This window comes from Ailuropoda melanoleuca, chromosome 13 (genome assembly GCF_002007445.2).
Source record: "Ailuropoda melanoleuca isolate Jingjing chromosome 13, ASM200744v2, whole genome shotgun sequence".
Lineage (NCBI taxonomy): Eukaryota > Metazoa > Chordata > Mammalia > Carnivora > Ursidae > Ailuropoda > Ailuropoda melanoleuca.
The window spans coordinates 69,370,568-69,476,942 of record NC_048230.1 but is presented as its reverse complement, the minus strand read 5'-3'; the positions used below and the strand labels follow the sequence as shown (position 1 = coordinate 69,476,942).

General features: G+C 44.8%; 2 protein-coding genes across 6 annotated transcripts in view; one reads left to right on the top strand and one right to left on the bottom strand.

The window, feature by feature from the left end:
* Positions 1 to 13,258: 13,258 nt before the first annotated feature.
* Positions 13,259 to 92,405, top strand: RALY (RALY heterogeneous nuclear ribonucleoprotein). 4 transcript variants are annotated; one of them, XM_034640166.1, is made up of 10 exons: positions 13,263 to 13,666; positions 47,700 to 47,782; positions 84,545 to 84,809; positions 85,966 to 86,038; positions 86,232 to 86,279; positions 88,272 to 88,438; positions 89,146 to 89,259; positions 89,439 to 89,617; positions 90,849 to 90,897; positions 92,054 to 92,405. In XM_034640166.1, exons 3-9 carry the CDS (start codon positions 84,554 to 84,556, stop codon positions 90,891 to 90,893), a joined length of 882 nt encoding a protein of 293 aa, XP_034496057.1. In that variant the 5' UTR covers positions 13,263 to 13,666; positions 47,700 to 47,782; positions 84,545 to 84,553; the 3' UTR covers positions 90,894 to 90,897; positions 92,054 to 92,405. The 4 variants fall into 4 exon arrangements, with proteins under 4 accessions (XP_034496058.1, XP_034496057.1, XP_034496059.1 ...); XM_019796573.2 differs by lacking the exon at positions 13,263 to 13,666 and adding an exon at positions 14,501 to 14,521; XM_034640167.1 differs by lacking the exon at positions 47,700 to 47,782 and having other exon boundaries at positions 13,259 to 13,666.
* Positions 92,406 to 102,776: 10,371 nt separating this feature from the next.
* EIF2S2 (eukaryotic translation initiation factor 2 subunit beta) overlaps positions 102,777 to 106,375 on the bottom strand; it is an 18,332-nt gene continuing 14,733 nt past the window's right edge. For both annotated transcript variants that reach the window (XM_002916392.4, XM_019796571.2), the window contains 3 exons: positions 105,898 to 105,954; positions 103,835 to 103,920; positions 102,777 to 103,256 (listed from right to left, as the gene is read on the bottom strand). In XM_002916392.4, the coding sequence (XP_002916438.1) occupies positions 103,081 to 103,256; positions 103,835 to 103,920; positions 105,898 to 105,954 (319 nt within the window). In that variant the 3' untranslated portion in view covers positions 102,777 to 103,080. The remainder of the gene's footprint in view (positions 103,257 to 103,834; positions 103,921 to 105,897; positions 105,955 to 106,375) is intronic.

The window sequence follows — 106,375 nt, the reverse complement described above, 5'->3', positions numbered from 1 at the left end:
CTCTCCCACTCCCCCTGCTTGTGTTCCCTTTCTTGCTGGCTGTCTCTATCTCTGTCGAATAAATAAATAAATAAATAAATAAATAAATAAATAAATAAATCTTTAAAAAAAATAAAAATAAAAAATAAAAAAAAACTTCAAAACTGAAATTGTTATATAAGAAGATTGCCAGCCTTTTTACATTGTTTTAGAACATGACTGTTTTTTTGGGNTTTACATTGTTTTAGAACATGACTGTTTTTTTGGGTTTTTAAAATTTAAATTCAATTAATTAACATATAATGTATTATTTGTTTCAGGGGTACAGGTCTGTGATTCATCAGTCTTATATAATACCCAGTGCTTATTACAACACATACCCTCCCCAATGTCCATCACCCACTTACCCCATCCCTTTACCCCCCTCTGCTCCAGCAACCCTCGGTTTGTTTCCTAAGATTAAGAGTCTCTTATGGTTTGTCTCCCTCTCTGGTTTCTTCTTACTTCATTTTTTCCTCTCTTCCCCTATGATCCCCTGCCTTGTTTCTTAAATTCCACATATGAGTGAGATCATATGATCATTGTCTTTCTCTGATTGACTAATTTTGCTTAGCATAATACCCTCCAGTTCCATCCGTGTCATTGCAAATGTCAATATTTCATTTTTTTTGGCTGTGTAATATTCCATTTTGTGTGTGTGTGTGTGTGTGTGTGTGTGTGTGTGCATGCCACATCTTCTTTATCCATTCATCTGTCGATGGACATCTAGGCTCTTTCCATAGTTTGGCTACTGTGGACACTGCTGCTATAAACATTGGGGTGCAGGTGACCCTTCAGATCACTACATTTGTATCTTTGGGGTAAATACCCAATAGTGCAATTGTTGGGTTGTAGGGTAGCTCTATGTTCTTTCTTTCTTTCTTTCTTTCTTTCTTTCTTTCTTTCTTTCTTTCTTTCTTTCCTTTTCTTTTCTTTTCTTTTCTTTCTTCTGTATTCCCCTTCCTTCCTTCCTTCCTTCCTTCCTTCCTTCCTTCCTTCCTTCCTTCCTTCCTTCCCTCCTTCCTTCCTTCCCTTTGGTGGGCAGCAAAGCAAGGTTTATTGAGCAATAGTAAAGTGATACTACAAAGCTGCCGATGATGTGGGAGAGCGAGGTTCTTGTCTCACGGAGTCGAAGAATGAATCTTGTGGACAAAGGAGAGTGAGCAAAGCGATAGAAGTTTAATAAGCAAGGATACAGAAAAAGCTCTCAGGAGTGAGAGGGGCACCGGCAGTGTTACCTGGGTAGCTCTGTTTTCAACTTTTTGAGGAACCTCCATACTGTTTTCCAGAGTGGCTGCATCAGCTTGCATTCCCACCAACGGTATAGGAGGGTTCCCCTTTCTCCACATCCTCGCCAACATCTGTTGTTTCCTGACTTGTTGATTTTGGCCATTCTGACTAGTGCGAGGTGGTATCTCATTGTGGTTTTGATTTGTATTTCCCTGATGACGAGTGATGTGGAACATTTTTTCATGTGTCTGTTGGCCATTTGGATGTCTTCTTTGGAGAAATGTCTGTTCATGTCTTTTGCCCATTTCTTGACTGGATTATTTATTCTTTGGGTATTGAGTTTGATAAATTCTTTATAGATTTTGGATACTAGCCCTTTATCTGATATGTCACTTACAAATATTTTCTCCCATTCTGTCAGCTGTCTCTTGGTTTTGTTGACTGTTTCCTTTGCTGTGCAAAAGCTTTTTATCTTGATGAAGTCCCAATAGTTCATTTTTGCCTTTGTTTCCCTTGCTTTTGGAGACGTGTCTAGCCAGAAGTTGCTGCAGCCAAGGTCACAGAGGTTGCTGCCTGTGTTCTCTTCTAGGATTTTGACGGATTCCTGTCTCACATTTAGGTCTTTCATCCATTTTGAGTCTATTTTTGTGTATGGCGTAAGAAAATGGCCCAGTTTCATTCTTCTGCATGTGGCTGTCCAATTTTCCCAACACCATTTGTTGAAGAGACTGTCTTTTTTCCATTGGATATTCTTTCCTGCTTTGTTGAAGATTAGTTGACCGTAGAGTTGAAAGCCCATTTCTGGGTTCTCTATTCTGTTCCATTGACCTATATGTCTGTTTTTCTGCCAGTACCATGATGTCTTGATGATTACAGCTTTGTAATAGAGTTTGAAGTCCGGAATTGTGATGCCACCAGTTTTGGTTTTCTTTTGCAACATTCCTGTGGCTATTCAGGGTCTTTTCTGGTTCCATACAAATTTTAGGATTATTTGTTCCAGTTCTGTGAAAAAAGTTGATGGTATTTTGATGGGGATTGCATTAAAGGTGTAGATTGCTCTAGGTAACGTAGACATTTTAACAATATCTGTTCTTCCAGTTCATGAGCATGGAACTTTTTTTTTCCATTTCTTTGTGTCTTCTTCAATTGCTTTCATGAGTATTCTATAGTTTTCTGAGTACAGATCCTTTGCCTCTTTGGTTAGATTTATTCCGAGGTATCTTATGGTTTTGGGTGCAATTGTAAATAAGATCAACTCCTTAATTTCTTTTTCTTCTGTCTCATTGGTGTATAGAAATGCAACTGATTTCTGTGCATTGATTTTATATCCTGCCACTTTACTGAATTCCTGTATGAGTTCTGACAATTTTGGGGTGGGGTCTTTTGGGTTTTCCACATACAGTATCATGTCATCTGCAAAGAGTGAGAGTTTGACTTCTTCTTTGCCCATTCGGATGGGTTTTATTTCTTTTCATTGTCTGATTGTTGAGGCTAGGACTTCTAGTACTATGTTGAACGGCAGTGGTAATAGTGGACATCCCTGCCATGTTCCTGACCTTAGGGGAAAAGCTCTCAGTTTTTCCCCACTGAGAATGATATTTGGTGTGTTTTTCACAGATGGCTTTTATGATATTGAGGTATGTAGGGTATGTACTCTTTATCCCTACACTGTGAAGAGTTTTAATCAAGAAAGGATGCCATACTTTGTCAAATGCTTTTTCTGCATCTATTGAGAGGATCATATGGTTCTTGTCCTTTCTTTTATTTATGTAGTGTATCACACACTGATTGATTTGTGGATGTTGAATCAACCTTGCAGCCCAGGAATAAATCCCACTTCGTTGTGGTGAATAATCCTTTTAATGTACTGTTGGATCCTATTGGCTAGTATTTTGGTGAGAATTTTTGCATCCATATTCATCAGGGATATTGGTCTGTAATTCTCCTTTTTGGTGAGGTCTTTGTCTAGTTTTGGGGTCAAGGTAATGCTGGCCTCATAAAAAGAATTTGGAAGTTTTCCTTCCATTTCAATTTTTTGAAACAGCTTTAGAAGAAGAGATATTAATTCTTCTTTAAATGTTTGGTAGAATTCCCCTGGGAAGCCATCTGGCCCTGGGCCCTTGTTTGTTGGGAGATTTTTGATTACTGCTTCAATTTCCTTGCTGGTTATGGGTCTGTTCAGGTTTTCTATTTCTTCCTGGTTCAGTTTTGGTAGTTTATACATCTCTTGGAATACACCCATTTCTTCCAGATTGTCTAATTTGTCAGTATATAGTTGCTCATAAGATGTTCTTATGATTGTTTGTATTTCTACAGCGTTGGTTGTTATCTCTCCTCTTTCATTCATGATTTTATTATTTGGGTACCTTTTCTTTTCTTTTTGAGAAGTCTGGCCAGGGGTTAATCAATCTTATTAATTCTTTCAAAGAGCCAGCTCCTAGTTTCGTTGATCTGTTCTACTGTTCTTTTTGGCTTCTATTTCATTGATTTCTGCTCTAATCTTAATTATTTCTCTTCTCCTGCTGGGTTTAGGCTTTATTTGCTGTTCTTTCTCCAGCTCCTTTAGGTGTAGGGTTAGGTTATGTATTTGAGAACTTTCTTATTTCTTGAGAAAGGCTTGTAGTGCTATATACTTCCCTCTTAGGACTGAAATTGGCCTAGAATCTGATGTTACGTTTGCTTTGCAGCTTTGGCCTGTCAAGACTAGGCTTTCAGAAACCAGATTAAGTTTTGGGGGCGCCTGGGTGGTACAGTCATTAAGCGTCTGCCTTTGGCTCAGGGCGCGATCCCGGCGTTCTGGGATCGAGTCTCATATCGGGCTCCTCCGCTGGGAGCTTGCTTCTTTCTCTCCCACTCCCCTTGCTTGTGTTCCCTCTCTCGCTGGCTGTCTCTCTCTCTGTCAAATAAATAAATAAATAAAATCTTTAAAAAAAAAAAGAAACCAGATTAAATTTCAACCCATGGTACCAATCCAAATAATCGATATGGCTGCCCATGTGTGGAGAAGGATTCCGTAGTAGGCAGGGGGACAGAGTGTCCTGATTGTTCAGGCTTGAGTCAGGTGCCATCACCAGAGCCAGGGGAATGGGGTTAGCCCACTCTGAACTAATAATAGTAATATTAATAAGAGGTGACATTTAGTGAGTGTTTACTGTGCATCAAGTACTCTTCTAAATATTTTAAGTGAATTGACTCATATAATCCTCCCAAGAGCTCTGTGAAGTAGATATTATTTTCTTTTCTTCTTCTTCTTTTTTTTAAGATTTTATTTATTTATTTGACAGAGAGACAGACAGCGAGAGACGGAACACAAGCAGGGGGAGTGGGAGAGGAAGAAGCAGGCTTCCAGCGGAGGAGCCTGATGTGGGGCTCGATCCCAGAATGCCAGGATCACGCCCTGAGCCAAAGGCAGACGCTTAACCGCTGTGCCATCCAGGCGCCCCAGTCTGATCAAGAACTCTTAAAAGAATATGAAGAAGTGGATTTGGAGAAGTAGTGGAGAACATGAAGGGGAATGTGGTGGACAACTCTTACAGAAATGCACCTGGGAGGCAAGGACTGAAACAAGGTTGATGGGAAAGTCTCAGGAAGTGTGAGCGACTCTTTTGAATATTCGCGGCGGGGAGGGGGTGGCGGCCTCATGTATCTGTCATTTTCTGAGCACTCAATCTCTTTTGAATAAGATACTATAGCAATGGCTTTTCTCATTAGAACAAATGCCACAGACACACAAGCTTCCTCATTTATATTTCTTCTAATGTGCTTCTGCTTGAGCAAGTGAGCCCTTAATGTCAATTTCAATTAATATTGCTGCATCTGATCTTGGTGTTGCGGCTCATGTATGCAGTGGTGGGGGTGTGGGGGGGGAGAAGGTCACTGGGAAGTGGGAGGAGGTGTCCCCTCTTTTTAGGAGGCTGAAAGTCCCTGGTGAAGGAGGCATTGGGAGGGAAGGTATGGAATGATTTGCTCCCTACTTAATGAAGATCATACTTTAAAGATGCCAGCCTGTCTACTGTTTGACAAATTTGGAGACCTAGTAGTAAGGCAGAGAGGAGAGATAGGGCTCTAGGGCTGAGCCAGTAAGGAATGAAAGACAAACAACCTTCCATTAACCTATATGAAAGCTTCCCCCATAAACTTGAGCCAGCAGTAGCAGGGGTGGGGACCATATGCTCCAGTCCTGCTATCTACTGTCATGGGGGGCCTTCTGATTCTGCCACATGCACTTCCTCTCTCCCAGCTGGGATGGCTTAAAGCTGGTGGTCTCACAACAGCATGGATGTGACCTGAGCTCAGCACTGCAGTGGAATGGAGCAGAGTTTGGGGTAGAGAAGACAGAATAAAATTCAGGGGAAGGTACAGACTGTCACAGCTTGCCCACTTTCCCTCCTTCTCTTCCTTTCTAACAAAGGGAATTCCTTTGTTCAGGAAAGATATGGATTTATGTTCTCCAAGAGAAGAGCCTCAGGAACAATTCTCTTTCCTTCGAGAAGTCAGAGCTCTTGTTTTTTCATCCCCTTTATCATCAACAACAATCATTAGAAGACCTTACTATTTCTTGAGGAACTTCTATGTGTCAGGGACACTATACACATTATTGCTAATCTTCCCAACTTTCAAGGCAAATGTAATTTATGCACATTTTACAGAGAAGAAAATTGGGGGCTTAGAGAGCCTGAGAAACTTGTCCAGTAAGAGGCAGTGTTGGGGTTGGAACTGAGGCCTATTCCTTTTGTTATCTGGCTCTGATGTTATCAATTACCGAACACTAGGGAGGTTTGGGCTCCTGGCTAAGATTTGCCAATGGGTGCATCCAAAATGAGACATGTCCCTCTTGGGAAGGATTAAATACAGAGTTTAATCTGCCCTGGACTAAAAGTCAAGATGAGAGGTCTCCAGCCCTGTTTCTACAACTCTTCTAATGGACAGCTTTCAGCGTTCATGATATGTGAGTTACCCTCTCTAGGTCTCATTTCTCTGTCTGTAAAATGGGTGAGTTGGACTAAACACTACCAAGGATCGGTTCAGTCCAATCCAACCTGACAACTCTTAGGGGGGCTTCTTGTTTGACTGTGCTGGAAGGATACAAAGATTGACAAGACATGCCTCCATTCTCTAGGTAAGCTGGATGTGTGTTCTCTAATAGTTATAAGGGGCAACAAAACTTGGAGAGTGGAACCTTTCATTTAAACTTAGCTAGTGGCAAGTGTGCATGGCAGGGGAGATGAGGTAAGCTTCACTGAGGAGAGATGCTCCTCCCCTTCTCTGACCATGTGTTCCAATGGGGGCTGCCATCTTTTTATCCATCCCACATCCCTATAGACAATGAATGATTGGTTATAGAGTGGGCACCTGGTTCAAGCTGGGCCAGTCACAGTTACCAGTTACCAGCAGTGGATAATTGGTCTCAGGATGAGCCCCTACGCATGTTGGGCTAATCAACGTCCTTGCTTAAAATTCCGTTATTAAGACTGGAAGCACAAAGCTTCAGGCTGTCTCGTGGGCAGCTGAGAGTTGTGAGTGCTGAGAGCTGTGGCAGCTGTGTCCAGCCTTTAGCAGAAAAGCTTACATGCAGAGAGAAGGAAAGACAAGGACTGGGGAGGAGCTAGCAACATCTGTGTCCCTGGTCCCAGCACCTCAGCTCTCTGAGCTCCTAGTACCCTCCAGATAAATTTCTTTTCTACTTCTATAAACCTGAGTTCATTCCCCACCTCACTAGTTGGCCACCATGAACTCTGGCTATATCCTGGGGCTTTAGGTCAATGCTGGGGGGGCTACTCCTTACCCCAATCAGGGAAGCACCAAAAGAATGTTTATTTTCAACCTGGTGGACAGGAAGGAGGGAGCGCCATTCCCACTGGAAAGTGCATTAGCATGGAAGGCAGGAAGCTCTTCCTGTCACTGAACCTTAGGCAAATTTCTATGCTTTTTTTTTTTTTTTTTAAGATTTTAAATTTATTTGAGACAGAGCACAAGCAGGCAGAGGAGCAGGCAGAGGGAGAGGGAGAAGCAGACTCCCCACAGAGCAGGAAGCCCGAAGTGGGGCTTGAACCCAGGACTCTGGGATCATGTCCTGAGCTGAAGGCAGACGTTTAACCAACTGAGCCACTCAGGTGCCCCTCTATGCCTTTCTGAACCTCAGTTTCCATATTTGTAAAATGGGACCTGGAATATAATGATGATTCTCAAACTGTGTTCCGCAACACCCTGGAATTTTGTGGAGGGACTACAGCTTAATGAGGGGGTTGATGACTGGGGGGGTGGGAAGGCCTAGTAGGCCAGACTCTGGGTTCCCTTCCCCTACTCAAAACCACCTCCCTCCCCCTTCTGTTTTATTCAGTGCCTTTCTATGTAAGGTCTGGCTTAAAAGAGGGTTCTATAGCTTAACTGGTTTGAAACCCCCTGGATGAGAAGTCTTTGAAGACCTTTCTAGTTTTTCTAGTTCATGATTTCATGGGTTACAGGAAGAAGAATAACCTTCACATTGATGATAAAACTATTTTGAGTGTTTGCTTGCTCTAGGTCAGGCACTGTGCTAAGTGGTTTACATATATTTATTTTTAAAAATCCTAACAGCAACGCTCTAATGTGGGGAATTAATTATCTCCATTTTGCAGATAAGAACCTGGGACTTCAAGGGCACCAGGGTGGTTCAATCGGTTAAGCGTCTGCCTTCGGCTTAGGTCATGATTCCGGGGTCCTGGGATTGAGCCCCACGTTGGGCTCTCTCCTCTGCCTACCCCCCGCTTATCCACGCATGCTCGCTGTCTCAAATAAATAAAAATCTCTCTAAAAAAAAAAAGAACCTGGGACTGCAGAGGTGAAGTAATTTGCTCAAGAGCACACAGCTGGTAAGTAGTGAAAGGATGTTTGGATCAAAATTGATTAGCAGGCACGAACTAGCGGTTCACAGGCCAAACTCAGTCCTAAGATGTTAGTCTTTTGGCCAGAACAGTGCTCTTTTACTTTGAATTAGTTCCCAGCCCTTAAAAAGCAGATGATTTCATATAAAAATCTGGACTTAGAAGGTTTTTTTTTTTTCTTTTAAGACCTGGCAACTGGCAATAATACTGGGCATCTCTATCCCACATGTGTAGTAGCTGCCTCCTTTAGAAGGAGCATGAACTCCCAGCTTACTACAGACCTTATTACTCTTTATTATCTAACACCTAACCCACTTTGCTCATTTATGGTACCTGCCTTGCCCTGAGACGTCTGATTTTTCAACCTCTGTTCTAATGACAAGCCTGTGTATTCCTCAGTGACTTCTTACATCCCTCCATTTCCATTTGCTCCTTCTCCATGTCCTGCTGATTCTCCCTTACCACCTCTCCCTCATCTGTCCCTCCCTCCTAATTCACCTGCCTTCCTCATCTGCCTTCATTCCTTGCCTCCAATGAAGACACCTGTTGGGTCCTTCTGCTCTGCCCTCTTTCACATCCATCTTCCTTATCCTAGCTCGGGTAGCTCAAACCTCAAACACACCTCAAACACACACAAACTTCACGGTCAAATCTTTGAAGAGAGATTCAGCCATTCAGGGTGAGCTCACAGGGCAGAATTAGTGGGCAGGGAGAGGAAGAGGATGAATGTATGCCTTGGGACTCAGCTGGCCCTGAGTTCAAATTCTGATTCCTTTGCCTACCATCTGTGAGATACTGGCGGTGTCACGCTTTTCATCTGTGAAATGAAGACAAAACAATACAAAGTTGAACCAGATTACTTCTAAAGTTAGTTCCGACCTTGACACTTTATCATTTTATTTTATTTTATTTTTTTTTTTTAAAGATTTTATTTATTTATTTGACAGAGATAGAGACAGCCAGAGAGAGAGGGAACACAAGCAGGGGGAGTGGGAGAGGAAGAAGCAGGCTCACAGCAGAGGAGCCTGATGTGGGGCTTGATCCCATAACGCCAGGATCACGCCCTGAGCCGAAGGCAGACGCTTAACCTCTGTGCCACCCAGGCGCCCCNTGAAGACAAAACAATACAAAGTTGAACCAGATTACTTCTAAAGTTAGTTCCGACCTTGACACTTTATCATTTTAAAGCAACCTCTGCTCAAAGCTTTTCAGTGATTCCCACTACCTACCAAGTTGAGTGTAGAAACCAGTTCCTCTAGATACCAGTCTAGCCTATCTTTTATATCTCATCTTTCTCAACTAAGCTCATACCTTGTGCTAGCTCTTACATTCCTGCCTTTATACTTGCTATTACCCCTATCTGGAATACCCTCCAGCATTCTGTAAACAAACTCCCCATAAAAATGTGAGGTATTATACCTCCACCTGTTGAACCCTACTCATCTGTTAGGAAATTTGTTTTCATTGCAAGTTACAAAAACCCCAGCTAAAGCTACTCAAATCATAAAGACATATTGGTTCCAGAGGTGGGTCAAGCTTCAGGTATGGTTTTATCAGGTCTTTGGCTCATTTTTTCTACGATATTTTCTTAGTCTTGCCCTCCTCCATGCGATGGCTTTATTTCTCTGGCTGGCTTTCCCTTGTGGTGGCTGTGATGGTCAATTTTACGTGTCAACTTGTCTGGGCTAAGGCATGCCCAGATATATGGTAGAACATTTCTGGGTGTGTCTGTGAGGGTGTTTGTGGAAGAGATTAGCATTTGAACTGGTACACTAAGATCACCCTCACCAATGCAGGTGGGTGTCATCCAATCTGTTGAAGGCAGAATAGAATAAAAAGGCAAATTTACTCTTTGCTTGAACTGACATCCATCTTCTCTTGCCCAGGACATTGGACATGACTGCTCCTGGTTCTTGGGCTTTTGGACTTGGACTGAATTATATACCACTGGCCTTGCTGGTTCTCTAGCTTGTAGATGGCAGATCATGGGACTTCTTGGCCTCTATAACCATGTGAGCTAATTCCTATCATCAATCTATTTTTTTTTTTTTACTTTTTAAAAAGATTTATTTGAGAGAGAGAGAGAGAGAGAGGGAATATGAATGTGCACACAAGCGGGAGGGGCAGGGAGAGGGAAAGAGAATCCCAAGCAGACTCCACCCTGCACCCTGAGCATGGAGCCCGCTGTGTGACTTGATCCCAAGACTCCAGATCATCTCCCTTCATGCTCTAATCTTCAGGGATTTTTCTGGACAACACAGAGTATTCCTAACACTTCTGTTTAATTCATAGTCATTCATTCAACAAATGCTCATTCTAGGGACTGAGGAATGAGCAAAACAGACAAAATCCTGTCTTTGTGAAGATCACAAAAAATGAAGAAGGTGGGGACAGGAGAGAGACAACAAACAAACGAACATATAATATTTCAGGTGGTAATATCCAGCAGGTGGAAAAATCCAGCAGGAAAGGGTACAGAGAAGTAGGGTATTGCTATTTTATTTTTTAAAGATTTATTTATTTTTGGGAGAGTGAGTGAGTGAGCAGGAGGAGGGGCAGAGGGAGAGAGAGACTCTCAAGCAGACTCTACCCTGAGTGGAGAGCATGATATGGGGCTCAAGCTCATGATCCTGAGATCATGACCTGAGCCGAAACCAAGAGTCAGACGCTCAACCAGCTGAGCCACCCAAGCACTCCAGGGTGTTACTATCTTATTTATTTTTTTAATTTTTAAAAAAGATTTTATTTATTTATTTGACACAGAGAGAGAGAGCACAAGCAAGGGGAGCAGCAGGCTGAGGGAGAGAGAGAAGCAGGCTCCCCACTGAGCAAGGAGCCCCACACGGGGCTCAATCCCTGGATCATGACCTGAGCTGAACACAGATGCTTAACTGACTGAGCCACCCAGGCGCCCTGTGGTGTTGCTATTTCAAATGTGGGCCAGGGGAGGCCTCTCTGAGGAAGTGACATTTGAGTGGAAACCTGAAGGAGTGAGCCATGCACACATCTGGGAGGGGAGCATTTGAGGCACACACAACAGCAAGTGCAGAGGCCCTGAAGTTAGCAGTATGCTTGGCATGTCAGAAGAACAGCAAGACCAGCGTGGCTGGAGCAGAGTAAGAGGAGGTGAAAGCAATAAAATAGTGGATAAGGTCAGAAGAGTAGCAGAGGGCAGATCAGGACCTTTGAAGCTATGAATATAATCCTTAGTGCTAGCAGGAAGAGGATTATCACCTGCAGAGGCAAGTTTTATAATCCAGGCTATGAACAGGGAGGGGTGAACACCTGGTGGTGGGGCTGATGGGAGGTCAGAGAAAGCCTCTCAGAGGACGTGGTTCTTGAGCTGAGTTTTAAGGATGAACAGGAGGCATCTAGGCAGAAGGGGAGGAGCAGTCCAAGTGGAGGACGCTTATAAGAGGGTGCTGAGAGACTGTGGTGTATTCAAGCACACACTGTAAGGTGGTACAAAGGGAGGGAGGCAAGTAGCCAGGAGCGGCCAGAAACAGAGCAGAGGAGATTGGCAGGGACCAATTCCTTAATTGGTTGATTGACCGATTCATTCACTCAAGTGTTTATTGAACATTACGTCTATCCCAGCCATTGCACCAGGTCTGGTAACAGTGATGTACTCAACCAAAGATTCTTGGTCTCATGGAACTTATCTTCTAGTGGGGAGACAGACAGAAACACACAAACAGACCAAGAAATGACAAGACTGAGAAATGCAATGAAGGAAATGAACAAGAGGCCAAACTAGAGAACATCTTCAGGTGGGGTGTTCAGGAAAGTCCTCTCTGAGGAGGTGATATTTAAACAGAGACTTGAGGCGTAAGAAAGAACCAGTTAGAAGAGGTAGGGGAAGAATGTTCCTGGCCTTGGTCTCAGTGTCACTATCTCTCTAATTTGATTTCTCTTCCTCTAAAGGGAGACACGATGGTCATCAAACAACACAAGCGGAGTTGTAATTGTTGGTCTGGCGGGACCAGGATTCATTGAAATTCTGTCGTTTTTAGGACTTCCGTCTCTTTAGGCAGGTTCTGGGGGGTAGCAATGTGAAAAATTCAATCATGAAATCACAGGTCGGCCGCATGGAGAATTTGGACAGTTCCTGGCCCTCAAGGTAGTCTATAGCTGAGGACTGAAGGGCACGGTCTTCGTGAGCTCTTGGAAGACCACTCCGGCTATTCCTCGGAGGCTGGAACACTGATTTGGGTGAGAGTTTCCGACAGGAGAAATATTCAGTAGAGAGGACCACCACCCAGATCGGGTTATAAAACATTGCCCGCACCCTAGAAGGGCAAAGGTATTTGAAATTTAACCTCCTTTTGAAGGTGGGAGTGGCACGTCCTCCCCAAACCCAACCCAACCGCGGCCTCTCGGCTCTGTCCTAGCCTAGGCTGCGAGGACCTATCCTCGCGCAGTCCACGCACCTGGTTCCCTGAGAGTGAAAGGACCTGGAGCTTCTTCCTACTGCGTCCCTTACGCACTCCTCGGGCACCGCCCCCCCGCCAACGTGTTTGGGTCCCATCTCCAGGCCCCGCCCATCCCAGCACCAGCCTCGCGACCCGCCTTTGGGTCACGCCTCCTTCCGGCTTATCCCCAGAATGGCCACCTTTGGGCCCCCTCCTCCCTGTTCTGCTTCCGGGCCCGCCTCCTTCTGTCCCGCTAAAATTTTTCCTCCCTTCTGGATCTCTCTTCGGCCCCGTCTCCCGCCCCCTCCTCTAAGGGCTCCGCTTTCTCCAGCCTCGCCTCGGTCTCCCTCCACCCTTGACTCCTCCTACGGGAACGGCCTCCGTTTAGCTCCACCCACAGCCCCTCCTTTCAAGAGCGGCCCTGGCTCCTGGCTCCGCGCGGCCTCCACGGTCTTCCATACCTGCCTTGCACTTCTCTCGTCTCTGGCATCACCACCCTCTCAGCCCTGCCCCGCCTTCGGCTCGCTTATTGGTGTAGGAGAGTCTTTCTCTCTCCCCGCCCTTAGCCCCGCCTCCCCAGGCTCCCTCCTCAGTCCCTCCTCCCTGTGAGGCCCCGCCTTGGCCCCGCCTTCCTCTTCTCCCCGCGGGAGCTCTGGACCTTTCCAAAACGAGGCTGAGGGGGTAGGGAGAGTCCTTGCGCTCGGGAAGCGGGGCAGTGTCAGGGTGGGGCTGCGGACTCCTAGCGCTTGTGTCACCGTGTCCTTCCCTGGAGACAGAGTCGGAGGAAGGGCCCGGGGCCAGGGCTGGAGCGGCGGGCGGGGCCAAGCTGAGGAAAGCCGTTCAGGGCGCCCCCACCCCCGTGCTCTTCGGTGGTGCCGGCCGAGGGAAGGACTCGCGGCTGCGGGGCTCGCGCCGCTGTCAGTGCGGCGGGGCGCGCGAGTGGCGCGGGTGCAGGGCGGGCGCAGTCGAGAGAAGCTGAGGGGGCGGCAGCGGCGGCGGGGGCGATTCCCGCGCGTGTGCTCAGCTCCTCACGCCGCGGCCGGGGCTGCCTTCCTCCTCCTCCTCTCCCTCCCTTCCGCCCCCGAGTGCGGCGGCACCGCCTCCTTCCGCGCCGCGCGGCTTCCTCCAGACCTCTCGGCTCGGGTGAGTGGGGGCCACGGGCGTCTCCTTATGGGTGCGGGGGAGTGTTCCTTGTTCCTTTTCGGCCGCTCACCTCTTTGCGAGGGTTGCTGCCTATTTTTAGAAACTCTTTTTTCAGCCATTCTGGGCGTCCCGGGAGCGGGAGTAACTCCCGTCCCCCTCCCCCCGCACCTCCCCCCAAACCCCGTGTCGCTGGCCCGGCCCACCCGCGCCTGCCCCCGGCCGCCTGGCGTTCCCTGGCCGCTTCCTCCTCGCGGGCCGGGCCTGGGCCAGGAGTTGGCAGGGTGGGCCCGCGCCTGCTTGGAAGTTGGAGTCTTTGTACTCGCGCCCCGCCCCGCCCGGCGAGGGGGGGAGGGAGGGGAGCGGAGCGGAGGCCGCGCCGGGGAGGCCTGGGCGGGCCCGGCCCGGGCTCTAGCCCCAGCCCGGGCTTCTTCCGGCTCTCCCTCCCGGGCTGAGGCTACCGGCTCCCCGAGGCGCGCAGAACTGGCCCTGCCTCGCTTCCCACGGGCCTGAGCGCCGCCTCGGCCCCCACCGCTGCCGTTGCTGGGCTCGCTGCACACCTTGGGGCTCCGAGAGCAGCAACAACGTGCCCTCGAGCTGGGGCGGTGTTCCGCACTTCACGCAGTCCCCTGTGCGGCCGAGCTTCAGTTTGCCCCTCCGTAAGATGGGGGAAAGAAAGTCGCTTCGCAGGATGTTTGTGGATTTAGGGAACTAGTTTGTGAAAGAAGTGTTTAATACCAACAGGTAACATTTAATGGACTTGACTAGGAACTTCGTAAGCCTTATTTCATTGAATGCTCAGGACGGCCTTCTGGGGTTGTCCCCCCTTTACAAAAGCAGAAGTCAAGGCACGGAGAGGTAAAATAATTTGCTCCAAATCACAGTTTAGTAGCCACAGAAGTGTAAAGCCGCGGTATTAGTACCTGTTGTTTATTTCTTAGTGTGAGCTTGTGTACTCTCAGTGCACAGAGGATTCTGACTTACCCTCGGGTCACTCCGTTTTCCCTGACTCCTAGTATAGTGTCAACTATACTATGGATGAAATCCCATTCTGGGGATACGGGAGGTCCGAGGGGGAGGAAATTACAGTGAATGTCTTGCTAGTATTGCCCGTTAGAATTTGATGAATGTTGCGGACTCCAGATCTCAAGCACAATTGAAGTTCTCTGGGGTTTTGGCTCAAGGAAGGCTTAAGTCATTTTAACAGTGAGGTCTGTCCTTTATCTTATTTATGGCATGTTCCTCCCCCACTCCCCCCAAACCTTGCGTGTTTTCTATAGTGTTGAGATTTATAGCTTCTGCTTGGGGGGAGGAGAAGCAGGAAGTGGCTCAAGTCAAGTGCTTCAAATAGGGCTTTATTTTTCCTATTTTCCAGTAAGACCCAAGAGGGGTAAAAGTGAACTAAGATTAACTAAGATTAACACTAGTTTTCCAGTGTGTTTGATCCCTATTGTGGGAAGTGTCTAAAAATCAGAGTTCCTAGGCCACATCTTGAAGGAGTCTCCTAATGTTTGCATTAGTTCTTTGGAATCTGGAGGTCTCTTGTGCTCTCCTCTTTCCAAAATTCTGGATTTAGGAGTTGTGATATGTAGGTCCTGGAACGGGTCTTACCCTCTGGTTTAACTTTTTTATCTGTCCTACCCTTCACCCTGCCCTGTTAAGTGAACACTGGAAAGGGGAAGTAAGTTGTCTAAATTCACAGACTGCCTTAGTGACAGAATCAGAATTAGAATTCCCAGTCTTCTGCTTTGCAGTCCAGTAATCATTTTATTTCCGCCATCCCTTGCCACATTTTGAAGGGGCACTAAATTACTTATTAAGGCCTTAACAGACCAGGAATCCTGAGTAAATTGAAATCGTGAGAAAGTTGTTCAGTTTCAGCCACTCTCCATGCGTCAGGTTTAGCATTAAAAGGAGGTCAGGTTTTGTGCACAGGTGTACCAGTTCTCATTAGTCATTACTTTATCGTATGGTACTTTATGGTTTATAGTACACTTCTGGAATCATACGATTTCTAACCCGGTTCTGTGAGGGACTTCTTAGAGTTTGCTTGACATCTCCTTTTTACAGCTGTAATTGAGAATGGAGACACAGCAAGGTTGGGGCACTTGCCTTACTTAGGTCACCAAATTAACAAGTAGTGAGGACAGGACACCTTTCATGGGCAGAGGATTTGATGTAGCATCATTAACGGAGCCACTCATTGTGGCTGTGTGCACCTGTTTGTGTGGGGACTGTGAGAAATGGTTGTGAAAGTGTATTGTAGTAGTGGAAATAATAGCTAACATTTATTAAGTACTTACCGGGTTTCAGTTCCTGGACTAAGGACTTTCTGTGTGATATCTCATTTATTCCTCAGAGCCGAATGTATGAATTAGGTGTTATTATCCCTGTTTTACAGAGGCGGAAACAGTCGTAGAGAGGTTATTGTGACTTGCTCAGGATCATGTAATTGATAACCACAGACAATATAACTTTAAAGCCGGTGTGGGTTTTTTTCTTTACTTCTTTTTTTTTTTGGTAAAAATATACATGGGGTAAAATTTGCCATTTTAACCACTTTCAAATGGACAGTTCTCTGGCAATAAGTACTTTCACACTGTTGTGCAGCCGTCACCACTAACTATCGTTGTCTAAAACTTTTTCATCTTCCCCAGCTGAAACTCTGTACCCATTAAACACTAACTCCCTATTCCCCTCTCCCCCCAGCCCCTGACAGCCACCATTTTATTTTATGTCTCTGAATTTGACTACTTCAGGCACCTCATATAAGTGAAATCCTACTTTTTTTTGTCCTTTAGTGACTGGCAAAGCTGGTAGTTTTAGTGCCTTCCTCAGGGTGCTTTGTAAATGCAAAATGATTAGTCCTTATCTGCAGTAGGGTGTGGCATGCAGCCCCAGACCAGGAACAGAGGCCTGTTTGTACCTCTGGCTAAGCTCTTTTTCCTCTGCTCTGTGGATTGAAAAGTTCCTTATCACGGAAGACTTTTCTGGAAATCTGTGCTGGCCCTTTTTGTATCTTCCAAAGAGAACTCCTACCCTTGAAATAGAACCCAGAGGACTCTCCACCCTTGCCTTGTTGGCACCTGCTTTTCCGACTATCCAGGATTTGGGCATATGGGGCTGCAGTGATCAAGAATAGCAGTGCTATGACAGCAGCTTGGATCAAAACTACTCAGAGGATGATTAAATGGATTATCGTTATGAAATGCACTCTCTCTGCCCTTCTCTTTCCATAAAGTCACACAAGAAGGATTAGCTATGGGTTCCTAGAGGGTGTTTATGAATACTCACTGCTTGTAGGTGGTTAAGATGGAGTTAAATGCATTTAGCCTCTCAAAACTCCCTTAGGTTTGACTGTTTCTGTTTCTGTATGTTTTGGAGGTGGTGGAATATGGTGTTTTTGAAGGGTAGTTCAAATTTTGTCCTGATAACCAACAGGGGGTGGGGGTGGGGGTGGGAGGTGTTGGAGAGATGGATAACAGGGCAGCAAACAGATCAGAACATGTTGCACTTTCCTTAAAGATCTGATGGCCTAACATTGCCTATGTATTAAGTCCAAACCCCTGAGTGGATAATGAGGTCTGAATATGTTGAATTGTTTATTGGATGGGATCTTGTAGTTGAAGGGCTTTTAAAGTCCTGTCGACCAGTCAGCCATCTGGCCAACATTTGAATTGGCTACTTGCTGAGATTCAGTTTCATTGGACACTTCATTATTAGAAAGTTTTCTGTTTACAGAAAAATTATTAAGCATCTGCCATGCACAGTCATAAGCTTGGGGATTTGAGTCTATACAGCCTTGTGGGGAAGGCAGGCAAGGAAACAGGGAATGTGAGAAGTGTTGTGAATAGAGATAAACACTATTAGAGCATAGAGGAATGGTAACTAACCCAGTCTTGGAGGCTTTTTCAGAGAAGTTCGCTAAGCCCAGATTTCAAGAAAAATGGAGACATAAGGCAGGAGGAAAAGAAGAGATTGGAGAGTTGAGAAGGAGACAAAGATAAGACTAGGCAGAAGGAATAGCAAGTCTAGAGATGGTGGTGGTAATAGTTGAGACTTTTGGCCGTTTCCTTTATCAGGTTCTACTCTATAATCATTTACTGTGTGTTAATTTTTTCCTGTAACCACCCCAAGAAGTACATACTGTTATTCCCATTCTGTAGGTGAGGAACAGACCCAGAGGGATTAAATACATCTCTCATATTTCTCAAGATTCCTGGGTGGAGCATAAAGCAAAGGATGGGTGGATGTGGCAAGAGATTAGGTGAGACGAGTAAGGTAGGTAGAGCAGAAGCCAAGTCATGAAGGGGCCTTGTTGCCCTGGTTGAGGAATTTGGACTTCATTTCGAGGTGAGGGGGCCATGCTCCTGTGGGCATTTTAGAAGGATATCTCTGGCTACCTGTTTGGGGAGTGGTTTGGAGGGCTAGAGCACCATGGGCAAAAAGACCAGTTGGGAGGAGGCTGTTGTGGTAATACAGGAGAGGACCGTGTTTCAAATGAACGATGTGTATGTGTAGAAGGAATTGAACAGTGAGACACAAAGATTATTGGTGTGGAGAGTCATCAAGGTTGACTTGTAGATTTCTACCTGGTGCAGTTGTATAGATGGGGATGCTGATTACTGAGGTGAAGACATAGGAGAGGAGGTGGATTTCTCATGCAGGGTTGTCTTATATCTGCTTTCATTTACCTTCTAGTTATTGATTCTAGTTCTCCATGGAGGGTTGGGGTGGGGGCGTGGGTGAGGGACGGTATTGCACAACATATCTGGTAACTATTCCTGGCTAAATTGGATGATGTAAACACTAGTTAAGAAAAGGAGGAAATATTAGATCGCAGACATTTAGGCCCTGCATAGCTCTGAAAAGTGCTTATGTTAGGCTTACATTTTTTCTAGACAATGTCCTTTGGTACTGAGACTCTCTCTATCTGCTAATGTGGCCCTCTCTGTCACCTGTGTTTACTGCCTGCTAGGCACTGGGAAAACAAAGTAACGTGTATCTTCAGGAGCTTGCAGCCCGAGAGCCTCGGATCTCAGTAGCTTAGATAACAGTGATGGAGTTAGAGGGTGGGGTGGGGCAGGTCAGGATGGAAGGGACCATGAGGGATTTTTTTTGGGACAGGAGTCAGGATACCCTGCTCTGTACTCCAGTCTTTAAGTCAGGTGGCAAAGGTCCAGGTTTATTCATCTGAATAATGATAGAAAATAATGACTAGATTGACTGTAAGGGTCCCGTCTAGCAATAACATTTTATGATTCTAGATGATGATTTAGATAGTATATCTCTTGGAGAGGCATTTTCTTTCCTCCTTTCTCTCTTCCCTTTTTTCCCTTAGGCAGTGGCAGGGGAAAGGGTAGCGATAGGATTTTCACATGAATGTCTATAAAAACCTTGTTTTTTAAAATTTTAGCTTCATGTATAAAATGTATAACTGGAAGGGGGAGAAGATGACTAGTAATGTTAGCCTGCTGACCTGCAACAGTCCACTAGGTTCTGTAAGGAAAGTTTCAGACCCAAAGTGGCACAAAGCACTTAGACTCTCAGGATTGGGGGTGGGGGGCAGTGGGATAAGCTGGAAACCTAGTCATGAGCCTGAGGATCATTTCAGTCTGGTTCCTGCTAACTCGGTTTGTGGACTTGGCCAACTCCTTTCCTTTTCTGGCCAGCCCTGTTTCGTCATAAAATAGTCTCAGACCTCCCTTAAATTTTGTAAAAGACCAAAAGGGTGGGAGTCGGAGAGAAAAAAAAGGTTTAGAGGTCCTTCTCTATTCATTTTCGTCTCCCTGCTTAAGTGAATGACTAGAGATGGGCATCTGCCCAAGTATCTTTATTATCTTTTGTTTCTACAACCTCTTCTTTTTCCTTGGTTTTAGTGTTTTTCTGTTACTTCATAATGGACTTCATGTGAATAAATGGGCTATACCTCATCAGAGGAGGGGGGAAGGGTGGAATATTATCCCTAGGTTCTAGTTTATATCCCCAAAAGGTCATTCAGGCTGTCCACTGCCCTTTGCTCTCCATGCAGGGATAAGGGTAGGGAGATTATGGTTGAATACGTAGATTTTTAGGAGGCTCAGACACATGTATTTGGAGTGCTCCACTCACTCACTAAAGTGTAAGTCTTGCCATTCTCCCAGCATGCCCAGTGTGGTTCCACGGGGGGAATAGCAGGCAAAGACATGTAAATTGTAATTACCTGATACTCTCTGGGATCTCAGTCTTCCTGTCTAAAACAACAGGGTTGAACTAGATAATCTTGAATGATATTTTTACCTCTTAATAGTATGAATTTCTGGTTTTACGTAAGTGGTTTGAGAATTCATCTCTGGAAGGAGAAAGGGCTTTGTTAGAGCATTGAGAGTATGTCAGAGGGCTAAAAATTCTGGGTTCGCAGATACTTTTTAGTATATAAACAGATGGATATTGCTTTTTAGAGTCGACAGAGTCCTGAAAAATTGCTTGTGAGATGAATTTATCAAATTGTCTGCCGAGTTCCATTATAAACTTGGAGCTGTTGTCCCATGGACAAACGTGGAGTCTAAGACTATAAAAAATTATATTTAAAATATGTAGCAAACTGTTTAAAATCATAGAATAAAGAGAAAATTAAAAAAAAAAAAAGCACTATAAGATGCCCAAACAGTACTAGGGCTGGAAAAACACTAGACCAGAAATTTGCATCTCCTTAGAGCTTTAGCTTTATGAGGTAGATACCTCTGCTGAGGTTACCTGGCCCTTGAAATGCCATCTGTAGAGAGTGAATAGTTCTGTTTATTTGTCGAGGTAAGAATCATTGCTTTCTTCCAAGTAATTATTCTCTTTTAGAAGGCCAGGCTTATAAGCTTAATATTATGGGCCAGGTTTTCTTCATTCCAGAGGCATTTATCTGGTATTTAGCAGTCTCCTGTTTGTTTTATTAAGGATTTTATTAAGCCTAGTTAAAGGTATTGTTTGCATGGTGTCTGTTGATCTGTTTGTCTAGTTTTCTTTGTAGTTCTTTATGCCAGTGAAAGCAAGCGCAGCAGTAGATTTACAAGAATCATTTCCATAACTCATTATTTCTCTAGGTCTGGGTTTCCTTTCTGGAAGTATGATCATGCTACAGTGAGAAGTCAGATGTTCCCTGCTTACCCAGACCATTTTAAGGCTTTGGGACTTTGTTTTTCCAGATAGCTGTAAGCTGGCACTGAGTGATGGTGTTGTCAATATAATAATGATAGCTATGCCTGAATCAGTTGAACACAAGAATATCTTTTCTTCAGACCTTAGAGACTCACCCTAAATTGATTTTCACACCAATTAAAATAAACTCTTACTAAAATTAGGGTCTTGGTAGACTTACCACGTTAAGTGGGTTACCTAGATGCTGTAGCATGATGATGCTTGTGTAGCTGCTTTCCATCCCAAAGTTCAATCATTCATTTCCAGGAATTTGGAGTACCTGCTGTGTTCTCTCTATGGAGAACATAAAAACCAAGCAGGACACGATTCTTGCCCTCAAATTACTTTCAGTTTTGAGAGGGAGACAGAGAAGTACAATAGATCCTAGCTGGTTCTTATTCTTGCCGCCTTGGCCCAGATATTTGGGTTGAGGGTTAAGACTAGAAATAGAATTGATGGATGTATCACTAGGCAAAGAGACCTGTTTGAATGTGACTTCCAACGTTTAGATTCATTTATTTTAGAGAGAGAGAGAGAATGTGCACGCCTTCGAGCAGTGGGGGGGTCAGAGGGAGAGAAAGAATCTTGACGCAGTCTCCCCACTGAGCACGGAGCCCAACGAGGGGCTCAGTGCCAGGATCCTGAGATCATGACCTGAGCTAAAATCAAGAGCTGGCCACTTAACCAACTGGAGCCACCCAGGTGTGCCCTCCCTACCTTTATTTTGCCTCCCTTTATCCTTTATTGCTGAGATGTCCCACATGCAGTGTGTAAAGTGAAGAATGTTAGGGTAGGGGACAACATTGTCCTGCAGGTTTGGGTATCCAGACATCTGCCTAGTGCTTTCCCTCTTCTCCTCACATCATTCTCTGGCTGGCTTCCAGAAAGATTTGGTATTGTCTAGGTTCTTATTTAGGAAGGAAGAAAATTAAGTTTCATATTGAATTATTTTAAGTTTTATAATACTCAGTTTTGAAATAAAATAGTTCTCTATTTTGCCTCCAAGTGAATTATTTGAGGTGTGGTTTCTGGCATTTGCTCAATTTGTGACTTACTAGTTGTGATTAAATTGTGGTTCTTTTTTCTTTTTTTTTTTTTAAAGATTTTATTTATTTATCTGACAGAGATAGAGACAGCCAGTGAGAGAGGGAACACAAGCAGGGGGAGTGGGAGAGGAAGAAGCAGGCTCACAGCAGAGGAGCCTGATGTGGGGCTCGATCCCATAACGCCGGGATCACGCCCTGAGCTGAAGGCAGACGCTTAACCGCTGTGCCACCCAGGCGCCCCTAAATTGTGGTTCTTGAAGCCCACTGCCACTGTTTATGCCAGCCTTCCTTGCCACTTTGCAGCACAGAGCCCTTAGGAAATGGAGGGACTGTTGAACTTACCCTGATCTTGAAGGGGTCTTCCTCTTTCCTGGTGCCTAGGATGCTGTGTTGTGTTCATAATTTCTTCCAACAATTTAGCATTGTCTGTGAGGTCTAGAAGAAGAGGAAACATGCCTCTGCCTGTTCTTAAAGATTGTGGACAGTACTGAAATCAGTCATCCAAACTGTATGGAGCCCACCTAGTGCCGCCTTGGTGCTGTGAGGGATGTAAACATGTACAGCATATTCTTGCCTTCAGGAAATCTGTGGTCTCTCTTTGGGGAGATAAGATTATCATGAATATGTATCTGACAGTAAGGCAGTTCGGTGTAAATACCTTAGTTTGGAAGAATAAGGCCTACTCTTGTTCCCTGGCACTAATTTTCCCAGGTAAATTGAAATAGAGGAACCTCCATTTTGTCATCTGTAAAATGGGTTTAATGTTCCATGTCTTAACTTCCTCACAGTGTTATTGTGAGGAGCAAGTTAGATAATGTTACTAAAAGTAAAAAAGTACATTATAAAATCAGATGATGCAATTTATATGTGAAGAATACATGAGCCATTTGTCAGAGTTAATAGGTAAATGGCAGAGTTTTCCATAGAAGGGGAGATCTCTTTGGGCTGGAGTGATCAGGAAGAGGGTTCTGAATCAGCTTCTAGGATTGGAGAAAAGAATGATGGAAGCATTTAGACAGGGGCAGTGATGAAGCAAAAGGCTAGGAAAAATTTCAGGGGGAGCAGTTAGTGTTCTCCAACCTCAAGCCACAGGGTAGGCATATGTTCAGCTTTATTAGTTACTGCCAGACAGTTTTCAGAGCCATACCAGATCACACTCTGATCAGTGGTATTTGAGAGAATTCCTGTTGCTCCATGTCCATGTCAACACTTAACATTGTCTATATTTTTCATTTTAAGTCATGCTGGTTGGTGCGTAGTTACAGAAGTGAGTTTTAAGGACCATAATATGAATTCTCAGGTAGCAGTACTGTAAAGAGATAAAGAGATTGGGATTTCAGAGGAGGGAGAGATTGTTTCGTTTGTGGGGGTGTGGTACCCAGGGAACATTTACGTAGGTGTGAGCATTTCACTGGGTTTTGTAGGGTAATAGTGACCATATATTATCTGGGATCACTTTAGTTTCTAATATTCTGTCTGGTTGTGCTTACAAACTGTGAACCAATATTTCTGTGTCTGGACTGTTATCTCCCAGACTACCCAGAAGCAACACCAGATATCCCAGTTGCTGTGCCCCTCTCCTTTCTCCTCCCCTTTTTTCCCAGAAGGTATGGTCACAGGAGATTTTAGGCTATAGAGATGGAGAGAGGACATTCTGTATGACAGGAACATCTTGAACAGAAACACATGAGTGACTAAATTGAGTGGCATCCCTATTCCTGCTAATGAGCTGAGTGGGGGGAGGAAGTGTCTCATACTTCAAGGGTGGGTGATGCTTTCTCATAGCCTTCTGGAGCAGGTGGAAAAGGTCTACTATTCCCAAGCTGATTTGTATTTAAACTGGATAGAAGGATGAGAATGACTCTTTGCCCGTAATTACATCATTTCAGGGAATAAATTAATCCAGTGAACAGTCATACTTGAAGTATGTTAAGAGTTTGTCTTCTCTTAAAAGAAGGGGGAGGGGGAGAGAGGGGAATGCCAAAACCTAAAGAGCTTAGTCTCTCAGAGCTCATCTGTTAACTTGTATTATTTGCTCAGGGAAAAATTGCCATTTCTTTGTCAGCTTTTATCCTGCTGGGTGGACCCTAGCTGGGTGTGTATTTTCCATAGTTTTACCAAATCACTTTGAAGGTTGGCATGAACATTGATCATTTCTTAGAGCCTTTCCTCTTTGTTCTGTCAGCAAATATTAGAAAATGTACCTTAAATTACCTGGTTGGGGGAAATAAGGTGGCCCTGCCTGCTCCAAGAGTGTAGCACTTCCATGTTAAACATTGGTCAGGTGCTGATCCTGTGTCAGGTCCTGGGATATTTGTTAGGAGAGACTGGGGATGTTAGAGCTGCCATTGGGGACATTTACCAGAGGGTATTTCGGCTTTCTGTCGAGGAGACTAGTTGAGTACTTGATTAAAAATCTGACTTAGGTTCTAAAAAGTCTGTGTTTCATTTTAATAATTGCTGCCATGTATTGGGTTCCCACTGTGTTGTGATACCGTGCTTGGTACCTTGTGTTCATACTAACAGGGCTGATGTTTATTGAAAGTTAGGATGTGCTAAGCTGTATGTTTGTATGTATAGAAATCTTTATAAATGTTGTATTATACGACTTATGTGTGTAAATTCATATCACTTACATGTTTTATAAATTTTTTGTCATATTTAAATCTGTCTATAAATCATATTTATTCTTACTTCAACCCTGAGAAGTTGGTTTTCCTCATCATATAGATGGGAAATTGAGACAATAGGACGTTAAGAAATATGCCTGTAGTCACACTACTAGTAAATGGAGTTGCCAGGATTTAAGCCTAACCAATTATTTTTAGTATGGAAAATTTTAAACGTACACAAAGTAGACAGAATAGGTTAATGAAGCATGATATACCCATCACTCGGCTTCAATTCAGTCAGTCATATTTCGTTTATTCCCCTACCTACTTCTCATCCTGCGCTTTGGAGAAAATCTCAACTATTCTATTTTGCCTTTAAATATTTCACAATATATTTCTAGAGGATGACTTTAAAACAACCACGGGGCACCTGGCTGGCTCAGTCAGGAGAGCATGTGACTCTTGACCTCAGGGTCGTGAGTTTCAACCCCACGTTGTGGGTAAAGTTTATTTAAAAAACAAAAAACATGAAACACAACCACAGTGCCATTTTCAATACCTTATAAAATTTAATAATTCCTTAATACCATCAAAATCCAGATTGTGTTCAAATTTCCAATTATGTCATAAATGTCACAATCTTATTTTTACAGTTTGTTTGACTTAGGATTCATATAAGATCCACACTTTTTTTTTTTTTTTTAAAGATTTTATTTATTTATTTGACAGAGATAGAGACAGCCAGTGAGAGAGGGAACACAAGCAGGGGGAGTGGGAGAGGAAGAAGCAGGCTCACAGCAGAGGAGCCTGATGTGGGGCTCGATCCCACAACGCCGGGATCACGCCCTGAGCCGAAGGCAGACGCTTAACCGCTGTGCCACCCAGGCGCCCCAAGATCCACACGTTTTAATTGGTTGTTACATATCTTAAGTTTCTTAATTTGTAATTTCACTTCCATTTTTGTTGTTGTTACCTTTATTTGTTGAAGTAACAGGGTTTTTCCTGTAGAGTTTTCCGTGTTCTGAATTTCCTGTGAATTTGTGGTTGTATCTAGGGAGCAGTATGTCTTATTCCTCATGGCAGCTCTACAAAGAATAGGAATTCTTACTTTGCAGATAAGAAAACAGACTGAGAAAGGTTGAGTTGGGTTACTTGCCCAAGGGCTCATAGCAGCCTTGGATGTGAACACAGACCTTCTTGTCTCCAAAGCCTTTTTGTTCTTTGCTTTTTACCACTCACCCATTTTGTGAGCTTGAGCGAATCACTTTAAGTTCTCTGGGCCTTGGTTTCATTGATATGTACACTGAGAACTCCCACAGGAGTGGTGGTTTATGGGTCTATGACCATTTGAGTGCCTACCATGTGATGGCATGGTACTAGATGCTGTGGGTGACACTCAGATGAATAAGACTGTCTTCAGTGGGCAGGTAGTCAGTTAGGGACTGTAGGATCATACCCTGTTTCAGACATGGAGCCTGTTTTGGCTATTGCGAAGCTATAGGAGCTTCCAAACTAGCCTCCCTGCATCCTTTCTTGCCCCTTTCCATGCCATCCTCTTCCCTGCTGCCAGATGCCTTTTCCTAAAAACCATTTTTTTTTTGTGTTCTCCCCTGCTTATAAATCTAGTTTGAGGGACTTGGTAAAAAACAAAATTTTTTCAGCAATAAACCTTCCTTCCTTGGATTGAGTTACTATTTCAAGGACAGCTAGTCTTTTTTTCTTTTCTGTTTGGCAAAGGTGTTGCTGCTTCTTTGGAAAAGCTGAGGGAATCTGGAGATGATAGAATAATGATGGAGTAAAGCATGGGAATGCCATCTTGATTCAGGGGAGAGCATACATTTAGAATTGTACTGTTCACTTCCAAGGACATCTGACTGTAATGGGGCAGTTGTGCTCTTTTGCAGAGAAAAGGAACTTTTAGTTGTGGAGTTCAGGGGCAAGAGTTTTAAAGATATCCCCTTGAGGGGAACCAGGCTGCTGAGCTTTCATTTTACTGGCTAGTCAAGCCATTAAAATGAGTCTGGTATATAGGATTGAATGTGGTGTATAGAGCAGTGGTTTGGATCTGTAGTAATTTGGGTGGCAGTCAGCACTGGGTCCATACAAGTATAAGTAGTCAAGTCAAAAGTCCAGGAAGTAAGGTTCAGGGTGTTTGTATCCCTAGAGTGCCTTGCATGTAATAGGTACCTAATATCTTTAAATCTTTCTTTAAAAAAAAAAAAAAAAGAAAACTTTTGACAGTGGGTTAAGCCAAAGGCGGCTGTGGAATCATGAGTTCTAAAGCTGAGGAGTCAAGTGGGCTAGGACCCTGGATAGCTCCTTGGAAAAGCAGTTCCTCTGACAAAAGTTAGGTGTCTTTAGGGGACTCCTAAATCCTTCCTGTTCAGAACTTGTCAGAGGATCTTATCCTCTAGATCAGGGATTGGAAACTGGCAGCCCCTTGGGGTGTTTCTGGCCTGCATACGTATTTTGTTTGACTTGACCTGCAGTGTTTTTCTGTTTTGTTTTGAGTTGGACCCCAGCCTAGGGATATTGGGGCTGCCTTTCAGTGGAGATACCCTGTATGAAATCAGAGGTCCTGACATGTGGGCTCTGAGGGTGACTGATTTCTCCTGAAGAGGGAGGAGGATTTTTTGAGGAAGTATTAGGGGCTGGAACAATTTTCCTATTCACAGAAGTGGGAATAGCCCCAGATATTTAGTGGAAGGCTTCATTCCCTGAGCCCTCTACGAGGGACTCCCTGTATTGTGACTCTTTGTGCACTGGCCTGTCCATGTTTCAGAAGCTTGTAGCTTGGCTTTTCTTGGTCTTTGGCACAGGGATATGATTCTGATCTTTGGGCAGATCTGCATTACCAGCTCAGTTTGGCAGAATGCTTTTGTTTAAAGAATCACGTTCTTCATTTCCGTTCATTTCACATATTGTTTCCTTATTGGCTGGCTTCTTTAGATAGGGCATATTTGTTTTCAAGTTTGTCAAAGCCCTCACCATTTCCTGTGGTCTCTGTGATACCCAAGTCCAGTGCCAGTTGGCATTTATCACCAGACTAGCAGGGTTTTCTTTGAAACAATTGGTCAGCTGTACTTATTTTTGCTACCTGCTTGGTCCTTTTGGGCCAACCCTGCTCTAGATGGAACTCTGTAATATTGAGACTTTGCCCAGGTATAGTGCTCTTAGTCCCCTGGGACTAGATGAATTATCTTTGTTTTATTAGAAACTTTGGTGTCCCTATTGGCTAGTAAGTCTGTCTCTTGGTTTGTGTTAGGATTTCACAAGGGCAACAAACTAATCAAGGCCCAGTGAACCTTGTCCTTGTAAAATTAGCATTTTTTGCAGTTTCTGACACAAGTTTGGTGGGGGGGGCGGGTTAATGGAAGGTGGGTCCCAATGCCTCATGAAAGAAACCATGACATCTAACACAAAACTGTTCTACTTAGGAATTAGTCCCTGGTCTTTCTTCCACCTAGCTGCAATGAGCAGCAGCTCCTATGTGTTGAAAGTAGGTGACTTTCTGAGTGACTCTTCTTGTTGCCTGTTCCCTTTGGCTTCTTGTAATTACCGTAACATCATCTTCTTGTATGTGGAGCATCATGGTAATTTCCATGACAACTGATCATGATTTCCCAGATGAAGGGAGGAAGCTAATAAGTGTTAGGAACTCGAAAAGGATATTGGGCTAGGTTCTTGTGATGCTAGTAGAATTTTGAGCTGGAAAGGACTTTTCAGCAGCAAAAGCCTAATTAAACCTTTTCCTTTACAGACAAGTCCCTATTTGAGATCCTTAGCTTAGTGTTTCTTTGCGCTCCCTGCTCTGTATGGCTTTTTTCCGTTATATCCTACTGGACTATGAGCTCCACAAAGGCAGGAACCATGCCTGTCTTGTTAATGACTGTTTTCCCAGTGCTTACCAAAGGACCTAAGTGTGTTTTGAGTGAGTAGATAAACTATATTGGAGTTTCTCAAACTGGGACACATGGCTGCATATTGGATGATATATGAAATCACAGGATAAAATACATCTTCCTGGGGCGCCTGGGTGGCGTAATCGTTAAGCGTCTGCCTTTGGCTCAGGGCATGATCCCAGCGTTCTGGGATCGAGCCCCACATCAGGCTTCTCTGCTAAGAGCCTGCTTCTTCCTCTCCCACTCCCCCTGCTTGTGTTCCCTCTCTTGCTGGCTGTCTCTGTCAAATAAATAAATAAAATCTTAAAAAAAAAACATCTTCTNCCCTGCTTGTGTTCCCTCTCTCGCTGGCTGTCTCTGTCAAATAAATAAATAAAATCTTAAAAAAAAAAATCTTCCTGAAGTGTCAGTGTACTCAGATATTTTGGAGTTCAATTAGTTTAAATATTATAACTAGTAATTGAAAAATTTACTCAAATTATGTTAGTATGGTGGGGTGTTTTTTTTTGTTGTTTGTTTGTTTGTTTTTTTTGGTTTGTTTTTTTAGATAAAATGAGAAGGCATCAGATAAATTACAGGATTATAGTAGACCCTTTGACCTCTACCCCACGGTGTCTAGGGCTGCCAGAACTCTTGATCTTTTTTTTAAAGATTTATTTATTTATTTTAGAGAGAGGACACACACATGGGGAGGGAGTAAAGGGAGAGAAATCTCCAGCAGACTCCCCTCTGAGCGAAGAGCCTGATGCTGGGAGCCCAAGATCACGACTTGAGCTGAGACCAAGAGTCAGATGCTCAACCAACTAAGCTACCCATGCGCCTGAGCACTCATATTTTTGAGAAGCTAGAAAACTTAACTTTTTAAAAACATGAGATCTGATTTGAAATGTTAGTGGTTAATTCAGAAGTTTTTAAACAAATTTATGTGGGTCAAACAAAACACATCCTTGGGCTGGAGCATCTGTTTGTGACCTAGGAGATAAACAGGTCTGGGTAAGGGACTAGACTTTGGGCAGGGCCAAATGGATGATAGTGTCAGGGACAGCTGCCATTCTGGGTGACTTCTCCTTGGCTTCAAACTGGCCATAGCTCAGAGTGGAAGGAGTGAAGTTACAACTTGATAGGTTAGGAAAATTCCCACATTACATATCACACTCTGGGAAGCAACTTCTATAAACTCGTAGGCTATCTCAGCCCCTGAGAGAGCTTCACTTTTGCTCCCCTTTTTTGCAGATGAAATTGAGGTCCAGGGAAGGAAGCAGAGCTTTTCTGAGGTCCTGGGCAGGCCTCACTTGAAACTCCAGACCTTTGCTTGGTTCTCCTGTCTCACACACTCTTAGGGCATGGGGCAAGGTGTTTTGGTTACTTCGGGGTGGTTGGTAGAGGTGGGGCAAACTCCATCATCTTGTGCAAAGGGAGCGTTGAGGTGGCGGTTAGTCATGTGCTCAGTTTCAGCACAAAGGGTCTATTTCTGTCACTAGCATCAGATTGACCTTATTTTTTCTACCTAGGAAGATGTAGAGGACAGCTCAGCAACAAGGAACCTGAGTGCTAAGATCTGTCTCTCCTTTGTGCTTCCCTGCTTCTTCTCTTTCCTCCCCTCCAGCTCCTTTCTCCTTGAGCCCTGCTGCCCTCCCTTGTGCATCACTTCCCCTCCTACCCCCAATCCCCGCACTTTTATTCCTTGTTTTTCTGACTGTTGCCTGCCTTTCTCCTCTGTGGGAAATTCTTATAATACCTCTGTAGTAGGCAGAACCTGGGATTGGACCTTCCAGGTTTTATGAGGGGACTTCCTCTAAGTAGGGCAACTAAATAAAGGAGATTAGACATTTTATAAGTGCCCCCCCCCCGCTTCTCCACCTCAGCCCAAATTGGAAAGGTTAAAATTTCAACTCTGGGCTTGGCTACAAGGCTCATACAGTCTGGTGCCACCACCTCACTGTGCTGCCTCTTGTCAGGAGCATGGTAATACCCACTGTTTCCCTGTGCTCCTCCTCAGTTCAGAATGACTTTGTTTGATTCCTCTGAGTAGAAAGCTCTCAGCTTCCTGTCCCCTTTACCAGACAAGCTCCTGTTCATTTTTTCGAAGCATTTTAAATGCCATCTTCTCAATGAAGCATTCTGTGATCACTCCATAAGTAGAAATCTTTTTTACACTCTGCTTCTACTTCTGTAGTTGTACTCTGCTTTTGTATCACCCAAATCTGCTCTCATTCATGGAATTGAGATCTTAGTGGGCCAGGGAACAATGTACTACTTATGTTTCCTTTGTGTCTCTGTAATAGTCCTGGCACAAGTAGTACTTGTAGAATGAATAACAGAAATGTATATGTACTGATATCCGTAGTATAAAGTTGAATGTTAAATGCTACTGGTCAAGTATGACAAAGTGCTGAGGAAGCTTATGGGAGTTCTTGAGAGCTAACTTCCAACTGGGAGAACTCTTGGGAACTTCTAAAAGCTGGTAGCCTTTGAAAATGTCCTTGAAGATTTAGAAGTTCAACCTGGCAAGGATGGTGGGAAGAACATTCCAGATGGAGGGAATGGTTGGACTAAAAGCAAGGAGGAAGCGAGGAAGGTAGAGATTGGGCTCCACCACCTATTCCACCCATCCCCTTAGCCAGAATTCCTGCTAGAGTATCTGCTAAGTTTCTAGGCCGGCCTAAAGGACATTCTCTTTCCTGTTTTTTCTACCTTTTTTCTTCTTCTTTCCTTCCCTTCTCCCTATCTCTTGTAACCTACTTACCTTTTATTTATTTTTTTCCCAACTTTTTCCCTTTCATCTTCCCATTTCTCCAGTCCTCCCCCCCCTTTTTTATAACTTTGTTGTTTACCTTTCTCTACCTACTTTCTTCTTTCTTGCCCTCTTTCCCAAGTTGACCCAGGAAATCCAGTTCTTTGAGTTGAGATGTGAATCAGCTATACAATATTTAACTCCAAATAAACACCTCCCCTTGTGAAGCTGAGAAATAATTGTGGCATAATTGCTTCTTATGTGTCTGTCGTTTTTATTGGCATTGACTTTTTTTAACCTCCCACGATGCTGGGGGTGTTGTTATCATTTTTCTTTTCTTTTTTTTTTTAGTAGTTGTCATAATGTCATTTTTAATGAGAAATTTCTGCAGACAGACCTGCCGTTGAGAGTGGTACCAGCCTTCAGGCAAAGCTAGGGCTGGATGAGTCAGATATGTTCATGGATCTGTTTTCTCATGCACGCAAGAGTCTAGGCCACGCACACTCCCTCCTGTCCGTACAAGTTCATATGCTTTGCTATACACAGACACAAAATTGAAACACAAAGGTGCACACATTGCTTCTCTTCCATACAAATCCGTATTATCACCCTTACATCTTCAAGTTATCTATTCCAGCCTCCTGCCATGTACCTACACATTATCTTCCAATACCCCCGTCCCACTGTTTTCTAACCCGGTACTCAGAATTGTATGTGTTATGGAGGTATCTGCAAGCCTCACAGACACCACACTATTTCCTTACGTATGCACACAAGTCCCCCCCTATACGCATACACATATCCCCATGCTCCATGTCTCACACTCAATACCACACCATCTCCCACTATTCCCTACATATCCCCTCCTTGAGTATTTCTAATTTTCATAAGAGACATTTTAGTTTCAAACTAGTTTTGAAAAGAAACGTCTGCTGACAGCCACACTAGTGGATCTTTAGAAGTCGGAGCCATTTATGACAGATACTTACTTCTGAGGCTCCTAGAATAACCTTGTTATGGTTGGGGTGGGAGAAGTCTGGGTCACACAATAGAGGGTTGCTTCTAAATGGCACTGTTCTGACCCAGGGTGGATTTGAACCTAGGTGCAAACTGGTCCTGTGATTTCAGGGTTCACTTTTACTGGAAGGTGATCATATACTTAGCAAAAGAGAGCCACTGCGTATATTCTATATCAGGTTTTCTGGGGTGGGGCCTGGAAAAGTATATTTTTAACAGTTTTCCAGAGTTCTTCTGTTGTGTAGCCAGGTTGGGAAGCAATTATCAAGAGGAAAGAAATAGAAGTAAGATCTGCATTATCTTTTTTGTACCACCTTGGACAAATTATCTTTTCTGGACCTCAGCTTTCTCACCTGTAATACAACAAAGCTCATGCTCATAAAGGACACTTTCAGCTCTAAAATTTTATGCTGCTTTATAATGAGTTCAGTCTGGTATCCTTTTCTACCACAAAAGTGGTGGTTCTCTGGGTCTACCTTGGGCAGAGCATTTCAGGCTTTGGCCAGAGGACAGCAGAGGCAGCCTAGGCCCTAACCTTCTGTCAGAAGCACTGACGCAGGTCCCAATTAGAAATGGGGAGCCTGGGAGGAGGCTAGAGGAGTGCTCCTAGCTAGGGAGAATCTGATTACCATGAAGTGGCTTTGATTATACTTGTCAACACAACAGTTCTGCTGGTGTAGCCCTCTTTTGGGACCAGCAGGCAGGGCTGCCCTGAGCAAGCAGAGAAACGGTTAAATTGTATCCCTCTTTGATATGTTTTCCTCACCTCTGTAAAATTAAACATAATATGATGCTAGGTACATAGTACAGGTGCCCTCTTCAGATGGAAAAAATCATTTATTGACTACCTTCTAAGTGTTAAATACTGGTTTAAAGCCTCTTTGTATGTTTATTTCTCCTCCTTGTAACAACCTACTGGAATAGGTTTGAAAAGGAAGCTGAAGCTCAGAGAAGTGAAATGACTTGGTTGTCCTATGTCACATAGCATGTTCTTTATTGTACTACATTACAACATTTCTGAGCATTTGCAGCACTGATTCCAGGCTGATGAAGTGTTTTCTACCAGGGCCATCCCTTATCTTTCTGCAGATTGAATTGGAGCCCAGGCCCTCTCCCTGGAGCCCTTCAAAGAGTGGAGGAAATTCTCTAAAATCATTGATGAAGAGGATGGGGGGGTAGGAGGGGAGATGCTCTGCTTGCTTTTGCTTTCTCATCTCCTTTCCAAGGTCCCTAAGGAATGAGCAGGCTCTAATGGGAGAGATCAATCATCATTGGGATCAATGGGAGGACTTCCTCCTCCATGGATTGCAGAGTCAGGTTTCCGATCTGGCCTTGTGCAAGGAGAGGGAAGGGACTCATGACTGGATATTTGTAGGCATCCTAGTACCTGAGGGCTTAACATGCTCAGCAGCTACCACTTGTGGTCAGACCACATTCCCCAACAAGTATTTATTATTTCCAGTGTGTCAGGGCTTGTGCTAGTGCTAAGGATTCCCATATGAAAACCCAGTCTCTGCCATGAAAGACCTCACAATCTAGCATCAGAGTCAAACAAGGAAACAAACCACAGTATTCTGTGTATGCCTTAATGGAGGCATGTGCAAGGGATTCTAGGATTACAGGCATGATGGTGGGCTTTCCTGGGGATGACGACTTTGATTTGTGCTTTGAAGGAAGAGGATGAGTTGAAGCAGGCAAGGCAGGGAGGGTCACTCTAGACTAGGGAATTAGCACAAAGAAAAGCATAAAAGTGTGACCGGGAACTCCTAACAAAGGGGTGGACATTAATGGACTCCATAACGTGTAGCAAATCAGATTGGCAGCCCTAAGCTCTTGCCGCTTGCCAGACTGAAACTTAGTTTCAGGAGGGAACTAAGGAAGAAAGCTCAGAGCAGCAGCCCTCTGTCCTCTGGGCCAAGCCTGCAGAGGTGTGTGCTGGGGGTTCTAGGCAGTGGTTTGAAAGCTCATCTGGCCCAGGCACAGGGCTTTGCTTCTCCCATGGCAAAATCTTTGCTCCACTCAGCCTGCCCCTCCTTTCTGTGTACTTTCAAAAAAAGAAATTAATGGAATCTGTTCAGAATACCCCTGAAATGAAATTACATTTTTAAGTCTAATTACCCTAATTAAAATTTGACAGCCGTAATCCTGGAATGGCAGATATGCTAAGTACCCCATGCCTGTGACAAGCTCACTTACCCAGATGGAATGTTGTTCTGTTCTGGGCTTAGGAGAAAAATTCTTTTGTGTGTTTGTTTTGTTTTTTCCCATCAGCAGTTTAGTCTTTGGCCTCATAGCTTCCCCAAGCTAGGATAGCCATAATTGTGGGCTGTAGGCTTGCCCAAGACCTTTAATCTCAGCAGAGATCACTTTGCAGAGGTGATGCTCCTGATGGTTCTTACGACAGACTTTTGAGTTTCCTCTTCATTTGAGGTCAGACTGCAGGCCCTGAGCCTTTCCCTGGGTGAAATCCCCTGCCTTCAGGGACCAGGGATCTGTGCTTGTTAGAAGGCTGTCTGCTGATACAGGGCTAAATATGGGTCTGGGATCAATTTATGGCTGATACTAAGGATACAGTTTGAGGTCAGGGACAGAGGTTTGAAAATAAGATCCCTCTTTTCACGTATCTCAGCACAGGCTAGAACCACCTAGTAAAACCAGCTACCTGGCTAGTCTTGAGGTAACACAAAAGGGAGAGAGAGCGGGGCAGCTCTTGAAGTAGACTGAAGGCTCTGTTGATGCTGTGAGTCATTTCATGGTTCTGTTAGAAGCAAAGGTCCCCATGTTCTAGTGACCTCCTTTTAGCCTAGAAGCCAAGCCTGTTCAGTCAGCGGACAGTGGGTACTTGTGTTAGGTGCTGTAAGGGATACAGAGTTGACTATGACACAGTGCTTGCCCCTGTGAAGCTGACAGTTGTGGGGGAGTGGGGAGGCAGTGGTGGGTGAGAGACAGCCATATATAGATGACTATGTAAGACAAGCAAGGACTTTTCACAGGTGTTGCCGTTTGAACTTGTCCCTGAATAGGTATTATTGGCAGAGGAATGGGGAGGGCATTGCCAGTGTCAGGAAATAGCATGGGGGGAAAGGTAGGAAGTTGCCAGGTGATAGCCTGCTGTGATTGGAGTACAGTGTGCAGGGGAAGGATGTGGTAGAGGGTAGGGGGGTAGAGTTTAAACTTTTATCCTGTAGGCAAAGGAGATCCAAGAGGGTACAGGGCTTGTCATAGGAGTGTGTATGATGGATTGGGAGACAGGGTGATTAGAGACAGTAGCAAATTATTTAGAACAGGTGTCAGCAAACTATGGCCTGTGGGCTGAATCCAGTCTTCTGCCTCTTTTCATAAAATTGTACTGGGGTACAGCCACACTTGTTTGTTCCTCTACGAGTGTTTTCATACTACAGTGGCAGAGTTGAATACTACAAAGACTGCGATAGCCCACAAAACCTAAAATATTTGTTATCTGGCTCTATGCAGAAAAAGTTCGCTGGCGTCTGAGTTAGAAGGTAATTATGAAAGTTCTGTAAGAGATTAGACCTGAAATGAATTGGAGGTATCAGACGAGACCCTTCAGAAGAGACGACATGATGTAGCAGAGGACACTAGCCCTGCCTGCCTCTCAAAACTGTGTGTAAAGTTCAGATTTGCTGAAAGTTATCATGGTCACAAAAGAAGGATGCCAACAAGTCCTGATATGCCCTTATTAGCTGTGTGACCTCGGACAAATCACTAACTCCTCAGAAGTTCAGGTGAATATGGTGAATTAGACCAAAAAAAAAAAACAAACCGATTCTTCCTCTTGGTGCTGAGCTCTTACTCTGCACTCTGCCGCTTCTCTGTGCTTCACTTCCAGTTTGTAAGTCTGAGCGCCCTCTAATGGAAAAGACACATCCTCAAATCTGGAACATAGTTTGAGTTGAGAAGTTGGGGGCTGGGTGGGCAAGCGGGTTTTGATCACCCAGAACAGCTGGTCTTGTGAGAGAGGGGCTCATGATTTCTTTGAGGACACTGTGTACCCTTTTTCTTAATTGCTCACTCTTGTTCTAGCCACATTGAACTTCTGCCCTTCAGCTTCTGGAGCATATTAGGCCTCTGTAAAACCAAAGGTTGGATTTCTCAGTCACCTCTCCCAGCCAGAAACTGCATAAGTACCATTTGACATCCCTTAGGAGTTGCTCCCTGTCACTATACTGAACCCCCTATTCCTCCCTCTTTCCTAGTACTTTTGTGCATCTGCCCTACAGGATAGGAAAAAACACTAGATGGGGAGACTGCAGTGGTGGGTTCCAAACTTACTTCCCTTTAGCTAACTGTGTGACCTCAGCCCCTTTTTTTCATGGCTCTGGTCCTTTTGTGGGCTCCAGTACAAATGACTTTAGCCACTTCTTGAAGTTTGAGATTTCTTCTCTAAAACCCTAATTTCAGAGCACAGCCTTCCCCCCCCCGCCCAGGTTCCCTCCCTCCTATCAATCTAAAATATTAGTATATTCCCACACTTAATCTACTTGAAATTCACTGCCTTTGACTGTGAGGAGAGTAGTCCTATCTCTAGCTGTTTTTACTGGCAGGTTCCAGAAACTAGCACTCAGTCTAATTACTGGAGTGGAACAGGCTCTGGAGGTCAGGTCCGTGTGATCCTAGAGGTTCAGCAAGGCAGGTGTCTCTAGGATGGGCAGTCTGGTTCAGGACAGGCAAACATTTGGCCTTGGGCATCCATAATACAGTAGAGGAAGGTGTTGATTTGGGCAATTTACGGACTTTTTCCTATTTATCTCACAACTCTAAGATAGGCGATATTATCCCTATCTTACAGACAGTGGGAACTTAGTTTTAGAGGATCTTTCAGTAGACAGTGACTGACATCGAGGATATGGGGAAACAAATATTCCTTGTTCCCAAGTAGGGAAGAGTGATAGAGGACAGAGACAGGTAAACAGTGATGAGAGCTCTAGGAGGATACACAAGAGCAGTTAAGGAATGGTGCCTAGGGATATGCAAGTGTAGGTGTCAGAGCCAGGGCTCAAACCCAGGTCTGTCTGCATGCTGTTTCTACCGTACCATGCTGCCTTCTCTGATGAAGGGTGATGAGGGCAGCAGACTCAAGTGCAAGTCCAGGTTCCTAGGCAGTCTCTGGAGGATGGCCACTGATGGGGAAATCTGGCCTTCAGTTCAGAGCTAGGCTTTAGTCCTTGGAGGGCCTGTGTTGTTAGGCATGTGACTAAGGCAGGGGTTATCACATGGACTTAGGCCCATTTATAGAATAGAGCACATGATTTTGTGACCTGTAGAAGGTGAAGTCTGGTGGTCAGCACTGGCAGTATTCTGGAATACCACAGGGAGCCCACTGTCAACTCTGTGGTAGCAAATGGGGAGGAAGCGTTGATATAGAGACCTTGTGGGTAGGGGATGGAGGTTGCAGTTAAGACTGATTTAAATATTTCCTGCCTGGAGTCAGAATTAGTTCAAGGACTGGATTGGAGTTGCTGGTTGCTACTTGAAATGGTAGAGCTCGGATAGACAGAGGGAAAAGAGAGAGGTTTTAGAGAATCACAGGGGTTGGTCTTCAGGCTAAAAAAATAAGCCTTGTTAGATTCTACAAATTATTCCAGCTTGAAAACTTGAGCCATTTTCTTCTCAGTGCAGCCGTTTCAAACACTGACTGGCTTCTTTGCCCAGAGACCCTGTCTTCCTTTTCTTCTGACTGTGTCTATCCCGGCAGGCCCCGGCTCGCTCTAGGCTGTAATATCCTTCACTCTTGCTGCTTTACCGTGGGTCCTCTCCTCTGAAGCTCCCAATAGTGCTAGATTCAATTTCTTCATCTGTGACATATGAGGATTGGACTAGCAGACTGAAGTCCAAATGTACTGTCTTCAGGACCTCCTTTAGCCACCAGACCTGAAGTTCTTTTTTTTTTTAAGATTTTATTTATTTATTTAACACAGAGAGACAGCCAGCGAGAGAGGGAACACAAGCAGGGGGAGTGGGAGAGGAAGAAGCAGGCTCCTAGCGGAGGAGCCTGATGTGGGGCTCGATCCCAGAGCACCAGGATCACGCCCTGAGCCGAAGGCAGACGCTTGATGACTGTGCCACCCAGGTGCCCCCTGAAGTTCATTTTTAAGGCTAACTCTGGATCCCACCCTTGGTATCTATAGTCTTCACAGAACTGAATTGAATCCCAGCTAAAATGTACAGATTTTTTTTTTTTGCCTGGCCATCTACCTGCGATTTTAATTTTGGGATAAAATTGGCATTATATCTCTCAATCCTGCCTTTCCATCCCAGAACTGAGATTCTTGGGGCTGAGTCCATATCTACAGAACATTGTTGTTGCTTTTTAAGTACCTATTCAAAACCATTATATATAGGGGAGCCTGGGTGGCTCAGTTGGTTTAAGCATCTGACTCTTGATTTCTGCTCAGGTCATGATGTTGGGGTCGTGAGGTTGAGCCCCCCTGTGTCTGGCTCTGCGCTGGGCCTGGCTCCACACTGGCCGTGGAGCCTGCTTAAGATTCTCTCTCTGCCTCTGCTTGTGCTCCTCTCCATGGCCCCCATTCCCACTCACATGCTTGTGTGCACTCTTTCTGTAAAAACCGAACAAAAAAACCCCAAAACCAGTATGTGAACTTGAAACTTTGCAGTTCCTGGCTCCACATTGAGGACACCTCCAAAGTCATTCTCTACTGTAGGAAGTCTAGATGTTGTGGGAAGTGTCCTGATTGGGAGTAGGAATCTGGCCCTTTCACTGACTTCTGTCTGTGACTTTGGACGGATCCTCTTCCCACTCTGGTCTGCCCTTTCTAAAATGGTGGAGCCTCTTGCAGCTCTGGTCTCATCAGGGACAGAAAGCCATTGTCTACACAGTTCAGTTGCAAGTCGCTGTCTGGCCCAAGCTTTGGTGTGTGGGTTACAGATCATAAAGCCTTAGATTCTCCCATCCAGCAAGGGAGGGGGGAAGGGGAACCGTCCAACTGTCTCATTAGCATGGAAAAAAGAAAACAGTAATTACTGGTGCCTCCGTTGATGATTCCTGCAGGGTTGGTTCTTCTAGGGAAGGAGGAGGGGGGAACTGGAGACAGCTTCAGCTGAGGAAGGAGAAGTGCTATTAGCTGTTCAGAAAATTCAGAGGCAAGAATGATTGTCTTGCACATCTGTTGTATTCTCTGGACATTCCTCCAGGCAGTGTAGAGACTGCCTGGATTGAGTTTCATCTATTTATGGCATAAGTAATATTCTCATACATGGACATGGACTAGGCTCAAGAGCCCTAATGTCACCTGTCAGTAAGAAACCAGCTGCCCTCGAGGGCCTCCTTTTGTGATATGCTGGGCATCCTGACACCTGTCTTTGTTGGGGAGTAGAGGAGGGTTTAACTGAGCTATTTTGTGACCTGGCTGCATTTTTATGATGTTGTGAGTCATCTTTTTGGCCTCCGTGGCAAACCACAGCCAGTTGGTTTGTTATGCCTGGGCACAGGCAGCCACACAATAGAGTCAGTCACAAGAGTCAAGGTCAGGTATCCTTGTGAATGGGAGGAGTCTGGTAGAACTGCAAGACCATGGGGTTCGGTCAAGGCTGGGGAAAGCAGGCCTCACAAGGATTGAGGCAGTTCATTTTGAGGCCAAGAGGTTAGGGTGCAGCTGGAAAAGAACTAAAATAGATTGGCAAGTGTGCCTCCTAGGGCAAGGCTATTTGCTCAGTGGCCAATCTAATATTCCCTGCTGGATGTGGGCAGTTGTGCACCCTCAAGTGCTGACCGGGGTAGAAGTGGGTCTGAGGCCACCTGCAGGTGAGCCCTGTCTGATTATGTTTGGAGCTGTTATGCTACGCTTATTTCCTGGGGCTGCTCGTTCTTGCCTTGGTTGGCACCCTAGAGGCCTAGAGAACCCGGCTTCTATTTTTCTTCCTCTCTCCAGAGGAAAATACCACTTCAGCAATACCTCTTTCAGTCAGTCTTCCTGTAGGCCCTGGAGATTCTTCTTCTATGAACAGCAAGGGTTTGATAGGGACATGCTATTTAAAAAAAAAAATTGACTAATGTAGGAGATGATTTCTTCTATCAAAATCTTTCCTTATCATAACCCTGAAGCACTCCCTTCTTGTCCCAGGCCTTTTGCTTGGTTCCCCACCCTCCCAAAAGCCTTTGGTGTCCAGACTCAGTTCTTCCCCAAATCTCTTAATTCTCTTCCTAGCTCCTTTCCCATAGCTGCCAGCTGTAGTTTCTGGTTTCTGTGTTCTTCTGTAGAATTTGTTCTCTCTCTCTCTTTTTTTTTTTGGTGGAATGCTCCAAAATAATGGCCTGACCCAGGGGAAGGAGTGCTTCTTTTCAGACTAACTTGTAGTTATCTGGGCCATAATAAAGTGCTTTCCAGAAATAGAGACAATATGCTCACCCAGGACACAGTACATACCGAGTCTTGAAAAGATGTTCATAGCATTGTATTACCTCCCAGTATTAGGTGTTTTGATGACGTATTTGAGTTCATCCAAGGCTGAACCTCTCACGGCTTCTTGAATGTTTGATATAGTCTTAGAACATCTTATCCATTTGGGTGTGGTATCCAGTTTGGGAATAGTCCTGCTCTCCTCTCTTACTGCAACAGCCGGCTGAGAGCCCCTTGGGAAAGCCTGGTAAGCCAAGTCCTGGAAGTCTGGATCTTGATGGTATACTTGCATTCCATCCCTGCCCATCTTTTCTCCAGGCATGCAAAACCAGTAGTTGCTTCATCAAGTGTAAATTGGGAGAATTTGGTCCATTTCCTAAAACTTTATTATTGGTGCCTATATGTAGTCGCAGGGGCTTCTTATTTTTGAGCATGAGAAAATGCAAGATACATAGTAGAAAGAACACAGTCTTTGGAGTCAGACCTTGGTTCCAGTAAGTTCTATTTCCTAGTTGTTTGGTATTAGACAAGTTATTTCTCTGAGGCTCAGTTTCCTCCTATAAGATAGGGATAATTTTACTGACCTCAAAAGGTTATTAGGAATAAATGAAAATAATTAAGGCTTTGGGCATAGGACATCATACGTAGTAGGTAATGGCAAATGTGCATTTCTTTTTTTCCTCCTAGGCCTTTTTATTGCTTCTGAATCATCCTTTTGTGGTACTTAAATGGAATAACAATACCTATTATTGAGTCACTTTTACCAGGCACTGAGGTATGGGCTTTCCCATGCTGTCTTATTTATTTTTCCCAATAAAACATTTATGAAGCAGAAACCATTTTTAAATATTTTATTTTATTTTATATTTTATATTTTGTTTTATTTATTTTATTTTATTATTTTAGTTTAGTTTAGTTTCGTTTATGTTACAGAGAAAGAGAGCACAATCAGGGGGAGCAGCAGGCAAAGGGAAAGGGAGAAGCAGGCTCCCCGCTGAGCAGGGAGCCTGATGTGGGACTTGATCCCAGACGCTTAACCAACTGAGCCACCCAGGTGCCCCAGAGCAGGAACCATTTTTAATAAATGTAGGAAACTAAGGCATAGAAGGTCAGTACCCCTTGCCTAAGGTCACAAAGCTAGTTAAAGAGACAGAGCTAGGATTCAAATCCAGGTGTCTGATTGTAGAGTTTGAGCTCTTCACCACTGAATTGATTATTACTATTTTTACTTTTCCTGAGCAGTATGTGACTTGTAGTGGTTCTTGTTTTCTCTCCACTTGGACCTGTTGGGATCTTGCATGCGTGTGGTTCATGAGTTGTTTTAAGTCTTGGTTGCTGCCTGTCTTTTAATGGAGGTACAGACGGTGACACTGTCTGCCACAGTTCTTCCTAATCCTTTCACTCAGAGCAGACCCTTCAACTGAAAGGTGGTATAGCCCTTTTTCTTTCTTTCTTTCTTTTTTTTTTTTTAATATTTTATTTATTTATTTGACAGAGATAGAGACAGCCAGCGAGAGAGGGAACACAAGCAGGGGGAGTGGGAGAGGAAAAAGCAGGCTCATAGCAGAGGAGCCTGATGTGTGGGGGCTCGATCCCACAATGCTGGGATCACGCCCTGAGCCGAAGGCAGACGCTTAACCGCTGTGCCACCCAGGCGCCCCTGCCCTTTTTCTTTCTTAAGAGACCATTCCTTCATTCTTCTTTACCATTCATATAAAACCAAGTAAATTTATTGTTCTTGCCAGTCTTTTTGATCCCTCAGAAGATCTTTCAGAAGAGCAGATTCTGGCTCCCTCATTTTACAGATAAAGAAATGAAGGTCCAGGAAGGTGAAAGGACTTGTCCAAGGTCACATAGTGAATTAGAGGTAGAGCTGGAACTAACCATTAGGTTTTCTGACTCTCAGCCCAGTGCTTTCTCTACTAATTGAGGAAGAAGGGGAGGTATATGTGTATAATTTGCAGATCAAACCTAAAGAAGGTTAAGCTGTATTAGGATCCAGGATCTAGAGTTCTGAAGGGACCTTGCCTCTGTCATCCACATCTTTACCCCAGTTCTTTCACACACATTTGAGGAACTCAGCAGAAAGGGAGTAATGCTTTCCCCTTAGGGTTCAACAAAGCTTTCATGACAGGGAGCTGTGGTGAAGCATCCAGAGGATGTTAGTGTCTCCTCATCCATAAGGAAGGTTGGATTCCCAAGGCTTACTAGCCTGGAATAATCCTTGTGGAAAGAGCAGAGGAGTATCAGAAGAACCTGTATGTCTTCTGACCCCTGCGCCCTTTAGCCTAAACCAGGTGAGTGTTGGGCTGGGGCAGGATAGTGGTCAGAACTGAGGATGGCAGCCCTGAGGAATTTCATTGCACCTGCTGGTAGATTGAGTCCGGGGTTTTGGACAAACAAGCTCCCTTCATTTGAAATTTATAAAGAGGAATTCCTATGGCTGCTCTTTAAAAAAACAAACAAACAAATAAATAAATCCTTGGTTCTGGTACCAGAAAAGAAACCTTTCCCAAAGTCTGGTCCTCAGACAATTCCTTCCTTTTTGTCTCCTTCCTTACCTTCTCTCCTTTCACGCATTTCCTCTCCCTGTCTTTTCTCTTATCCACCCAGCTTCCCTTCTTATCCTTTTCTCTCCTCAACTCTCCCTTAACTCCTGAAAACAAGAACGGGGAAAGGGAATCGTCAGACAACAGGTTAGTCAGTAGCTGGTATTAAAGATACTGGGGTGAGAGTCATAACATGGAGCTTGAGATTTTGGACCTTACTTCTAGACCTCAGAGCAAAGGTTCATGGGGAAGGTATTTTATTCATTCATTTATTCACTCACAGTGTCTCCTAAATATAAACTGCCAGGCTCTGTGTCAGATACTTAGGCTATTCCTGTTAATAAGACTCTAAGCCTGCCAATAAAATTACAGTCGTATGGGGAAGACATTAGCAGCAGTAAACCTCCTCCCCTACTCCCCCGTTCAAATCATTGGATTCTTTTTTTTTTAAGTTGTATTTATTTAAGTAATCTCTATATGCAGCATGAGGCTTGAGCTCATGACTCTGAGATCAAGAGTCTCATGCTCTTCTGACTGAGCCAGCTGGGTACCCCAGATCATCATATTTTAAGGTAGAAAGAATGTAGAGTTTATCTGGTTCTCTAGATCATGAAGTAAGTAAGTAAACATATATAGGCTTTGGAGCAAAGTAAAGCCAGCTTGGGTTCAAATCCTAGCTCTGCTACTTACTAGCTGGTTTTGTTTGTTTGTTTGTTTTAGATTTTTTTATTTATTTGACAGAGAGGCAGCGGGAGAGGGAACACAAGCAGGGGGAGTGGGAGAGGGAGAAGCAGGCTTCCCGCTGAGCAGGGAGCCCGATGTGGGGCTTAATCCCACAACGCTGGGATCATGACCTGAGTCGAAGGCAGACGCCAACGACTGAGCCACCCAGGCGCCCCTACTTACTAGCTGTTTGACCTTAAATGGTGCACTTAACCTTGCCCATATTCAGTTACATTGGATATAAAATGGACATGCCATCACCTCTTCACAGGGTAGTATGAGGGTTAACCTCGTAACACCTAGCCCAGTGCTTGGTGCATAGTAGCATGTGTCTTTTCTGTCTTTCTGCATCAAGGCCTGGCTTAAGTCCTTGCTCCTGGGAAACTTCTGAGGCCACCTCCAGTCAGCCTGATTTCTTCGTTTTTACAATACATGGAACACTCTTTGAACTGTTGGATCCTGCCTAGTATTAGTAGTAGTCCTTTTGCAGGAAGTTCACATAGAACCACCCTGGAATGAATACAAGGAGCCTAAGGATAAGAAGTGTTCTCATTCATTCCTGTGTCATCTATCACTCCTAACTTAGAGCTGTGACCATGACCAACCAGGCCCAGGAAGTATTTTTCGATTGATTGGCTGGAAGTCTTCTAAAAATATGCTCAATGTTGTGCAGTGAAAGAAAGAGCTGTTAAAGACCTGGCCTGGAATCTCCCATCATAACTCTTCCCCCACCTCCTCTTGTGTTACTGCAATGATTCTCACAAAATGTCTATCCTGTAATTAGGATGGGGTTTGTATCTCCATTTTGTAGAAATCTGAGGCTTTGGTTAGAACCCAGGTCCCTGGTTTGGTGGTAGATCAAACGTAGCAGGAACGAGAACAGAAATCTTAACTGATTAGGTCTTCGTTCTCTGGAACCAGCAGGAATATTGACAAGGAAGAAGGAACAGAGGAACTGGCATTGAGGCTTTAGCTGATGATGAGCCCAGAGCCAGGTGTAGTCACAGTTAGAGATGATTCAAGAATATGACAGAGAGTGATGAGAAAAAGGGTTCAGGATAACTTCATAGATTTGCTAGGCCTTGAAGATTAAGAAGAATTTGAATATGTACAAGTGTAGATAGGCATTCCAAGTGAGACAACAGCATGGACAAAAGGATGGGAGCTGGAAAGCCCATGATAGACGGAAGGCAGATGATGACCAGAGGAAGGTATACTTAGCAAAGCTAAAGTGATTGAGAGCCACGACCTTTTTCCTTTTTCTTTTCTGAGCAGGGGAGTGGCATTGGGAACATGAGTCTGGTGGTGTGGACCCAGTGGTTTAGAGCAGGAGGGGATAGGGAGAGGCTACTGAAAGAAGAGACCAGAGAAGAGACTACTATATAACAGTCTGTCTTTAAAATGTCAGTAAATTTTAAGAAATATTCTAGCCTTGCAGGCAAGGGATACTGAGATCCTGAACCAAGAGGAAGTTGTCACAGTAGGGAATAAAGAACAGTTTAGATGTAGAGCTCTTAGAACAACAACAAACCATGAGGACTTGGCAGTTGTGGGAATGGGGCAGGAGGAAAGGAGAGGTTGGAGAGCGTGAACATTTGGAGTCTCCGTACTTGGAAGAATGGTTATACCATTTGCTGAACTGTAGAGGAGGAGATGAGTTCAGTTTGTTGACATGTTGAATTGGAGGTGCTAATAGTCCATTCCCCTTACTGCCTACCTCCTAGTATATCTGCCTTTGTTCTTTGACCTGGGCCTACAGAGATCTTTCAGTTCCATGTATTTGCTGCTTTGCCTCCAGGCCTGGAGCCCCCCGGAGATCCCTTTACCCATGTCTTGGAACAACTGTCACTCTCTGTCTGAAATAAGATAGTGCGTGTAAGATTCTTAGCCTGGAACCTAGTCTATTTCAAAGGGTACATTCAGTGTTAGTGGCTGTTGTCATGGTTTTCACTTTCTGCTCACAGTAGCTAGAGATAGAGAAGCATCTGGAACCGACTGACTGAAGGACTCAAGAGTCATTCATCTGGTATTAAGAAGCCTGGACTGCAACTAAATGGAGAGGATTTCAGGCTGGGGGTAAATGAGGCTCTGAGCCATATTGGCTAGGACTAGAGAATGTTTCCTGTCTTTTTTCTTTTGTTTTTCAAAAGTTGTTATAGTATGGTCAAGAGGGCAGGGCAAGCCCCAGAGGTTGGACTTTCTGGGTTCAAGTCTCAGCTTTACCTTCTTTTAACTGTGTGACTTGGGCAAATTTACTTCAATTTCCCCAGTAGTAAAATGGAGAAATAACACAGCAACCTTACAAGATTGTTGTGCAGATTAAATGAGTTAATACAGGGGCGCCTGGGTGGCACAGCGGTTAAGCGTCTGCCTTCGGCTTAGGGCGGGCGTGATCCCGGCATTACGGGATCGAGCCCCACATCAGGCTCCTCTGCTATGAGCCTGCTTCTTCCTCTCCCACTCCCCCTGCTTCTGTTCCCTCTCTCGCTGGCTGTCTCTATCTCTGTCAAATAAATAAATAAAATCTTTAAAAAAAAATAAATGAGTTAATACAAATAAAGGGTTTACTACAGTGCTTGCCATGTGCTTCTGTTCTCCTTAACCCCGGGGTCTCCCCTATTCCACATTCCAGGTAAATATAGCCATTTCTGTTTTTCAGTCATCCTCACCAGCAGAGGAGGGGATGAGTGAAGAAACCTGAAACCAGTTTTAGAGTGCTTGAAAGTTTGTCCCATCTGGGGTCCAGGTTATCTAAGCTGGAGGAACGTGGCCCAAGATTGAGACAGAGTTGTCTAGGTGACCTGAATTCCATTCCCAGTTCTTTTTTGTTAAGATTTTATTTTTAAGTAATCTCTACACCCAATGTGGGGCTTGAACTCAAAACCCCAAGATCAAGAGTTGCATGCTCTACTAAGCCAGCCAGGTGCCCCTCCACTCCCAGTTCTGCCACTGATTTACTTTGACCTAGGGCAAGTCACCTAACCTCTGAGCCTCAGTTTTCTCACATGTAAAATAGGGAGCATAATTAATTCCTCCATATATATTTAGTATTTCATTCTCTCCATCACTGCGTTCTTTTTTTTTTTTTTTTAAGATTTTATTTATTTATTCGACAGAGATAGAGACAGCCAGCCAGAGAGGGAACACAAGCAGGGGGAGTGGGAGAGGAAGAAGCAGGCTCACAGCGGAGGAGCCTGATGTGGGGCTCAATCCCATAACGCCGGGATCACGCCCTGAGCGGAAGGCAGATGCTTAACCGCTGTGCCACCCAAGTGCCCCTACATCACTGCGTTCTAGTTATATTGACTTTCTTGTTCATTTAAGCATAACAAGCTTATTCTTGCCTATTATCGCTGCAGGGTCTTGTACTTGGTATTTTCCCGCTCTGAAAACAGCCTTCCTTCAGATCTTTGCAGATCTTACTCCCTCGCTTTATTTAGTCTCTTTCTGGTGGCCACCCCTTAGAGAAGGTTTCACTGATCTTTTTTTGTTTTAAAGATTTTATTTATTTGAGAGAGAGCATGAGCAGGGAGGAGGGGCAGAAGGAGAGGGAGAAGCAGACTCCCCTCTGAGCAGGGAACCCCACTTGGGGCTCGATCCCAGAACCCTGAGATCATGACCTGAGCCGAAGGTAGACACTTAATCAACTGAGCCTCCCAGGTGCGCCAGGTTTCCCTGATCATTTTATCTAAAATAGGCCTCATTCTCACTCCTTGCCATTTTTTCCTCCCTTACTCTGGTTTATTTTTCTTCATAGCACTTAGCATAACCTGAAATAATGTATTTAATTATCAACCTGTCTTTTGCAAAGATGCAAGACATGTGAGAGCAGGAACTTGGAATGCCTGTGTTGACCGGAGTTCATGCCTTTTCTGATCGGGACCCTGACTGACTGCTTTCTGTTTTAGGTGAGCCCTGTTCCCAGAGGCAGCTGGTACTGATCCTGTGACCCAGCAGAGAATATTGTGGGCTGAGCTCAGCCTTGGTATTGGTGAGTGAGGGTCTTGGGCAAACTGTGGGCAAGCTTGGGCCAAGATACAGGTAATTAGTTTGGGGATTATTTTTATCTTTAATACAGCTAACTTCTAGGCAGTTATTCTCCTACTCCATGTTCGAGAGATTGGCATAGGCAGGCTCCTGTACTGGGAGGAGAATTGAACTTGGCTTTCTTGGAACTGCCAGAAGATGGCTTGGGATTGTGTGTGGTGAATAAGGCAAAACAGGCTCAATTCCTTCTGGCTTCTGCCAGCTGCTTTGTCTTGGAAGTTATCCTGGACCTGGCAGCTAATCCCTTTCTCCTTTAAGCTCTGTTAACATGACCTCATAGCCCTTGCAAACTTTCCCGTTTGCAGTCTTGACTGTGACCTACCAAGCCCATAGGTCAGTTTCAGAAACTGGTTTTATCAGTCCTGGAAAATGTGATTATGAATGGTGGTAAGGTTGGAGTGAAAGAGTTGGGGCCATGTGAAGGGGAAGTCAGAGGAAACTTAGAGAGAAACCATGGATGGTGAGATGGGAAGGGAAATCAACACACTAAGAACCAGTTGTGTTATGGTCTCGTTTAATCTAGACAAAACCCTGTTTTGTGGATGAGGGAATTGAGGCTCTGGAAGCCCAAATAATTTGCCTGGGGTTCACATCTAAGAATCTATAAAGCTGATGTTAGAACTTGGTCAGTCTAATTGTAAATACCATTGCTTTCCCTGAGTTGGCAGGCTTTCCCTGGACTGCTAATCCCCTGGAATCCTGATTTTTCTTATAAAGTTCTAGAAGACAGACCTCCTTAGGGATTCAGGAAGGAGGTCTAGTTTTTTGAGGGGCCCAGCAGGGCAGGTAGGAGTTGGGGGTCCCTTCTGAGGCAGTGGCATTTCTAGTGAGGGAGCCAGGGGCTAAAAGATAGAATCTTCTAGCAGTTAGAGGCCCAGGCGCAATATAACTAGAAGGAGAAGAAAACACATGAGATACTGTAAACACTTGGGCCAGCAGAGATAGGGACCTGGACAGTTGGATTGAGGCTGGCTGGGAAACCTGGAGCATTTTTTTTGTTTTGTTTTGTTTTTTAAAGATTTTATTTATTTATTAGACAGAGACACACAGCGAGAGAGGGAACACTAGCAGTGGGAGTGGGAGAGGGAGAAGCAGGCTTCCCACTGAGCAGGGAGCCCGATGCGGGGCTCTATCCCAGTACCCTGGGATCATGGCCTGCTTAACGACTGAACTACCCAGGTGCCCCGGAAACCTGGGTTTTTATCTTCTCTCTCAACATTTGTCCTTGGACAGACTCCCCTCCCCTATTTGTAAAATGGCTTCTCTGCACCCCCACATGTCTATTGTGTGTATACCAGCCTGCAGGATGTTGTAGAGCATCAAATGAGAAATGCAAGTTGGAAAACTCTATGAATTGTAAACCAGCCATGACCAAAATGAGAGAAAGTGAGAAGAAAGCATTATAAGTATCTCTGGCACCTTAGTCCCTGACCTGCTTGCTCCTCCACTCCCCAAAGGGAAAAGGGAAGGTTTTCCTTTGGATAGTTGTGCTGTAAATCTTCTCCCATGCCCTTTTTTTTCTCTGCTTCTTGTGCAGATTCTGCCTAAAGCTCAATCTTTCCACAAGAGAAGGGATTCCAAGACAGATAAAGCCAGGCAACATTGGCAGCATGATTTGCAGCAGGTGGGCTGCAGAGTGCAGGTTTAAATGCACTCACACAGCCTGGCTCCAAGGCCGCTGCTAGCACAGATATTAAAGCACTTCTCAAGGGCCCATCCCCAGCATGTGTCTGCACTCACTGATTAATTCCATGTAGATCTTGCCTTATTTCCTACTATCCTCTCCGAAAAGGAAGGCTATCCCTATTCTGGCCTTAAGTACCCTGCCCATCCTTACCCCCACCCTCCAACTACTAGTGGGAAAGGCACTTATGCGATAGCCTCATAATCTTGTCAGAGGCCATGGTTGGTCATCCAGTTTTTCTATCATCTCTCTCTCTCGCCCTCGGCCAGTGATACAGGCCACTGTCTTTACATCCTGTAACAGTTGTACATTCTGGACATTCTGTTCTTCCTTCTGTCTGCCTGAAGGTGTACAGAGGGGTCTGTCCCCAACCTGGTGCTCTTGGAATCCACATTAGCCAACCTTCCTTCCTACTCTGAATCTCCAGGCTCTTGCTGCCACCCCTTTTTGTCTGGTTAACCTAAGTTCTATAGCTTCTGGCTTTCCCATGGCCTGGGTGCCGAGCTTGGACCTTACTGTTTTTATACCAGCTGCCCCCTGAAGAAGTTCCATTATTGATTGTTTCAAAGTACAAATGATTCCATGTAAAAAAGTATCTCACTAACTTATCTAACACACTCAAGTTTCTACTAAAAACAAATTTCAACTGAAAAGAAGGAAGCGAAGCATTGTCATCCTTAAGCCCTTACAGAGCACTAATTTATTCCTATTTTTATATGTTGTTGTAACAGGTTTAGCAATCTGGTTTCTAAACCCCCCCCCCCATAAGATTCAAAGCAGCGTATCAAAAAGGGAGGAGGAGCTGCTATATTAACAGCAGTGAAAGGTGAGAGCTGAGAGCTAACAGTAAGGGAAGGATGAAAGAAGAATGATAAGAAAGAGAAGTTAAAATGAGTATGGAGGCCATTCAATTTAGAGGCAGCAGTTCTACAGACATCTGTATGCTTCAGTGAAGTGGAGTTGGTAATTTTTAAGGTAGTTCTAGATTCCTCTTGAGGCCAGAGGTATCAGAAAACGCTAAATTACTTATAATATCTACTATGTTATCAGATGCTATACTGAATGCTCTACATAAGTTGATTTCATTTTCATAGCAGCTTGGGAGGTAGGTGGTGATATTCTTATTTTAGAAATTACTGAGGCTTCGAGAGAGACAAACAGGCAGTGATTGGAAGAGCTAAGCTTAGAACCCAGAAGAATCCAGCTCTAGACAACCAAGTTTTTTTCTGTTATCCTATGTTGGCTCTTTTCCTGCGATCTGAAACCCTGGTCTTTCTCAGCCCCTTGAGCCACTGGTTTCCCCCGCCTTCTTTTTATTCGTTCTTCTATATAAAGCTTTATTTTTTAAGACATTCGTTCAGTGAGTATTTATTGAGTGTCAGCTGTGTGCCAGGCACAGCTTTGAAATATAGCAGTGAACTAAATAGTTTTCTCTTTTGTAGTTTACATTCTAGTGAAGGAAAACAGATAAACAAATGAATATGTGAAGAAAAATAAAGCAGGGTAAGGGAACAGAGAGGGACTTCGTGATGAAAAAAAGGCCTTTGTGAGAAAATAAATCTGTCCAGAAATATGCAGGAACTGAGGTAGTGAGCTCTGTGTATATCTTGGGGAATAACATTCCAGGCATAGAGTTCGGCAAGTTCAGAGACCGTGAAACCGTCGCCTGCTTATTGTGTTTGAGGAGCAAAAGGAAGCCAGGTGGCTGGAAGTGGAGTGAGCTAGAGGGAGAATGGAATATGGAGAAGTCATAAGGGCAGACAGGGACCCAGATCATGAAGGTCTTTTTTCTGAGTGAAACAGGAAGCTGTTGGATTGTTTTGAGTAGAGGAATGATATAATCTGACATCCAGTTAAAAAAAAAAAAAATCCCCGTGCCTGATTGCACCAGTTCAGACCTCAGCACAATGTCGAATAGAACTGGTGAGAGCAGACACTCTTACCTTGTTCCCAATTTTAGGAAGAAAGTGTTCTGTCTTTTCCTGTGTTATTAGCTGTTGAGTTTCTTGTAGATGACTTTTATCAGGCTAAGTAAGTTCCTTTCTATTCCTAATTTACTGGGAGTTTTTACTATGGATGGATGTTGGATTTTGTAGATTGTATGTGTTTTGCTCTTTATTCTACTAACATGGCACTACATTAATTGATTTTTGGATATCAAACCAACCTTGTATTCAAGAGTAAATCCCATTTGGTCAGAATGTATGATCCTTTTTAGATGGTGTTGGATTTGCATTGCTATTTTGCTGAAGATTTTTGCGTCTACATTCATGAGGGATATTGGTTGTTTTGTTGTTGTTGTGTTTTTTGTTTGTTTTTTTGCGATATCTTTGGTTTTGGTATCATAGTAATACTGGCCTCATAGATTGAATTGGAGAGTATTTCCCCCTTCTCTGTTTTCTGAGGGTAGGTATTAATTTCTTTTTTGATTGTGTGGTGCAGTATATCAGGGAGGCCAGTGTGGGCCTGGGCTTTCTCTTTTGGAAGGTTTTTAATTACTGATTTGTTTTTTTGTTTTTTTGCTTGTTGTAGGTCTACTCAGATATTCTGTTAATTTTTGAGTCATGTTTGATAATTTGTGCCTTTCTTGAAATGTTTTCATTTCATCTAAATTGACTAGTTTCTTGGTTTAATGTTGTTCACGGGGGAGGGGGGGAGTGGGCTGGGTGGCTCAGATGGTTAAGTATCTGCCTTCAGCTCAGATCATGATCTCCAGGTCCTGGGATCAAGCCCCGCATCCAGCTCCTGGCTCAGTAGGGAGTCTGCTTCTCCCTCTCCCTCTTCCTAACCCCCTGTGTTCTGTCTCTCTCTCTCCAATGAATGAATAAAATCTTTTATAAAGAAAGGAAGTTGTTCATGGTATTACCCCCCCCCCCAAAAAAAAAAGTTGTTCATCGTATTCCCTCATAATCCCTTTAACTTCTGTAAGATCAGTAGTGATATCCCCTTTTAAATTCCTGGTTTTGGTAATTTATATCTTTTCTCTTTTTTTCTTGGTCAGTCTTGCTAAACGTTTGCCAATTTTGTTGTCTTTTCAAAGAACCAACCTTTGTTTGCGTTGTTTTTCTCTTCCACTGATTTCTTTCTGTAATTTATTATTTCCTAACTTCAACTTTCTTAGGGGCTGGTTTGCTCTTTTTTTTTAAATTTTTAAAAATTTTTTTAAAGGTGCTTTGAAACCGAAACAAGTGGTCTTCAGTATGTGGAACTTCCAAGAGGGCCTAACTCAGAAACAGTGGGGTGGACAAGTTGTCTGTATAGTATGTGTTAGCCACTGGGAAGGAGGGGGCTAGGACTAGACCCATAGTGCTGGGCAGCCTCAATCCTGTCTGTGCCAAGTCAGGATTCGGGTCAGGCCTGAACTTCATGTAAGGAGATAGGGGTGGTGCAGCAGGAGGGCAGGTGGTACATGGAAAGCCAGAGCTCCCCAGGCTTCTGAGGAGATTTCGCCTGATACATAGAGCTAGTGGAGGTAGCTGCGCACCTCATAGACTTCAAAGGCTTCAAGATGGCTTTCGAGACCTTGCAGAATACCTCTGTTGCCAGTTAATGACTGAGATTCTAAGCAGAAATTTAATTCTGTTAAGAAATAAGGCTTAAATGCAGATCCCTCAGGTAACATTGATGTAGAAGAGCTCTGAGCAATGCCTGGGCTTATTACTTATTTGGTCTTTAGTTCCCTCATCTATAAACAAAGAATAACAACTTCTACAATTGAACTGTGTCAGGCACATGTCAACTAAGTGCTGTATGAAACTGTTAGATACCATACAAATGTAAGGGACTATTCGTGTTAGTAATTCTGGTGACAGGGACCAGGGACAGGATCTGAAAAGGTCCAAGGGCAGTAGCAGTGCATTATTATCCTTCAGGGTGTGGGATGAATGTCTGACCAAGATGGACTTTGTAGCTTAGTAAGGCAGGAGATTCCTTGTCTGCCAATGTAATAATCGGATGGCTCCTAGAGAATTCTGTGGAGAAAATCTTAGGGGGGCCGCCAGAGTAACTCCTATAAGAAGCAGCTGTCCCTGTTCTTTCCCCGCCCAGGAGTTTTGCCCACTTTGGTTCCAGAAACAGCTGGCTTTCTTGAGGGTTGCTGTCACAGGAAAGCAATAAGGTCCAGTTCACTTGGGAAGAAATAGTATGCAAAGGGCCCTGGGCTATATTGGGCTCTGTGTCTCCCTCCTTCCTTCCCCAGTTTTCATTAAAACTAAAGAAAGATCTTTCTGTCCCACTGGAGCAGCAGCCAGACAGAAGAGGGACTGACAGGTCTCTAGGTCAGATCAGCTAGAGGGCAGTTCTAAGGATGTGGCAGAGAGGCAGGGTCCTGAGCCGAAGAATAAGGTCAAGAGATCAAAAATCCTAGCTGTGAAACTGAGAAACAATAGATCAGGAAACCAAGGTCTGTTACCAACTCTGGTGTTAGAACCCTGAGATGAGTAGAGCATGAATTGAGGGGATTTACGATTTAATGGGGGCAGATACAGAAAAATAACAGAACTATCCTACAAGAGACCCATGTTAACACCAAAGCAGAAATTGCTTCTTTTGAATTATTTGTCATTTTGTATTGTCTGAATCTCCACTGTCCCCTGCCCTCAGTGCCTTCCCCTTCCCTCATTGCCTCCACCTGCCCCACCTTCCCAATTAGGATATGTCAAAAGAGTTACTGCACTAGGTGCATAGGGCAGGAGACAAAAGTTACCTACAGTAGACACCTTTCCTCTGTACCTCTGAGCTGTAGTTTCCTCATCTGCAAAATGGGGAACAAAAATGCCTTTGTAGTTATTGGGATGCTAGTAAGAGACGATGAAAAACATGCCTGGCCTAGGCATGTTCAGTCACTAGTGATTGAAATAAATTCTGATACCATGTGTTCAGTATCAAATTGTAATAGAAGGTGAATATCATGACCCAGGCTCTTAACCCTGTTTTGCTAACTCTGCCTTGGGAAAGCATTTAGTCTCTCTGGGCGTCAGTTTTTTCTGCTCTAAAAAGAAGGAATGAGGTAGAAAGTTGACCTATAATTGCTGATGTCCCTTCTAGTTCTGTGCCTCTAAAGGCACATGGGTCTGTGGTTCAAAGGTATCAAAGAGTCAAGATGAAACAAAAAGTCAAGAGGGTGTCAGAGAAGCCTCAGTTTCAGTCCTGCTCAAGGCTACAGCAAGGACAGTTACAGAGAAAGAGCCATTGTCTAGCAATGAACAAGTGTTGGAAGTGTCTGGGAGTCTGCTTCAGGGGCAGTGACCTGCTTGTCACCCAGCATTTGGAAAAGAAATATCAGAGTGGATCAGAATGGTCCAGAAGGTTGGAGACTGAGTAGATACCTAGTATGAGAGAGACCATGAGGCATAGGATCCAGTTTGTGCTCCATTACTGGACTCTTTCTTTCTTTCTTTCTTTCTTTCTTTCTTTCTTTCTTTCTTTCTTTCTTTCTTTCTTTTTCTCTCTTTCTCTCTCTTTCTCTCTCTCTTCTCTTTCTTTCTTTTTTTTTTTAAAGATTTTATTTATTTATTCGACAGAGATAGAGAGCCAGCGAGAGAGGGAACACAAGCAGGGGTAGTGGGAGAGGAAGAAGGAAGCTCATAGCAGAGGAGCCTGATGCGGGGCTCGATCCCATAACGCCGGGATCACGCCCTGAGCCAAAGGCAGACGCTTAACCGCTGTGCCACCCAGGCGCGCCTGGACTCTTTCTTGGTATTCCCAGTCAAGCTGTTTCTCTTTCTGCAGCCTGTATCCCCATCTGTAAAACAGATAGGTGATGTATTCTCCAAGGGCTTCTTTAGGGCTCTCTAAAATTTCATTGTTCACTTTATTCTGGTTCTCCTTGGCGTTGAGGATTTCATTTATATGTGAAGACTTAACAAGCCAAGCTTTGTCTAGCCCTAGAGTATTTAGAATGCTCTTGAAACCACAATTTCAGGCCACTAAGAATCATACATTTTCAAGTTGAGGAATGCCTTGGTCCACCTGGTCCAACCCCTCATTTAACATTGGCAGGTAATGCAGCAGAGTAAAAAGACTACACGCTTTGACAGCTGACTTTGAATTCAAATTCCTACCAATACTAGCTTAATCTTACAGAGCTGAAAATGACAGAGTGACAATAGAGTAGGAGGCACAAGAGAATTACCATTATTTGGGGAAGGAAAGAAAAAACTGAGGACAGAGAGATAAAGTCACCTGCTCAGGGTTGAGCTCAGACCAGAACCTAGGTCTCTTGTGTCTCCATCCAGAGTTTTCTTCTCTAGAGCCAACCAAGGTCAGTTGTACTCATGTGTATGTTGTAGCAGATATTAGAACTGAAAGCATGTCAGCTTTCTTAACATTTTCGCCAGCAGCCTTCTCAATTCCCCTGTGGCGTGTGTCAATAACACAGCCCACACTTGTTTTAGAAACAGGCGCTCCATAAGCACTTCTCTTTGATTTGCTTTGGCTGGTACAGGATCCAGATGCTCTTAGAATAGCACATCAGACTCTCCAAATCAGCCCATTCCCATTCTGAGCAATTCGCAGCTCTGATCTGCTGCTGACTGGGGTTTGTTTGTCCCCAAGTCCTCCCTACCTGTCATGGGAATCACATTCATTTGTCTTTTGCTGTTTGCTTTTTCCCTCTTGATGGGAGTAATATTTATTGAGGTGTCTGCTATGTGCCAGATATTGTGATAGGTACTTTAAACTGATTATCTCCCATAATCTTTGTAATTCATTAAGTTATTAATAGCTCCAGAGGGAAAAGTTGTGGCTCAAGGAAGTACATGAATTTGCTTGAGGTCACACACCAGTCTGTGAAAGAGCTGAGTTTGAACTCAGCCCCCCTAACCTCATAGATCCCATAGTAAGCTCTTCCCTGGGTACCATACTGCCTCTCTGGCCTCAGCCCTCCCTGATTCAGGAGTGCCCAGGAATGGGCATTTAGTGGCTTTAGCATAATGGGAATATCTTCCATGCCTTCATTGCCATTTTCCCATGAGTTTCTTTTCTGCCTGTCTCACACCAGCTTCTCCAGGACCCAGGTGTGTGGCCCAGAGATCCAAGCACTAAGCAGGAGGCCAGGTTTCCATCTTCAACATGGAACACTAAATTCCTCTTAATGAGTGTACTTGTCATTTTTGGAATTGAACCAGGGGAATATTTCAAGCATTTGTGACAGCAACTCTGAAATGCAGGGAAGGGAGAGAGAATATCTATACATCTCAAGGTTGATAGGCCTCCTTCAGGGGACCTGGCAGGAGAAGAGACATACACATGAGAGATTTAGGGATAAGATTGTTCTAATAGGTCCTCCAATCTGTACTCGCTTTTCAGTTACAAAGCACTTGACTTGCAGAGATCTTACTATGAGGAAATTGAAGCCACCTGCCTTTATGTGGCAGAGCCAGTAGCTAGAATCCAAATCCTTAGTCTTGGTTAGGCCAGTGAGTCTGAGCCTTTCCTGAAAGGGTTCTGTCCCTGGCTTTGGGTCCCATCCAGTCTTCAGTTGCAAAAGGGGCAGACCCTTAGTCTCTGTCCTTTTCTTAGCCCTTTGCTATTTGTCCCCTACCTCACCCGTTGCTACTCAGCTGCTAGCCTTCTTAATGAGACCCCCTTCTAATGATACATTTTTTAGGAGTGGGGTAAGAGGATATATTTTTGGCTCTGCATTTTCCCCAGGATCATTTGCCATAAAATGATGGAACTTTAAGATGTCAGAAAAGAGACCTTAACTAACAGACGTCGAGTTTATAGAGGAACCCTTTATAATTGTGAAATTGAGGTCCAGCAAGGGGCAATAAGTAATATGCCCATGGTCGTATAGTAAATTAGCAGGTCTCCTGACTCTCAGCTTGCTGCCCTTTCTACTATACTGAGCTTCATGTCATTTTGTAAGTGACCACTGTTCCACTTGACTAACATCCTGTGCCTGGATGTCAGGCTTCCTGTGCCTCCTTGCATCTGGTTCTTCTGAGATAGGCAGGCCTATGGGTGTTTGTACTTTGTCAGGGCATAATTCTTAACACATATGGTGAGCACGTGTCAAGTTCTGTTTAACTCATGAGAGTGGAAACCAGGAGAATAGCTGAGAAACTGGATTTCATGTTGTTAGTGGAAAAAAGGGTTGCTGAAATTAGATTGCTAAATTAGATTCAAAATTGATTAATGTCCTAATGAAAATGTAAACTTTGGCATTATCTTCTCTGCTTAGACGTGCACCATCTCCGTTTTCTACACATAAACCTCTAACTTTGCAGTTTCAAAACATTTTGGCTCTAACCATTTGTGAATGGTAGGTCAAACAAAATTCCATTCTCTGAAAGTATCAGATGAGCGTCAGATGACTCTGAGATGTACATTAAAAAATGTTCTAACATGACTTTAAAAGGTCACACAGTCATCTTTTTGCCTTATTTCTAAGTTTTGGATAATTTTCCTTAACCTATCACCACTGAAAATTATCAGAGCCTCTTGTATGCATTAAAGCTAGCTAGAGCTGTCCCAACCCAGGAAGGCACCTTTCTCCTCAGGGCACAGACCCAACTTGTTTGCTGAAGCTTCTGGTAGCAGCCATCAGCAAGATCTTGAGGTCTCCTACAGTTCTCTCACTGGCTCGGAGGTTGGCCTTTGCTGTTCCTAGATTTGCATCTTCCTCTGTTCAAGGAGGCTTTTTCCTTGCTTCTGGTTTCCCCCAGGGCCATCTTGGATGCAAAGAGGTTACATAGTTCCATCTGGAGGAAGTTAGTTTTGAGCACAGAGTTATATTCGGATGTGATTTTGTCTCTAAACATGTTGCCGGTCTTCTCCTCATTGCTATCACCCAAGGCCAAATCTTAATCCTCTCTCACTGGGACTATTTTAGTTGTCAATTAACTCCTCTTCCCACCTCCAGCCTTTGCCCCTGAAGTGTAACCTCCTTTCTCTCTCCATGGGTTATAAAATACATTTCTTATTCCTATCACTTCTCGCTCCTAAAACCGCTAGTAGAATAAATCCAATCTCTTTAGGATATCATTCAAGGCTTTGCAATGACTCTCTTTCTTTCCAGCTGCTTCTCTGTCCTCCTCTTCCTCAGGCTCTTTGTTCCATAGAAGTTCATACTAGTGGGTAGAAATATTAGGGAAACCAACTTTTGGATAGTATGAAGGAAGAACTGCCTGATTGAGTCTATCTACCAAAGAAAGTTAGGAAGTGTTCTTAGTTGTGGTGCCATGTTAACACCCAGTATGATAAATATTTGTGGCAGGCACAGGGATATATAGGTCCTTAGGGATATGGAGAAGGCAAACTTATGGTCAAGGCCCTTGGAGCCTGTAGTTGATTAAAGAGGACAGGCAGGTAAAGTAAGTAGACTGCAGTGACGATCACTATAATGGAAGCATATACTTGTAGAGATCTTACTGTGGAGTGCTTTGGGAAGATGGAGGAGGGGAACACTAATTGCCTCAGAGATCAAGGAAGGTTTCGCAAAAGGTGATATTTGAGTTGGACTTCAAAGATGAGGTATTTGACAGTCGTGAAAGAAGTATTTGGTAATTGTGGAGGGGAGTCTGCAGCTTCTAAGCAATGAGACCAGTGAGGACAAAGACACAGAAGCTTACATGTATGTCTCAGAGAAGGGTAAACGGTCCAGTGTAGCCAGAGTAGAGGATTTCAGAGATGGAATGTGGTTAGGGTTAAAATTAACAGTAAGTTAGCTGAACTGTGTAAGGTCTGATATTTCAGGTTAAGGAAGTACTATGTGTGTGTTGTGTTTCATACATAGCAAGTGATAATTACCTTTGAATTAAGTGATGTATTTCTCTATTTGTGCATGTGTGTAGCTGTGTGTTAGGGTGTGTGTATTACATTTGGACATAATTTGTGAAGATCCACTGAGGCAAAGCAAATGTTAAAAAATGGACCCAGAAGGACAGGTTAGATCCCAGCTTACTTGGGCTTCAACTTCTGAGATATTCTCCAGTTCCACAGGCCCATATGTTAATCATTGCATGCCGGAATTGGAATGGACTTTCGGTACCAGTAGTTGATCCATCCATCCATTCAGTTCTCTATTCAGCAAATGCCTGATACTACTCTTGGAGCTGGGATATGGTAGTGAACAAAACAGACTGCCTTCATGGAACTTGTTGTAGTGGGGGAGACAGAAAATGAGTAAATCATTAGTTATTTTATCATTTTATATGTGTTATGAAGAAGGATAAGCAGAAGTAAAGGGTTAAAAAATGGCCGGGAACCGCTTTCTGAGGAAGATCATTTTCAGCTGATAGAAGAGCAAGTGAAAAGTCCCCAAGGTATGAACATGTTTGTAGAAAAACTAGAAGGCACAGACAGCATGGCTGGAGCAGCACCCTAAAGGGGAAAGAAGCAGGAGATCAGATTGGAGAGGGAACAACTGAGGCCAAAACATACATGGCCCTGAGGTGCATTTGGCCATTGAGAAAATGAGGCTGACTGACCAATAGCCAGGGCCATACAGCAAGTTATCAGCAAGGCCAGGATTGCTACCATCCTGGTTCAGCTTCCCTGCCTTTGCCTCCCTATCTTCTGGCTTTGACCCAAGATTAACTTGAATCTCATTTAATCCCTTCCTTCTCCCTTCCCTCACTCAGCTCTCTTTCTCTCCTCTTGTGCTGGTGCCAGGGCTCCTGTCACACCATTGTGGTGTTGGATTTCAGGCTACTTCTCTTTATCACATAATTAGCATTTCCCAGACCCACCTTTGCACACATGACCTGGTAACAGTGTGATTCCTGGAAGGTCAAAGCTAGAGAGGTCCTCAGATACCCTTTTATTTCAACACCCTGATACTAGAAACCCAGGGAAGGCAGGTGATTTACCTAAGACCTCCTATCTAGTTAGTGGCAGAGCTTGATTTCCTTTGCCACCCAGTCTCTGGCTCTTTATTTTCTGCATGCTGTCTCCCTTTCTTAGTGTCCAACCAAAGGGGATCAAGTTGTGACCCATGTAGTTGGCAGGAGCAGCTAGCATTTAATGGCTCTGTGTTGTGTGCCCTTACCTTAGCTTTTTTATTTCGTCTTTGTCATGTGAATTTACTGTTCTGGCCAGTGTCTTTGAACTACCACGCTTTGCAAAGACAGCATGTTGCTAAATTCTGCACCCATGTTCATGATATCCCCACACCTGAATAAGCAGCCTGCTCTTATCCTTCAGTCTGTATCCAGGCTTGTCTTTGAAGTCCAGCCCCCATCTCCAGAGAAGCAATGTGGAAAGAGCATAGGGTTTGGAGTTGGATATATCTGGATTTGAGTCCCCACTTTGGCACATACTGGGACAAAATAATCTTGGCTAAGTTACTTGACCCTTGAGAGCAATTTTCTTATCTATAAAATGTGGATGTTAATATACCTGCTTAATGGAGTCATTGGAAAGATTATTTACGGCATTTTATGTATACACCTCAAGGATTCTATAAAGAGAAACTTACTCTTCCTCTAAGGTCCATTCTGGATGCTCTCCCTTTTTTCTAATTATCTAATAGCTAACACTTAGGGGTTTTCTGTGTGCCAGGCACTGCGCTAAGTGCTTTTAAAAAATAATTATAGTGCGTGAATCCTCAATTCTCTCAAAGTTAAAAAATTGTAGAAAGCGTTAATCTCATTTTTTCTACTTGTATTCTTTTTGTGTGTATAGATAGATGTCAGATTAGGATTCAGTGTATACCTGTGTTCTAGTGTTGCTGTTTTCTAGCTGTGTAAACTTAGGTAAGACTCTTAACCTCACTCTTTTCTTATAGTTTTTTTTAATTTAAAAATTAAAAAAAAATTTTATTTAAAGATTAATTTTTTTATTTAAAGAGTGTGTGTGAGAGAAATCATGAGATGGGGGCAGAGGCAGACTTGCCATTGAGCAGGGAGCCTGGGCTGGCCCTATATGACTTCGAGAGGAAAAGATGGGGAGGCAGAGACCTAGGTGCCTGGGAGCCATTAGATAAGGGATTGGCAACTCCTCTCATATCAAATAAATGAAAAGATTTCTAGGGTAGGAGCCTTGGCGTAGTGTTGATGGTGACTCTGCTTGGATTATGTTCTGAGGGTAAGGGGATTGCCAGCTCCATTGAATCAGAGGACCAGCAGTGCCTAGCCACCCTTGCTGGTGCCTGGGCAAAAGACAGTGTGGTGGTGGCAGTCCCATGACATCAGCCCCCTGACCTTGTTTCAGCCCCCTGGAAAAGGCTGCTGTGGTTTGATAGAAGAGCCTAGTCCTCTGGAATCACACAGATGTGACTTCAAATCCCTGTCTGCCAATTACTAATTGTGTTTTTTCGTCTAATTCTTACTTTACCTCTCAGAGCATCAGTTTCCCTGTCTGTAAAATAGTGCTATTGATATAGTTTGGGGTTTGTTGTGAGGATTCAGAATACCTAGGTAAAAAGGTGTCACACAATACCTGATACTTACTGAGCAAGTTGATCTGTTTCGAATAGCTCTGTGAAGACCAGTATCTTTAGGAGGTGGCATTAAAGTCAGGGCTGCTCTGATTCTCTGACCACTTCCCCACGCCCACGTGCCCTCCAGAAATGTCCTGGATCCGTCTTTTCCTTCCTCAAGTTCCAGCCCCAGAAATGTTGGGCAAGAGTGAGCCTCTCAGGCTAGTCTCTGTCTCCCCAGGTGGTATATCTGAGTAAGCAAGATTGTTACGTAGCAGACATAGAGGACCAGGGCAGGTAGCTCAGGTGGCAGCTGATGAACAAAAAGGCTTCTCTCTGTTCCCAATAAATTGGTCCTTGGGGATCCTAGCTTTGAAATTCTAATTGACACAGGAAGGAAAAGATTCATTAGGCTCTGGACTCATTAAAATGCTCTGCTGCTCACCTATGATTTATTCTTGGCGCTTCATCAGGAGGAATTAAGTAAACCAACGGGCTGGGAGGCTGCTGACAGCAGAGTCTGCTTGTGGAGGGGGGATGTTGGGTTTCCCATATTATGGAGCACACAGTTGGCCTCTGAAGTTTCTCACTCCTAGGACTTAGCGTGAGTCTAAGACTGGTATGCTGTCGGTGCCAAAAGGACCTTTTGAGATGATTGATAAATAATAATAGCTCATTTATGGATCATCCAAAGAAGGACTGGGGCTTGCCCAAGATCACTGAGCACAGTAATGGTAGAGCTAGAATTAAGAGTCAGTTAGGCTTCCTGACTTCCAGGGCAGGAACCTTTCCCTGCAACACCTTTGTATTTCTAGAACCAGTATTTCATTCATTGAAGTATTTACTTTTGGGAGATAATTTTGACACATCTGTGTGCCAGGATTCTGTGATAAACAAAACAGTCATGGGAGGAGAGCGGATACCTGACCCGGTATTAGATTAGAAGGACCTCCAGATCTGAGGGGTGAATAGGAATTAGTTCAGCAAAGAAGCAGATGATGAGTGTTAAAGGCTGGGAGACCAGCACATACGAAGGCCCAAAGACTCCAGGAATGGAAAGTTGAGTCTTGCTAGAGTGGGGGAATTGAGGAAGAGAGGAAAAGTTGAGACGAATCAAATCTATGAAGTTTAGGCCACTTTTTCTTTGGTTATAGGAACCCTAGAGTAGGTATCCTGGGTTCTTGACGTGTTTGTGCTACCAGTGTTCGTCATCATTCAGGTAACATTTATTTAATAACGTCTTTTAGGTGTGCCATGCTGAACGTGGTGGTACGAAAATGCATAAGATGTGTGTAGTCCCCTGCCTCAGAGATATGTCAGTTTAATGAGGCAAGCAAACTAATAAATAACTCCTATAATAAGGGAATTTATCATAATATATGATAATAATGTATGATAATAATAAATCAAAGAAATTTGTTCCTCTGCTGGAGGAAGTTGGAGTAGTAGAGCTAAATGTTACTGTTGGTATTTTCTCTGGGCTTTATTTCACCTGTCAAGTGGTGGTAACCACCATTCTGTGTGGCTCATGAGTTGATGGGAAAAAGCTTTGTAATAACTGGCATTTGTGTAGCATTGTTGTGGGTTACAAAACAGTTTTCCACCGTTAATTAATCTTAACTATAATCATCACTTAGGAAACTTACCCCTGATTTACAGATGAGGAAACTAAAACAGATACTGAGGCCTGTTCATGGTTTCACAGCTTTTGTTTAACAAAAGCTGGGATTATAAATTGAAGTACAGTAGATCCGAATAAACTTTTGAAAGTAGAAAGATGACAACCTGTCTATCCCCTACTTGTGTGGCACATTTCCCTCTTCCATCACTAGAAATGCAAAGAACATCTCCAGTGTGAAAAAGGCAGACCTAAGCTGGTTGGGGAGTAAGAAAGGGAGCTTATGTCAGGTCTTTCACAGATTGGGCTCTGAATTTTTAAGACCGTATGTCCCAGTGCTCCTTCAGTTCCTGCTATTCCATGTCATGCCATTTACAGAGTTTGTCTCAGCCATCATCTAATTAGCTACATACCCCACCTTATGGGGTAGACAGAGCCTGCTATACGGATGGGTCCACTGAAGTTAAGAGTTCACTGAATTATTCCTGCCAGAGCGAGGACTGGAATCCAGGACTCCTGACACCAAACAGGTACTCTTAAATCATAGAAAGTAGGCTCCTTTGATTCAGTTCATACAATTCTTGAATATACCCCATGAGCCAGAGACTTTGCTATACAAGAGAGCCTCGGGTTAGGCTCAGAACATCTTGGCCCAGTGCTTTCCTTAAGAACAGGGACTTCTGTTATTTACTCCTCTGTCCCCAACCAGGGCCTGGTTCCAAGAATGCTTTGCTGTTGGTTTTGACCTTAGCCTGCCAAAAGCGGGAGGGAGCAGATGGGCATAGCAATGTGGATCATGAGGGTGTGAGCCCAGGCAGGGCTAGAAGATGAGTTGAGAGCCCTGCACCCATATACTGCTGTTTCTGTGCCTAGGCCCCTGCCAAGGTATTTTTCTATTCCAGAACAAGGTGAAGCCAGCCAACCCAAAGTGAAGCTCCCATCTCCCTTCACCCCATCCCCCCGCCCTCAATACTTACTGGTCTCCTGGATATATTTCCTAAAACGCTGCTAGGACCTGCTGTCCCAAATGACCTTTTGGACCTATTTTTCCCAGGAAAGTTCCAAAATGAGTTTAAGGAGTCTCTTCCCACAGCCATTGTGGCATCTCCTCTATCTATAGGCCTCCTACCAGGCTCTTACCTATGCTGCTGTTTTTACTCCTGACTCCTTTAGCAGATTGGCTGCTTAATGTAACTTTGACAGAGTAAATAGAGAAACAGAGAAATTAACATGTTTCCTGTTTATCCAGAGTCTTTTTATTTTTTATTTTAAAATTTTATTATTACTATTATTATTTCTTCGTCCAAAATCTTAACTGGAAAATTTTAAGGAACGTTGTGGGGTGGTGAGCGACTGGGGTTAGGACAGTTGACTTTCCATGGTGGAAAGCCTATAATTACTCAGTTACCTTATAAATTGTGGAAGGAAATATCAATTTATTCACAGTGTTTCAAATGCCCCTCATTCATATCTTTATACATTACAGAGCTCTTTCATGCATGTTACTGCCCTTGAGTCTTAGAGAAACTTTGTGAGGGAAGCAGTACAAGGATTACCATTCCTAACGTGATAGTTGAGACCAGGGAAGGTTAGTGACTGTCTGATAGTCATGGTGGCAGAGTCTTAAACAGAACCAAGACTTGAGAGACCAGTAGTCCTGGGTTTGAAATCTTGTGCTCACCACTTGCTAGCTGCATCACCAGGCAAGTTACTTAGCCTCTCCAAGCCTCAGTCTCCTTCTCTGTAATAGGAAGATAACAGTATTTATGTCTTATGGTTATCTGTGGGTTAAATGGTATAATGAATGAAAAATGCCAACAGGGTATAGAACAAGTATTAGAAGCTCAGTAACTGCACGTTTTCCGTCTCAGTGTTTTAAGTTCTTGTATTCTTAGTCTTTGAAAATTAGTACTCTCATTACAGTAAAATGAGCTATATCTAATACATTTCTATTAACCAACATATCATTTAAGTGTCTCACTGGGTTAAGAGAACTGAATTATTTGGAAGTAGGGGTGCTGGGGCACACTGGCTAAGTACTTCGGATACAAACCACAGTGGTTTAGAGTGGATAGGGACCCCAGAGGTGTGTCTGAGTGTGTCTTTCTCAGAGGAGATGTTTAATAAGCTGCGAGAAGTCAGACCAAATAATGCAAAGCACAGTCCTTTTGCTGCTGACTTCTCAGAGCCCTAGTGTGCATGTGACTCTGGGTGGAGCAGTGTGTTGGGGGGAGATGGGAGTATGCCAACCTTCCTATTTGTATTTGACCTCGGAACCGCTTTTGTGAGGAACTCATTAACATCTTGAGGAGCACTGATCTTCCATGGAAGAGTTCATGCATCACTGAGCTGATCCAGTTCCTCTGTTTTCTGGATGAGGTAATTGAGGTCTGTAACCAAGTTTCCAGAGCCACTCCACAGTGGAATCAAGTCTGAAGTTCAGGGTGCCTGGCTCCCTCCTGGGCCACACTACTCTTTGTACTCCACCATTCTTCCTCTTCTGGCCAACAAATCATAAAATTACAGAGGATTCTGCAAACCACTAATCAGTAATTGTTAGAGCATAAAGCTTTTGGTTTTGATGTGCTTATCCCAGTAAACAGAAAGATTAGGGAACAACAGGGTTAATAGCCAACAAATGTTTCCAAACAGTTGAAGGACCAGGGGTTGGGTCATTAGCTCAATGTCTGGAAGGGTTCCTCAAATCCAAAAGGTTTTAAGTCTGTTCTAGCTTTAAGAAGTTTCCAGGGGCTCATTTGAGAGGCTCACAGTGGAGTTCTCTGTGATGAACACTCTGACACCAGTAACTATGGGGAAGATTCCGAGAGGGGTTTGAAGAGAATGTGTCAAATTTCTGTTCCTCCATCGCAATCTCCACCACAGAATTCAGCAGATAGAAATACGCTGCTGGATTTCTGTCTAGACCCTGGCAGAGGGAGTTGTCCTTTACATTTAGTGGGCACTATCCTTGCATTTTGCTAAGTCTTCTAGTTCAGCTGTAGTTAAAAACATCACCTTTGCATTTGCAAAGTTGTACAGTAGATTTTTCACACCACATCTGATACTCAAAACAGTCCTATGACAGAGGTTATCTTCTACCTGTATATGAGGACACTAAGACTCAGAGAGGGGATAGTGTGACTTGTCCAAGGTTTGACAGTGAATTAGTGGTATATTCATGGTTGTATCATAGGTTCCTAGTGCAAGGCTGACATAGTAGATCCTCAAGAAATATTTATTAGATGTAAAGTTACTATATCTTTATAGTAAACTATAAAGTTTACTATATATTCGGAATGAACTTCACATCTACACACTCTTTAATCAGTGTTCCTTCCAACAAGCCAGCATGGTGGGACCCAGTTGTTGGGCTTACTGAGGGTCTCCAGATAATTCAAAGAGCTGGGGCTTGATCTCCCTCACTGTGTTGATTGCTGACAGGAATGGAGGTTTCTAGCTTTTGCTGCTCTTTGCTTGATGAGGACCTCGTACATCTTTCCCCACAGAAAGCCCAGATTCAGTGGTCTCTGGGCTGCAGCTTCAACTTCTCTCTCTCTCTTTCTTTTTTTAAATTAATCTCTACACCTTATGTGGGGCTCAGACTCACAACCCTGAGATAAAGAGTTGGATACTCTGCTGACAGCCAGCCAGGAGCCCCTCAACCTCTCTTTAGAGCCTCTGCTCCCTGTAGCCTACTGAACAGAGACACAGTGGTCCCTAGCTTCTTGCTCTGTCTGTCCTTTGTTTTCTCTCCCATCACTGTCTTACCTGTTTTCTGCTGTACTGATGGCTGAGGAACTTGGGCTCATCTCTTGAACACCAGCTATATAGTTTACTTTTAAGGAGTTGCCCCATGTCAGGAGCACTGGGAAACCATTTACTGAAACAGCACTCACCTAGGATTCTTTCACCTGGTCATTAGCAGAAATTCACTGAGCATCTACTGGCTGCAAGGGCAGTGCCAGAGGCTCGGATTGCAAAGATTAATGAAAGAGTCTTCTGGAGAGAGACAGGTGTGTGAGTACAAAAGTGCAGCAAATGTTGCTGTGGCAGAGATCTGTAGAGGATATCGGGTTCCAGAGGAAGGAGTGACTGGATCTGCTTGGGGGGATGGGAAACAAAGGCTTTTTTGAAGAGTTTTCGTCAGGCGCATCACATCAGTGGGTTTGTGCTCAGAGAACTCCTCCGTGCCCTAGCCTCTGTCACCAAATCAGAAATTGGCTTTACTGATGAAGCACTGTCTCTCTTAAACTTACTCAACGATAAGAGTGTGATATTTGGAACAATGGGGCCAATAGTACTTTAATTTAGGAAATTCCTGAGTGCTGAACTTGATGGTACATTATCTCATTGAATTCCCACAACAACCTTGTGGGGAAGATACTGTAATATTATTTCCATTTACAAATGAGAAAATTTAAGACCCAAGGAGCTTAAGTCATTTATCCAGGATCGTAGAGCTGGTCAAGATTGGGATGTGAACCCAGGTTGTCTGACTCCGGAGTCATTCTTCTGAAAGGGCCTCAGAAGGGGCCCTTCCTGTAATTCTTACCTCAAAGACTTGTAAGAATGGGGAGTAAAATACTTAGCAGTGCATCTGTCACATAATCAATTAATAAATCATAATGATCGTTTATTACATTATAAAAGACTTTCCTAAGGGCTGGGTTGATTAGGCCCCTGCAGAAATGCCTCCTTTCTCTTTCTCCTGAGTCTCTCTTGGCTGTGTTCTCTCTACAGCCGGCTTCTTTAAGCAGCATGGATGGTGAGGGTGGCAGGGGCAATGGTACATGGAGTTCATTTCAGCAGATAATCCCTGAGCTCCCACTCTGGGCCAGGGCCTATCCTGGAGGGCAGAGGGGATGCGGAGATGAAAGAGTGTGGTCTCTGCCATCAGGAATTCACAGTCAGTGTAGGAAAAGAGATAGCACAGAAACAGACCATTTTAATACAGTCTCATAAGTTGGATGTTTGCCAGCGCGTCTGATCCCACTGCCAATGACTCATACCACAACTAGCAGGGTAATGACTTACTATTATATTAATTGTTGAAATAATCATCCTATTAATATCCTTGTCATCATTAAAACAGCTGTTATTAATGTAGAAAGTAGGTAGTACCTTAGAGAAAGGTCAGAAGCTACTCAAAGGAGACTTTTAACATGCTCAATTGGAAAAACCTATTTTATTTTTATGAGGGGGAAGGTGGTGGTGTTCCAAAACTGCTGGTAGAGCTGAGGGAGTCCTTGGCTTGAGGAATGTACAGTGGGAAAGGATTTATGTCCCTCAGGCTTCCCCCCTGGCCACCCCGTGTGCTCCTTAGTTATCACATACTTTGTAGCTTCTTATACCCAGGCACATTTTTTTTTTTTTTTAATTTGGCAGAATGAGCGAGAAGGGGGAGGTAACTTTCTGAGGCAGGACATCTGCCAAGAGAGGCAGAGACTGAGCATCTGCTAATTGGCAGGGGCTATGCCAGGGCAGCAAGGGCATTATGAGTTGTATTATTGCATGAAGTACCTCTAATTAGTCGATCCATGAGCATTATTGGAGTTCCCGCCATGTACCCAATAATATGCTAGGTGATCTGAAAAGTACCCCAAAAGTTTTATGGTCCTTGGTGAGAGAAGACTGATACATAAGACAAAAAGGAGTCAACACTGATGGGATGATCAGGGGGTTGGCTTGTGTGATTCAGACTCTCAAGAGCTGTAGGGACTTAGCAGTGCCTCCTTACTGAGCACTGTCCTGCGTGTGACCTAGGAGCGGGTCATGGCTTCCCTGAAGTCCAGGTTCTTCAGCGGCCTGCAAGGCCCTTTCTGATCTGGCTTCTACCAGGCCCTCTCTTTCCTTGCATTCCAGCCAAACCACAGTACGTATTATTGTTCCCTGAATATGGAAACTCTGTTTAGCTTCCACAGCTCTGCTCATGTTCCTCTTTCCTAAATGTTCTCCTTCTCATTTCTGTGTGGGCTAATAACTTTACTTCATCCCTCTGGACAGGATCAGAACTTCTTGATGAGTCCTTTCTGACTTCCTCTCTCTTCTCTCCTGTCCTTTGAGTTCCTAAGTCTTCCTGTCATAGCCCTTACAAAGATGAAATATAAATTCTGGTTTTCTAAGATCTCTACCACTGGACTGTGACTTCCTCCAGGGCAGAGATTGTACTTTGTTCCTGTCTATATTTTGTACGTGTCTGCCAGTGATACGTGCTAAATAAATTATTTTCTGATAAATGAGCAGATAAATAACTGATTTAGCATAATGTCCGTCTGCCTAGGAACCTATAATAACTTGTTTGTGGCATTTAAAACTCTACAGACTCAAAAACTCATAAACAGAGGACACTGTTATCTTCACATATACATGAAAACAACAGTGAGGATTTGCCTTTTTCCTCCTAATTAACCCCCACTTCTCTATCCCCTCACCCCTGCATTGTAATACAGTTCTGGTGAGGTTGCCCTGAAAGTGGCATTCACAGGTGCCTGGGTGGCTCAGTCGGTGAAGCGTCTGCCTTAGGCTCGGGTCCTGATCTCAGGGTCCTGGGATAGAGCCACGAGTCCGAGTCTGACTCCCTGCTCAGTGAGGGAGCCTGCTTCTCCCCCGGCCCTTCACCCTCGTCGTGCTGTCTTGCTCTCTCATTCTCTTGCTGTCTCAGATAGATAAGATCTTAAAAAAAAAAAAAAAAGAACAAAGTGGCATTCATTGGCGATAGCAGTGTAAATTGGTACGGCGTTTTTGGAAAGCAATTAGGCAGTGTATCTCAAGAGCCTTAAAAATGCTCATACATTTTGACACAGTAATTTTCCTTCTGGGGATCTATCCTAAGGAAATAATCAACTATATAGAATAAACTTCACCTTAGATGTTGTTTTTTATAATCATGAGAAATCAGGAGAAGCATAAATGACCACCTGACTACAACCAGGCTAAACTATAATAAGTTCACTCAGGAGAAAATGGAGTTATTAAAAACAGTAGTTCTAAAAAATGGGGCTTATTGAAAGCTATGCAGCAATGTAGACAAATATGTTATAACCTGTATAACATATGTTATAATATTAATTGAAAAATTAGGCTACAGAACTGGATAAATGATTAAACTATGTAATCCAAATATAATGCAAAAGGAAGAACACTGGAAGGAACTATACCAAGATGCTGACAGGAGTTCCATCCTAGAGAGGAGTAGGGGTTTAGGTGATTTCTTATGGTAATTTCAAAAAATAAGCACACTAAATAGCACAAATGCCCAAATTATTGGCTAAGAATTTTAAAATAATGAAGCAAAACTTTCAGGTTTTTTAATAGATTTTTTTAAAAAAAGATAATATTTCTTTATTTGTCAGAGAGAGGGAGGGAGGGAAAACACAAGCAGGGGCAGTGGCAGGCAGAGGGAGAATCAGGCTCTCTGTCAAGCACAGAGCCCGATGTGGGACTCGATCCCAGGACCCTGAAATCACGACCTGAGCCGAAGGCAGACGCTTAACTGACTGAGCCACCCAGGCGTCCTTTATTTCAGTTTTAAGCAAAGAAGTGATATGGTGATATGTGGTAATAACAGTGTTGACAGGGCTACATTCTAAAAATCTTCAGGAGGCCACATTAGCCTTGGTTTACTATGTGAATGAGGGGATGGATGATTCAGTATATGAGGGGAGTGCATGCCTAGTAGAGAACATTGGCTCAGCGAGTTTCATGACTTGTCCAGTGTTACATAGCTAGTAAGTAAGTGGTTGATCCTGGTCATAAGTCCTGGTCTTTCTGTTCCCATCGCCCATGCTTTTGCTCCCACAGCTGAGACCTCTATTAAAAGTTTTGGGTAAACTTTTTTTTTTTTTTAAACTGGCTGTTGGAGTATAGAAACTTGTTTAGTGTAGTGTCTCTTTTTTGAGGGGAAAAGGGACCAGAAGGGGTTAGTTTAATTCTTTCTAAGATAATGACAGGGGAAAAGACCGTAGATACCATAGCTGCTTCTGTCATGATCAGTTGAACTGACTAGTTTAGAAGTTCATTAGGTATTGGGTATGTTATGCTTGCTGTCTTGGGGGCTTCCCCCCACCCAAGTTGTTGTGATTCATTGGTTGGCTTTTATTTGATGCTCGAGGCATCAGTGCCTCTTGAGCTTAGGTATGCAAATGTGTACCATATTACATGCAAATGAATATTTTGGTCATTATGCCAAGTTTATTAATGATGGTGCAGCTGTGAGGGTGGAAGAGGTCAGATTGGCAGCCTCCAGCAAGGGACAGTGTCTAAGCAGTTCCCTGAAAGGAAGGGTTTGTTTGAACCAAATGATGCCCTGTCCCCACACTTGCCTCATAGCAGCCTTGTCCAAGAAAAGGTGGTTTCAAACTTGAGTCTGTACTTTGGAATCTGATACCCAGCCCTTCAGAAGAACCTAGTTCATGTCGACTTGCTCACTGTATGACTGGGGGCAACTAACTTTGACTGTCTGAACTGGGGTTTACTCATTTGTAAAGTGAGTGTGACTTACAACCCCTTAGAGTATTGTTGTGTATGGATTTGATAGCCTTAACTCATGGAAGCCTTAACTTCAAAGCCACATTAAAGGAGTTGGACTGGAATCTTGGTGGTGGGAAGGCACTGCGGAGTCTTAAACAGGAGGTGGCGGGAACACACTTGCTTTATCACTCAAAAGACAGATGTGTAGTAGTGTTTGTGGAGTTAATTTGTTACCAGAGGGACAAAGGCAGAGTGGCTATGTCTGTGACATCGTCCTTGGTGGTTCCCTTTGGGCCAAACATATGGCACCGTGGGGCCATGCTTAGAGTGAGCTCTAGATGCGTTTAGATTGGCACCCTGGAGAGAGGTCCGCTTTCTTCCCTTCTGTCTGAACTTAGGAAATTAGAAAAACATATATATGTCAATGCATATGCTGTCTGCAGGATCAAGCTTTTGTGGAGCTGTGAGGGGTGGCATTCAGTATTTTCAAGGGGAAAGATTGTTGTAATGAGCAGAATACTAATTCCACATGAAAGGATTTTAATCAACTGTCCTTACACCTGAGGGGCACAGTTCTTGGCTGCAGTGCCAAGTTGTGCACCACCCACCCCCTGCTTCCAGACGACTGGCTTCCTGCCCAGGTCTCTCTGTCTAGGAAGACCTGCAGCAGCAGTCCATCCAGGCAATATTCCTGTCCATATTTATGAAGCACATCTCATGTAAAGAGTGCACTCCCATATGTTATCTCCTTTGACCCTCACAACAGCCTGCATTGTAGTGGGCAGAGTAGAGATTTTTATCCCATTTTACAGATGGGGAACCTTGAACCTCAGAGAAGTGAAGTGCCTTCCCAAGTTCACACAGTTAGTAGAGGTGGAATTCAGGACCCAGGGCTCCACAGGCAAGCAGAAATCCAAAGCTAGTAATCCCCTATTACTAGCTTTTAACTTAGGGCAAGCCCCATCTTGAGAGGGGTTAGGCCTCCCTCTCTATGTTCCTCCGAGTCCCTTACGACTACTTTTTTTTTTTTTTAATGATTTTTTATTATATTATGTTAGTCACCATACAGTACATCCCCGGTTTCCGATGCCTTACGACTACTTCTTTTTTTTTCTTAATTTATTCATTTGACATAGAGACAGCCAGCAAGAGAGGGAACACAGGCAGGGGGAGTGGGAGAGGAAGAAGCAGGCTCCCAGTGGAGGAGCCTGATGTGGGGCTCGATCCCAGGACTCTGGGATCACAGGACTCTGGGATCACGCCCTGAGCCAAAGGCAGACGCTTAATGACTGAGCCACCCAGGCGCCCCTCCCTTACTTCATCTAAGATAGGCTGGAAAATGGGGATATACGCACTGCCACGGCACAGCCCTCTGCAGCCTTATTCATAGAATAGAGTAGCCACAGGATGTGGAGGTTACATCTGAGACACAGAACAGGGAGCAGCAAGTAGAGGTTTCTTGCGGTATCTGGCTCTGGGGCCCTGTTGCCCAGAAGAGAAGCCTAACCTGCCTTCTGGGTCCTTAAGGTACAAAGACGCCTTTTGGAACCTTTACTTAGTTCCTGACCCCTTCTCAAGTTGTATTCTCGTGGAAGGGGGTGGGGGTGGGAGGGATGCTGCTTTACCCTAGATACTCATTTATTCGTACAGCACTTTTTTTTTTTAAGATTTATTTATTTGAGAGAGAGAGACACACACATCATGAATGGGAGGGGCAGAGGGAGTGGGAGAGAGAGTCTCAAGCAGACTCCACATTGAGCACGGGGCCTAACTTGGGGCTCGATCCCAGGGCCCCGAGATCATGACCTGAGCCAAAATCAAGAGTCTGACGTTTAACCAACTGCGCCACCCAAGCGCCCCTCATTCAACACTTAATGAGTGCCTACTCCTATGATTCCTTTTATGTTCAAGACACATTTCCAAGTACTAGAACTTTGGTGATAGACTTGAAGAGATTATTGCATCCACAGTGCTAGTGTTCTTTACCACAGTTCAGTTTTGGGTCACATTGTCACAGCAGAATTCACCGCCTTCTCTTTGATACTCACAAGGAAGAGTTCTTGCAGGTTCCAACAATAAAAATAGTGGCAGCAGTAGCTAATACTTGCATACTTTGAATGTGCCAGCACACATTAAATAAATTTTATCCTCCAGCAACCCCAGAGATATTTATTGCTGCCCCCATTTTACAGATGAGATAACTGAAGCATTAAGAACTTAAGACACTACTACCTAAAGGTCATGTCACACAACTAGTTCAGTGACAGAATGAAGGCATTTTGGCCTCAAGAGGCTGCTCTCTTGACCAGATTACGTGGCCTCTTATGTGGGAATAAACATGCGGTCTTTGGCTCCTGCCTGGTGCCAGGCCCCTCCTCACAACAGCAGGTTATACTCCTCTCTACACCGTATCATATGATCCACTCTACTTTGGTTTATGCTGAAAGATAGCACGACATAGGCTTAGAACAGAAAGTTTTGCATGGTGGTGACAATTGGGCCATGCACCTGGAAGATTTCAAGATATACTATTGTGTCTTGGCTGCTCATCTGCTTCAGCCAGTCATACTCTTGGGTATATGGTGGTATTGGAGAATGAATCTGTCCATCTTACTTTTAAGAAACTCTCTAGGTAGGGAAGATTACTGTGTAAGCAGCCATGATATAAGATTGTGAAAGGTACAGCATACCTCCCCTTCCTGGCTAGTTTCCTCATGTCATCTAGTGTCAGGGGGAAGAGGGTCCAGAAGTACCAGCCTTTTCAGTAATATACCCTCCTCTCAGATCCCCAGGTCTCAGGAAGGTTGTGGCATTCTCAGACAGCCTAGATCATCTTCCCTTGCAAGATGCAGCATGACCTAGAGTAGATGACCAAGATAAATCACCTCCTGAAGTGTTTGATGGCAAGTGCCTGAGCTTACTATCCTTGGCCTGCTTACCCTGTTCTCTCTTTTTTGAGAGAAGTGAAAAAGGAAAAAGATTAGGATCCTTTTTGTAAATTGGTCTAACACCAAAGTCTCCAAAAGAATTGGGCCAAAAGGAGAAATGAAATAAACTGTTCTTTCTTTGCTTTGGTTTTCACAGAGGTTGACGGGGGTGGGTAAGAGTTGCTTACTTAGATCTGTGCTTCTCAGAGCATAGCCCACTGAATGGATGCTCATCCGCAACTGTCGCAGAGTCGTGCAAAGTCTAGAAATTGAGAGTAAGTGCCCAGAAACTAGACACTTTTACTGTATTTTACAAGTGTATTTGTAATGGATTGGAAGTTTAAAAAGCGAAACAAAGTGGTTCTTCACCACACATAGTTTTGAGAAGCACTGGCTTACTTAGTGTGACAAAGTGAAAAAGAATTTCAGTCTTCTTGTCTGTAAAATGAGATTAATAATATCTACCTCAAAGAGTTGTTTCAGGAATTACTTGATGATAAATAATATTTTGGGATACTTAAATTTGCCTGCCATTGTAACTTGTATTATCCTATTTAATCCTCATCACAACTCTGAGTCCCCATTTTTCTGAGACTTGGTTAAGTTAGGGGGCTTGCCAGAAGTCAGTCCTCTAGTAAGCGTGTAGGTGGGACTTGAATAGGAGCTGGCACTCTTTTTCAAGTTTTTTGTTTGTTCGTTTGTTTGTAATTTAAGTAATCCCTACATCCCACAGGGGGCTCAGACTCACGGCCCCAAGATCAAGAGTCGCATGCTCCTCCGACTGAGCCAGCCAGGCGCCCTGGGAGCTGGCGCTCTGAACTGTTGTGCCACGTTCTGCATGAAGAGCCTGGCACATAAGAAGGCTCCCTGTCTCTGCTTTTTCTGTTTTACAAGAGGTCCTGAGACCTACTTTCTCATTCCATCACTGACCCTAACTTATTTTTGTGCCCTCAGGCAAGTCACTTCTTTAGACCTTAATTATCTCATCTACCTTCAGTAACAGGGACTATGTTTCATTCGTCTTTGGTTCCTCAGCATTTGCTGGACAGGGCTTGCCATATAACGAGTATTGAGAACTGAGGCAATTGGTCACCCTAGATGATCTATAAGGGGTCCTTCAGTCACTACTTTTCTTTGAACATCCTAGATGTCTTACCTTCTGTCCCTCCTGAGTATCATCCTATTGCTCACCTTCTCCACCTGGCAGCATGACTTTATTTTCTCATGTCTGTCTGTCTGGACAGTCTTGATCCTGGGTTCTTTGAGACAGCGCCCACATGGTATGCATGTTTTTACTTGTTTGTAAAATATGTCTAGGATAAACCCACCAGGGATAACCCAAGTAAGGGACAGTAAGGGCTGGCTCACAAAATCAGAAACGTTCTCTTACTCTATTCTTACCCAGTGGGGCCTGGGCCTGGGGTAACCCTGCTGGCAGCGCTGCCAGACCTGAATAATGGCCGCAGCTTGGAACAGGGTTTTCCATGAGCTACATCGGGGTCTCCAGTAATTGGAACATGGCACCTTCCGACTCATAATGGATGGCAGAACGAGAGAGGCATTTGTCACTGCCTGACTTCCCTGCGGGAAAGAGGCTCATAAGTCACAGCTGACAGACCCTTTGATGACTTTTAAACTTCATTTACAGAAAAGAATAGCTATAATCAACCAACAGCAAGTAGTGACTAATCTTGCCACATTATCACTTTGAGGAGCCAGCCCCTTAAGGTGTAGAAAGGGAGAGGGGGACCATTCTCCAAGCTCACAACAAGTGCTTATTGGCTCTTGGACGTGAGAGTATGCCTGCAACAAGACCCCATGCATTTATGCCCAAAGGATCAGAAAGTGTTAGAAGCTGACCTCCTGGCAGGTACAGGATATTTTAGCATGGAAGCCATTTTGGGCCAAGGTTAGAGCACGAGCTCTGGTCTCAAACAGACTGATTACAGCTCTGTCATTTCCTGGCTTGTGTAAGACTAAGCTCTAACCCTTAGGCTCCTTATCTGTGAAATGAGCACAGTACACACCATCACCTGCCCCATAGCAGTAACCGAGTGCAGTATATAGTAAGTGCTCAGCAAGTGTTGGTAATGATGATCACAGTCACATGGTTAGCCCTGAGAGGGCCCTTAGTGGTCACATGCTCCAGAGCCTGCGGTCTTGCGGCACAGCAGCAGCAAAGCCAGGGTCGTCTTCCTGTGGGAAGGGGGGAGGTCCATGGGAGCAATCTAGTGGAATAGGAAGAGCACAGGCTTTAGAACCAGATACGCTTAGGGTCTTTTTATCCTAATCATGCCACTTAATGTAACTGTGGACAAATTATTTAAGCTCTCCCTGAGCCTCAGTTTCTTCATCTGAAGGGTGAAGATGATAGTACTTTTCTCATTGGGCTGTGGTCAGGATTATGAGAGATTATGTCTGTAAAGCTTCCAGCACAGTGCCTGGTATAAAGCTGCTGCATATTGAATTGCGTATTCCCTTTTTGTTCTTCCTCAAAACTAATTAGTATGCAGCTATCAAGGAAGAGGAGGCAGCACTAAAGGAATTCTTTTCTTTCAAACATTTATTGCTGGCCCTATCCTGCGTATATTTGCAGGAGGAAGGGCAGAGCAGGGAGCAAAGAGGAGAAAGGGGCATGTTCTGTGCATTGTTAGTGCAGTCCCTCCTGCCAGGCATCGCCTCTCCCCACATCATCATCCAGATGGAATTTACCTTGAACACACTCTCTCTTTGTGGAGCCTTCTGTAGTGCTCCTTTCCATTCACTGATATTCTGGACTGCTTTGTTTGGGCAGCTTCTGGGGCAGTGGACTCCAGTCAAGGGCACATGTGCTTTGTGGTCATGGTGGATGTCCCCTTGATGTAGTGGGAGTTCCTTGAGATCAGGTACCAGACCAGTTGCTGGATGAATGAGTGAGTATTTGGATAGCTATAATTATGATTGAATTGGGTAGGTAAGTGTTTGGATGACTTCCTTTGACAAAAATTAAGAGGCTGACAATTATTTTTAGGTCCCTAACTGTAATTTAGTATTGGGGATTGTAGGCCCAGGGTTGTACCTACCCAGTCCTTGCTGCCTGTCCACCCATAGCTAGAAGCGCTGCTTGTCACAGATGCTAACTAAACCTCAGCCTAAGGCCACAACTGGGGATAGAGTTAGGGTGTAAGATACAGGGAAGGAAGGGTATATACCCAAACTACACTGTGGGGAAAGGTGACTGAGTCCCCAGCTCTGCCTCTGCTTTGGGGTCTCCTCTCAGGACCTATCAGATGGTGATAACCAGTGTTATGAACAGAAATCTTGTGGTATAGCTGAGGAGTGAGTCGCTGGCTCAGAAGGCCTGACACCCCTCCCAGCTTCTTACAGTAGTGCCTGTCACATCAGGCATGGGTTGGGGGCATCTTTATAAAATTTCTAGGTTTGGTTCCAGACACTGGGACAGGGGAGAGAGAGTGTGTAGGCCCTCTACCTCTGATTCCCCTGGTCTCAGGCAGAGTATGGAGCACTGGGAGATGATGGGGTAAAGAACATAGGGCTGGAATGTGGATGATCTACTAGAGTTTTCATGGAGCCCAGGGCATTTGAGTTTCTTACATAAATACCTACTGGTCCCAGCCATTATATCAGGCACTTTATACTCGTTATCTCTAATCCTAATCATGGGCGTTGGTATAATTCCCATTTTGCAGATGAGGACTCTGAGGCTTAGTGAGTTTAAGGGACATGTCCCAAGTTTACATCTCCTGTTTCTACTATTGTAGGTTTGTTGTTAGGAAACCGTCAAGAAGCAGGTTCCTGGCAAGTGGGCTTTGTTGAGAAGGACGTAGAAGACAAGGCCTGTGAGCAGTCTTTCCCAGCATCTCCACAGTGCCAGCACAGAGGGGAGTAGTTCAGAAATGTCTGTTGAGTGAGTGAAGGCGAGAGGAGTTGGCTGATAATAGTTACACTCTTCATCCTTCTAGAGTGTATGGTAGATGCAGCAGAGCACTTTCACATTCATCCGCCTGTTTGATTTTATATCAGATCTGAAAGGTAATCAGGACAAATATTATTCCTGTTTTCAGAATAAGGATGATAAGGCTCGGGGCGCCTGGGTGGCACAGCGGTTAAGCGTCTGCCTTCGGCTCAGGGCGTTCCCGGCGTTATGGGATCGAGCCCCACGTCAGGCTCCTCTGCTGTGAGCCTGCTTCTTCCTCTCCCACTCCCCCTGCTTGTGTTCCCTCTCTCACTGGCTGTCTCTATCTCTGTCAAATAAATAAATAAAATCTTTAAAAAAAAAAAAAGGATGATAAGGCTCAGAAATTGTATGACTTGTTGCAGGTGACACATCAGAGCCNTGTGTTCCCTCTCTCACTGGCTGTCTCTATCTCTGTCAAATAAATAAACAAAATCTTTAAAAAAAAAAAAAGGATGATAAGGCTCAGAAATCGTATGACTTGTTGCAGGTGACACATCAGAGCCGGGGCCAGGCCTCCTGAACCTGTAGCCTGGACCCCTTACACTCCCACTCATTCTAGGCACCCTCAGTATTCACATATTGGGAGCTGGAGTTTCTTATGGGAATGGGAATTGTCAGGAAACTAAAGAGCATTCCATGGGAATAGTCCTGTCTGGCCAGTAATGATCATTTGGGCAATGCTAATGAGCTGGGGCCTGGTGAGTTTAATGAGATTAATAGATGTTCTGTCATCCTTGGCTGCCTGTTAACCAGGAGCCTCTGGACCAAGGGGGCTCGTGTGCACTGATCGGTCTGATTGCTTGGCTTTCTCCAGAAATAGCCTCACCATCGGTGATAGCTATTTTCCTTCAAAACCACCCAGTATCTCCAGGGCTATCTAAGGGCAGAGGTCTGGCCACAAGCTGGTGTGACCCTCATCTGTACACTGGAGAATAAGACCAGAGGTATTGAGCAGGACTGGCCTGGACAGAGGCTCTAGTCACTGGGGGGTATCAGGACCAAGAGCAGCTGCTCTTCTTTTGAAATTAGCGTTTTAAGAAGAAGAGATCTAGTGCCAGGGAGGAACTGTAGAGTTGGGGCAGTGGACATTCTGATGGCTAAGTGCCTCAGAGGTCGTGGTGAAGACTAGACTCGAACCTGATGGCCAGAATTGGGAGGGCCTAAGGGCTGACATGGCAGAGTCAGAGGCCTGAACAGTTACTGAAACAGTGGTGTGTAGAAGCCTGGATTCAAGTCCCCAGCTACTCCCTTTACTAGGCTGGGTGGCCTTAAGTAAGTCACATACCTAAAGTCCTTAGCTTTTCATCTATAAGATGAGACTGACAGTGTCTGGATCAAGGATATAAACTGGTTTTGTTCACTAAAATCCTGTGCAAACGTGAGATGTTGTAGTAGAAAGGGAAGGGGTGAGGACTGAGGAGAGGCTGTCTTTGAGGGTGACACGTTCTCTCTCCTTGGCAATCAGTACCTAAGGCATCTGTTTTTATGAAAAGGCCTTATGGAGGCAAACAGACCTACCTTCCAGTTTTGGCTTTGCTGTATTAGCCAATAACTTGGCCTCTCTGAGTCTTCCTTCCCCCATTTAAAATATCTCCTCACAGGGCTGTTGTGAGGGTTAAATAAGGTGGGGTATGTAAAGTCTGACACTGAGTAATTAGAGGCTCTTACCTTGATGGTTCTCTGGGGGGTCTCATTTACCCAGAGTTCAGGGGTGGTTGTACCTTTTAGGGTTTTTCTACCTTTACACAGCCCTGTCACTTTACCACATGTTTAGGCTTGGCTCTTGACTTGTAAAACATAGCTTCCATCTGAAATATTTCAGCTGGGAAATTTGTTTTTACCAAATTTCCTCTGTTCTTATTAGCTTGGAGAAGTGAGTCCATCCCTTTGAGCTGTAAATTGCATTTCAAAGCCTGTATCTCTGGTGGGTTTTAATAAGCTTAAGGGCCTAGCTTTTATGCAGCAATTGTTTCTCCAGCAGGTAAAGGTAAAGACACTTACTTGAAAGCCAGTCCCTAGTTTTCCTTAAAAATAGCATATCTGGATTGCTCCCTCCGGGCCCCTCACTTGTCCTGAGGGTTGTCTCTCACCTCACAGACCCAAAAGGAAAAATGGAATATAAGAACCCTAGACTTAAAGGACCCATGGGGTTCTTGGCCCTGCTACTCATGGGCTGGGGCACTGTGGCCAGGTCCATTCACCTCTGTTCTCAGAGCGAGGGTCTATAAACTCCTTGTTCACTGAAGTCCCTGCTAATCTGACATTGCAGAAGTCTCTGGAAATAACTGGTTCTTTCTTCCTCTCCTCACCACCATCAAGAACAGTCCCTCTACTCACCTCTCCTTGGCTCACTGCTAAGCGTGGGGCCTCTAGGGGCTGCAGACACCTTGCTCTCAATTACACAGCTAATCTGTGAGGCAGAGCTTGGCCCAGGGGAAATAGCTTATCAAGTCAAACAGCTTCTGCTGAATGGGATTTCAGTATTTTCTAGGGCTCCTACTCTAAATAGGGAGAAGCCTGGAAAAACCAAGAAAGAATTGTATGGGGAAGATTGAATTGGGGATGGTTGGTCTGTGGGGGGGTAGAGGGGTGTTTGGGTCAGAGATTCTACTCTTTTATACTCTTTTAATGAGGTGCCTGGGACCTCACTCCCCAGTGGTGTGTGCGCCTCCCACTCCCCCTTAAGGTGGTGCTATGCTTCTGGGGCATTATTCCTACTGCTTCCTCCCTAATATTTATTGGGCACTTAGTGTGTCGCAGGCTTTGTCAGGCTTGCCTCTAACATTTGCAGGGCAGAACGAAGGGTACAGACGGAGACTTACATACTATAGTCTGAATATTTGAAGGTTCTAAGTGAAGCTAACAAATTTTAAGTTTCATAACAACCTGGAAGACCATGTCTGAATTTAGAATGCTTGACTCTTTGGGATTCTGTACCTGAACCTAGCAGTTCCAGAAGAGCTAGTGGGGGCACGCCTTTCATTTCCTACCCCCAACTTGATCCCTCACTTTCAGGAGTCTCATAAACATGTTTAAACACAGAAGCTTTTCCACATCCCCACAGATAGGTATCCCTTTGGGTTTAGGGAGTATGCACAGTAGCAGCACAGACTGCCCTTGGAGACTGCCTTTGAAAGCCAATTGAAGGCTGATTAGATAGGGAGTATAGGGAGGGGCTGGTGCCTGGAGCATGCTTTAGGTAGACGTTTCTTCATGGTCCTGTAGATTGCTCACCCAGAATGGCCACAGGCACCCCCCCCCCAATCGCATCCTAGCCTTTGTGTGATATGGCTTCTGGCTGACTTTTCTTGGCTTTGTTGAGAATGTGCTCCAGTCTGACTTTGACCCTCATTTAGAATGAGCCTCACCGATGGCATTGTTACTAGAACAGAGAAGTTCAACTAGTCAGAGTAATGATTAGATCCTATAAGAGCTTCACCATTTGCAAAGTCCGTATACATTGTCCCAAACCCCAGGTGAGGAGAGAAAAGACTGAGTATGGCCAAATGTGAAGAACTTTACTTACCAGCCAAGGAGTGGGTGCTGGTCCTGCTGTATCACTAAACACAGGTGTTCAGTAAGCCCTTCCTGCTTAGTGGTGTTAGAGGCTCCTGACAGAGGTCTTAGGGAGCCTAGCACCTGTCATGTCTCTGCCAGGTCAGTGGCAGAGCCTAGTAGTCACCAACAGGTCTAAACCATCATCCCCCCTCTCTTTCTTTCTTGGTCTACACCCCAGGCCAGTGGTTGGTTCCCTCCAGACAAGGAAGGTGGCCCCTCCCTGAGCCAAAACTTCATGGCTCTGAGCTGAACCAGCCAGAAGGGTTACCTGATGGTCATGGAGGAGCCCCACAGACTTCTTTGTATATCCATGGATGGACAAAGAATTAACTTTTGAATGGCTTGTCATGTAGGTAGGAGAGGAATTATCAGAGAGGACTGTGAGGAATGGGGGGCCCAGGGGAACCCACATAAATTGAGCATTTTCTGCTGCACGTGGACAGTATTATGTGTTTTCATGGGTGATAACCTTTTGTGTTCCTCACTGCTAAATAAATGATGATTGGATGCAAAAGTAAACTGAGTAACAAAAAAGAGTCTGTCCCTTCCAGGCCTTTCCAAAGCTGGCACCAACCCCTTCATCAATAGCAGTGCCCTCTCAGCTCCCATCTTTTATCTAGGATGGTGCGCACTTGACCCTAGTATAGCCATGGAGCCTCCTGCAAGCCCACCATAGGAGTAGGTTTCTTCCTCAGGATTATTCTCTGGGCCAGCCTATGCTTTCCTTGCAATCAGTGCCATCTGCTGGTCAGAACATGCCAGCTTCCAGGCTGGAAGGATTGAAGATGAAAAGGGTCTCTCACCCTAGCGGAACAAAGATAAGGCTTTCCCAGCTTATACTCTGCTCTAATTCTCTGAAAAGAAGCTTCCCTCTGCCCAAAAATACTAGGTCAGTAGGTAGTGTTTACCATTAGCCTGGGGCTGACGAGAGTTTTTATACATACAGCTTGGGGTCTTCAGCACCTTTTGTAGTAGCTCTGCAGTGGGGGTATTGAAATAGGAGTGGTACAAAAGGGAGTTGTACAAAGCCATGCCATTGAGCAGAAAGGCTGGGCCAGGGAGTCACATTAGGCCTTTCCTACCGTCATCAAGCCTTCTTTTCTGTTTCTTTTGGTGCCTGTCCTCTGATGTAACCTGTCCAGGGTCAGGGGTAGGAGAGATTTGTACAGTCCCTTGGGGTAAAAGACATAGGCAGAGTGTAGAGAGCAGAGAATAGGTATAATATCTCTAAGCAAACAATAAAATTTGAATGAGTCAGTATAAAAATGGGTAACTTTAAAAAATTAATTTATTAAAAACAATTCTCAGGTAGATATGCTGACTTATCTATAGTATTTAAATTGGCTTTAGCTCTGGGAAGGAAAGTGATAGAGCTGAAAAAAAAATGGGCTGTAGGGACCAACTGACCTGGGTTTGAGTACTCATTCCTGGCAAGTGAAAGAACTTAATTGGGGTCTGTTCCTGGTAAAATAGGAACAATAGTAATACTATTTATCGGGTCTTGTGATTACTCAATATTGCATGCCACCCTTAGCCTGCAGTGAATGCTCAATGAGGCTTGTTTAGCTCACCTTTTTAAAAATGATTGGTACCAATAAAGACAGCCAAAGCTAGGTCAATGTCTGGAACAGACTGAGCAATTGCCATAATGTGGTATTGTTCTGGAGCAGGTATTACTTGCAATTTCCATATGACTTCTTTGCCATGGTTCTACATTAAAGGAACAGAAGAAAAATGATCGAGGGTCTTCAAATTTAGATCCTGCATGGGGTAACATTTCAGATAAGCATTAAAGAACGAATGGGTTTAAAAGAATTAGACTTAAGTAGACCAGGGTTCAAATCCTAGCCCTGTTGCTCACTAGCGTTGTGACCTCTGAATGTGCATTTTCTCTCTTGTGAAATGGCCTGGTTCTGCTTATCATGTGAGTACCAAATGAGGGAACATATATAAAACACCTGGCCATGAGGTCAGCAGTCCAGTAAGCTGTAAAAAGGGGAGGCTGGGTGCTATAGGGGTGTACATATAGCAGGGCACAAAGCCATCCAGTTTAGCCAGGATGTGGGCCATGGGTTGTCCTTGAGCCCATTGGGGGGGACCCAGCTTCACAGTGGCTCTCTTTCTTCAGGTGGCCACCATGTCCTTGAAGATCCAGACAAGCAACGTAACTAACAAGAATGACCCCAAGTCTATCAACTCTCGAGTCTTCATCGGAAACCTCAACACAGCTGTGGTGAAGAAGTCAGACGTAGAGACCATCTTCTCCAAGTATGGCCGTGTGGCCGGCTGTTCTGTGCACAAAGGCTATGCCTTTGTCCAGTATGCCAACGAGCGTCATGCCCGGGCAGCTGTGCTGGGAGAGAATGGGCGGGTGCTGGCCGGGCAGACCCTGGGTAAGCGTCTCTCCTTGACCCTGCTCCTGGTATTTTGAGCAGGTTCCGGCCTTTTCCTTCTAGCTTCTCTCTCAGGCCCTTTTCTGTTTCCCTTGCTACTACCCACTACCCCTATCTGAAATGTTATAATTTAAATAGTTGTAAACTGTATTTAAGTTATAAATGAAGTAGTTATATAATCTGCCTGTAGGGAAGTATTTTAGGAGCTTCTCAAAATTGCTTCTGTTTTGTCTTTGCTTTCATAGTGACTCTTAATGACAAGCTTTATCCAGTTAAAATGCAGATTCCTAAGAGAAAAGGAACAGAGTGGACTAGCATAGCCTATAATATTGGGCTACGGATGGCTTAGGTACTTAGGTACTTAGAACTCTTTATGAGAGCCAGGAGGAGGGGCTGGGAGCACAAAGTGAAGCAGGTGCCTTTGGCTTTGGTGCTATATATATGATGTGACCATGTGGCAGTTGACCTTCTGTGTGTATGTATGTTCGAGAAGGGATATCTTATATAAGTGATATGTGGATATAACTAAGCATGTGGAGAATATGTGGACATAACTTCAGTGTGTATATATGAAAAAATGTGTGTCAGAATATGCTAGTATGTGTAAGCAGATATGCATATTTATTTACCAAATATTGAGATCCTGTCACATGCTAAGCATCATTCCAAGTATAAAGATGTTTGGTAGAACATTGTTTGAATGTGCAGTGGCTCATTTGTATATGGGCAGTTATGTATATGGACGTTGGAGTCAAGTCTCTGTGTATACTCTGAGAGTATACGTGTTATTTTTGTGTGTGACTTGATTACCTGGATACATGCACATGTGTGAATGATCTGTATTTGAAGTATTTATGTACATGAGTGTACTTGAGAGTGCATGTGTGTGTGATGTCCATGGCGTGTGTATGTGAGTGACATGTTTGTGAGCGTGTGTGCAGGTGTCTGAAAGTATATGGATTTGTAAATAGGCCTATCTCTGCAATGTGTGGGTATGAGTCTAATGTGTGAAGACCTCTGTTGGTCATTTTAGTTAGGGCAGTCCATGTGTACCTCACATAAGCACGTAGAAATCGCTCACGTGCATGAGGGTGATACGTGTTTGGGTACCCTGCTGTGCTGCCAGCATCTGACTGTGCCTCCTCCCTCCACACAGATATCAACATGGCTGGAGAGCCCAAGCCCAACAGACCTAAGGGGCTAAAGAGAGCAGCGTCTGCCATATACAGGTGGGGCGCTCCGTCTTGTCTGTCTCTCTCCATCTGGGTGGTATTGGTCCCTCTCTGCACAGAGGGAGAAAACACTGGTTGGTGACAGTGTGCCAAGCCTAGAATTTGGGGAGGCGTTTGGAGATGAGGGCCTGTGGAGAGTGGGCTGAGTGGCTGTCCCTAAGCCCCGGCCCTCTCCCCTTTGTTTCCCCAGTGGCTACAGCTTTGACTATGATTACTACCGGGACGACTTCTACGACAGGTGAGCGGGGGAGGGGCGTGCCCAGGCATGAAACAGCCAAGCTGGAAGGGTCCTGAGAGATTGTTGGTGCAGTCCACTCTGTCCTCCAAGTGGGAACCAGAGCCCAGAGGCACAGACAGGCATCTGCCCAAGGCTGCGCCACAAATTGGTGGCAGAGCTGGAACTAGGGTCTAGTTCTGCAGGTGTCCAGGTCAGAACTTCCCCCACCCCACACTGTCTTCCGCTCTCTGACTGCCCTTCCTCCTAATCCTAGTGTGGGACTCAACAGGACTGGATAGCAAGGGACAAACAAACATAGCAAGTTGGATTACAGAACAGGTTACAGGAGTAGTTGCAGGGAGTTTGAGCCCTCACGTTCTTGCTGTTCAGTTTCCTTACCTGTTGGAGGTGCTCAGCCAGGTGGAAGGGACCTCAGAGCTCAGTGTGAGCCCCTGGCCTTTCATTTATAGACAGGAAGCCAGCGGTCCTTTGGAGGCCTAAAATAGTCTCTGGTAGGCCTGCGGCCCACCCTTCATCAGACCCCAGCCTTGAGCTGTGGGCTCCATTCCATGGCACCAGCCACATTCTTGAGTGGAAATCATGATGGGGCTGTTGTAAACTTCTCCCTCCCCCCCCCCTTCCCGGGCTGTGGGAAAGAAGAACAGAACCTCTCTGAGCCTTGGTTTTCTCACCTCTGAATCGTTTCAGGAGACAGTGTGGTGTAGTGGAACTTGCCCTAGTCGGGGAGTCAAGAAGATCTGGGTGCTAATCTCAGCTCTGCCACTGAATGGATTATGTGACTTTGGGCAGATCCCCTCCCAGTCTATGAAATGGTTGCACCAAGTGATCCCTCAGGGCCCCTCCAGCTCTGGGATTCTGTGGTTCAGTGATTCTGACCAAGGCCAGAGCCGCCCCCTCCCCTTAGGGGCAGAAATGCAGGGTCTGGGACTGGATCCATTCCCAGAGACTCTCCATCTCCAGCCATCACCACCCCAGGGCAGGGGCTCTCTGAACAGGGGAGTGCGAAGCCAAGGGGCATTGAATTGCCCAGTGATGGCATGTTTCGTGGCTGTCTCCAAAGTGAGCCCATAGTGTATCCCTAAGGCTCCTGTTCCCTGCAGAAAGGTAATAGTAGCAGATGTGGTGGGAGAGACCACTACTCAGCCTATGAGCTTCTGCCTGGTGAGCAGGATAAGAACCCTTTTGGAGATGGCTGCGTGTTGACTTTGGGGCCACTATATACTCTGGGAGCCCACGGTTCTGATTGAGCTGCCTAACCTTGATATTCTGATGGATCTCTTCCCCTCCATCTCTGAAGTGGACTAGGAGGGATGGGGTGATTAAGGTGGCCCAGAATGAGGACAGGGGCGTGGACTCCAGCCTCTTACCCCTGAGATCATAGGCTCCTGGTTTGAGAGTGTCAGTACCCTGGCCTTCCACCTATCACACCTTTTAACATGTGTGTTTTTAACCAAGTTTTCTCATTTTCTGCCCTCACAGCAGCCTTGGGGCGGGATGGGGGCTTGGCAAAGAATTTGGGGTAGCCATCCTCATGAAGCAGATGGGAACACTGAGGCTCAGGCAGACTTAGGGATTCCCCATTCCCACATCTTTCTGTTCCCAGCTGGTGATTTGCGTTGCTTTAGGGACATTTGCAAACTGACCAGAGGTTGGGGTGGCAGTTGACTGAGCAGAAGCCATGTCAGGTAATACAGTAGATCTAGGGAAGGCTTCTTTCTGGGGATGGTCTCTGTTTGCTCCTTTCTTGAATTGGGGCTATAACCATTACTACCCGCCTGCCCTTACCTAACCTGGCTGGCAGGAAAGGTGGAAGAATGAGAGTCCCAGCAGCTTTTAAGATCGGTAAAGCCTTTCCTCTTCACCCCCAGGGCTTATTGGGAGCAGGCAGAGGTGTAGTGCAGGCTGCCCACCAGCCACAGGTTGGTCTCGAGTCGCAGTGCCCCCTGGTGGCCACAGGCCATGCTGCAGCCTCTGGCCCATTTGCCCCTACAGGCTCTTCGACTATCGGGGCCGCCTGTCACCCGTGCCAGTGCCCAGGGCGGTCCCTGTGAAGCGACCCCGGGTCACAGTCCCCTTGGTCCGGCGCGTCAAAACCACCATACCTGTCAAGCTCTTTGCCCGCTCCACAGCCATTACTGCCGGCTCAGCCAAGATCAAGTGTGAGTGACTAGATCTTCCTAGATCATTTTTACTTTTCTCATTCAAAATAACAGAATCACATATTTTTACATTGGAAAATAGATGAAGGAACAAATCTCCCACACTTCTGCAGCTCTAACACAACCAAGTGGGTATTTTTATGCATTTCTAAGAGGAAAAGGCTGACCTTTGAGGAGAAGGGGCTTGGTTGGACACAGAAATGTCCAGTGCTGTGACATGGAACCCAGTGAGGAGAAGGTGTCATCTTTCCTCTAGTCAGGACAAGTTTGCACACGCCTACTACTCCACATTCACTCTGGGGTACACCTGCTGCAGTCAGGCACCCTGGAAATGTGATGGTAAGACACCCACATTTATACACCTGAAATCTGGGCATCATCCTGTAACATGAGGAAAAACACATATGTTTGCTTAGGTGCACACCACACCTGCATTCTTATCCATCTCCAGTCCCTTTCAGGAGTTGAGAGATCCAGGGAAAAGGTCCTAAGTTCGGAAAGGTGGGCTGGTTACTATAGGCATGGCCTTAGAAGTCTTAGAGGGGAGCCACGGACAGCTCCAGCCTTTTCCCTGGCCAAAGAACCGCAGATGAGGACAGTTCCTGCCACTGGCCTGCCTTTCTAGTTGACAGAATGGGTCTAGGGTCTTGGGTTAGTGTCAGGCTCCCAGCTCCTGGGTGACAGCCCCGTATTCCCTTCACTCCCAGTAAAGAGCAGTGAGCTGCAGACCATCAAGACAGAGCTGACACAGATCAAGTCCAACATCGACGCTCTGCTGGGCCGCTTGGAGCAGATTGCGGAGGAGCAGAAGGCCAACCCAGGTCAGCTTCCAAGGGTCTTCGCCCAGCTCAGTGAGCAGGGGCACAGGGCAGAGAGGGGCCGTGGCCTCTAATGCCACCTGGATCCACCATGCTGAGGCTTAGCTTCTGCAAAGATACTGCCCTGGGCAGCTGCCCCAGGCTGAGTTTTATTCCCTTCTTCCCGCCCCTTTCCTCTCAAGATGGCAAGAAGAAGGGCGACAGCAGCAGTGGCAGTGGTGGGGGCAGTAGTGGTGGCAGCAGCCGGCCACCAGCCCCCCAAGAGGACACGGCTTCTGAGGCAGGCACGCCCCAGGGAGAAGCACAGGCTCGAGACGACGGCGATGAGGAGGGGCTGCTGACACACAGTGAGGAAGAGCTGGTGAGAGCACAGCAAGGGAGGGGCTGGCAGGAGGGCAACAAGGGAGGGGGAGCCTCTGAGCTGGTTGGTGGCCCCGTGAGTTCCCTTCTTCCTCTTTCCCTGGGTTTCTAGTTCTGTGAGAAAGAGCAGGGGAATGCCTATTTCAGCTGCCAGTCCAAAGTCCCACTGAGGACCGAGGTAGACCTCTCTTTAGTCCAGGGCCCATTCTAGATTCGGTTTCCACACAGGTTGGAGGAAAGAGTCGGGGGCTCAAGGGAGCACACACAGTCTGCAGAGTTCCAGGGGGCAGGACTGGGATTGCCTGGGGAAGCCACAGGGAGGTTGGGTATCCATTCTACCTGAGGATTTTCTAAAAGCCATTATTGCCTGAGTACGAAACAGGCTGTCTCATGAGGGAGGCATGAGGGAGCTCTCTTGTCTGTTACTGGACCTCTTCAGAGTGAGACTGGGAAGCCATTGGCAGGGAGCTTACATTAAGCGGGAAGGTTGACCAGACTCTTGAGTACGTAAGGCAACTGTTGCGTGCTTACTATCTAAAAGTTTACCTAATAGGCACTGAGCACCAGGTCTTGTAGTTTCTAACTTCATTTAACTTTAACAGCAGCCTTGCACTGTGCAAAGTGTTACTGTTCCCAGCTTTTACCCAGTGAGGCAACTGAGGCTCAGAGGAGTAGAGTAACTTGCTCAGGGCCTTATTAACTAATAGGAGCTGAGCCAGAATTAGACCCCAGACTTCTTCACCAGGTCTGGAACTTCCTCCTTTTCATTAGTGCTGGGTTCTGGCATGAGGACAGATGGGCTCATGGCTATCATTCTTAAGAGGTCCTCCTCATGCCCGCAGCTCATCTCTCCTTTTTTGACCCAGTTACTCTCTTAGGCATAATAGTTTCTGTAAAGACCCTAACGAAGGCTTAGATGCCCCAAAGATGGGAAGCTCGCCAGTCTACTCGGCTTTTAGCCTGCTACAGTCTGAGAAGGTCTTTCTATGCAGAAATGTGTCTCCTGCCACACCTAGAACGTCCTTGACTGGTCCCTTCTCTCTTCTGGGGGGCCCCCAGATCATCCTGTCAGGATCCCAAGTCCAGCTGTGTTGAGACTGTTTCCATAATCATCCCCTTGGCTGACTTGTCCCTCTTTTTGAGTTTGGTCTCCAGATGTGCTCTGGGCCCCAGGGACGACTCAGAGTTGGTAGTGAGTGATGTATGGTTTCTTGTTGCCTCCTTCCTATCAGGAGCACAGCCAGGACACAGACGCGGAGGATGGGGCCTTGCAGTAAGCAGGTATGGGGGTCCAGGTGGACAGGGGGTGAAGTGAAGCAGACCTGGCAGGGTCCTGCTATGCCCAGCAAAGAAGGCTCCCCCCATCCTCAGCCATTCTACTCTGCTCCTTTATGGTGAGAGCTTGGTAGGCTGAGGGAGCAGCAGCCAAGGATGGGCTGGCCAGGCCAGCCCTGCAGGGGTTCCCTCGGCACACTCTGAGCCACATTGCCCGTCTCTTCCACCCTTGAGGAGCTCTGAGTCTGATGGAAGAAGGCACAAACCATTACCAGTGTGAGCCTGATGATGGGCTGGAGAGCCAGGTGGTCAGAGAGGGGTGTGGTGGAAGAGCTGATAGTTGAGCCTGTTCAGGGTTGAGGGAGAGGCATCTGAGGGAACAGCTTTAGCAAAGCACGGGGGGTCTTATGGTCCTCAGTATGTGGAGACGGCCAGCAGCCTCCTGTGCAGTAGTCGCAGCTCTGCGTGCTCTGGGAGAGTTCATCACCAGCTATTCCTCCTCAGAGAGGGATGGTTGTGCCAGGGTTAGGGGCTGAGACTTCATCCTCCCAGGAGGAAACTGTCCCAGCCCTGCGAGGTTGTGATGGTGCCCGTGTAACAGATGTGGGAACCGAGGCACTGAGGGGGGCAGGGCGGTAGCACGTATTTCACCAGCCCCAGGGTGGTAATTGGTGGAGCATAGAATTGAGTCCGTTGCTGTGTGGCCTCACAGCCTACTCAAGCCAGTGTTCACCACCCTGCTCTGCCCCATTCCTTTGGGGTCATGTTCAGGGTGAGACAGGCTTGCGTGGAGGTCCATCCATGCTGTGAGATGCTCCACCAGCAAGATCTTCCCAGACAGTTTAGGAGAGTCTGTATCTGCAGTCTATCTTCTGGGAGCTTCCTGGTTGGTTTTACCAAAGAGGCTAAGTTGGACCTTGTGAAGCCAGTTCACAGATGAGGTGCAGGGCTCAGGTGAGGAAATGGAGGCTCAGGGAGAGGGAGAGACTCTCCGAGGGTTGCATGGCCAAAAAATTAGAAGGTCGGAGCCAGAGGGCAGGCATATGTCTGTCTGCAAACAGCAAACACCATTTTCCCTTTTGTGTTCCCAACCCCGGTTATCAAGAGTACCAGAGGCTCTTCCTCTCAGCCTCAGTCTCTCCTTTGTCTCTCTCTTTCTCAGCCTGACAGGAGTGATGGCCACCGGCAGGAGAAGGGCATGCACTGTACCAGGCCTAAAGCTGGGCACCCACCCCTGGAGACTACCCCCCAGCGGGTCCCAGGAGAGCTGGCAGCAGGCACCTCCTCCCCCACACGTCCCAGCCAGTGCCACATCCTCTGCAGGTGGAGTTATTGGCCTCCCCTCCCCACGCGCCCTCCCTGCTGGCACTGCCAGGGCCAGAGGCAGAGCACAGAGGTTTCCCCACCCTTTGCCTCCCCTCCCAGGACACTCCCAGGCTTGGGGTTTTTCTATAGGTTTGGAGAGGGGAGGGTCACAGGGAGGGTACCCTGACAATAAAGAGATTGGATCCCAACTTGGTCTGAGATGGGATGGTTTGTGTTTTCTCAAGGTACCCGGGCCCTCCTGCCCAGCCAGAGTCTGGTCTAGTCTGTTTCACCCCATTCTTTTTCCTCCCTCGTTCCTCCTGGCTAGGGAGCATTGTCTAGGGTGAGTAATACTGGTCTGTCTGGGCCTTAGTTTCCACAGCTAAAGTGGGGATAAAAATGGCCAATAGGATTGTTGGGCAGGGTCAGATGTTCCGGTCCTCAAGAGAATACTTCGGTGGCTTTAAGTGTCAAGCAGTGTTAGGCAGTGGTGGGTCCAGCTCTCAGCTTCTCACTCGGTCTCATTTTCCCAGCTCTGAGATGATTCTAGAATCCACCTCTTCCTCTCCTTCCCTGCCCTAGTTTAGGACACTGTGTTTTTTTTTTCACTCAGGCTCTGTCCTCTGACCAGCCTCCCAGTCTCTGGCTTCTCCCTGCCCCATTTCCCACGAGCCACCACATTGCTTTATCTGAGTCATGTCTCTTCCCTGTAAAACCCTTACCTGATTGCTCACGATCAGGACAAAACCCAACTCCTGTACATGATCCTATATGCCCTGGCCTCTCCTCTCCCTTGTTACCACCTCTCTTTCCTGGCCCACTCAGAACACGTCCTTCACTCTCCTGGGTGGCAAAGAATGGATCCCCACTCCAGTGGACCTCAAGCTGGTGGAGGTTGGCATCAGAATACCTGTGTCTCCCTCTGCCTGTCTTGGGCCACCTGTTGAGGTGTTGGCTTTGTTCTCTGACAATTGGCGACGTTCCTTCACATTTTCACTTGTCCTAACTTCACCCCACACGTTGAGCGAGTTCCCTGTGTTCAGATTCCCAGGAGAGATCACCTGTCACAGCGGATCTTTTTGAGTCACTCATAGGTTACAAGTACCTTCCTCAGTCCTGTGAATTGGGTGATAAAGGTGTGGCCACTTGGGCTGGTCTGTCTGGTGTGGGACTTTGTTCCAAAGTCGGGCACGTACTCTTCTTGATCCTACTTTCTCCACCTGAGAAATACCCACTCATCCTTAAGCTGCTGTTCTAGTGTTGGCACCTCTGAGAAGTATCTGATCAGCTTACTGCTCTTCAGAAATTGCTCATTCTCTCTTCTAGGCAGGAAATTCGGTCCCATCATCACAAAGGGGTTTGGGCTCTCCCTCCGTCTTTACATGTTCCTCAGAGTCTCAGGCCTGCTGGAGTCCTTACTGAAAATCCCAGTTCACACCACCAGTTCTCCAACATAGCCTCCATCAAACCTACCCTGGGCTTTGGCTCCAGGTTTTGCTGGAGGATAGAGGCTGGGCTTGAGACTGTGCTCAGGCTAGATTACCTTGGGTATGGAATCACCCAGGAAAGTCTGTGTTGTCTCATGGCACCCTCCCTGGGCAGCCCTCCTGCCTGCCATTGGCAGGCTAGCAGTCTGAAGCCCGAGTGTGGCTCTATGTTCCCAGGCTGTGCAGGGCCCTGACTAGCCAGCCCATAAGGCAGCCAGAGTTCTGGACCCACAGCTAGGCCAAATGCCCCCATCCCTGCTGGCCATTACCTCTTGGTGTGATGTAGAGCAATGTTTCTGCCTTTTTGGAGCTTTAGCTGCCCAGTGGGATCTCAGTCCCCAAATGTGTGCCTGCCTGGGACCCTGGGCAGCAGGGAGAGAGAGGGTAGAGGCTTGAGGCCTTCAGTCTCTGAGAAATTCAGTGCTGGGGTGAAAAATAGCCCCTTGGAACTTATTCAAAACAAAGGCTTCAGTCTGGAGAGCTAAAGAAGGTGTCCAGCAGAAGGGGCTAGGTCCCACAGGGAGTGTCCCATCTCTCCTGAAGAGCCCTCAGTGGAACATACCCCTCCAATCCCTGAACTCAGTTCTTCTGCACAGAAGGCCAGAGCCAAGTTCTAGCATGTCCCTATCTTGTACATTGCTCTGGACTGGAACTTGGGCAGAGTGCAAAGAAGGGGTTTTGGACCTTGGTGGGCTTGACACGGAGCTGGCACCGGTTTCCTGTGTCGCCAGAGCCTAGTGCTTTGTGCCGATGGCACCGTAACGTTTTCAGACTCTACAAGGCCTTACTCAGTAGTGCTTGACTGAGACACTCACTTTTCAGTGCTTGACATTCAGGTAGAACAGGAGGGGCTGTGGGCTTCTGTTAGTACGTTAGGCAGAAGAGCAAGCAAGACCCCTTCCAGGGGAGGAAGCATCTGCCCTGAGGCCCTGCCTAATCACCCTGGCATCAGGATATATCCTAGACATCCTGGTGCTCCGGAAAAGCTCCTGAATTACTTAGCCCATGGGAAAGCTTGAATGGAAAATTCACATCTGCAAAACCCTGCACATACCTGCCCATCCTCCCCATGTCTGGGACAGGAGAGACCTCTCGCATTCCATTGCTCATCGGTTTTTGTTTGTTCAACTTCTGAAAACCAAAAGGAGATGGTGAAGAAATGTGATACTAGATTGTGCCCAAAGGACTTATATTCCCTAGGTGTTCTGAAGATCTGAAGCCTCATTTGTGATCCTGGCAGCTGCCTTGAAGGAGTATCACAACCAGTGGGTTTACTGGATTGTGAGTCAGGACTTTCCTTCCTGTACTGCTGCCAGTAATGTTTGTAACTCTGGGCAAGTCTTGTTCCTTGCTAGGTCTCTGTTTCCTCATCTGTATGAAGGGTTGGCCTAGATCAGGGACAGTAAATGGGCCTTATATCAGTTATTAACTTGTATAACAAACCCACTCCAAAATTCAGTACCTTTAATAAACATTTATTAGCTTCTGATTGAGTGGCTTGGCAATTTGGGCTATGCTCAGCTGGGCGGTTCTACTTACCTCATCTGGGCTTTGATGTGGCTGAAGTGAGCTGGCAGATTGGCTGGGGGCCCATGGGTCCCAGATAGTCTCACCCACTTGTCAAGTGGGCATCTAGCAGGCAAGACCAGGTAAGCCCCGAGACACAGGTGCTCCTCAAGTTCCTGCTTGTGTCGTGTTTGTCAGCTTCTATTGGCCAAAGCAAGTCACATGCCTAGGTCCAAACTCTTAATTTGAGGAGCTTCAAAATAGGGCCACAATTTGTTTTTAATCCCTCTCAGACCTTATTTCATTTGCCATCCGGAATGTTTAGTAGCAGCTGCTGGAGTGCTTTTTGAGGATTTGGGAGTTTTTAATAGTTTTTAAAACACGCTTAAGAAATAATGACATGATAATTTGATCTTTTTTTTAATGTGTGAGGAGTTGAAATGTGGGTGAGTATCCAGTATCAGCCAGCACTGGCCAGGTCATTTCTTGTCCCGTTAGGACACGCTATATTTTACTGTGGACCATTTGATGAGACCACAGAAATATGGAAGGTAGAGCTGGGCAAAAGATTCTGATCAGGCATCCTGGGTTTGAATTCCATTTGGGCCACTGATTAACTTTGGACAAATACAAATCCTTAACAGCTGTGGCCACACAACAGTAAACCACTTCCTGAATATCTGCTGTGTAAAGGCACATTTTATATTTATTTAATCTCTGTAACCACCTTTGAGGTGTATGTAATATGAACTTTTGGTTACAAGTTGTAGAAACTGAACTCATACGTGCTTAAGCAGGAAGTAGTGTACTGTTTCGCAAATACAAAGGTCTGGGGATAGTCCTTCAGTCCCAGTGGGACCCAGGGGGGTTCAAGAGTCGTCATCAGGAATCTTTTTCTCTATTCCTCAGCTTTGCTTCCTCTGTGGGCCTTGTTCTCAGACAGGGTCTCAGTGGTGGCAGAGCATGGCCACAGGGCCTCTGTGTGGAGGGGGAGGGGAGAATCTCCAGAAGGAAGATAGAGGAGTTCTGTGGCTAGAAGGGAGGTTTGGGCTGAGAAAAACAGGTCTTCATTGTGTAGATGTGAAGGTTCTAAAACTTGGCCCTGTTGAGAGCTGGTATTTGTATCCTCTTCCCTTTATCTGGGCTCTGGCTGAACAGAATACGTGATGGTGATGCTGTGCCAGTCTCACAGTTCTCTTCCTAAGAACTAGCAGTTTCCACTTTTGTGTCTCGAGACTCAGCTACCATGCTGTGAAGAAGCCCAGACCACATGGCAAGGCCTGACAGCCCCATGTTCCAGCTGTCAGCCAGCAGCCGCTGTCAGACATGAGTGAGGAAGCCTTCAGGACGAGTCCAGCCCAGCTACTGAAAACCAAGTAAGAATTGCCTAGCTGACCCCAGTCAAAGCCCAGCACCATGAGGGAGAATAATCAGTGATTGTCATTGTTTTAAGCTACTAAGTTTTGGACTAATTTGTTCTCTATCAGTAGATAACCAGAACACAAACTGAGGCTCAAAGAGGTTAAGGAGTTTGCTCTACTTTAGGGGGACTGGGTTAAAAGTGTAGGCTTTTCGTGTTGAACTGAGTTCTGATCCAGATTATTTGTTGTGTGGCCTTAGGAAAATCAGTTAACCTCTCTGAGCCTCATCTTCCTCATCTGAAAAGCAGAAAAGAACATTGTTAGTATGACAATACCTAATGAAGGAGTTCATTTATTACTACCTAATTCAGATTCAGGTGATTTTCTCTTAAAAAAAATAACAGACTGTAATTTTCTTTCCTCTTTTTCCCCCTACTTTATATTCACTTTGTTCCAAAATATTTCAGACAGCTTACAAAGAGAAAGTCAATAGAATATTATTTAATAGAATATTATAAAAAAGGAGGCAAAGGAAAATATTAGCAAGCTTTTTCCCCTACATCTAAAAGTTACTGCAGTCAAAAGTAGTGTGTCCGTCTGGTCACTAAGCCTGTGGGGCAAGCCCAGCTGGCCTTCCTGTGTATACGAATGAATGGACACCTGCCTCCTCTGACTGGTGAGTGGCCCCTGGCGCACATGTCCCCCTCCCTGCATCCCTGCTTCAGTCTGCCCCAAGGGGGCCCAGATAATCAGGGTGTCCTACAAAGGTGCAGGAGTTCCATCTTGTTTGGGCAAGTGCATGGGTTTGGCTTTTCCAGGTGCGTAGAACAGAAACTGACAGGGTTACCCATTCCCACTTTCTGACCTGGACCCCATTTCTTGCCCATCCTCTAGTCCCCTCTTACCTCTAAAACCTATCTGCAGTGTTTCCTCTACCCCCTGCACAGCCCAGGATCCAGTTCCCTGGCCACACAGGAGCTAAGGCCAGAGTGTCTCATTCATTCTTGCCCATAAAGGTTTTATAAAGGAATATGTGACTTGGTCAGTTAAATAACTATGGAACATATGCAGACAATTCAATCCAGCATCTACCTTTGTGGGTTTTTTTTTTTTTTTTAAGCTCCACACCCAGCGTGGGGCTGGAAATCATGACCCCAAAATCAGGAGGCACATGCTCTTCCGACTGAGCCAGGCAAGCACCCCTACCTTTGTGTTCCTAATTATATGCCTCCCCCGCCCACAACCCCGCCTGCAGCATTTGACTCTGTAGAAAGAGGGATATAACACATACACGTTAGCATTTCCTGGGTGCTAAATTCTTTAACAAGGATTGCCTTCATCTTATTTAAACCTCACAACAATCCCCTAGAGTTGGAGATATTCATCCCGAGTTACAGGTTGGGAAATTGAGACCTTGGTTGAACAGTTTGCCCAAGATCATGTCTTGGCAGTGAATCTTGGCTTTGCAGAGATGGAGGCAGGATGCAAACCTGGGCAGTCCTTTCCCACGTACCTGTCACAAACTGACCCAGAAATTCCTCTCCTACTTCTTGGGACAACAGTCTCTCCTGGCTCTTCCTCCTCCTCTCTACACTGTTTCCTTTGCTAATTCGTCCTCTTATGCCAGTACCCCGACCCTCTTTTTTCTGTACAGCTTCCTGCCTAACAGTCTATGGCTTCAGACTCCACAGTACTGCCTCCCCATCTCCAGCTCCAACTCAGTCAAGCCCTGCCCTGTCAGGCCACCAGTATTTTTCTTCACGAGTCCTCATCTTGGGGAATGACACCACTGTCCACCTACTGCCCATGTCAGCATTTTCTCCCAATCATGTCATGTTCATTTTCCATCCCACTGCCTTAGATTAGGCCCTTCTTTATCTCTTACTTGAACTTTTACAGTAACCTCCAAGCTAGTCTCCTGATGCTTACTTCCCACGTCAGTCTTTACCACCATCAGTTATTCACTGCCCAGTTGGTAGATTCTAGACCTCGTCCTCTTTCCACCTCAACATCTCCCATCTCCCAATCTGACACCTATTGTCAAGGCACATGGAACTAATTGTGGGAATTATCTGGCTTCTGTGCCTTTACAGCTGCTGCTATTTCCTCTACCTGCAATGGTCTTTGTTCTCTTCACTGGGCTCATTATCTGTAGTTCACCTTACTGACCTGAGTTAGCACTGGCCCTTCCACTAATGCTAGTTGTATCACCATTCCTCTTACCAGATTATATTTACAACTGGTTTGCTCATTTGTCATCTTCACTAAACTATATGCTCCTGGAGGGTAGGGGACTGACTGCCTTTTGTTGCAGGCATTCAGGTAGTAATACTTCTGAACATAGGACACTGTCCCTGAGAGGCAGTGTTACAGGGGCAGAGCATAGGCTCTGGAGCCGAAATGCCTGGACCTGCAGCCTGGCTCCCCACTTACCAGCTGTGTACCTCTTGGGCAAGTTGCTTATCCTTTCTGAGTCTATTTCCTCTTCTCTAAAATGGGGAGAATAGTTTACCTTCCTCAAAGGGTTGCTGTGCTGATTGAAGGAATGAAAAAGAAAAACACTAGAACGGGGTCTGGCACAAAGTTGGGACTTTGGTAGTACTAGCCACTTACCTACAGGATTATTTAAGAATATTTAGGAATAGCTCAGAATTATTTAAGAATATTTGTTATTTAAGAATATAATAAAACAAATTTTAAAAAAAGAATATGGGTGTCTGGCCTGGCTGGCTCAGTTGGTAGAGCATGTGATTCTCAGTCTCAGGGACATGAGTTCAAGCCCCATGTTGGGCATGGAGCCTACACTTAAAAAAAAAAAAAAAAAGGTTTAAAAGATAGTAAGAATACCCCAGATTCTGGGCAGTGGTAGTCACTAGTGAGTGCACGGATGTATCTGGGACTGAAAAATCATAATTCTCAGAGGCCAAAAGAGTTAATGATACTGAAGCTGTTGCTCACTATGTGATCAGGTTTGGCCAGCTTCCCATGTAGGATTTTGGCTTACTTTGTTTCTGGTCTATTTAAAAAGCTCAGGAAGGGGCGCCTGGGTGGCTCAGTCAGTTGTTATGCCTCTGACTTCGGCTCAGGGCGTGATCCCAGCTTCTTCCTCTCCCACTCCCCCTGATTGTGTTCCCTCTCTCGCTGGCTGTCTGTCAAATAAATAAATCTTAAAAAAAAACCAAAAAATAAAAAAAACAAAAAAAAAAAAAAAAAGCTCAGGAAAATCAGCTGATAATTTAAAAAGAGGCTATTAAAATGTTAAGTGTTTAGTATGAAGAATATCCATTAATACTTACTCTTAACAGCTTGTCCTCCAGTAACTTCCAGTGTTGTCTTAATAAAACGGAACCCAAGCTTAAATCAAGGGACAGTGATGAGAAGGGTTCAGGAATATTTTGTTGTCAGGGAAGGTTTGAAAAGACAGGAGCCATGGCAGCCACAGGGGACCCAGCAAGTGTTTGGTCCTTTCTTCTCAAAAAGCACCATTAATGCGACTATGCCTCTGTTGCATGTTGTTGGGAGAGTTTGACGCTCCTATGGCCAAGGGTGGCAGGGTTTATCAGGATCTGAGACAGACAACCATCCCAAGAGCAGTCTTTAATGGGAAGCCACTCCCGACTGCTCGGAGTCCATACTGATAGCAGTCTTAAGAATTAGCAAATGCCCATCCAAGCACTGATTTAATAAACTATGGTATAACATGGATGGACTTCTTTGCAGTTTTAAACTACGAAGACTGTACTAACTTGGAAAAATGTTTTTGATAGTAAAATGTTGATAGGATTATGGGAATTAAGTTTGTAATTATAAATCCATCTTTTCAACTGAAAAAGATCACATGCTACAAAGCCCAGATTCTAAAAACACATTGCAAAATCTAATATTTTGTTGAAATGTGAAACCTTAGAATTGCCAAGGCAAAGGATCTGGGCCGGGGGAAGGTCAGATCAGAACTGGGGCCTCACATACCACAGAATTTCTTTCAAGATGTCCAGCCAAACATTTTTTTCTGCAGAACACTTACATTGCAAGATGTCTGGGTGGAGAGGGGTTATAAAAATCTACTTTTTCTTTTTTTTAAAGCACGAGAGACAGAGCAAGCATGAGTGGGGGTGGGGAGGAGAGAATCTTAGCATGGAGGCCGACACAGGGCTCCCCCATGAAGAGCTGGACACTTAACTGACTGAGCCACCCAGGAGCCCCCATTCTATGCTTCTTTTAAAGAAACCGAGGGGTGCCTGGGTGGTTCGGTTGGTTAGGTGTCTGACTTCGGCTCAGGTTGGGATCCTGGGATCGAGCCCTGCATTGGGCTCCGCTTAGTGGGGAGTCTGCTTGTCCTGTCCATGCTGTCTCTCAAATAAAAATCTTTATTAAAGAAACTCAAGTATTGGAACACCAACAACTTGCTAGATTGCTTGCTCTCAGGACGTAGGGGTGAATGAGTGAACAAAACCCCTTGTTCTCGGTTCCTATATTATGGTGGCCTGGGAGGGGAAATAATACTTTACATTCAGTGGGCAGTGGAAATGTGGGAGTGAGCCAGGATGGGGTCAGAAAGAACATGCACATCAGCATACTAAAGACTTGGCTTAGGCAGTCACAGAACCTGTTTATCTAGTCTCAAACTTTTTTTTTTTTTTAAACTAATCTACCAGTGGAACCCTTCTTTTTTTCCCTTTTGCATAATTAGGAACACTCCTCAAGACTGTCTCCTAATGGAAATGGTCTTGTTTGGGAAAGGTCTTGTTCCCTTTTCACAACCAAAACCTGGCTCTTGATCAAAAACCCTCAGTTGCCTTTTGTTTTGTCACCCTATAGAAGGTTCCTTGCAGCTGAGCTGGTTGCTGTGAGGCAGTAGAGACAGAAGAAGCTGATGCTACTGTGAATAGGTAACTTAGGGCAGCCCAAAATTGAGTGGGTTAATAGTTAATTCAACTTTAATCAGACAGTCTTAAGAGGATTATATCAGTCCAGAAACTGTTTTGAGAATGAAGTTAAAATTGGGTTGAAACTGCAACAACTGTGTGCAAACCTGTCACAGAGGTAGAAGGTAAAATCCTGTCTTCCCTAAGGGGTCCCACTGAAGTAAAAAGAAATGAAACACATAGGTACACACAAAAGCAATGGAGGGCTAATTACACAAGAGGCACTAATCCTTGCTTTATTCACGCAGTAATATCGGACATTGGGATTGTGTGGGCGTAGATACAAAAGAAGGAAGATGGCATCATAAACAGTTGAGTTCATCAGGGCAGTGGTGGCAGCTCAGCCAGTGTGTGGTCTCCCTGGGACCTACTCTGCTCCACCATTTCATGGCCAAGGTGTTTTATAATTAAGGGTCACAGTGACTAAAAACAACATGGTTAAAACATTCAGGGCTGAGTGAGTGCTCCTGGGGCCACTTAGGAGTCTGGCAACGAGCACACGAGGAGCAGCAATGTGCCTTTATGGTCAGGTGTGTGCAAGGCAGGTCACAGCAGACACTGAATGATCTTTCTTTCTCCCTGTGCTGAATGGAGAAATAGCTTTCAGCCAAATCCTCAGGAGGCAGAACTGGAGGCACCAAAAGCACCACATAGGCACCATCACCTCGTGGTTTCTCATGGTCACACTGAAAAGCTACTTTTAATATAGGAAGCAGAAAAGCATTTGTAGTGGGTCTTTTTCAAACCCAGAACAGAAGTTGGGAAAAAGAAAAGCTTTCTCTAGCATCTTACTTTGCACTCAGTTCTCTGTATGGTACAACATGCCACACTGCTTCCTTACCAACAGATGCCCAACTAGCGTTTTTCTCAGTGTGCTGGTTACAAGATACTTAAGGGCTGTTTCTAAGATTTTTTTAGTGGCCAGTAAGAAAGAAAATTCGGACCGGGGCAGGGGGGAGGGGGTGGGTACCTAGCACCTTGTATTCCCCTCATGTGTAACAGCTGGAGGACTTGGCAGTGAGGTAGTAGCAACAATCCTCACATAATGAATTCAAATCTATGTAATCATTCCGTGGACACTGAAAACAGGCTGTCCTCCCCAATCTCATGTTTCAACCACCCTCTCATGTGAAGCTTTATCTCAAGAGAAGCTGAGAAGAAAAAAGGCTGCCCAGCTGAAGCACCTGCCACTGTCCAGTTTCTCAGGATGAGGATATAGAGACCTCACAGAGCCCAGGCACAAACTGTTTTGCTGAATTCATTAAGCACAATTTTTATAGAAAACTGAAGGACAAACCAAATTGAAAGAATCACTGTTATAATAACTTTAATTTATCTTGCATTTTACATAAGTCTATGAACGATTTTAAAAAAGCACCGCCTTACCCCATCATGTTTTTCTGACAGTTGTTAAAGTAGGCAACGAGTATGTCAACAGCTTGAGCATCGGCATCTTGCAAGGATTTCAGACCAACCAGCCACACACCAAAGAACCTGGCAGCTTTTCTATCTTGTTTTTAATACAGTGGTATTTCCACTCTGATGGTAAACCCGTCCAGCCAAATCTCCACAACACACTTTGCAAAATCAGTGGTGGTTAGCCAATTAGTTAGCTTTGGCACGGAGCTGTGCTCGCTTGCCTGTGACAGCCTGGAAGCCAGTTTTGATGCTGGCAACAGAGCATCGAGAATGACAAGTTTCGCACTGTAAGAAATAGAGTCGGGTGTCCTTTTGCAGGATTGTGTCCGGTGATCGGCACGTGTGACAGGTAACGTATTCCTCTGCAGGAAAAACAACATATGGAATTACCTGGCGGCTGCAGTGAGCCAGAGGTTTCTCCCCTCTGAAACTTCTACAATGAACTCCACAAGCCAGGCTAGCACCCAGACCAGGGAAAGCTTTAGCTTAACTTTGATATTCTAGGGGTAAAAAGACACAAGCTGTTTGCTGTGATGCTTCAGGTACTAAACCAAGGTTTGTGTCCAAGGAGGCAGGGATGATTGCCAGATGCCATTCCTAGTTCTGTCTACAGGACAGCCACTCAGAACTCATTAGCTTTCCTAGGTGGGAATACACCTGCTAATTTTAAGTGATTAGGAGGATGATAAAGGCAGGCCAGGCCTAACTGCAAAGAGATTTCCCTGACTTGTCCTTCAGCCTAGAACCAACAAGGAGCTTAAGAAATCCAAACCCTTTTTCTCCATACCCCTAAGCAGCTGCCAAGAGTCCCCTTGCTGTCCCATCCTCCCATCATTTGCCCTCATCTTTGAAGGTCAGGATTTCTAGCTTCATTAAAAAAACGTGTGCATCTCCCCCAAAATATTGAGAACATTTCAGAGTGATGTAATTATACACTTACTGATATATCTTCTCAAAACATTTTCTATCTGTTTCTGTTGGAATCTTCCTTTGATTACAAGTTGATTATTACCATCTATAGAACCACTATGAGAGAAAAGAAAAGTATCTCCATTACTGTTGTGTCCTGTAAGAAACCAAATTCCAGGACCTATTTAAAATATATTCAGTGGCCCAGGCAAGTTCTGAAAGCAGTGCTATACTACCTGATCTTTCAAAATTTATTTTTAAGTAGTTGATGCCTGATGACGTACTCCTATTTCCTAACATTAAGTCCAATTTCAACCAATTAAATCTCCAGTGACAAATCAGATTCAGGATGAAGGCTAACAAACTGATTCCTCAACTGGTGTGATGGCTTATTCATCCAACAGAGGAAAAAGACACTTCTACTGAATGTATACCATGTACAAGGCAGTGAGGGGATCTATAATATAAAAATAGGAAGGACCAAATTCTAAGCACCAAATGTTTTGATTCAGTCAGCGATTTGATGAAAATATCCTAAAATGGGTTATGGTAATGGCTATTCAACTATGTCAACATATTAAAAACCATTTGTACATTTAAATGTGTGATTTGTATCTCTATAAAGCTGTTACCAATAAAGTACAGTTGGAATCACAGGTCACATATTGTCAGTGGTGCTTAAAGAGAAACTTTTTGAAAAGAAGCTGCTGACCAACACTTTTGATAAGGTAAAGCTCTGTGCTAGATATTATCATTTGTTACAAATCACATCGTGAAACAACAAAGTTCAGCCAGGTAGCATTAAATTGATATTTGCTTTGCATCTCATAAAACTGACTTTTGTAAGAACCTCTCCTGTGATTCTCCTTTAACTATAAGGCTTTATTATCATCCTCCATGGACTGTAACCCTTAATCTCCAGGCTACGGTGATTCCAGTGCTTGATGTAGGAAATTTTCCCCATTTACTGTCAAAAAGAAATTGAATTTTCTCAAAAACCCCATAATATTTAGCCCACAGACCATAAATTCACTGGTCACAACTTGTTATAATATTCCACCTCTACAAAAAGTGTAAAAGTGTAAATTATTCTGAGAAGTAGGATAGGACACTGCTAGCTTTTATTCCTTCATTAGTTTATACAAATTAAAAATAATGTAACAAATTTACATTTAAAACAGTTCTACAACAGAGCTTTCTATCTAGCACTAGTTAAATAAATTACTCCTTAACCTCAAATGCCGTCAATTCCAACAAACTGAGTTTTAAAGTAGGAAGACACTTGAGTAGGAAGACAGCAGAACACCTTAGTTATCTCTGTAAGCCTTTAAGGGTTCAAGCTCTAGAGAGAGACAGGCAGAGCTGAGTTTACTATCTCGACTATGCTATTAACTAGCTATGTGACCAACTCACATGAATCCTGTAAGACGGGTAATATTAATTTCCACTTACAGATTATTGTAACAACTGAGTACCCCAAAAAGTGCTTGGCACAGTACCTGGCATACAGTAGGCACTTAGTATGTGTTCATCATCATCATGCTCTAAGTCTGTGTTAATTATTTTTAAAGGGACTTTTGGATTCCTAGTACTTATGGTCATACTCATTGGGATGGGCTCCGTGGGATAATGGCCTCCCTTAATGGGGATAGACTGGCTTCGTGCCTTCAACACGTGAACCCTGAAAACAGGGAAATAACTAATTATAGTTCTCTGTTGCGGTGTTTTCTCCTGTGCCACTCTACAACCTATTTCTTCGATAGCCGATTAACAATTTAGAAAATAAATTCTGGCCTAAGAAAATGGTTTCCTCTGAAGTCTATTTGCTCCATAAGAAGACCCAAGAATATTGACAGGAACACCAGGAGGCCTGTATAGACGAGCCACTTTTAACTTTGTTCCCTATTCCTAAGCAGCTAAGCTCTCAGAAATGATTTTCCTCCCTCCCTGGCCTAAAAGTTCCTCTGATTATCATCATCATGTGAATGTTTTTCCTAAGGGTGTTATGTATCCTTTTCAAGTTATGAGACGTTCTTTTAAAATATCCAGTACTATGATCTATAATTGTACATAAATGTGAATATAGTTTCTTACCTTGTACCCAATTCAGCCAATAAAAACGCAAGGAGATGTTTGGGCTGACGATGTAATCTAAAAATAAAGTGGAATATATAAACTTTATCCTTCATTGGAAATCTTACCAAGTGTCTAAAAAACCATCCTGTTCACTGTTTTTATCTGTAATTACTCAACTATTTGGTGAATTTTAGTGCCTAGTTCATCAAGTCCTGAAATAACACCAACTTTAGAGGTTAACCTCTTTTTCTGAGAAAGAAGGTGAAGGGATCAGAAAGAGATACACAGATGTCCTTGATTGTAACTGTAAAACCCTCTTTCTAAAGAAGGAAAAGATCTGGGGGCGCCTGGGTGGCTCAGTCGGTTGTGTCAGACTCTTGATTTCAGCTCAGGTCATGATCTCAAGGTTGTGAAATCGAGCCCCTCGTCGGGCTCCATGCTAGGCATGGAACCTGGCTGGGATTCTCTCCCCCCCTTTCTAAAAAAAAAAAAAAAA

Coding starts and splice junctions, on each gene's coding strand:
- RALY (XM_034640167.1), top strand. CDS start 84,554: ATGTCCTTGAAGATCCAGACAAGCAACGTAACTAACAAGAATGACCCC. Junction 86,280..88,271: donor CGGGACGACTTCTACGACAG/GTGAGCGGGGGA, acceptor TTGCCCCTACAG/GCTCTTCGACTATCGGGGCC. Junction 89,260..89,438: donor GGAGCAGAAGGCCAACCCAG/GTCAGCTTCCAA, acceptor TTTCCTCTCAAG/ATGGCAAGAAGAAGGGCGAC.